The 144,179-nt window shown below is 44.2% G+C and overlaps 5 protein-coding genes and 2 pseudogenes across 5 annotated transcripts in view; 3 read left to right on the top strand and 4 right to left on the bottom strand.

The window, feature by feature from the left end:
- Nucleotides 1-5,144: 5,144 nt before the first annotated feature.
- Nucleotides 5,145-18,297, bottom strand: LOC136648414 (uncharacterized). The gene is made up of 4 exons (XM_066624523.1): nt 18,139-18,297; nt 11,940-11,970; nt 10,080-10,118; nt 5,145-8,141 (listed from the first exon to the last, which is right to left on the bottom strand). Exons 1-4 carry the CDS (start codon nt 18,295-18,297, stop codon nt 7,765-7,767), a joined length of 606 nt encoding a protein of 201 aa, XP_066480620.1. The 3' UTR covers nt 5,145-7,764.
- Nucleotides 18,298-40,667: 22,370 nt separating this feature from the next.
- On the top strand, nt 40,668-40,787 carry LOC136649879 (5S ribosomal RNA; annotated as a pseudogene).
- A 14,137-nt stretch (nt 40,788-54,924) lies between these two features.
- On the bottom strand, nt 54,925-88,438 carry TNFSF4 (TNF superfamily member 4). The gene is made up of 4 exons (XM_066626557.1): nt 88,403-88,438; nt 87,092-87,179; nt 58,955-58,997; nt 54,925-55,617 (listed from the first exon to the last, which is right to left on the bottom strand). The coding sequence occupies exon 4, from the start codon at nt 55,562-55,564 to the stop codon at nt 55,256-55,258; it is 309 nt and encodes a 102-aa protein (XP_066482654.1). The 5' UTR covers nt 55,565-55,617; nt 58,955-58,997; nt 87,092-87,179; nt 88,403-88,438; the 3' UTR covers nt 54,925-55,255.
- Nucleotides 88,439-90,599: 2,161 nt separating this feature from the next.
- LOC136648840 (mitotic-spindle organizing protein 2B-like) lies at nt 90,600-107,560 on the top strand. Its single transcript, XM_066625104.1, has 4 exons — nt 90,600-90,839; nt 95,292-95,395; nt 99,794-99,931; nt 106,106-107,560. The coding sequence occupies exons 1-4, from the start codon at nt 90,685-90,687 to the stop codon at nt 106,246-106,248; spliced, it is 540 nt and encodes a 179-aa protein (XP_066481201.1). The 5' UTR covers nt 90,600-90,684; the 3' UTR covers nt 106,249-107,560.
- Nucleotides 107,561-110,739: 3,179 nt separating this feature from the next.
- HMGCS2 (3-hydroxy-3-methylglutaryl-CoA synthase 2) lies at nt 110,740-135,067 on the top strand. Its single transcript, XM_066625103.1, has 9 exons — nt 110,740-110,843; nt 115,000-115,457; nt 126,601-126,726; nt 129,542-129,706; nt 131,140-131,308; nt 132,014-132,184; nt 132,436-132,542; nt 133,780-133,905; nt 134,961-135,067. The coding sequence occupies exons 1-9, from the start codon at nt 110,740-110,742 to the stop codon at nt 135,065-135,067; spliced, it is 1,533 nt and encodes a 510-aa protein (XP_066481200.1).
- An 8,195-nt stretch (nt 135,068-143,262) lies between these two features.
- Nucleotides 143,263-144,179, bottom strand: part of PHGDH (phosphoglycerate dehydrogenase) — a 13,896-nt gene continuing 12,979 nt past the window's right edge. The window contains exon 12 of the mRNA XM_066625212.1: nt 143,263-143,500. Within this exon, the coding sequence (XP_066481309.1) occupies nt 143,346-143,500 (155 nt within the window). The 3' untranslated portion in view covers nt 143,263-143,345. The remainder of the gene's footprint in view (nt 143,501-144,179) is intronic.
- LOC136649778 (5S ribosomal RNA) lies at nt 143,736-143,852 on the bottom strand (annotated as a pseudogene).

Raw genomic sequence — 144,179 nt, 5'->3', positions numbered from 1 at the left:
GCCACCCACAGAAAAGCCAAGTTCAAAATAAAATATGAGAATGGTATGCTACCCTAACACACACAGAGAGAGAGATCATAGACTACTTGTGTCATTGTGGTAAAACTTCCACTGTTTGACCAAAGAAGCAGAAGGTTATACAGCAGTTAAGCTGATTAGAAGAAGAGCAACTGCCTGCCTCCTCCACAATTTTCCAAACACATTTTCACTCATATAAACAACTTCTCCGAACCATGAGAAGTTCAAGGGCACAGCACTGTCTGGGTTCTGACTTCTTTTGAAGGAGTATGCACATGAGTGACTCTTTAATATTTGCTCATTTGTTTCCAAACTTATAGGTTTGGATGGAGTTTCATTGCCCCTTTCAAGCAATAGCAGGTTATGTCTCTAGCTGACGACTTTGGGATCCAAAATCTCTTGACTGGTTGTTTCTTTTCGCTTCCATTCCAGCCTCCCTCTATCTCACCAGAATCTGCCAGCACATCCAATACTGCCTTTGTTTCACTCACTAACACAGAGTGACGGAGAGGGGAATGCGTCACCTTCCACTCTTACACCTTAGCTCCTCCCCTCTGGTCTAACTAGACATGATGGTCTTGCAAGCAAGAATGAATGTGCTCCATCCAGGAACACAACCTGGACTAGAGGGAATCACTAAGAACCATCAACTTGCCTCCTGGATTATTAGATTAACATAAGCAATGGTCAGTCAGAATTCTCAGCTGCTAACCTGTTACAATAATCAATCAACACAGTACCCTTATAGTTTAAAAACAGATTAACCAGTTGCTGAAACTGAAAAGGAAGTTTCAATAAGATGCACCAGTCACTGGGGCTGGACCATCCAAGTAGTCCTTCTATTTTTCAAAGATCAGAGTCCACTGCTATCCTACACTTCATGATATATTGATAGGTCCATGACAATAGTATGATTTTTTTTAAGTTCCTCCTTTGAGCAGCCCTTTCCCAATCCAAGAAAATTATCAAATTAAGAGCATGATCCATGGCCCAGCTCAGATGTACAGTGGTACAGCCCATAGTTGAACTGGTGACCTTGAAGCACTGGCACATTCCCCACATAGAGGCCTTGGTATGGATACTGAAGTCTGAAAGGGCCAATAACCTAAGCCAGATTTTTTTTTTAAAGCTAAAGCCTATGAAATTGTTTTCATTTCATGTGCATGCTTGAACTGCATGGTAGCCTGCATATGCACACTTGGGAACTACATGAATGAGTTCAACTCCAACACAATATTTCCTATGCTGTTGCTCAAGTGCGACAGGATGTAGGCATGTAGCTCCTCTCTAGCGATTTCCTGTGGGTTCTGTTGAGTAGAGGTGCCAAAAGTGATAGCAGCCTGGCATTTGTAGCTGTACATGATGCTTTCCACACACTTCACGCAAGTTTCTTAATTTACCATGCCTGCCCTCACTGAAAAATAACACCTTTATTATTAGCTCTGCTTTTGCCAGAGTTAATCAGGCTCTGCCCTGGCACTAGCATATGTGCAACTCAAAGCTGACAACCCCTTCATAACCTATAGATGGCCTAGGAGTGCTACTCCTTGGGATATAGTATTAATGTTGATAGTATCAGAACGGTGGCCTTAGTTCATTTGTGTGACTTGAAAAACTTTTCTAAGTTTCAGAGACTGTTCATTTTATTGCTATGCTGTGGCTGTTCTTACACTGCTGAGTAATATCCAAGACCAGAAACACTTTTCTTCCATATAGTTTAGTGGGAGTTTCATTCATTCTGAAAGCCATATTTTCTCTTTTCTGTGTTGGCCTGAGGACTGTTCACCACATTTGGACTGAGATAACAAATGCCCCCAGAGATTGAAATCTATTCTGCTGAAATATTATATCGTTTCTGAGGACAAAATAATTTTAGCCTCAGAGTTACAATTTCACAGAACTGGAATGTTATCTTTTAATTATCAAACAATGCAAAAGAAGTCCCCCAGGGTTTGAAGTAGAATTTTAAAAACTGGTAAATTAAGCGCCCAATCCTAAACAGTGCATGCTGGCTCACACACTGTCGCAAACGTGCCTTTAAGCCTGTTTGCAGGCCCTCAGCGCCAGAGCTAGCCCAGCACCAGCAGGCACTGGGCTAGCACCAGTGGAACGCCAGTGCTCCATCGTTCGGCAGTCGCCCAAACCACTGGGTGACAGAGAGGTAGGTGGGGGCTTGGGGGGGGAGGTGGGGAAGAGGCTTTCAGGGGTGGGGGCAGGTCCAGAACTCTTCGATTCTGCTGCAGCTCCAGAACTGTCGCAGAATCAAGTAGCCCCATTGTGGGGCTACTTTCCTTACCTTGGGGAAGGGGAGGAATGTCCCTTTCCCCCAAGGGGCCAACGATGGCTGCCTGGTAGCACTCAGCATGCCACAGCAGCCAATTTTGGCATAGTGGTAGCCCCTTACTCCGGGCAGCTCAGGATTGGGCTGCCCAGCAGTTCAGTTAATTGGGAATGCCACTAGTCTTGCTAATCATGATTTTGTACTCCCAAGACTGTCTTTGCTCAGGCAAAGAAATAAGTTGCTCAACTGAAGAAAATATTGAGTATCCTCACCATATCAGTGCCAGGTGTTCAATGCTGCTGCTAATTATCAAACGTAAGCAAACCCTTGAATGAGCAAACCCTTGACTCTACTACTTCTTAAGAAACCAAAGCATTTAAAAATGTGGCACAACACACTTTGACTGGGAGTCCATAAGTATAGTACACACTTCCCTCTCTCACTAAACCCATTTTCACTTATACATACTGCAGATATTAAGACCATCCCTCTTTATCCACACCAAGATTTTCGATATAAGGTCCAGGAACAGTGGGAGGGGGAGTCTCTTGCAGAGACATGGTCTACCTCCCATTTTACCCAATAGGTATACTAACCCTCCACTTAAGAGCTCTGTAGACTGAGAAGGGAACAAATTTGTCTCATGTGCCCAAGAAGGGGCTCCAGGAGGTTGGATCGATTTCTCTCCCAGTAGGAAAGAGGCGAGAAGGGCCACAGTTCTCGGGTGTGCTCCTGCTGGTTTAGGGGAGATGCTCTTCAGGACTCTGGAAGGAACAGACTGGCGAAGAAGTGCCCTTAGTGTGAGATGAACTGCCTGATGGGTTGCTCACCCGCACTCTTTCAAGGCATGTATGTTACATGCTTCCTTTTACAGTATATCTGTTTTGGTACTGTGTGTCTACACATTTCTGTCTACAGGGGTCCTAAAGAACTGAAGAAAATGAAAAATCTTATGGGAAAAGTGAGAAAACAGGTGAAACATAAGAGAGTTTCTCATGGTTTGCAAGTAAAGCTTGAGATGCCAAACCTCATGATGTGATGCTAGAACTTCTGAGAGCGCAATCCAAACCTGCGCTGGAGCAGGCAAGCTAGAGGCTTACGCTGCATCCAGCGCAGGTTCGTTGGCTGCAGCGGCTCAGCCAGAGGCAAGGGGAAGCTCTTCCCCTTACCCCTGGGTAAGGGTTGCTTGCCCCAATGGGTCTCCCCGGACCTGTGCCACCTCTGGAGGTGGCGCAAGTCCGAGGAGAGCAGAGTGGCTTGAAGCCGCTCCATTCTCCCAGGGATGGGGATTGGGATCCGGCATAACCACCGGGTCCCAGCCCTGCCCCCAGCTCCCCGTGCGCCCGCCCTGAAATGCCTCCCTCCCGCCTCCTCCACGCCCCCCCAGCCCTACCTTTGCCGCCTGTGTTGGTGCAGGTGTGCCGGCACAAGCGGCAGTGAATAAGCAGCCACAGAGGCTTCTGTTGGCCTCTGTGCATCAGCACATCTAGATGCGCCGACGCAGCTTCCTCCCACGGAGGCGCAAACATGCTTTACGGCACGTTTGCAACCCTTCCGGGGCACCTATGCCAGCATAAGTGCCAGTTAGGATTGCACCCTGGAACATTTTCATGTTGACTTTTATACTTTATTGGTGCTGTATAATGTTATTACATTTTATTTATTCTATTTTGGGCTATTTTGGGGTTTGGGCTGTAGGATTCTTTACCTTTACACGAGTAAGGGGGAGGCCCAGAGATCAGACCCAGGCCTACAAAAGGCAAGTTCCCCTTAGCCACTTTAGCAATAACTCCAAGGAACACAGAGAATCTTTCCCTTGATTCTTCACAGAAGCTTGTAGCATTAAGAGTAACCATACAGGGCAGAGACAGGCTTTTCCCTGGCAAGTGCATGGAATGCTTTACAAAAGACTTTCTCCTTGCCTTTGGCCACTGTTGCTTGTAGCCACAGTGAAAAGTCAGACTTCATGATCTCAGACAACAGCTGGAATGCTTGGCACCTGCCTTTCCTTAGCTTTCTCCCCTCCTTTTCCCATTACCACACAAACCCCAGTGTGATAGACTGTTGCGACCCTGCTTCCCTGCCCCTGTAGCCATGGCTGCACCAGCACTCAGAAACCTGGCAGACAACCTTGGGAGAGGCAACCTCCCCTGCCTTATCCACTCCAAGTTCTGTAATGTATGCTAGTTAACTCAGTGATTTTCAACCTTTTTCATCTCACAGCACATTGACAAGGCACTAAAATGGTCAAGGCACACCGCCAGGTTTTTGACAATTGACAAGGCACACCATACTGCCAGTGGGGGGCTCACATCTCCCATTGGCCCTATTAAATAACCTTTCCTCAAATTCCTGTGGCACACCTGTGGACCACTCGCGGCACACCAGTGTACCATGGCACGGTGGTTGAAAATGGCTGGATTAACTCCTTCCTTCAGGACTAAGGGCCCAATCCTTCCCGACTTTGGAGTACCAGTGCAGTGGCAATGCAGCCCCGAGGTAAGGGAACAAATGTTCCCACAACTTAAAGAAGTCTCTCTGACTGCCTCCCCACAACAGGATGCAGTGCACGCCCCATTGGCACGACTGCACTGGCACTGGAAAATTGGATAGGATTGGGTCCTAAGTCCTGGCTCAGGCTGGTCTTACTGATGAAGCATTCTTTTTGATTAAAACAAGGTTGAACTGAGGAAAACAGTTCTGACTCTCTTTGTCCTTTCTATTAGCTGCCAGGTCATCAGAAATGAGGGAGGATAACTTTGCTCCTGGCAGAAAAATTAGGCAAGTAACTGGTACAAATAGCAACAGTTTATTAAAGATAAAATGCAAAAGCAAAAAGAGAGTGGTGAAAATGAACAAAAAGAGATGCAACTGGATAAAAACAGATCCTAAAAGTTAGATAAAAGACAGGTCTTGTGGTTAGACAAGCAAAAACCGATACTGGTGTTAGGGAAAAAAATCAGGTCAATCCTGACACACTAGCTCAGCAATTTTCAACTTTTTTCACCTCATGGCACACTGACAAGATACTAAAATTGTCAAGGCAAACCATCGGTTTTTTGACAGTTAAAAAGGCACACCATGCTGTTGGTGGGGGGCTTACATTCACCAACGGCCTTACTGATAAATAACAGCCAAACTCCTGCAACACACCTGTGGACCATTTACGGCACACTGGATGAAAATCACTGTACTGGCTAGACAAGGCCAGGTGGACTGGAGTGCCCAGTGGATTGACATATGCCAGCTTCAGCAGATAGGAACAATTGTTTCTCTGCTACCAGACAAAAAAGATGAACAATACAGAATGACAGATAATGTCTTCCTTAAAAGTGGCAAAGAGTCCAGAAGACTTGGCTGAGCCCCTTTCATGTTAAACTTACTTAGGGGTTACCTTAAAGCAGTGGTTCTGAAACTTTTTCAACTGGCTGCTCCTTTGAACTACTGGGCCATTGACTGTGGCTTCCCTGGCTGGTTTCTGCAGCTCCCGAGGGAACCACAGTTTGAAGACCACTGCCATAAGGGGAAAAGCAGAAAAAAGGATCAAAAAGAAGGGGTCACTACAACATAGATGAGGGAAGGACATCTATCTATTTAAAGATAGATTTAGTAAGAGTGCTGAGTCATGGAATGCAGATTGGAGGAGAGGGGCTTGACATTATGAATAGCAAATAGGGCACTCTTCCCAGAATCAGGAACACCATTACACATAAGGGATGAAGGTGGCAGTGCATGATGACAGGCAGTGCTTCATTTCAAGACAATAGCTTGTTCACAGCTCAAAAAGAGCATCACTGAGACTGTGCCTCACTGGGGCCAAACTACACATTACATTGGAACTCCATGACTAGAACACCATCCTTCCTACAGACGCAGCTGCAGAAGGCCCTGAGATGGATCATGATCACAGTGTGTGTGTGTGTGTGTGTGTGTGTGTGTGTGTGTTCCTAACCATAAATCCTCCTCTTAGAGCTGCTTATAGCAATTGACTTACAGGCATAATGGTTGTCCTCAGTTTCAAACCAGCTGATAGCTGCTTTAGGGACAATCTGTATTGGGGACAGGGTGGAAAGCGGTTGGTTCCTCCTCCCCTTATCTGAATTAGGGTGCAGTCCTAACCATTTATGTCAGTGCTTCCCAGCACTGACATAAGGGCAGTGCAGCTCTGAGGTAAGGGAACAAACATTCCCTTACGTTGAGGAGGCCTCCGTGAGTGACACCCAACTGCAGGATGCAGCACACATTCCATTGGCACCGCTATGCCAGTGCTGGAAAGCACTGGCATAAGGGGTTAGGATTGCGCCCTTAGACACATACACACTCGCCCATGGCTGCTTTTGCAAGGAAAAAATTACACTGGAAATTCACTGAGCTCCTATGTAAGGTATTGTTTGGTCAGGAGAGTATAAGAAGAACCCTGCAGGATTAGTCCAAAGGTTTGTGTAGTCCAGCATTTAGCTTCCCACATATCACCCCAATGCCTCTGTGAAGTCCAGAAGCAGGGCATCAAGACACTGGCCCTCTGCTGCTCTTGCTCCTTATCCACTGGGTTTCAGTGGAATCTGTCCTCCTCACAGCTTGAGACCATGTACTTTGTAGCCTATTCCTTGTTTATCCCAAATGCAAATCCAACTAACAGCCAAGTTATAGAAACTGCAACAGCCACAAATGCTCTTTACACAACTGATTGTATTGTAAAGGGGGAATTTTTTCTGAGACTATGTAGTTCAACTTTATTCTGATTTCCCTATGGCCATTCATTTCCTCTGTTTTCATCACGCAGATAACATGAATTATTTTCTATATTGCCTGCCTTTCATTTGCAAAACCTCTGTAATCTCACACATATCTCTATAGTGAAATGTGTAGTAGCTGTTAAAAAATCTATTCCATTTTCTGACAAGAGCAATTCTAGAAATGTTATGAAGCTAATATTTCAGAAATATTACTGAAATAACATATGTAAAATGTGATGTTAATGCTAAATACAAGATGTAGCCAAGATATTAGAGTTAGCACTGCTGATCCTAAAAATATCTGTCCACTTACAGTCTAAGCCTCTGATAGTAGTCATTGTTTTCAGTAGAGATACATGGTGGTGCCTTTGTAGTCTCCATTTAGCGCACTAGCAGCATCAGAGGGACCTAGAGTACCGATGTGCTCTAGTAGATACTCTGCTGGGGTTTCTAGTACAAGTCCTGCATCAAGTTTATTCTCTCATTGGATGGTCTTGAATATGTCATAGTTTGGCAGCCTCTGGTTCCCTCATGTAAGAAGACATGGTGTCAGCATGCTGGTAGTAGGCAGAACCAAAAGCACATGACCCATGAAAATGTAAGAGGAAGCCTGGGCAGCAGGTACATGGGGAGACAAAATTAGGCTGCTGAGAAATCCAGCATTGATATTAGCACTTCCCTGTGCAAATGCTTTGACTTTGTAGAAACTGGCAGAGGTTGATTATCTCCTTAGATTTTGAAGAGTCCCCAATATGTTCTATCTGAGTCAATATGTTCAAGACCTGCATTAATGTCCAAGTGCAAAGTTATCCCTTTTTCCAGGTAAAAAGGTCTTCCCAGAGTTACAGATGCACGTGTAGCATTGATCCCTTTGAGACGACTGATAATTTTAGGTTTTAAATTTGAATTCAATTGGACCAGTTGAACAGTGAAGAAATTCTCAGTAGTGAGGTCCTCCATGCGGGCCACATAGATGTAGACAAAGTACATGTCACTTTTCAAGATTTCCAGCGAGGAGCCACTTCCACTTCCAGAGCCACTGCAGTTCTGGTGCCATTCCCAAATGATGGGGGCCTCAGAAGTGACTAGCCTTTCCATGGATAAATCTGGGTGGTTTAAGACAAAAAGCAAAGCACACAAGAAGGAGGTATTATTATTATGACTTACTAGTTGCATAATGTATTTGAACAAACTAGTCCCAAGTCTGCACTGCATTATATGCCACACAAAAAGAAGGCATAAATACTAATTCTGTGTGTACAAAAGCTCTGACTGGCAAAGTTGGGCCCACACTGAGCACTGTAGAGTTTGTGGGATAGCAGAGTCTGAACTGATCATCATTATATTTAAAAAAAGGTTGCATTCATGTACTCTTCTTTGTCATTTCTTGTGAACTGCTACATAAACCACTGTGTGAACTACTTTTTAGAATATCCCCTCTATCCGAGGGGATAGAGGGAATGCTCATCAAATTTGTGGGTGATGCAAAGCTGGGGGCAAGGAGTGGCTAACACTCTGGAAGACAGAATCGGGTTCAATATTATTTTTGACAGACTGGATCATACCAAGACCTGAAAACCAAGTTCATTGAGGAATAGTTAAAAGAGCTTGTGATGTTTTGCCTGGAGAAGTCAATACTAGGGAGACTATTTGAAGGGCCGTCACACAGAAGAAAGGCAGGATTTGCTTTCTGTGCCTACAGAGGGCAGGACTAGAACCAGTGGATCAGTCTCAGTATCCACAATGGTTCCGTTCCCAGAATTCATGTGGATGGCAAAAATTGCATTAAAGCAAATCCATTTTTTAAAAATGTCCCTTTGCTCAGTGATTTAAAAACAGTCTTGCTGACCTTTGTAATGTACAACAGAGGACTCAAGCACACAATCAGTCTCTCTCCAGATGCTTAAAAAGGCTTCACTCTGAGGCAGCAAGCCACAGCATGGGGAAAGAACGGAGGAGGTGATAAACATTTCCACTTAGTATTCTTTCACATGCTCAGGGGGAAGAGAGGGGTTGCTTGCATCAGAGTGAAGCTGTTCTAAGCACCTGGAGAGAGAACGATTGATGGATTGTCTGCTGGCTGCCCTCTCCCACATTAACGAGGCTATTGTTAAATGTCTTTTTTCCTTTTCACTTGGCACCAGCAATAAGCATCTAAGGGCTCAATCCTAACCCCTTATGTCAGTGCTTTTCAGCACTGGCTCAGTGGTGCCAATGGAACATGTGCCGCATCCTGCAGTTGGGTGTCACTCATGGAGGCCTCTCAGAGTAAGGGAATGTTTGTTCCCTTACCTCAGAGCTGCACTGCCCTTATGTCAGTGATGGAAAGCACTGACATAAGGGGTTAGGATTGTGCCCTAAGTGACATTAATGGGCGTGGAGGAGTACAGGGACAGCAGAGAACTGCAGAGAATGGGATCGATGGATACCGGATCCGAAGATATGGGGGGGAACACCTGTAAAAGTACTGTTAATAATATTTGCTATTGCTATGAATTTTCTTTTAGCTGTTTTACATTTGTGTGTGGCCAGTTTTGTATTAACATTTTGTGAATGATTGTTTGAAAATGTAGTAGTTTCTCTGATAAAGGGCAGGATACAAATGTCTTAGTAAAATAATAAATAAATTCAGGATCCCATCTACAGTTCTTACAAACGGTAGTGATTCTAAAGCAAAGATTCCCAACAACTATTGGTGTCTCTTTTTAGACTGTGAGCTCCATTGAAACAGGGAACCACTTATGTCTTTATTTTGCTATGTAAACCACTTCATGGACATTTTTGTTGAAAAGCTATATATAAATATTTGATGATGATGATGATAAAATTTTGCTTTCCTTTACAAATTCTGTCCCCATGTATGCAACATGAGTTGAAATGCCCATTTCTTTTTAATACAGTGGCCTTCAACCTTGTTCATGCCACAACCCCAAATAAGTAAAGTATGAGACTGGGGACCCACCGCCAATCCTGCCCTCTCCCAGGACCTGATCCTCCACCTCTATCACTGCCCACCCAACCCCGCTCGGCCCATTTCCCCCTACCTCTTGAATCAGCAGCCTGAGCAGAGCCGGCCTTCGGAGCTGCAGGGCAAGAGAGTGAGAATGTGCAGGATTGTACAAAGAACTGTTTTGATAAGGTAGTACCATTACTACTACTACTTGGATCCAAGCCCTCTCTTGCATAGGCTTTGAAAATTTGCCATGACACCCCCCCCCCCGCCAAATAAGGCTTCGCAATCCTATTAGGGTCGCAGTCCACAGGTTGAAGAACACTATTTTAGTGCAAACATTTTATAGGATATTGATTAGAAAGTTAAGAATACAGTAAAGCCATCAATGACAAGGTTCAACCCATTCTTCAGAGCAATGGCATCACTAGGGTTTGTGGCATCTGTCACGGGAGGCCAGTACATCACCCCTATGATGGACCTGCTGCCATGCAGTGGGTGGGGCAATGCCCTGGTAGGTGAGTGTGGTGATGTACCATTGCCCCGTCACCACTGGTTTTTTGGCTATAAACTTTGATAAAATAGAGATATTTCAGCGCGGATTATTTCACTGCATTCTGCATGAAATTCCTCATCAATTGATGTAACATGATGGTATTATTGCAAAATACAAAGATTTTAAAATTTTGGCCAGTAGTGGTGTCACCTCCCTGTGCTGCCCATACCCTCCCAGTGATGCCATTGCTTCAGAGAAAATATGGGTTTTACATAAGACTATTGCCTGGCAGAAGACAGCCCAATACAACTGACAGTCTCTTGATATTGCTAAACCTTGCAGAGGGGCACTGGATCATGTGAGGTCCTGGCATCTTCTTTTAAATATCACTTCGGACATTACAATATATGTCCAAAAGTTACACATCCCTGCTTACACATTAGAAAGCAGTCAGAAAACTAGGGAGGTTGTGTTATTTGCTAATGCTGAAATGATCAAACATTAATTGTTCTATAAACAGGTGTAGAACAGGCGTGTCAAACTTGTTTCATACAAAGGGCTGAAGTTTGCATTTATAGTGCCTGCTGAGGGCCAGAAGGGGCATCATTAAGCAAGAAATGACATCAGTATGCAGATGATGGTCAGAAATAAGCACTTTATTCTCACATTGAAACTCATTAGCTGCAAATGACAAAGATAAAATATGCTAACCTTGTTGATATTTTCAAAATATGAAAGAGCCCTATTATCATGCTGGGAGAATCCAATTATAATGGGGGCCAGATAAATTGCTTCCAGGGGCCGCATTCAGCCTGCAGACCTTATGTTTGACACCCCTGGTGTAGAAGGTCTCAGCACTCTAGAGAGGGCACCTATCTAGTCATTTTGAACTCAAAGTCTGCAGCAACATGAGCAGGGCACTACGGTGTTAAAATCTGACCCTGAATTTACTTTCTGTTGCTGAGACTGGAAGAAATAATCAGCTTTTTCAATCCAATAAATGTTGAAAGCAAAATAAATCTTAGGGCCCAATACTATCCAGGTTTCCAGCACTGATGCAGCTGTGCTAGCAGAACATGTGCTGCATCCTACTGGTGGATGGGCAGTCATGGAGGCCTCCTCAAGGGAAAAGAATATTTGCTCCCTTACTTCAGAGCTACATTGAGGCTGCATTGGCACTGGAAAGTCGGATAGGATTGGGCCCTTAGTCATTGTTTTCCTCAGGGTGCAATCCTAACCAACTTTCCAGCACTGACATAGCTGTGCCAGTGGGACATGTGCTGCATCCTGAAGTTGGGAGGCAGTCACGGAGGCCTCCTCAAGGTAAGGCAATGTTTGTTCCCTTACATCAAGAGTTGCATTGCCCTTAACTCAGTGCTGGAAAGCTGGTTAGGATTGTGCCATCAATCTCTTAAAAGATCGGTCTTTTAAAAGCCTCAAATACGTCTGAGTACTTACATTTTCCATGAATCCAGCATATCTTGGGTAACTGTGGAGAAAAGACATTTCAGACTGTGGACAAAGACGTTTAACTGTGGTGCAGTGGCTTCAAAATGCATTTGAATGAGAGAAACCCCAAATCTCCCCTTGACTGTGAAACTCACAGGGTAGCTTTGGAAATCAAAATCTCTCAGTTAACCTACTTTATAGGTTTTGCTGTGAGGCTAAAATGTCACAGGCTACTTGGAGCAAATGTGGGAGGCTTCAAATGCGGTGTCTGAAAACGAGATCAACTGGTCCCTCACTTGCAGTTTTGCACCGCTTTTAGCTAAGCAAGGAGAAATGCATTTTTTAAAAATGAATTTTAATATGCTTCAGTAAGAGGTAAAATGGGCTGCGATGTTCAAAAGCAAATCAAAGCTATTTTCTAAATCCCACCAAAATTCACAAATACCTGGCAAACAATGACTGAGGCCCAGTTCGTCTCATGTTAAGTTCTAATGTAGAAAGGGCACCAAGATATGGGAAAGTCACCAACGTTCACTAGTATTCACCGGTGAATTTTTCACTTGATTGAGAATGTGGTAAGATTTATTATTTAGCATGCCAGGGAGAATTTTAGTGACCCAGTATCTTCAACTGAAAATTAATGTGTCTTATCTAAGAATGAATCTTCATTTTACTTAGTTGGGACATTCATAAAAATGAGTAACCAAATGACAGATTACATGGGACTTTTCACCTTGTGGTGCTCATTCCCTGAAAAAATGAAACTTTAGTCTCTTTAGTCACAGAATTAGAAGTTTCAAAGAAAGAGTCACTGGTACATAAAAGGAACACAAGATTTAGGAAAGCCCACTTCCTTTAGCCACATGTAGCCTGAGGGTATAGAACTAAAATGCTTCCCCAGGGGAAAACATGTGCTAAAGATATAATATGGCAGTCTAGCATTGTTTTCCAATCCTTCTTTCTGCAGCAGCAACTCCTAGAATCAACAACTTGTGGATTTATACATTACACGATAGGCATGGAGTGTGTAAGGAACATTATTAAAAAAACAAGTCTTTGAGAAGATGAAATATCAGTGTTGTCAATCAAGCACTGGGCTGTTATGTGTTGTGTCATCTGCACCCATCTTTCTCCACCACTGACTTGCCAGTGATGGTGGAAGACAGTGGAGGTTCTGTGGGCTGCTGTTGCCTGTGTGTGACATTCGGGCATTTGCCCTGACAGCTGAAGCCCACAAAATGGCAGAGTGGGTTTTGTGTCATCAGCCCTGGCCTTACGATGGTTGACTGTGACATCCGCCAGTGGATTGAGGGAAAGGGCATCAGTGATAATGCTGCCTTTGATATTGCCCCCTTACCAGTCTTGATCTGCACCTCCCCATCTCCTCCCCACTCTGCCATCTCCCCAGCCCATTCTGCTTACTTCTTGCCACCATCAGCCTTACTTTGCTGGGTCCAGTGGTAGTCCTCCAACACTGCCACTGACTGTAGTAGCATTACTAAAATGGGTGGTAGCGGTGCACTGTGAGCACCACTGTAAGCCATTTTACAACAGTGCAACTCTGTTCCACTGTTGTCAACCCCTCCATGTGCCTGGAGAGGACTGGGCCGGAAAACTGTTTTTAAAAAACAGGATTTGATGAAAAGGCTTCAATTAGGACTCCAAAAGAATTTGAGGCTGCAGGACGAGCTGGATCCACTGGTAATGGCATGTGCCAGATCCTGTCCTCCTTTCTCACAGCCACCCACCCCTTTTCTTTCCTTGGGCATGGACCAGCTACAGAACTGGCACAGGTCTGAGGTGACCCATTGCACTGTGGGAGGCTTACAGAGTGGTAAAGGGAAATACAATTCCTCTTTCCTCTCCAAAACCTCCTGATCCAAACACCCCCTCCACTCAATACAGCATGCCTGTTTTTGGGTACAATTGAATCAGCAGGGAAAGAGAAGGATAGGATTGGGCTCTTAGTTATTGTATGAGTCAATCATGTGGAACTCAGGCAGAATCCAAAAATGGAAACAAAGTTCTTCAGTTGCAGGGTTATCCACCTCCTAGAACAGGGGTGGGCAAACGTTTTGGCAGGAAGGCCACATCATCTCTCTGACACTGTGTCAGGGGCCAGGAAAAAACGAATTTACATTTCAAATTTGAATAAATTTGCATAAATTAATACATTAGAGATGGAACTTATATGAATGAATGAATTTTAAAGCTGTATATAACTACTGTTAATAAAAATACTGAGTGTATTTATAATACGTATGAGAACTATAATACAGGCATGTAGAACCACTTGAGAACTATGAACTGTTTGCCACACACCTCTTGCACAATAAAAACCTATAGGCCAAGCCAGACACACATGGAGACATAAGTTGTTCAGGAGCAATTGGGGGGGGGGGGTTAAAATAATGCCCAGGGGAAAGCAGAAAACACAGGAGGCTATGAAAGGCCTTGCTCTAGCACAGCCCCCAGCTCACAACTGGCAGTCATGACAGTCTTCGACAGGCCAGAGGCTCATTGGAGACTGGGGGCTCCCTGAGAGCTGGATTGGGGGACCCCTAGGGCCGCAAATGGCCCCCGGGCCGGGGTTTGCCCACTCCTGTTCTAGAACATTGTTAAAAAGGAAGCAACAAATTCCATAGTGTGGAACTTATGAATTTACTGTTAAGGACTTCCAGCAAAATTGTCAGTTTTAAGAATAAGTTGTATCTTATAAGTTTGATCCAAACTGTTGAAGATGGAAAAAATTGTTTAGAATTTGTGATGGGAAAGGAAGGAGAGAACAGAAACTAGGGAATATGTTAGGAAATAATTAAATAGTTGTGAGTATTGACTTACAGCTCTTGCTTCAGATACTTGATTGTTTAGACTACAAGTAGTCCCCAACTTGTGTACAGGTTCCATTCTGGACATCTGTCCAGAAGTTGGAACCGCTATTTCAGAACAACACTATTTGCACTGGTGCGAAAGTACAAGGATGGACAGACCTCACCTGTGTGAAAGCACAGATGTGGCTGTCCATAAGGCAGGACACCCGTAAGTTGCTTTCTTTATTCCTTTCTCTGTGGCTCTTTAATCAAAGCAGGAAATGCTGAGCATGCTGAGATTGCTCCCAGCGTACTCCACATTTCCCGTTGTTTAAGGAGCCCAGTGGAGGAAGGCACAAGAATGCTTCGTTCTCCACCTGGCTCTTTAAACAGAAAAGTGTGGAGTTTGCTGGGATAAATCCTAGCTGCTCGTATTTCCTCCTTTTGTTGAAGAGTCTGCACACTCTCTCATGAAGCTTATGCTTCAGGGCCCCTCATCCCAGAGGAGCCCAGAAGTGACTTTAGACACCATTGCTTAAAAATGTTGACTCTACTATATGAGAAGGAATTTTTTAAAAATAATAGTAATGATACGGTATAAAAGTTGCACAGCTCAAATTGATTAATTTTGGTTGTATATATTTCAACAATCACAAAGTTTTGAGAGAGAAGGCCCAATCCTATCCAACTTTACAGCACCGGTGCAGCCGTAATGTAGCCCTGAGGTAAGGGAATACATGTTCCCATACTTTGAGGGGGCCTCTGTGACTGCCCCTCCACCACAGGATACAGCACATGCCCCATTGGCACACCAGCACTGGAAAATTGGATAGGATTGGGCCCTAACTAGCAGCACAGTAATTTTAATCAAAATCTGAGATGTAGTGGCTCAATTTTTTTAAAAGTTTCTGGGGATATGTAGTGGAACAACCCATTGAAGAAGATACGAATGGTTTCCCAGATCTTGTTCCTTGTTGTGAAGGGGCCCCCATAAAGCTTCAGAAACCCCAAATTAGGTCTGCCACTGCACAGGGGCATCAGGCAGCCCAATGACTTCAGTCAGCCTCTCCACCCACCCACCCCTTGGTTATACATTGAATGCCACCACATAGAATTATCCATCTCCTATTTGGGATGGAGTTCAGTTTCCTCCGGTCCATGATAAATGAGAGTCTTCCTTTGCCTGTGGAACTAGTGGTGGCAATTCTTGACCAGCAGCTTATGAATTGTCCTTCACAGTAAGAGTCTGATTGCTCAGCTCCAGTGACACAGAATGCCTCCTGGTTCTCTTGTTCCTCAGAAACATGTGCTTCCATGTGTTCACACCTTCCACTGGGATTGCCTCTTCCTCAGACATCCTTCCCTTCTGTCTCCCTCCATGGATAACTGTTCAGGAACCTGTGTTCCTGGAACCCATACTAGGTGTCTCAGTTTAGAAAAGTATGCCTCGGGTCCTATTCTTTTTCATCTAGCTGGAAGATTAGCTTGTATTAACTTTCCCATAAATAACTTGTAAAAAAATATATATATATTATTGAACTTCACTTTACTGCATCAATGGACTGTTGCAAAACCTACCAATCTTTGATGCTGCTTGGGGTTTTGAATTTGCTGATGGAAAAACTATTTGGGTGGGGCATCCTTCCCACTGATGCTAAAGAACATCACAATATTCTTTGACAATTCCAGTAGACATTTATGTCTCATGTGAAGTTCCTCATTCTGAAACTATTACCAGCTTCACTGAATGCTGTCATTCTGGTGTTATGAGGATGAGCAGGGTTTCAAAATTGGCTCGCTGTGAAACAATTTCATAAACTTCTCAAGTATAAGGGTCTCTTATGCTGTCGTATTTTCATGCTTACGATGCGGTGCTGGATTACCGTGCCAGATTTCCCTTTGAACTTGGATGTAGTCATCAGAAATACCATGGTCCAAGTGTAATGTTACACTCATGCCAATGTAGCTGTGGGCACAATCCTAACCAGGTCTACTCGGAAGCAAGTCCTATTTTGTTCAATGGGGCTTACTCTCAGGAAAGTATGGTTAGGATTTCAGCCTGTACTTCATTTCAAAATATTGGTCACCTTCCAGCCAAAGGGGAGAACTTACCAAGTGTTATGAGATAAACATGAAGTTCCCAGTCTAATTCAGAGACTGCAGGGGAGAATCAGCAGATTGGAGAAGAGTGAGTAACACTTCCTGCTCTAGCAAATTCCTGCCACCACGCCCCTCTCTCTGCAGCAGTTTTTAATTCTCTCCCTGCAGCTTGGCTATGAAACTGGAAGTGAATCTGACTGGGTGAACAATGGGTGTGGAGGGAAGATGCAGACAAGAATTGAAAAGCAGGGGAGGAGTTAAGCACGCTTCATTTCCACTTGCCAGTCGTTCCCTGCAAGTGTTCCCCACATTCCAGTTATATTCATAAAAGTAGGGCTGGGCTCATGCATTTGTCAAAACAAAGTCTAGCTACAGCCAAAGTTAAGCAATTGATTAACTTCCCCATTTAAACAACTTAAAAAAATTCTTACCTTTGCTGCGTCCTGTCCTTCATTTCCTTGTATGTTGTTGAAATAACAACACCAATAACTACTCAGAAGTAAGTTCAATTGAGTTCAACAGGGACTTACTCCTAGTACAGGCTTGCAGCCTTACAGTGCAATCCCATGCGTGTATGCTCAGAAGTAAGGTCAATTTTGTTCAATGGATCGTATTCACAGGTAAATGTGCATAGGATTGCACTGTTTTTCACTAAACTAGCAGTTATGTGAGTTGTCGGTATCTGGTTTCAAATAACCAGATGTACAGGATGATCCTATGCATGTTAAGCCATTTCTGCCCAACATTGCATATACGCAACAGGGATCAAAAGTGTACGCCTGTGGGCTGGGCAGAAATGGGTTAACTTGGAAGTAAGTCTCACTATATTCAGTGGGCCTTTCTTCCAGGTAAGTATTCATAAATGGCATATAGATAACATAATTCTAGGATCTGTTAGGCATCTAGGCTGCAATCTTAATTTTCCTTCTCTGTTTTGACTTTTCTTTAAAAACTCCTCATAGGAGGTATTCAAATGCCTGGTTGATCAAAGCCAAAATATACTTGAGGTTGAACCAATCAGCTAAAAGGGAGGCCCACAGGATTGGCTGGTTTCCACATCAGATATCTCGTAGTAAACCACTGCCTTGAAAAAATGCAAGTGATGGGCATTGCACCAGGATAGACTTGATTGACATGACTTTCACAAGGCACCATCATCAGCACAAGCCACAGTGCTCTGTCACAGCTCCTCTATCACTATGTTTTCCATACAGATACCAGAGGCACAATTAATCACAATTAATTTAGTTGAATTGTCCAATATAATATCTATCTTTGGAGACTTGCTATCTGCTTACCTGTTTGTTATGGAAAAGAAAACAGGCTACCAACAATGAAAGCAAAACCAGCACAAAGATGACCAAAGATGCCACAATGCTCAAGATGATCCAACTGTTTCTTGGCTTCCTGGAAGCACTGTGAGCGCTGACCTCCTCAGTGAAGGCCAATGTCTCCATATTATTGAAGCTCAACAGTGCTAGGGCTCTCTAAGAATTGCTCTGATTCCAGCTTCAGAAGTTAGTGGCCTTGCATGTGGAAAAGGTATTTATATGCTTGAGATTACCTTATTTAAACAAAACGAGTAAAAGGATGGGTGGAGCTTCCATTTCATCATACCCTGGGATTGAAAGGGAGCCCAAAGCCAATGAAACTGACATAGAGAGCGGAACTCTCATTTGGCTTTCAGCCCAGCCTCTGTTATGAAACGAAACTGCCGGCATGCGGGAGAGCAGGGGTCAACAAAGGACTTCCACACCAACTGTTTATATTTATAAGACTTTGCAACACAGGATCAATTGCTACAGTCTGCATTCATGCATCTATGTCTAAAGTATTGGTATCATTTTTCAGTTTCCTAAAAGAGATTGATTTTCTTTGGGAAAGAGTTCATGACAAGCAGAAGGGTAGCTTTTCCTTGCTGTCTGTCTGCTTATACTCGGTTTTTAAAAATGCCTTAATACTTGGAGTCTGCAGCCAAAGAATTGAATGGTTTCCTCAATTCAAGATGTTTAGGGCTAATCCCACCTCTCCCAGCTTCTTGTTGCCCTCCCCTCCCCCCCCCCCCAGTTCACAGGGTTGCAGTGGCAGGAGATGCTGAAGTAAGCAGGATTTCCCTGACTCTGAACCAAGCAACCCTTGGCTTCCTGGCATCTTCCCTTGCTTGACCCTCCCATCCCACACACTTCCTCCTCCCCCCAAATTCTCATATAGCTTTACACCATTCCCATCTGTTCCTTGGCTCCTTCTGTCAATTCTGTGTCTCCACCACCCTTTGTTTCCTCAGGGCTGTGCTTCCCAGGCCACTAGCTACAAATTTTCCCCACTTCTTTCTCTTGGTTCCCAGTCTCCCTAATATTCCTTTCTCTCTCCCTGCAGAGCATGCAGTCTCCTCCCAGCAAGTTTCTTCAGAACAGCCTCCCTATCAGTCTGTACTTGTCTCAGTTCCCTGTCCTCTCTTCCCTTTTTCTTAAGCTTAATTCTCCACATGTCTTTCCTTGAACTGAGAACAAAAATAGAAGCAACATTAAAGCAGAAATGGCAGTGTGTTCCATGTCCACGTCGCCACTGCCACCATCAATTCAGCAGGAGATCCATGATGCAATTTCCCATCTTTGAAAATCCATGATGTAACTGGAAATCCATGATCCAGGAGATCCATGATGCAATTTCCTGTCTTTTTCTTCTCTTTGAAAGAGTTTCAAGGAGTGCCAAAGTTGATTAAAGCAGTGGTTCTCACACATTTAGCACCGGGAGCCACTTTTTAGAATGAGAATCTGTCAGGACCTACCAGAAGTGATGTCATAACTTGAAGTGACATCATCAAGCAGGAACATTTTTAACAATCCTATGCTGCAATCCTACCCACACTTACCCAGGAGTAAGTTCCATTGACTATTATTGTTAAAAGAATATACATAGTAGCCTGTTAAAAGTACAGGTCTGTAACATTTCCCCAAATGCAGTGACATACCATGGTAGCATCAAGTCTAATATATTAAAAATAAAATATTGAAATGAATGGGAAATTGAAATGAATAGGGAAATGAACCTGAAATTGGCTCGCAACCCACCTAGTAGGTCCTGATCCAGTTTGAGAAACACTGGATTAAAGTAATGGGGTTGGAGAGGTGGTGTTCAGCCTTTCACCCCCAGCTCTGCTTCCCAAATCTAAACCTCCTATTGGTGTATGTAGCTGTATCCATAGGGGGCGGGGGGAATAGCAGTTTGAGGGATGGTTTTGTATGGGAAATGCCATGGAGAAAAGTGGAAGCACCGTCTCTCCAAGCAACTTTGCTTCTATTTTAAAGCTTAAAAAGCTTTTTTAATTCTATTAAAAAAGTGGGAGATCTAATAATGGAGCTTTCCATCTCATGTGCTTTGGCACAGATATACAGTATTTTCAATTAACACCTGTGTGGGACTACTCCTTTCTTCACCATGACCCTGCCCTATGCAGGGCAGTATTCAAATCAGAAACAGAAGTGAGGGTGGTGTGTAACTTTTGATTTTTTACATCTCTATAGATTCAGCTGTCAAACTTGCTCCACACCAAGACAGACCACTACCTTAAAAAAAAAAATTTAAGTACTGCACCAATCTATTTGCCTTTCTAAAAATAGTTCTAGCAGCACAGCCCAATCATAGGATTGGGCTATTAGACTGTTTACTCAGAAGTTTACTGATGTTTATTCAGAAGTAAGTCCTACTGTTTTCCAGGTAAATTTGCTTCTTACTATAACATGAGCTATCCCTCAGGCAGCTCTTGGGAAAGACAATACCCTAATTAGCCTGTTCTCAAACTTTTTGGTCTCAAGAGCCCTTTGCACCCCTAAATGGAGTCTTGGGGGGCCCCCGCTGTGGCATACAGAGTCTTGGGGAGCCCCAAGTGCTGACACATGCACAGAGTGGTACAATGCTGAGTAGATGGCCGCCACTTATAGTGTGCTTGTGGAGCCCCTGAAGGGCTCCTAGGAGCATACTTTGAGAAGCACTGGCCTAGGCATTCATATGCCCTTAGACAAATTTCTCAGTTTGTCTCTTGCTGAGCCTGATGCTTTTTTTTCAGCTAAGAACCCTTGAAAAAACAAGTGAGCATTCCTACCAATGACATCACAGTTCCTGCTGTAGGAGAAGCCCTAGATCTCTGCCCTCCACCCCCAACTACACTCCAGGCTTTTTTAGAGCTTGATTTCTTAGCAGAAGAAGTACATTTAACTATGGGAGATAGTTAAACCCTGGGAGATAGACCCAAGTGTACGACACGTCCCCTTTTCCTTCTGCCACTGTCATCATTGTCCTCCTTCTTCTTCCCTGCCTTTCGTGTTTGCCCCCATGGGTTGAGAAAATGATATATGGGAGATGCAGGATGTGAGCTGGACTTTGCAAGAGGCCAGTCGAAACCAATATGTAAGCTATGATCCTACCCAGTCAGGCTAGAGTTAACTCCTAGGAAGATCTTTCTCACAGGTGAGGCTGAATTGTAAGTGAATGCTTGAAGTTTCAAAAGTCTTAGTTGGACTCTGTTTTTACTTTAATTTGAACTTAGCCTCTTAATCACAAGAACAGAATTTGACTTTTCTCCCTTGTTCCATTTTAATCCCCAATAAATATTTTCCTTTGATTTGATTTAAACCAACCATCCTAATCCTTTAACTCAAATAGCAAGTAGCCTCCTGTCTCTGTCCAGCCTTGCATATTACTCAGAAAAGGCTTGAGAGTGTGTATGATTGTGTTGGGATGTGTGGATGAGAACAAGTGAAGCAAGGAGGTCGGTCAAAGCACTCCCCATCTTTCTCACGTCTCAGGCAATTCAGTGCAATCCTTCTCAACACTAGCTTGAAGATCGTTATACCCTAAATATGCTGAAATTATACCTTGATCTTCAAAATATTATAGATACTTGCCTATAAGTCGATCTCACAGCTAAGTCGAGGGCAGGTTTTGAGCCAAAAATCATGGAATTTTCTATGATCCTCAGACAATTTGGGGGTTAAACTTAGGGGGCGCCTGACTATAATTTTGTCTGATTTTATCTGAAGCCAGATCCTGTTAAATAACCTACCAGCAGTGGCGTAGCTAAGGGGATGCAGGGGGTAGCAGCTGCACTGGGCATCACGCTTTAGGGGGGCAACAAGCTGAGCTTGACACTACTAACCAAAATTGTGAAAATCTTGGTATGTATGAATAATACCATCATGTTATATATCATTGGAAAGGTAATTTAATGCAGAATGCAGTGAAACAAACTGCACTGGAATACCTGTTTTCTATCAAACATTATGGCCAATTAACCAGAAAATGAAAACAACTGCCTTGTGGAACAAAAAGTGGATTTGCTTAACTCCAAACTGACCTATGAGACTGATTGTTCTGAGTGCCAATGAGATGTTATGATGAAATAGCATGGAACCAATAACTTTTTATTTATTTACTTAATTAAATTTGGTTTTGTCATGCAGGAAGGGGCTACAAAATGTTCTTTGACCCCGGGTAGCAGATAGATGCCTTAGCTACGCCACTGACTGGGGAGAAGCAGCAGAGCAAGTGGGTGGTGAGTTGTTGGGGGAAGGAGGTGGGTTCCTTCCAATTTTCACTTTTTAAAAAGCCTGGGTGTGATGTCACTTCCAGCTGTGACATCACTTCCGGGGCAACATTTTGAGCTTGGCACTGGGCCACACGATCATTAGCTATGCCGCTGCCTACCAGTAATTGTTATCTAAGAACTGTACAGTCTCTATTAAAAAAATTAGTAGAGATCATAAGATACATTCTTATTTATTAACTTTTCTTTACCACCTTGTTGTAAACACTGTCAGTGTAAGTGCCTGTAAACAACATATTGGTAGAACCATTAATCAAATCCTTCTTTAAGGTGCCTGGTGTGTTAGGCCAGAGACTCTACATATAACATGCAACATAAAACACAAAACTGGGAGCATGCAATTCAATTCACAGCAGAGAGACAAGCAACAAGAAATGAGCATGTGCTACACAGAGTTGCAACCCTGTTTACTCAGAAGGAGACCCATTGCTTCCCATGGGTGTTATTCTTAAGCAGTGATGCACTGAATTGCAGCCCAGGACTTTGTTTCAGATGGAAATGAGGATGAGATGCTGATGTTTTAAACACCAGTCTTCTAAACTTAGGGGTGGGTGAAATTCTTTGAAAGTGACTTGCCAGGAACTGTTCTGAGGCAGCAGCAAAAGGAGGCATTTTACCTTCTTCTCCAAAGAGAAGGGAGTTGAAGGTGCTTATGGGAGTTGTGAGGAGGCTTTGTGAGGAGCAAGTGCTGCACTTCCATAGCAGCAGCCCTCATATAGACTACAATTCCCGTAAGCGCCTTCACTTCTCCTCCTGTTTGGAGAAGAAGCTGCAATGGCTGCCTCTGAATACTGTAATTGCTAGTGAAACTTCTCCTTTTCCCTCCACCCCTGTGTCCTGCTTCTCAGCCCAGTCCCACCCACCCCCACTTCACCAGACAGCTGCTAAGCTTCCTGGAAGCTTTCCCAAAACTCCTATAAGCCCCTGCTCTATTCACTGCATTGGGCTGTCTGTAAGTCAACCCAGGTTTTCATAGTCAATATTTAGGCATAATTTTGACTTATACACAAGTATATACGGTACTAATCTCCAAGAGCAAAAAGACAAACATCTTCATTGTTGCCTCGGGGCCCAATCCTATACAGTGTGCCATAAGGCACGTCTGCAGCCCTCAGCACCAGTCCAATGCCAGTGCTAGCTCAGCAGTAGCTGGCACTGGGCTAGCACAGGTGGACTGATCAGGAAACAGGGAAACAGATCAGGGAGGTGACAAGGAGGGACAGGGTTGTAATCATGGGGGACTTCAATTATCCTCATATTGACTGGGTCAATTTGTGTTCTGGTCACGATAAAGAAACCGGATTTCTTGACGTGCTAAATGACTGTGGCTTAGATCAGCTAGTCACGGAGCCCACCAGAGGACAGGTGACTCTGGATTTAATATTGTGCGGTACGCAGGACCTGGTTAGAGATGTAAACGTTACTGAGCCATTGGGGAACAGTGATCATGCTGCGATCCGTTTTGACGTGCACGTTGGGGGAAGAATACCAGGCAAGTCTCTAACAAAAACCCTTGACTTCCGACGGGCGGACTTCCCTCAAATGAGGAGGCTGGTTAGAAGGAGGTTGAAAGGGAGGGTAAAAAGAGTCCAATCTCTCCAGAGTGCATGGAGGCTGCTTAAAACAACAGTAATAGAGGCCCAGCAGAGGTGTATACCGCAAAGAAAGAAGGGTTCCACTAAATCCAGGAGGGTGCCCGCATGGCTAACCAGTCAAGTTAGAGAGGCTGTGAAGGGCAAGGAAGCTTCCTTCCGTAAATGGAAGTCTTGCCCTAATGAAGAGAATAAAAAGGAACATAAACTGTGGCAAAAGAAATGTAAGAAGGTGATACGGGAGGCCAAGCGAGACTATGAGGAACGCATGGCCAGCAACATTAAGGGGAATAATAAAAGCTTCTTCAAATATGTTAGAAGCAGGAAACCCGCCAGAGAAGCGGTTGGCCCTCTGGATGGTGAGGGAGGGAAAGGGGAGATAAAAGGAGACTTAGAGATGGCAGAGAAATTAAATGAGTTCTTTGCATCTGTCTTCACGGCAGAAGACCTCGGGCAGATACCGCTGCCCAAACGGCCCCTCCTGACCGAGGAGTTAAGTCAGATAGAGGTTAAAAGAGAAGATGTTTCAGACCTCATTGATAAATTAAAGATCAATAAGTCACTGGGCCCTGATGGCATCCACCCAAGAGTTATTAAGAAATTGAAGAATGAAGTTGCAGATCTCTTGACTAAGGTATGCAACTTGTCCCTCAAAACGGCCACGGTGCCAGAAGATTGGAGGATAGCAAATGTCACGCCTATTTTTAAAAAGGGAAAGAGGGGGGACCCGGGAAACTATAGGCCGGTCAGCCTAACATCTATACCGGGTAAGATGGTGGAATGCTTCATCAAAGATAGGATCTCAAAACACATAGATGAACAGGCCTTGCTGAGGGAGAGTCAGCATGGCTTCTGTAAGGGTAAGTCTTGCCTCATGAACCTTATAGAATTCTTTGAAAAGGTCAATAGGCATGTGGATTTGGGAGAACTTGTGGACATTATATATCTGGACTTTCAGAAGGCGTTTGACATTGTCCCTCAGCAAAGGCTACTGAAAAAACTCCACAGTCAGGGAATTAGAGGACAGGTCCTCTCGTGGATTGAGAACTGGTTGGAGGCCAGGAAGCAGAGAGTGGGTGTCAATGGGCAATTTTCACAATGGAGAGAGATGAAAAGCGGTGTGCCCCAAGGATCTGTCCTGGGACCGGTGCTTTTCAACCTCTTCATAAATGACCTGGAGACAGGGTTGAGCAGTGAAGTGGCTAAGTTTGCAGACGACACCAAACTTTTCCGAGTGGTGAAGACCAGAAGTGATTGTGAGGAGCTCCAGAAGGATCTCTCCATACTGGCAGAATGGGCAGCAAAATGGCAGATGCGCTTCAATGTCAGTAAGTGTAAAGTCATGCACATTGGGGCAAAAAATCAAAACTTTAGATATAGGCTGATGGGTTCTGAGCTGTCTGTGACAGATCAGGAGAGAGATCTTGGGGTGGTGGTGGACAGGTCGATGAAAGTGTCGACCCAATGTGCGGCAGCAGTGAAGAAGGCCAATTCTATGCTTGGGATCATTAGGAAGGGTATTGAGAACAAAACGGCTAGTATTATAATGCCGTTGTACAAATCTATGGTAAGACCACACCTGGAGTATTGTGTCCAGTTCTGGTCGCCGCATCTCAAAAAAGACATAGTGGAAATGGAAAAGGTGCAAAAGAGAGAGCGACTAAGATGATTACGGGGCTGGGGCACCTTCCTTATGAGGAAAGGCTACGGTGTTTGGGCCTCTTCAGCCTAGAAAAGAAGTGCTTGAGGGGGGACATGATTGAGACATACAAAATTATGCAGGGGATGGACAGAGTGGATAGGGAGATGCTCTTTACACTCTCACATAATACCAGAACCAGGGGACATCCACTAAAATTGAGTGTTGGGCGGGTTAGGACAGACAAAAGAAAATATTTCTTTACTCAGCATGTGGTCGGTCTGTGGAACTTCTTGCCTCAGGATGTGGTGATGGCGTCTAGCCTAGACGCCTTTAAAAGGGGATTGGACAAGTTTCTGGAAGAAAAATCCATTTTGGGGTACAAGCCATGATGTGTATGCGCAACCTCCTGATTTTAGAAATGGGTTATGTCAGAATGCCAGATGCAAGGGAGGGCATCAGGATGAGGGCTCTTGTTATCTGGTGTGCTCCCTGGGGCATTTGGTGGGCTGCTGTGAGATACAGGAAGCTGGACTAGATGGGCCTATGGCCTGATCCAGTGGGGCTGTTCTTATGTTCTTATGACTGCCTCTGCTCTGCTGCTCCACAGTCACACGGACCGCCAGGCAGCAGGGGTGGGGATGGAAAGAGGCATCCCGGGAGAGGAAGCAGGGCGGGAAGCAGGTGGGAACAGTGGAGCTTCACTCCACTGGATCCTGAGCCTCCGTATTGGACCGTCAGGTCACCAGCCCAACCCAAAGGTCCTTGATTCTACAGCGACCCTTGGGTTGCCGTTGAATCAAGTAGCCCCATTGTGGGGCTACTTGCCTTACCCAGGGCAAAGGGACTAAAGTCGCCAGAGCAGCCCGGGTTGCTCTCAGGATGCAGCAGCAGCCATTTTCGGCACTGCTGCAGTCCCATGTGCCGGGCAGCTCAAGATCGGGCTGCTAATCTTCCTAAAGCAAATATATTGTTACTAAAATGGAAAGTCGAAGTCATTGTACTGATTAACCCACATCAGTAGGATTTCCTTTCTAAAACGTTTAAAAATAGCAACGCAACGGAAGGGCCTATCAGGATTCAGACCACAGCCTGCAGGGAATGCTTGAATATTGAACTCCTTTGCTGTGTGCTATGGTCCCAGTCTAACTAGCCTTCCAAATCTGCTATTGATCTTCAGAAAGAAGCATCTATGGCTTATTCTTTGCCTCAATAACTGGGCAACTGCCACTGCCTCCAATGCCAGGGCAGGGCTCTCTTGCTGATGTCTCCATTGCTACAGCAATGTCCAATGCACTCGCAGTCCATTGTTGCCATGGCAGAAGAAACAAGACTCTGCAGGTATGGTGCTGCCCTTCCCTGTTGGGTTTATCTTTGCCATGGGTCTGGGTTCTTGGCCTTGTGATAATGGTTGCAAAGTGCTTTCAGTAGTTTGGGTGCTAAGTGTTGTTTTTGCCTTGAATGCACATTCCCCTGCCAATGCAAAAGGTATCAGACATTCCTTTGGGATAATATTGGAGCAGGATCCAAATATTGGCATTGGCTGCATAGATTAAGACAAACTGTTTTGCTTGAAGGCTCAAGCTCCTTGCGGAGCCTTTTCTTTTCATGTTACTGGAATAAACCAATTATTTGACCAACTTGAGTGAGGAGGCAGATGCTTCCAGACCTACTCCCCAAAAAAGAACAGGTGGAGGCTTCCCACCTCCAATGAAACACTATTCATTATCTGTACCATCTCAAGCTGATTTTATAATGGTGTGCAGAGGGTGATGGAGGCAAAGAATGGCATCCCTTCTACCTTGCTTCATGGTCTCATGGGCTTCCTGGAAGGATGACATCAACTGAGGTGCTAAGCAGCCATCTGAGTGCAAGCCTAGGCCAGGGGTCGGCAACCTGCGGCTCTGGAGCCGCATGTGGCTCTTTCAGCTGTCTGCTGCAGCTCCTCCTGGTGAAAGTGGCAAAGGGGGTGACAGGAGGCACCTGTGTTGGGAGGGCAGGCTGCTTCCCTCCTCTCCCTTCACCCCCACCTGCCCCCACATTGGTTTCCCTTTTCAATTTTGCTGGCTCTGCAGGCTTAAGCTCCCTGTTTTTCCCTTCCCTAACTCTCCAGCAGGACACCCTCCTCCTCAGCCATTGTGAGCCCTTGCAGGTCCCCACTCAATGCAAGGAGAGGCTTTTCCTCCACAGCAGAGGAGACATCCTGTGTGTCTACTCAGTTGTAAGCCCCATTACAGCGGATGAAGCTTACTCCCAGGAAAGGGTGCCTGGGATGGCAGCCTTGGAGCCTGTTCCTATGCGTGTCTACTCAGTTGTAAGCCCCATTACAGCGGATGAAGCTTACTCCCAGGAAAGGGTGCCTGGGATTGCAGCCTTGGAGCCTGCTCAAGGTCAAGCGCAAGGACGGGTCAGTGGGAGCCTGTGCCCGGCAGGTCTGTTCTCCTTGAGCAAGCCCCGCTGTAGTCCCTGGGCTACTCCTAGAAAGGTGTGGAGGGCTGTAGCCTCAGCCCCCTCCTGTGCAGGTCTACTCACAAGTAAGCCCGCTGTAGTCAGTGGGGCTTCCTCCCAGGAAGGTGTGGAGGGCTGCAGCCTCAGCCCCCTCTTATGCAGGTCTACTCACAAGTAGTCAGTGAGGCTTCCTCCCAGGAAAGTGTGGAGGACTGCAACCTGAGAGCTCCAACCAACTTGTCTGCTCATAAGTCCCATTGTAGTCAATGGGGCTTACTCCCAGGATAGTGTGGAGAGGGTTGCAGCCTGAGTGAGGGAGGGCAGGCGGGCAGGCAGGGCAGAAGCTGGCCTGTGGCTGCCCCTCCCCCCCAGCTCTGGCTTCTTCTCTTCCCCACCTTTGGAGTCTGTGTCCTTTTTTCCAGTAGCATGCCTCTGGAAGGTGGGGGAGTTCTTTAGTATCCATGTAAGATAAGCAGATGTCAGAGCCACCATATGTATTGGAATCATGGAAGATCTGGTGAGGAGGTAGATGTGGTGTAAGCAGTGGCCCCTTTAAGGGTAAGGGCTGGGCATCCAGCAGAGTGTGCTGCACAGCTGCAGCCACTTGAAGGCAATAGGGCCCCTCAGGGATATAAGGAACACCTGAGGCAGGAAGGGGGTGCAGGTTGGAGAGGAGACTGAGTTGGCTTATTGACTTTGATTGGATACTCCGACTGATTTGACTGACTTACTTTGGAATCTGACCTTGGACTGTGACTTGGCTTATTGACTTTGGACTCTGCCCTGGATGCTCTGACTGACTTTGTGACTAATGGACTGCTGGAGACACTGTAGTTTGAAGTGTGGCTGCTGTGCCCAAGACCTGCTGAGGACCAAGGGGCTGCTGTAGTGGTGGGAGGAGGCTGCTGGCAGGAGAGAGGACCTCTGCAGGTTGGCTACCCTGGAGGTGGGGTTGGTCCAGCAGGACTGCAGGGCAGAACCAGGGTCATTTGTTGGGGGAAAGAAGGGGAGCTAATTTGCTTAAAGTGGGCATAATTCTCCAGGCAGAGCTTGGCCTTGGAATCTGGCAAAACACCATAGAGGACCAGGCATCTGAAAACAGAGGACAAGAATGTATGACAAAACTAACTAAAAGCTACAAGAGGGGGCTACATTATAAAAATGAGACCTATAAGAGCATAAAGGTAAAAAAAAAAAACTATATATGCAGTGTTATCTTCATTTTAGATGTCAAAAGGGTTTTGTGGCTCTGGAGGTTTTTTTTCCTCCGGAAAATGGGTCCAAATGGCTCTTTGAGTGTTTAAGGTTGCCGACCCCTGGCCTAGGCAAATGAGGGGGAAAAAACTAACAACACATCTTGGTGTAAATTGTATCCAGCAAACTTGGTTTTTTACATTCTGTCATGTTCTGGGCACTTTCTCTTCCCCTTTTCCCAGAGGAGATGCCCAGTAATTCATTGAAACAACTCATAATCCAAAACAGAAACAGGAAGAACAACCCAGAGACAAAAGAAACTAAACTGCTGATGCTACCTTATTATATGGGCACTGGGCCAAGCAATGTGATTCTCTTGACAGGCACAAGCAGCTCAATCCTGTCTAAATCCTCATGCTATGATGGGTAAGCCCTAGCAACTGCAGGAGGTCAACTCAGACCTGCACCAGCAATATTATTTTTATTTATTTATTTATTTATTTTATTCACATCAAAATGACAACACAGCTGATAATGATCATATATACACAAAAACCACAACATTTATCAGCTGGTAAATCCTTATCCACACAGACATCTGCCTGATGTCTAGGTGTAGATGAGGTACTGACAAAATTATTATTATTATTATTATAACAGTATTTTTATACCGCTTTTCAACAAAAAAAGTTCACAAAGTGGTTACAGAGAAAAATCAAATAACTAATTTTCTAATAATTAGAAATCTAATAACTAATATTGCTGACAGAAGTCCATGCTGATCCTTGTAGGCGGATAAGGCCCAGGAAGGGGGTTTGGATACAGTGTGCACCAGTACTGCTGATTCCATCTCCCTCTCTAGTCCAATCCAGCCATATTCACCCCCCCATCACCACCCTGTTCTGCTTTTCCCCTGCACCATTCAACCCCCCCATCCTTCCCCTTCCCCTGCATCCCAGATTTCATTAAGACCTTTCAGAAAGTATTTTTCAACCAAACCATGTCTACCTTGCTCCTTAGGTCTGTGATGAAGAGCGAGCAGTCAAGGCTCTACCAATCCTCAACCAGCCCATAGCATGCAGCAGCAGAACCAGCACAGCTTCTATTGCATACTATGAACCAGCAGGAGACCCCGTCACAGCAGAGAGGTGTAGGTAAAAGAATATTTTACAGGTGGAACCTCAGTATCCACTGATTTGGCATCCATTGATTTGACTCACCACTGATACCAGAGTCCATGTTTAAATGCGTTGTAACAAGGGGGGGGGAAGCACCAAAATCCCATTTCCTACCTTTGTGCTATCGGACCGCACTGATGGCATGCTTCCTGGGGTTAAAGATAGTCTTAAAGACCGACTACCGAGTTTCTTGATCCTCCTTTGTCACCCCAGAATGCATTTGTATAGATGTTATACCACATTCAGCCACTAGATGGGATGAATAATAGAATCTAATGCAGCATTTCTCAGCCAGTGGTACTTGAGGTAGTGTAGCACAGTCTGTATGGGATCCCCAGAGGCCTACTGCCTGGCAGAGACCAGCAACACAACACATCAAGCAACAGTAGGAGGCTGGACAGTGGACAGAGCTCCTGCCTGCATTTTTCTCACACTCAAAAAAGCCTTCCCATTCACCCTGAGCCTCTTACTGGTGTTTTATTGTGTGGCATCTGGCCTCCCAATCTGGAAGTAACTGGCTTTGACATTGCCCGTTACTTCCAGTGTTATTTCTAATAGGTGGACCATGCAAAGTGGTATATTTGGGGACAAACATTAAGGAACACTGATCTAATGGAATTATTCATCCCATCTAGTGGCTGAATGTGGTCTATACCTGGTTACAAGGCATTTAAAGGTGGACCCCACTATCCACTGACTTTGAGAATAGAATAGTGCAGGGGTGCCCAAAGTTTTTAGCAGGAGGGCCACATTGTCTCTCTGACACTGTGTTGGGGGCCAGGGGAAAAAAGAATTAATTTACATTTAAAATTTGAATAAATTTACATAAGTTTACATAAATGAATATATTAAAGATGAACTTATATGAATGAATGAAGGTCTTGCAATAGCTCAAGGCCTATAAAAGGCCTTGCACAAAGCCAGGTTGGCCTTTCCTTTGCTGCTGCTACTGCATCACAGATGTGAAACAGCAAGCAGTGGAGGAAGCCCTCATCCCACAGCTCATGCGAGAAGTTGAACAGTCGCCCTCACACTGAGAGCAGTTGTGTTGGGCCAGTGTGGGTTCCAACAAATCTCCACAGGGCCAGAGGCTCATTTTAGACTAGGGGCTCCCTGAGGGCCTCATTGAGAGGCCTTGAGGGCCACAAGTGGGCCCAGGGCCGGGGTTTGGGCACCCCTGGAATAGTGGATAACAAGGGTATAAAACCCACTATACTTATCTATACCCAATTGCTCATTATACCATTATCCAATAGGCATTATCCAATTATCCAATGGGCTTACTAGAATCTGACCAGCCCTTTGGATGGTCTAAGTCCAGGTGGGCTCAAAGGGTGTGTTGAGGCCAGGAAGGGGGCACTGGTAGATGATTAATAATTACTAATTATCTACATTTTTATTATTAACTAAATAATTTTATTATTAGGAGGTCTGGTCTAGAGGGTAGAGCCTCCATTTGCCTGAAGATAACATCCACAGATCGCCAGTTCGAGGCCACCGACACCGTGAATGGTGAGACCTTGAAGCAGCTGACAAGCCGAGCCGAGTTATTCCACCTGCTCTTCGGCGTGAGCGAAGAAGCGTCTTGGCTGCCCTCCGTGTGAGAGATGAAGGAGCTGCTCGTCAGCTTGTGTGGAAGGAAACTGGAGGCTAGAATGTGATACCAGATCGGGAAGATCCATCTGAAATGTTGTGGTTCTTGAAAGATAGAATCTTTCTTCAATTGTAAAAATCCCTACAGGGATTTAGAACAGCCTGCCCATGTAAACCGCCTTGAATAAAGTCTGAGGAGAAATCTGACAACCAAGAAAGGGGGTATATAAATATTAACTCTCAAAGGTTTTCTGAATAAATGTTATGTAAGATTAGAGGTGTTTGTTTCCAGTAAGTAAGACAGGATTATAGCCCAAGTCTTACTGAACAAATGGGCTTACTTCTGAGTAGAAAACTAACTCTGTTTTCAAACACCTGTACATATGAGCAACATTTTGCTGAATTGTTAGTGACTAATGAATGCTGTTTTAATGCATTATCTTTTTTAGCTGTTTTAACCATTTAAAGTTATCATTATGTTTTGTGTTATTACAACTTCTGATAACCTAATGAAAAGGGGGGGGCATATTTCTAACTTGTAACTACAGAGGAAGGACAGTAATGTCACGTGTTGTGCTGAGATTGTTCTGTAAAAAAATGGTCATGGAGACTTACTCATAGGATTCATCCTAACTCAATTCAGTAACCAAAGCAGCTTTTGAGCTGAAATGTTGGAGGGCAGGTGCACAATTGACAAGGGATATTCCTAATTTGGAAGACACAGCTGCACAGAGTCAAGGCTGAGATTCAAATATGAATAAGAACTGTGTTGGAGGCAGTCTGTAAGTGGGATGCACTTCTGATAATGTAGATATTCATAAATCACTAATGACAGTTGGCACAAGTTACAGAAAATTTTTCTTGTGGTATCCCTGTGATCCTGGGCAGATTTGTCCTGGCTGCATATTGTGGGTTGAACTGTTACGTTTACTGGAGCTGCTGAGTCCATTGACAGCACTCTTGCTAGTGGCACAGCAGTGAGTGGGTTTGCTTCTGCATCTAGGAATCTGAGCTCTCATCAGGAAGCACATGAAATTCAAATAAATATGGGGGAGGTGCTTTTCATGCAAAGGAATAGTTTCATGAAACCCTATTGTAAGTCTATAGTGCAGGGTGGTTCAGGTGAGAATTCAGTAAAGAGAATTCTAAAACACAGAATGAGTTTTGACTTCATCTTCCTTCCTTCTTCCAGTACTATTACAATGATACCAGCAGGTACGCTTTCTATTTTCATTGTACTAGCTAGTATGTGAGCTGAAGAGTGAAACCCTTTCATCCCAGCTATACATATGCTTTCTGATATGCTTGTACTATGACATCACCACCCCCTGCCAGAAAGCCCTTGCTGCTTTCGCTCTCAAAGTGAAACTCCTGCCTACCAACACTGGAGGAGTACACAAGATTGTAAAGATTGTAAATGTGCTTTGATGGGCAGTAGTACACAACACTGCCTACTTTCCTGGGAACTGCCACTGGGTAGGCACACAGTTTGTGTCCCACTTCCCCAAGCAGTAAGAAGTTCCACGAAGGCAGCATTACTTGGTTTGGGGTTTTCTTGGGAAGAGATGTTTAAAAGAGCCCTTTTAATATTTGCTCTAATTACCAATATACAGGTTTGCATTGGATGGAATTTGGAAGCACATGCTCCTGCAAGCAGCATCAGCTACTTGTGTTTTCTAAGTGAGTCTGCACCTGCCAGCTCCTTAACTGAGCCTCCCTTACAATTTCTGCCACATCAGATCATAGCTTCCTCTGTCTTCCCCAGAATTTCCAACTCATACTAACTCAGAGTGGGAGGACGGGAGGAATCATCTTACACCTTAGACTCTCCTCTCAAGTAGAGTCCTGAGAACCTCTAATGGCACCTCCCATTCAAGAAGCTCCCTGGACCATTCACGTTTGTTAAACCTCTTTTCTCCAGTCTAGTTAAACCGGCTAAGCGTCGCCTCAGGACTTGGCTCTAGTGCAGGGGTGTCTAAACTTTTCAGCAGGAGCGCCACATCATTTCTCTAACACTACTTTGGGGGCTGGGGGGAAAAAGAATTAATTTACATTTAAAATTTGAATAAATTTACATAAATGAATATATTAGAGATGAAACTTATATCAATGAAAGAAGGTCTTGCAATAGCTCAGGGCTTATAAAAGGCCTTGCACAAAGCAAGGCAGGCCTTTCCTTTGCTGCCTCTGCTGCATCACAGATGTGAAACAGCAAGCAGTGGAGGGAGCCCTGGTCCCACAGCTCACACAAGTGGTCAAACAGTTTCCCTCATGCTGAGAGCAGTTGCATGGGGCCAGTGCAGGCTTCAGCATGTCTACGGAGGGCCATAGGCTCATTGGAGACTGGGGGCTCCCCATGGGCCAGAGTAGAAGTCCCCAAGGGATGCAAGTGGCCCCCGGGCCAGGGTTTGGGCACCCCTGCTCTAGTGTCATGCTCCTTCACAACATCAAATCCTAATCTCACAACAATACCATCAAACAGTAGAAGGATTGGGTATACTTTGCTGAACTATTCCTGTGCTGTCAGTCAAATAACATGAGCTCCACTTGTACCATCATGCTTTAGAGGCAGTATGCAGCATGGTGAAGATAAGTTACTTCCATACTTATTACTGCAAAACAGCTCAGCAGTATGAGTAAACTTCATGTTCAGTATACCAGGTGCACCTTCACTGCTCCCAAATCATATGATGGCTACACATTGGATGTAAGACTATGAGCAGGTTCCCACTCCAACAAAGGTTTGGGGGCTTCATTCCTATCCTATGCATGGAACTATTGCGCTGAGGTTCAGAGTTGCCTCAGTCTGTCGACCTACAAGTATTCTGCTTATCACAGAATTATAGAGCTAAATGAACTCTGAAGGTCATCTAGCCAAACCTTTTGCCTGTAGCAGGAAGTCCTCCTAGAGCATCTACGGCAGGAACCTCTGCTTAAAGATCTCCAGTGAGGGAGAATCCACCACCTCCCTTGGTAGCTGGGTCCATGCTGAACCACTCTTACCATCAAGAATTTCTTCCTGGTGTCCAACTGGAATCTCCTCTCTTGCAGTCTGAATCCATTTGATCTAGATCCATTGATCATGTCTACTGGTCCTCCCCTTATGGCATCAGTGCTGTTTTGAGAGGGTTGTACAGCATCTACTTCCTGCTCCTCTCACAGTGCAGCTTCCTTTGGCTGCTATCTCTCTATGGTTGTAGAGGCAGAGCCCTCAACTTGGCATGCCATTATTAGAGTCTCACCACTGGCACTGTTTGAGACCTTTATATTACACACTTTTTAATGGGGATGTGCAGTCCCATCCCTACCCCACTAAGGGCACAATCCTATCCTGCGCTGGAACAGGCAGGCCAAGAGGGTTGTGCTGTATCCAGTGCAGGACAGGGGCCAGAATCAGCTCAGCCAGAGGCAAGGGGAAACTTTTCCCCTTACCCCTGGATATGGCACCCTGACCCCATGGGTCTCCTCTGACTTGCGCCACCACCTGAGGTGGTACAAGTCTGAGCAGAGCAGAGCGGCTTCAAGCCACTCTGAACTCCTGGGAATGGGAGTTGGGATCTGGCATAACTCCCGGATCCCAGCCCCGCCTCCCGCTCCCCGCCTGTCTTCCCCCCGCCCAAGAATGTCTCCCTCCTGCCTCCTCCCCACCTCCTCCCTGCCTCCTCCCTACCCACCTCAGAGCCATGTGTTGGCCCAGCTGGGCCGATACAAGGCTCTCTCCCTTTGTCGGTTCAGAGGCTTCTGCCAGCCTCCACAGGCCAGTGCAACTCTGCATGCCAGCCTTGCCGACTCTCGAGAAAGATCCAAACATGCCTTACGGCACGTTTGCAACCCTCCTGGACCAGCACATGGGACTCTGGCACTGCACAAGTTCACCCCTCATGTTCTTGTTGCCCAAGCAACTGGGAAACCTGCCTGAAAAGCCTCAGTGGAGACGTAAGTAGTGGCCAAATTTGCGCAGGACTCATTCAGTGGTGCTGGGTGCTGGAAGCTCAGAAACTATTTCAGGTTTCGGTAGGGACAGCGTAAGATAAAAGGCTGACTTAGATATGTTCAAATGTAAATGGCAACAAACACAATACATCTCAAGAGGACTTCACTGAATTATATTTTCAATGTTTCAATGAATTATGTTTCAATGGACTTCACTGAATTATATTACAGCACTGTCATTACTCTTAAACATTGTGATGTAGATAAACAATGAGCACACCGAATGCCAGGTCAATCTGCAGTGCAGAGATAGTTGTCTTGATTTGTCCTCCAAGCTGATGTGAACTTGTTGGGCTGGCCACAGCTGCAGTACCTTGGAGAGCTCTGGAAGAGCTACTTCCTCCAACAAGGGCCTGAGGAGGAAGGAGGTCTTCAATACTTCCAGGCTTGGCTCCACCTGGAGAATGAAGAGGTCTTCAATGGCAGCCACCTGACCTGAAGTTTTGTATTCCTCTTAAGCTTTATTGCAGTCCTCCTGGCCCACTGCCAGGGCTAAGGTGCATGCTCAGGAGAGAGTGAGGTTCTGGGTGTTAATGAGGCCAGTGCTATGAGGAGCTCTATCTGGGTGTGCTGGCTCTGGGGTCTTCCATTCCAGAGTATCAGGTTCCTGTGTCATTAATTTTGGGGTCCCCTGGCTGGCTTCTATAACCCAACTGCTCCCCCTTCTTCAGGGTCTGAATGTGGGACAGGTGCTATGCCTGCTGTGGTCACAGTGTCAGTCTCGGGTAGTCCCACAGGTATAACAGAGCCCACCAGATGACTGTGGAGGCACAGCTGCGACTGCAGGCACAACCCAAACAAGCCCTTAATGACTGTTCAGTGAGTTGTGGCAGGTGGAAGGCAGGCACTCATATGAAGAGGTCAGGTGAATAAGCTCCCTCTGGAGATCCTGAGGCTGCCAATGTTCTTTGCTGCCACTGGGAATACATAGCATACTGATGGGCACAATCCATGTGATGATTTTCCAGCAAGACCTTCCATTATGGTCTGCGGCATTCAAACAGGTAAATCAAGCTGCCAGAATCAGAGCATCCCTAGTGTCATGCTTTGGTTATGTGCAGTACAGGCCAAAGTAGGATAATAATGGAGATAAAGTAGCAGATAAAGCAGGTGGCCGAGGGCTGGCCAGTGGCATGGCGGGACTGAAGCAATGTGTTTGCCCTTCACAGCTCTAGGGGTGTTTCCTTTCTCCAGGGCGTTGCTTTGCCTGGGTTGTTGAAAGGTCCAGCACGTGACTGTCATAGGAGGAAGGATGCTGGAGACTAGCTGTGGGGGGATCTGGGTTAAGAAACACCTCAGCATCTTATCAGTGGCATTCCCCCGGGGGGGGGGGCAAAACTCTAAGATTTTAAGGCACCTGAACACCCATGTAAAGCAACCCCTTCCATTCCCCTTCAGATTCATTCATGGCTGCAAAAGCAAAGCAGAGGCTTTATATGGGTGTTCAGGCACCTGAAAAACTTAGCATTCCCCCCCCCCCCGGGAAAGCCACTGCATCAGTGGTGTAGCTAAGGGGATGCAGGGGGTAGCAGTTGCACCGGGCATCAAGCTTTAGGGGGGCAACAAGCTGAGCTTGACACTAGTGACCAAAATTGTGAAAATCTTGGTATGTAAGAATAATACCATCATGTTATTTATCATTGGAAAGGTAATTTAATGCAGAGTGCAATGAAACAAACTGTACTGGAATATCTGTATTCTATCAAAAGTTATGGCCAATTAACCAGAAAATAAAAACACAATTGTCTTGTGGAACAAAAAGTAGATTTGCTTAACTCCAAACTGACCTATGAGACTGATTGTTCTGAGTGCCAATGGGATGTTATTATGATACAGTATGGAACCAATTACATTTTATTTATTTACTTAATTTAATTTGATTTTATCATGCAGGGGGGGCTACAAAATCTTTGACCCCGGGTAGCAGATAGATGACTTAGCTATGCCATTGACTGAAGGGAGGCAGTGGAGCAAGTGGGTGGTGAGCTGCTGGTGGGAGGAGGTAGGAGCCTCCCAATTTTCACTTTTTAAAAAGCCTAGGCGTGATGTCACTTCCGGTTATGACATCACTTCCGGGGCAACATTTTGAGCTTGGCACCAGGCTACACAATCATTAGCTGCACTGCACTGCATTTTATTCCCAGTTGTGAGTGTTATGTGAAACAGAGTTGCATGAATGATAGATACTATGTATTGGCTAGTGCCAGGGTCAAACTTTGAAAAACATTTGCTTTCATGCTTAAACATTTAAAAAAATGCATGCTCCCTTGCTGTAGAATTGAAGCACAATGTACTCTTATAGCTTTTAATCATTCCCTTCCTGTTTCGTTCATCTAAAGCAATTTCAGTCTGAAGGCTGGAGTCCTCAGGTGAATACTGAAAGCAATCCTGGAATTTTAACAGGGTCTAATTGGCTTAATTATGTTACATCACAATGGGGGGAAAAAACATCAGTTTCATTTTCAGTCAGCATTGGCAACCCTAGCAAAACGTATTGGCCATGTGGCAAGTGTTGTACATTTGGAAGAGAAACGATTGCATTCTCGCTGGTGAGCACCAGTAGGTGCCCACCATTTCCCACACAATACAGGACAGAACATGCTGACGCTATGATACAGAGTTCAGAGTCTAAGTGTGAAGAGGAAGAACTCTTGTTTGTTCACCAGCTATAAAAGTTCAAAGCTGCAGGCAGGGTTGGAGGGGAGGGCTTAGGAGGCCCACAAGGTGGATGAGCAGTTGAAAGACTTGAATCATGGAGCTTTGCAGTCCGTAGTTGCAAATCTAGAGGCTTTGTCTATCCAGGAAGCTACCCACAAATGAAGAAGAGGACAAGCTAGAAGTGAATGAAACAGAAAGGGACTAGCTAAACCAGTGGTTCTCACACATTTAGCACCTGGACCCACTTTTTAGAATGAGAATCTGTCAAGACCCACTGGAAGTGATGTCATGACTGGAAGTGACATCATCAAGCAGGAAAAATTTTTAACAATCCTAGACTGCGATCCTACCCACACTTACCCAGGAGTAAGTCTCATTTACTATCAATATTAAAAGAATATACATAGTAGCTTGTTAAAAATACAGGTCTATAACGTTTCTCCAAATGCAGTCACATGCCATGGTGGCATCAAGTCTAACAGATTAAAAATAAAATATTGAAATGAATGGGGACCCACCTGAAATTGGCTCACGACCCATTTAGTGGGTCGTGACCCACAGTTTGAGAAACACTGAGCTAAACTATACTTCCTTGGGTGGAGAACAAGCTCTTATAGGTTTCTTTACCCTATGTAAAACCCATGGAGAATATTCAGGAGGAAATACAAAAGAAGTCCTTGCCAAGCAGCGGGACGCAATGCAGGGCATTCTACTGCAGAGCAAAAAGCAGCACAACTCATTCAGGGGAACCTGTGCACTCTTGGAATTAAGTGTTTGATAACTGCAGTGGGGACATGAGGGTATTCTGAATGACGAGAACTAAGAGGCTTTCCAGAAGGATGTATTTGCTAGAATCTGTTGTGTGCTGGGGTGACCTAGAGGAGCTCTTTCTGGAATGAAGCTGAAGGCATGATCAAAACCATGCCTTAACCATGTAATTAAAACCCTTTCAACTTAGGGCACAATCTGAACCCATTTTCTAGCACCAACATAAGGGCAATGCAACTCCGAGGTAAGGGAACAAATATTCCCTTACTTTGAGAAGGCTTCCATGAGTGCCACTCAATTGCAGGATGCAGCACATGTCCCATTGGCAGAGCTATGCCAGTGCTGGAAAGTGGGTTAGGATTTGGGCCTTAGCTTATTTTCTGGGAATAGGAGATGTTGTTTGTGAGTAGGAAGAAATTAACTGGGAGCCTGAAGGAATTATCTTCACGTACACAAGTGTGTACCTGGGAGTCAGGCCATTCTTTTGGATAAAGAGGGCAATGCTGCGGTTTGTCTTGATAAGATTGACCGTCTGAGTGGAATAGTTTTTATCTAGGGAAACAAACTTGTATGATGAAGTAACTTGGCCATGATGATAACTTGGTAATAAGTAACTAGCTAATAATGAATCACCTTGTTATGTTTTAATGTTTAATCTTTCATTTAACTTTTCCCATTTATCTTCTTTCTATTAAGAACATTTCCATTTATAAGCTTCCCTGAGCCTCAGAATGCCTTAAATGGCATAGAAATGTCACTTCTGGTTTCCCTTTGGAAACCAGAAGTGGCTTTTTTTTTTTTTTACTCTGTGGGCCATTCTGAAGCCCGCAGAAGCAGTGGGTGGACACGTGCTGCCTCTGTGGGCTTCAGAAAGTCTTCCCCTTTGGAGGGCATTAGGGGCCAAAAATTGCAGTTTCGCTTGTCTGCAATTTTCTGTATCGGGGGGGTGGGGGTTGGAGAATGCATCCCTATGGATACCGAGGCCCCATCTGTGTCCTTATCCATTTAGAACATATCAGTTGGAGGGGTAAGCTTTCCTTGAGAAGTGGATAGCAATTCATTCGTCATCTTGTTACTGTGTGGGATTTTGCCACCATGGCTTTGCCTTAAACGATCTCCTATTAGAGCTTGCAATGTGACAAAATAAAGTAAATTTTCCTTTAATAGCAGCAACTGTTACCCTGCACATGCCCAATCTCATCTGATCTTGGAAGCTAAGCAGGGTCAGGCTTGGTTAGTACTTGGATGGGAGACCGCCTGGGAATACTGGGTGCTGTAGGCTTATACCATAGTCTTTCCAGACTGAAGGTTGCCAACCAGCTGTGAATAGTCCCTTCAATGAGAAATTATCATGCAAAGGTGGATCTGAGATGCATGCTTGTCAGATTGTATGTTATAAAGAGCAGTTTGCCACTTTAAAAAATGGAGACAGGGAACTATGAGTGGACTGAAAATTAAGCCCCTTAGTTTGCTCTTGCGCTCTCTCTCTCTCTCTCTCTCTCTCTCTCTCTCTCTCTCTCTCTGATGAAGGGTAATGGATCTGTTACCTTCCAGAACTGCCTACAGGAACTTCTTTACTTAAGAACAAGAACTTTCAAGTTACAAACTTATCTGACCATATGTCCATCCATTCCTAGCATTCCTAAACATTGGGAATTTTATTCCAGCCAGCTCCACCAAGTTCTGTTAGTCCACTTTTCAAAGTAAGACCACACAGTATGAAGTACAGTACTGTAGGTGTACTACAATTTTTTTTTCATATTTTACAATATATTTGCTATCAATAATAGTGATATTGGATTTAAAAACAAAACAACTTACAGACTGCTGGAACCTTATATAGGAGAGCTTCTGTATTTGTCTTAAAGTCAACATTACAAAACAACCTAAGGGCACAATTCTAACCCACTTTCCAGCACCAACATACAGGCAATGCGGTTCCGAGGTAAGGGAACAAACATTCCCTTACTTTGAGGAGGCCTCCATGAGTGCCACCCAACGGCAGGATGCAGCACACGTCCCATTGGCATTGCTATGCCAGTGTTGGAAAGTTGGTTAGAATTTGGGCCTAAGTCTGTACTACTCTCTCATACAAAGGGAATTGAACCCTGTAGAGCTAACAATATTCATATATTCCCATTTTTAAGGAGCAGTGATGGCAGCTGAGAAAAGAGGTTTCTAGACTTTCTTCCAACTAGTTCCAGTTCCAGTTCCTTATCTGACATGGAGACAAAGAGCTGCAGGAACATCCAGAATAAAGAACAGAGTTTTCATCCCATTTCTCTTCAAAGTAAACTTTGGCTTATTCCACATCCTATACCCCAACACAGAAAGACTATCTTATTTGAGATATGCAAGTATTCAGGCCGCACCAAGGGACTGTTTGTACACGAAATGCTTTGACACTTGATGCCTCCATGAGCTCCTACTTAAGTATTAAGGTAGGGAATGAAGTAGATTTTTAAATATTACATTAATTTACTATTATGATAGTATTATAAAATGAACTTTAGGCCCAAAATGGCCATGTTAAACTGACCAGGCAGAGGTTGGCTATTGGGAAACTTGGTCGGAGTTGCACAGCAGTAAGAATTCCAGAAAGCCTGAGACTGATCTCTTGTTTCTGTCAGCTATTTCATTTTCTAGCCTGGGAAATATAGTGCAAGAATACAGTAGTCTTCAAAGGCAGGGTGATTGAAACAGAAACAATAGGAAATCCCCAAGGGAAAGTGAGACTGAATGCCTTGCATAGTACAACCACACACAAGAAATACAGTGCACCTAAAGAAAACAAAATGAATCAAGGTATTTGGGCTTACATTTAGATATTAATTAATGAATAACTGAATTATGCCTCACAAATAATGATTCCTACAGATGATAAACTAGATTATCAAGGAAAAGGTGGGGCTAGACTTCTCCTCTGGGACATGGTAGGGGAGTGTACACAGAGCTGGTACTCTCTAGTATACCCTTTAAGAGATTGAGCTACAAACCAGAATTTCCTCAAACTGAATGGGCAAGCAGGGCTGCCAGAAGGGCTGGCCCATCTGTGAGACATGTTGTCTCGGATGGTACCCTATGCCAGGGTTGTCCAAACATTTTGGCAATAGGGCCACATCATCTCTCTGACATTGTGTCAGGGGCCAGGAAAAAAAGAATTAATTTATAATTTACAAATTAAATAAATTTACATAAATGAATATATTAGAGATGGAATTTATATGAATGAATGAAGGTCTTGCAGTAGCTCTAGGCCTATAAAAGGCCTTGCACAAAGCAAGGCCAGCCTTTCCTTTGCTGCCACTGCTGCATCACAGACGTGAAACAGCAAACAGTGGAGGGAACCCTCGTCCCACAGCTCAAGTGAGAGGTTGAACAGTCATCCTCTTGCTGCAAGCAGTTGTGTTGGGCCAGCATGGGCTCCAGCAAGTCTCTGGAGGGCCAGAGACTCATTGGAGACTGGGGGCTAACCAAGAGCCTGATTGGGAGCCCCTGAGGGCCGCAAGTGGCCCCCAGGTTGTGGTTTGGGCACCCCTGCCCTATGCCCATCAGCCATATCCACAGTGCCCTCATTTTGCCCATGCTGACCTTCATCTGTGTTTTGAAATTAGTTTGATTTATTTTGCAATAGCCTGAGGCAGTGGTTCTCACACATTTAGCACCAGGACCCAATTTTTAGAATGAGAATCTGTCAGAACCCACCGGAAGTGATGTCATGACCAGAAGTGACATCATCAAGCAGGAAAATCTTTAACAATCCTAGGCTGCAATTCTACACACACTTACCCAGGAGTAAGTCCCATTTACTGTCATTGTTAAAAAGAATATACATAAGAACATAAGAACAGCCCCACTGGATAAGGCCATAGGCCCATCTAGTCCAGCTTCCTGTATCTCACAGCGGCCCACCAAATGCCCCAGGGAGCACACCAGATAACAAGAGACCTCATCCTGGTGCCCTCCCTTGCATCTGGCATTCTGACATAACCCATTTCTAAAATCAGGAGGTTGCGCATACACATCATGGCTTGGACCCCATAATGGATTTTTCCTCCAGAAACTTGTCCAATCCCCTTTTAAAGGCATCTAGGCTAGACGCCATCACCACATCCTGTGGCAAGGAGTTCCACAGACTGACCACACGCTAAAATAAAGAAATGTTTTCTTTTGTCTGTCCTAACCCGCCCAACACTCAATTTTAGTGGATGTCCCCTGGTTCTGGTATTATGTGAGAGTGTAAAGAGCATCTCCCTATCCACTCTGTCCATCTCCTGCATAATTTTGTATGTCTCAATCATGTCCCCCCTCAGGCGTCTCTTTTCTAGGCTGAAGAGGCCCAAACGCCGTAGCCTTTCCTCATAAGGAAGGTGCCCCAGCCCCGTAATCATCTTAGTCGCTCTCTCTTTTGCACCTTTTCCATTTCCACTATGTCTTTTTTGAGATGCGGTGACCAGAACTGGACACAATACTCCAGGTGTGGCCTTACCATAGATTTGTACAACGGCATTATAATACTAGCCGTTTTGTTCTCAATACCCTTCCTAATGATCCCAAGCATAGAATTGGCCTTCTTTACTGCCGCTGCACATTGGGTCGACATAGTAGCTACATAGTAGCTAGTTAAAAGTACAGGTCTGTAACATTTCCCCAAATGCAGTGACATACCATGGTAGCATCATGTCTAATATATTAAAAATAAAATATTGAAATGAATGGGGACCCACCTGAAATTGGCTGGCGTTCCACCTAGTGGGTGCCAACCCACAGTTTGAGAAACACTGGCCTGAGGGGTCCTTGTGCTCTTGGAGCTTGCTCCCCAATTCTCTCCTCATGTGGCAGTTCTTCTCCAAGACTTCTCCCCTTGTACTTTGCTCCTTACCTTTGCATTTTGGGGGACTACTATTTTGGGGAACTGTTATAAGGGAATAAGGAATGATATATGGCAAGTTTCTTAAACTGTGGGTCACAACACTATTTCTGGTGGTTCATAGAGCCTCTGCAGGGAGGAAGCTGCAGGGCAATTCCAGTGTACAACCCACAACCCACTTCATTGGCCATGTTGCACCACGTTGCACCCCGGACTGGCAGATCTTTTAATTTAAAAAAATGGAAATTAATAAAAAAAGAAAACATTATTAGTTTTCTTTAATTGCTGAGTCTGTGGAAGTGGTCTCTTCATTTTTTTGATGCTGGATGTGAGAGATGTTAATGAGATGTTGTTATGAAACAGCATGGAACCAATGCTGTTATGGAACAGCATGTTATGCTGTTATGGAACAGCATGGAACCAATGCTGTTATGAAACAGCATGAAACCAATAACTTTTTATTTATTTACTTAATTAAATTTGATTTGTCATGCAGGAAGGGGCTACAAAATGTTCTTTGACCCCGGGTAGCAGATAGATGCCTTAGCTACACCACTGACTGGGGAGAGGCAGCAGAGCAAGTGGGTGGTGAGCTGCTGGGGAGGAGGAGGTGGTTTCCTTCCAATTTTCACTTTTTAAAAAGCCCGGGCATGATGTCACTTCCGGTTGTGACATCACTTCCAGGGCAACATTTTGAGCTTGGCACCAGACTACATGATCATTAGCTACACCACTGGTGGAAGGGACTTGCGCCGGCCCAAGGGCGCCTTAGGATTGCTCCCTTAGCTAAATGGCTAGAACTCAATCCCAGTAAGTTTCCTTTGGGTGGTACATGTCATTTGATCTGGTTACAACCATGCTGAGCAGTTGTGGCAAGGGCATTTTGATGGTTATTTGAGACCCTGAGTCAACATTTAGGCTTTTTCCTGTCCATTCAGAAGATTTCTGCCTGCTGGGCGTTTTGTTTGATGGTGTGTTTTGTTTTTTTTTTGATGTGGACAGAGCTTTCTCAGGGGAGTGTTCTGTATTCCATGCACTTTTGCTAAGTTCAGCAGCATGCTAAAGCGGACATTGACCAGCTCTGGTTTGTACACCACTGCCCATTACCTGGATGAGTTTCTTCTCATGGACCTAAGGGGAGTTGATCATTGTACAAAGCTCATGCAGGGGCCAGCAAGCTACCTTACATTTTTGGGCACTGAACTAGATAACCTTGGGCATTTGCTTCAGCATGGAAAAGGCGGGATAGAAATAAATAAATAACCCTGAACTCCTGAAATCCTTCTTTGATTGGTCTTAGACCAACATAAGTGAATGTGCATAACCCCCCTGCGGCAACCCCCCCTAACCCCTGCCTCATCAAAGATAGGATCTCAAAACACATAGACAAACAAGCCTTGCTGAGGGAGAATCAGCTTGGCTTCTGTAAGGGTAAGTCTTGCCTCACTAACCTTTTAGAATTCTTTGAAAAGGACAACAGGCATGTGGATATGGGAGAACCCGTAGACATTATATATCTGGACTTTCAGAAGGCGTTTGACACGGTCCCTCATCAAAGGCTGCTGAAAAAACTCCACAGTCAGGGAATTACAGGACAGGTCCTCTCATGGACCGAGAACTGGTTGAAGACCAGGAAACAGAAACTGGGTGTCAATGGGCAATTTTCACAATGGAGAGAGGTGAAAAGCGGTGTGCCCCAAGGATCTGTCCTGGGACCGGTGCTTTTCAACCTCTTCATAAATGACCTGGAGACAGGGTTGAGCAGTGAGGTGGCTACGTTTGCAGACGACACCAAACTTTTCCAAGTGGTGAAGACCAGAAGTGATTGTGAGGAGTTCCATAAGGATCTCTCCAAACTGGCAGAATGGGCAGCAAAATGGCAGATGTGTTTCAGTGTAAGTAAGTGTAAAGTCATGCACATTGGGGCAAAAAATCAACACATATAAGCTGATGGGTTCTGAGCTGTCTGTGACAGATCAGGAGAGAGATCTTGGGGTGTTGATGGACAGGTCGATGAAAGTGTGGCTCCAAATGTGCAGCGGCAGTGAAGAAGGCCAATTCTATGCTTGGGATCATTAGGAAAGGTATTGAGAACAAAACAGCTAATATTATAATGCCGTTGTACAAATCAATGGTAAGGCCATACCTGGAGTATTGTGTCCAGTTCTGGTCGCCACATCTCAAAAAAGACATAGTGGAAATGGAAAAGGTGCAAAAGAGAGTGACTAAGATGATTCCTGGGCTGGGGCACCTTCCTTATGAGGAAAGGCTAAGGCGTTTGGGCCTCTTCAGCCTAAAAAGAAGTGCTTGAGGGGGGACATGATTGAGACATACAAAATTATGCATGGGAAGGATAGAGTGGATAGAGAGATGCTCTTTACACTCTCACATAACAGCAGAACCAGGGGCATCCTGGTTGATTGTTGAGTGTTGGGAGAGTTAGGACAGACAAAAGAAAATATTTCTTTACTCAGTGTGTGATTGGTCTTTGGAACTCCTTGCCACAGGATGTGGTGATGGCATCTGGCCTGGACGCCTTTAAAAGGGGATTGGACAAATTTCTGGAGGAAAAATCCATTACAGGTTACAAGCCATGATGTGTATGTGCAACCTCCTGATTTTAGAAATGGGCTATGTCAGAAGGCCAGATGCAAGGGAGGGCACCAGGATACAGGTCCCTTGTTATCTGGTATGCTCCCTGGGGCATTTGGTGGGCCGCTTTGAGATACAGGAAGCTGGACTAGATGGGCCTATGGCCTGATCCAGTGGGGCTGTTCTTATGTTCTTAAAACTAGGCCTGCTCTTTCAAGCGCAATGCCTAATTCATCCCTTTTATCTTTAGCAAGAAAATTACTAGGCTGAAAGTCTCCAAGAAAAGGCAACTGACATGACTGTTGGGCAAGGGAGCCTCCTAAAACCCCTGGTTATCAGCATCCCTTCACACCAGAATTAGTGGCCTTATTGTTGATGGTCTTTTGGGAGTTGTTTTGCTCCTATTATGAGGTTTGATTGTTTTCTTCAGCCATGTTCAGGATTGTCAGAAGACTTGAGTCAGAGTGGGAATGCTCAGAAGTGGAAAGAGATAGCAATTAGCTGTCTCCCACAAGGTAGGAACACACTGAACTTGGCAGAGGAGTGTCCGGAATTAGGATCCGCTACACTTGCATGTTGATATGTACAGTATTAATCTGAATAAATGTGGCCGACTTACCTAAGAAGCTTGATCTTGTGTTCTATTGGGAGTATGTAGGCAAATCCATGTTGGCTCAACCACCACATCTTGCAGGGCTGTCAATTTAAGGTTCACCAGAAGGAAATAAGTGTATTCTGAGAGGCTTGGATGCCCGACTTGCAGATATTCTGATTTACAGATAGCTATGTCAGTGCTTTCACAAAGGACCAGTCCATCCAGCCTTGTGCTTTCATCCCTGTGCAAAAGCTCTGAGCTGACAACAGTCAGCCGGACGGCTGTGTCTTTGCTTTCATGTAGGTGCAGTCCGTCCAGCCTGGTGCTTTGGTACAGACACACTAGTATTGTTCTGACTTCCGTTGGTTCTGATTTCCAGGCAGACCTCTGGAATGGAACCAGGCAGCTATATTTGAGAAATGGCACAGAGTCAAACTCTGAAGGGTTGAGAGGCTATGATTGGTCCAAGATAATCTAGTGAGTGAGGACATACTTCCTTGTACAACACTCCAGCTCTCCCTCTAGCAAAATACATAACCTATTGACAGTATAGCTGATAAGTCGCCAGCTGAGAGAGGAAGGACTTTGTTGACAAACTACCACTCTACTGTTAGCCAAAGGAGATGCCAATCTTAGCCACACCTCTGGCCCCAGTTATGCTTTAGGTTATCTCACCTGAAAGCTAGCAAACACCTGAGTGTGGGTGTGATAACATGGAGCTCCCACTGGCAAAAGAGCGGTGGCATTCCATTACTTCTTAGCATAGACCGGGGGTGTCATTCATAAGTCCTGTGGGTTGCATGCGGCCCACGGATGTTATTTATCTGGCCCATGTAGTGTCCGTGTGGTGCTTGTTTCCCAGCCAGCAACAGCACAAACAGCAGTAGCAATTTCCGTTTGCAAACAATGATAACCCTGCTGGCTGATAGCCAGCTAACAGGGAGAGCCAGAGAAGTCCCTTGCAGCAACCAGGCAAAAGGGGAAGGTGCACACACACACTCAGGTACACAGAACGAGCAAGACCAAGGTAGCTTTATTTAAAAAAAAAAAAAAAAAGATTTGTGCACAGCTTCACCACCTCCCTACCTCCTCCCTGCTTCCTCACAGCCAGTGGGAAGCAACCGGCTTCAGCTCAGCCCTTGCTCAGGCCAGGCAACAGCCACCCCTTATCCTGTACTACCTGCTTGATTTCTCAGCAAATCTTTTCAAAAAGCTTTGCTTGGTCCTGGGCAGGTCAGGCTTCCAGGCCATCCAAAAAATGCCAGGCTACATAATGGAAATTAGGAAGATTGCTGAGTACACAGCAGAGGCACCTATCAGTGTTGTGTCGTTTGTAGTGCTGGCAAGGAATTTCTCTCACCCTGCAGGTCACTGTCAGCATAAACCTGTGCCTGTCTACTCAGAAGTAAGTCCCACTAATTCAATGTGTGTATTAAATTGCAGCCTGAGCAAACTTGTTCTGTGCCCTTGCATCAAAGCCTCCGGCCTGAGTGAGAAATAGCAAGGGGAATTGCAGGCACTGGGCACAAGCCAGTCTCTCGAGAGCACAAAGTTGAGCATTCTTGGTGTTGATAAAGCTGCTTGCTGGGAATTGAGCTTTCATGGAAGGGTGAAGAATATTTTATTTGCACAACTGTGTGCTTTGGAAATTATATACTGGGAAGTAACTTCCCCCCAGTTCAGGGGATTGGCTCACAAGTGAGTGTGGCTAAGACTAGAGGCATACGGCAGCTTGTGAGCTTGTGCATTCAGTATAAGTTCAGCTGGGACAGACTTGTGAATGAGGTCCAATTTAGTAGCTTTGCAATGCATCTTGAATGATTTTAAATCTTTCCTATTGAAGAATGTCACCTTTACACAGAATGTACACTTTGAGGGTATTGAAATGCTCCCTGGATGCTGCTTTCAGTGGGACATTACTCTCAACTACACATGCACAGGACTGTAGCATTGATGTATTCTGAGAGGGTGTTTCTCCCATGCATTCACTCACCTTTTCAGAGTACCTATTCAGCAAACACATCTCGTAGCATACAGTGAAATGAGGGGTGAGGGACTCACTATAGAAACAGTATGCACATCCTGCATCCTAGACATGTGTGTGAGTGTCTATATATTATATACTATAATAATAGAAGGACAGTTTTTAAAAATAAGAACAAATATTATGGCCACACCATCATTTCACAATCCAGATTAAGGGTTGAATTTACAATTTACAAAACTTCAAGGACCATCTTCAGAAACATGCACTACTGAAAGCATAACATAGTACCCATTTCTAATATATTTTCCTAACCACACCATACATCCGAGAGTAGCATTTGCCTTTCTTGAGAAATTGTCAAGTTGTTGACTTCTAGTTACTCTGTGGTGGATCAAGATTTGTATATTTTTTCTTCTGCCACTTACAGAAGAGAAAATAGGTGAGAACAAAGTGCTTAATTCTGATCATCACCTACTTAATGACATCACTTCCAGCCCCAGCAGATGCCACAAATCTTATTCAGCCTGCTGTATGAAATGGGTATTTTGATACCTCTGGCATAGACCAAATAAGTGCTTGCTTTTAATAAACACATTTATTTCCTGTGTTTGTGTCATTTACTGCTTTATAGTTAAGCAGCACCAAACATTAACCACTGCTGTATAGTTCACGGAAGTGACACTCTCTGCCAAATGAGTTTTTATTTTACACTGCACAGAGAGAAAAGGGCACGGTCAGATGTGAGGTAGGGTAAAAACACTCTCCCCATAAACCATGTCCAGTCTCACAGAGTAGACTGCTGCATCTGAAAGTACAGGTGACTTTAAGCAAATCAACAGTCAATAAAACCTTTATTAGGCATAAAAAGCAAATCAAATATTTAAAGAGAGACACAGCCTGAAATCTATACATGGGTAAGACTTTGTTTATAAGTAGGGGTATTTTTTTGGTGATTTTCCAAAATTTCTTGATTAAAATAACAAAATGTGGTGTTATGTGCTTTTATTCCAAGTGCACATTTTAATTATACTTATAAATTATAATCACTTTTAAAATGTACTAGGTTGGTGATGTAGGTGATAGAGTGTCAGCAGATGCAGCCACAGTATTATTTCTAATTGGAAAACTAATCTACAGGTGGGGCCTCAATATCTGCAGCAATCCATTCCTGCACCCCCAGTGGATACAGAAAACCACAGATAAGCAAATCCATGATTTCAGCACTATAAACATTTCGAGGGTGAAGGAGCTGTGCTCTCGTTGCCTCTGGAGGGCTTTCAGAAACCCACAGATGCCGCATGCATCCACCCACAGACTCTGCGGGCTTCAGAATGACCATTACAGTTAAAAAAAAATGCTGCTTCCCCAAGTTTAGATCGGCTGCAGACCTGAGTTCTGACACTAACAGACCTGTACATTTTTTGGACAACAGCATTTGTGTCAGGGAAGAGAGAGATGGGTGATACGAGAGATGAGTGGCAGACAGGAGAGAGTGAATGCAAGAAACTGCTGAGATGATGGTTTGGAGGAGGGAAGGATTTGAAGGGTAGGATCATGGACGTGGTGTGTAACCTGAGGATGGTGGGGAAAGAGTGAGTTTGTGATTATGTTTATTTGAGTTTGCGAGAGTACCATCTGAAGTTAGAGAAAAGCAGAGTAGGGTTGAAGTTAGGATTGTGTAGAAGGCGGGGGAGGAAAACAGACAACATGAGAGGAGGAGATATTCTCAGTCTGTTAGGAGCTGTTGTGTTTTGAGGTCTTCATAAGTCAAAACAATAGTTGCAGATCTCTTGTGCAGAATACTGTGGCTAAAGTGTGTTGTGTTCATCAGTGACTGAAGAAAACAGAGTGAATATCATACTCATTTCTAAAATTAAAAAGTGTTTTAGTAAGCTCAGAAAAGGATGGATAAAAGTTTTGGAGAAAATCAGAAAACCGGTTTGATTTATTTAATAAAAACAGAAATTCAGATATGAACAACATTAAATAGCCTAAACACCAGTTTTTCAATGTGGACCACATTATTGAGTTCCTGTTAGATAGCATTTCACAAAGCACACATTTGACTAGTACACTGAAAGTCAATGGAAGTTTTTTTCCCTTCCAGAAATAGCAGAGGAACATCACGTATGGAACCACAGTGGGGGCAAAGCATTAAAGTCTTCCTTTACCCTTCTATGGTTTTGCTGCACCCCATTCACTATTTAAAGGGGGAATAGGCAACCAAGGCATGCATTTTACATAACTTGTAGTTTGGCCCTTTGAAGTGGAGTCTTTCTTTGGGGAGAGTGGTAGATGCAGACACACAGACAACTGATGCTTACAGAAACAGTCTTTGTAGATCTGAATATACAATGCCGCATTCCGTTGCCTTCATCTTCTGTATCACCTGGTGCTTGCCAAATATTTTCACAGGGAGTGCTGCATGTTGGTCTGATGTACAAAACAGGTCCAGCTTGGAAACAAATTTCCAGACACTTTCAGGATCCCTGAAGGCAGGGATTGTCAAAACACTGTGCTGGAGGGAAGGAGAGACTGTTGTTCTGCAGCAGGCCGGAGGAGGGCGAGAAAGGTCTTAACATACAATCTCTCACCCCTGTGGTCTTTTTCTTATAAATAATATCATAACAACAACAACAACAACTAAAAAATGCTCGTGGACTGCACAAGTGACCACATTCCCTATACATCCCCCCCCTCCCGTACAGGAATTACATATTTTTAATCTACCATTAAATCTACCCATACATACTTTGGACGTTTTCCAGTGGACGATGCAAATTTCATCCATATAAAAATTAAACAGGTAAGGCACTGAAGTCTTCAAATATGGTTACTATAATCAGTCAGAAAAGGATATTCCCAACTCAGAATAGTTCCTCTTTGGCATACTTGCCTTGGAGCAACATAAGGGAGGGCCTAAAGAAGATGGCAGTTAAGGCTCTGATACAGCCAAGGAAAGAGATGGGTGTTTGGCTGGAATCAAATTGTAGAAGAAGGGGAGGCTCAGTTGAAGGTTATTGCTTCACTTGTTAGTTGAAAGAAGTTGACGGTTATTGCTGATGCTTGTTTTGGAAACAGGGAAGAAATCTTCTTCCAGGAGAGAAGGACTAATTGACTTATTTGTCTGAAGCACCTACTGCAGATACTTGCCTATGTCACAGATCTCACAGAAAAGTCAAGGGCAGGTTTTGAGCCAAAAATAATGGACTTTTCTATGACCCTCAGATAAGTTGGGGGTTAAACTTAGGGGGTGCCTGACTATAATTTTGTCTGATTTTACCTGAGGCCAGAACCTGAAGTCTGGATCCTGAAATTATTTCACCTACCTATAATTGTCACCTAAAAACTATACAGTCTCTACTCTTTTAAAAATTTAGTAAAAGATCCTAAGATACATTTTTATTATTCTGGTTTTCACCACCTTTTGTAAACAATATCAGAGTAAGTGCACTGGAAACAACATACCAGTAGAACCATGAATCAAATCCTTCTTTAAGGTGCCTGGTGTGTTAGGCCAGAGACTCTACATAGAACATGCAACATAAAACACAAAACTGGGAGCGTGCAATTCAATTCACAGCAGAGAGACAAGCAACAAGAAATGAGCATGTGCTACACAGAGTTGCAACCCTATTTACTCAGAAGGAGACCCATTGCTTCCCATGGGTGTTATACTTAAGCAATGATGCACTGAATTGCAGCCCTGGACTTTGTTTCAGATGGAAATGGGGATGACATGCTGATGTTTTAAACACCAGACTTCTAAACTTAGGGGTGGGTGAAATTCTTTGAAAGTGACTTGCCAGGAACTGTTCTGAGGCAGCAGCAAAAGGAGGCATTTCACCTTCTTCTCCAAAGAGAAGGGAGTTGAAGGTGCTTATGAGAGTTGTGAGGAGGCTTTGTGAGGAGCAAGTGCTGCACTTCCATAGCAGCAGCCCTCACATAGACTACAATTCCCGTAAGCGCCTTCACTTCTCCTCCTGTTTGGAGAAGAAGCTGCAATGGCTGCCTCTGAATACTGTAATTGCTAGTGAAACTTCTCCTTTTCCCTCCACCCCTGTGTCCTGCTTCTCAGCCCAGTCCCACCCACCCCCACTTCACCAGACAGCTGCTAAGCTTCCCAGAAACTCTGATACGTTTCTGCTTTATTCACTGTATTGACCCATGTATAAGTCGATCCAGGTTTAAGGAATGAATTTTTTGACTTGTAGGCGATTATGGTAGTTTGTTTTATTGGAGCAATTGTTGCCTGCAGGATTCTCTGCCTTGTCTTCTCTTTTCTGCTTCCAGCTCTCTTTCTCCTGGTGTTTTTTCTTCTTTCTTCAGATTTATAACCCACTCTTTCATCCAAAAGTCCCAAAGCAAAGCTTTTTCACTACCATCATGAAATATAGTAGCGTGTCATTGATCCTCAATGGTAGAGTGCTCCACAGCCTCTGCAGCCAGGAAGTTATATAGCCTGCGTTTGAGAAATACTTTGCAACTGGCAAAACCACAGGCTTTGACTTGAAATGAGAACCATGAGAATGCTGATGGGATTTCACAAGATTACAGCTGATATCATAAATGTGAATTATCATCAAAATGGCAATGTCCTCATTTTCCCTCAGTTGAGTTACCAACAGCCTGGGCTCTTTCACAGTACAGGTGTGTGTCACTTAACAACGGGGATACATTCTCTGATCCCTGTTGTTATGCAATTAGGTCATTAAGCGAACATTCAGCCCAATCTGCTCCCTTTGTTGTGTAAACAGACGCTCCCTTCCAGACACTAGCAGGCTGCACAGGCTACTGGACATAGATTGCCTCTTCCTTGCATTAAGAGCCTCTTTGTTGTGTAAACAGACACACTGTTGCAGGCTATGGGAGACCTGACTGCCTCATTAAGAGCCTCTTTGTTGTGCTTTGACCACTGTTGTATATGTAGTCCGTCATTAAACAGACGGTTTTCAGCGACGCATGCCTGTACAGTCCTGTATTTCTATTACAGCAACTCTGACAGATTCTGAGAATCCTTTTTCTTACCCACCATGACAAGTTCAATTCCATTCCCCACTTCCAATCTGCTGATTATACACAGCACATCAGTGGCTCAGGGTGAGAATGTGAAATCAAGGAATGGTAAACCTAGTTTAGAAAAAAATTCAAAAACAGCATTCCAGTGGGGGAGTCCAGTATATCAGCTGAAAGAAAGTTAGAAAGGAAGATTTATAGATAGAAAAAAAGGAAGAAAGATAGAAAGGAAGACTTAATAGAGAGTGTTTTGCTTATATTCCTTTGCTGATTTCCATTAATTAGCCCTGGGAAATTTCTTCTCAAATACATGAAGTGGAATCCAATTTTGGGTAAGCTAAATTTGGAAGTCCTGTTCAGAATTGAGCCCCTCAGTGTTCCTGCGTGTGTGTAGGCTTTCTGGTAATGTGCCTGGCTTAATTCTGCCCCAACCAGTGACATCCCACACTCCACCCTTCCTGTGATCAGCATTTGCCTGCAGCGACAAATGCTGGAACCTGGAGAGTGATTCTCCCCATGACTGTAACTCTCAAACTTTTCACCAGCAGAGCAGGGCTAAGCCAGCATGCTACCAGGAAGCCCCCATCCATGCAGGAATGCATAGGGGCTAACTTCTGAACAGGGCGAGAGACAGTGTGTCATTGTATGTAACAAGCCCCCTAGTCATGAGTTCTGTTCACATTATGGTTTTTAATTTTTAGGAGAGCAAAATGAACGAGGATTTAACATGATGAGGCCCAGCAGCAGGTCACTTTTTTTGAGCCTGTCGTGATCCGCCTCCATGTAGACCTTATCATTAGAACGAAGCTCAGACACTACGACCTCTTGCAGTTTTGTTTCCTTTTCTCTGCAGGTTACCTCCAGGAGGCTCCTAGTGGGTTGATGGTGAACCTTGAGAGTCAGTGAGTCATTTGCTTTTTCCAGTGTGATGTCGCCCTTCAGGAAGAACAAGTAGAGGCCATCACAGTGGATTGGGATGGTGCTGTTCAAAATTTCCATTGTGCCCTCCTTCTTTTTGAAGCCAATGTGCTTCTTACTGGTGGCAGAATAGTCTGGAATGCAAGAAAGCCCACATACACAAAAATGTCATGGCTGTGCTTGTGCTGTCGCACAAAGATTTTTTCACAGGCAAAAAGAACTGAGGTATGAGAGAGGGGAGAGAGAGGGAAACTCTATGAAAGAAGTGAAGAAATAAGGGGGCAGAACCAAAGGTTTTCATAACACAGAACTCTTCATACACCATTTGCTGCTTGCGCATTTCATCACTGTTACCTATATTTAATGGTGGATTAGCAGAGGACACAGAGATGAAGAATCACAACCTGCCATCACAAATGGCCTGCTGCCTGTAGCATCTACAGTTGCCAATTGACCAGAAACATATAGGCTGGACTAAGTGGCTTTGGGGGCCTCTGGACCAATTGCCAGCATGTCCAGAGTAAAGTCAGCATCATCATTCTCACACATCCATCCTTGAAAAGTATAACCCACACATGTGCAGAAAGGAATCTGGTTGTTCCAGTGGCATTGCTAGGGAGGTGCAGGTGGTATAGGCCGCACTGGATGACGTGCAAGGGGGGTGATGCACACAGGTGGGGGGTGATGCGCTAAAATCGCGGTGGTTAAGAGTAGCCCAATCATGTTATATACTGTTGGATGTGGACTTTCCAGCAGAATACAATGCAAAAATCCGGAGTGTAATATCTTCTTTCTATCAAAGGTTATTAGCAAAAAACTGGAAAACAAAAAATGCATGGGCATTGGCTCCTGGGCTGGTGAGGCAAAGGGAAATGTGAGGCCACCAGATTGGTCCTGATTTGATGCAACTGGAGCTCAACAAACGCTCCAGAAGGCAGCCCTCCCATAAAAAGAATAAAACAGAGGCGTGACAAGGTAAGGTGAACTGGGTAGGGGTGAAAATCTTACTGATTATTTTGGGGGAGTTATTGCAGGTAGGCTTCAGAGAAAATTCACTTGGTGGAACAGGGCTGGCTTCCCCTTATTTAATTATTTGTTTTACTTTAATTATTTATTTTAATTTGTGATGAGTCCTGGACAGATTGTCATTCTAAAAGTGGGTCCCAGTGCTAAAAGTTTGAGAACTGCTCCAATAAGGTGTAAGTAAGTTGACATCCTGGGGGGAGGTGACACCACTAGTGACCAAAATCACTAAAATCACCGTTTGTAAAAATAATACCATCATGTTATGTATCAATTGATGTGTAATTTCATGCAGAATGCAATGAAACAAACTGCATTGAAATATCTTTATTCTATCAAAAGGTACAGTCAAAAAACCAGTGGGGGCGGAGCGATGGTAGATCACCACGCCCACCACTTGGAGTGTTGCCCCGCCCACTGCATGGGGGTGACATGCTGGCCTCCCACACCAGGTGAAGCGAACCCTAGTGACACCACTGGGCTGTTCAGCTCTGCTCCCATTCGCTATTTCACCTGCTGCTGCAGTCAAGCTGGCAGTGGGGGCTGACCACTTGCAGTCCTTGAAGCTTTGCCTGCTGCAGCTCAGTGGAGGAAATACAGACACTCACACTTGGCTGTTTCTCATGCAGTAACCTGTGAAAGGGGAAGCTGTAGCTCAGCTCATCAACCAGAGTTTTTTGCCCTAATTTAGAAACATAGGCTCAGCCCATTGCATCTGCCAGCATTCGCCACAAGAGCTTTGCTCTTGCCAGAGGCCGCCAAGGCCTGCATTCAACCAGGGCCTGCCTAAAAACCAAAATTTTTGGAAACAGAGAGTATGCCTACAAGAAGAGGAATGCTTTCTGTCAGGAATTTCCTATTTTTCTACAAATCTATGGTGCGGCTACATCTGGGACACTGTGGGCAGCTCTGGTCGCCCAATTTCAAAAGAGATGCTCAGAACTGGAAAAAGTGCAGAGAGCGGCAACCAAAATTATTAAAGTCTTAGAAACCGTTCCCTATGGAGATAGGCTAAAAGGAAGGGAGAGCCAATGTGGTGATTAAGAGTGTTGGACTTGAACAATGAAGACTCCAAGTTTGGTCTCCATGTTAGCCATGAAGCTTACTGGATGACTTTGGGCCAGTCACCATCTTTCAGCCTATCCTTCCTCCTTCCTCACGGGGTTGTTGGGGGCATGAAAGCAGGGAAAGCAGTCGTGTACACCACTCTTTGAAGAAAAAGTGTTATAGAAATATGGAAAAATCAACCAATTTTTAGCAGGGATGGGGGTGATAATTTGGTGCAGGAGTGGTCAATTCCACTCAAAAGAGAATCCCTGCTCCAAGTGCTGTGAGTATAATCATGGTGGGCACAGCCCCTGCCGCAATTCTGACCATGCCTCTCCCCGCCACAGCTACTACATAGACCCCTTTCCCCAAGGCAAGATTTTTTTTTGTCTTTGCAGGAAAGGGACAGAGTAGAAGTCAGGCAAGGGCTGGCATTTGCACACTTTGAACTTCCATCAAACACTCAAGACTTCTCCGAGTTTTTCCAAATGTCCCGTTTCGATGCTCAAAGGTAGTGGTCTTCAACTTTTTTCATACCATGACCCAAATAAAATGGTTTTATTTTATTTATTTTTGAGGGGTTTTTTCCATTGTTTTTATAAATTGTATTTTTTTCCCTATAAATTGTAAGTCACCTTGGGTATCTGCTGCAGCAGAGGAAAGATAAGATAGAAAATTTTTAAATAAATAAATAATGAGACTGGGGACCAACCATTGATCTGCCCCCTTCCTGGGACACTATCCTCCCATCACTGTCCCCACACCCGTAATGCCCTCCTAGAATGGTTCATTGTAACCAAACATTCATATTAGAGCAGAAAAGTTACCATGAAACCTGGCACTAGTGAAAGCTATTTTAGCACAATTGCTAAGAACCTGAGCAGGACTGAGTCACAATCTCCTGGTATCTGAAAGGGCACACTAGATACCTCCTCCTTTACCTGGTAGTGCTTTCAGTTTGACTGGAAGTCACTCTCACAGGGAATCCAGGGGCCCACAGAGGCCAATGGAGTGGGTTTCAGGCCCAGTGACCTGGAAGAGGCCTCCAGGGGCTCCCAAGAAGGTACTGCGGCACTACAGGAAGCACTTCATTGCAACCCACCACAGAGGATAAAGTGAACCCATGTGACAAGGAGAAAAAGGATTCACCTCTTTCAAATGTAGCATGGACTGTATCTTTTCTGCCTGAATTCCTTCTGAACAAACTGTGTGGGAAGGATGTTAGGCAGGGGTCACCAGCGGTGAAAAGAAATGGTGCATTAGCAAGACAGGGAACATTTTGGTCTGTTATGCCTAATTGAGTATACTTTTATATATTTCTCTTCAAATCTAATGCAACTATGGAAAAAAGCAGGACACACATTCAAAAAAATGAATAGGAAATAATCAAGGCTAACTCACTGCCGGGCTTGACGTAGATCCATTGTGTCTGTGGATCTGGGCTCTGAAATGGAATGGAAGAAAGCAAAACATTACAAAAATGTAGCTTAAGATGGATGTTTAGACCGAGATGGTCTATCAAGGATGGAGAACGATAGAACACCCATGCTGGGGGCTGGTTGCATGGAACTGTTGACCATTTATTCTCTCTGTTCAAGCCACCTAGTACCAGTGCACTGGATGAATCTTCTGCCCGGTTCAGCAATGGTGGTGCACATGGGAAGTGAGGTGCTGTTGCAGCATAAAATTTCCATATGCTAAAGGTAAAACTGGGAATAGTGAGCCCTTCGTAAACCCCCATGGTATTCAAGAACGACAGGTTTTTTGCCTCAAGTCAGCCCCCTCTGCTCTAAGCCCTACTCCTGGAGTAAACTGTTTCTCATACCTAGGATAGATTCTCCTAGTGCAAGTCTGTAACTGCGGTTCTAAGACAGGTCTAAAATATCCCTTTTGTTGGAAACCATCCAGCCTCCAGTATCATTTCCTCCCTTTGTCTTGGAGACACATCAGGGCTTCCATATCCATCATAAGCAGTGTATTGTTCATATGCTGTTGGTCTCTTATCATTTAAGAAACTGAGGCCACCTCCACAAATTCTCAGAAGTGAGCTATGTGGTATTGTGGCCGTGCCAGACCTGTCATTAGTAACCTCCTGGGTTCCCACAAGTTCTCGGGCAGCCAAATCTTATCTCCGGCAGCTCCACAGAATGCAGTGGTGCCAGAATGGCTACCACTGTATCCAGTGGCACCACCAGGGCTGCCAGAAGTCTCCTCAGGTGAAGGGAACTTTCCCTGCAATGGGGCTTTTCAAGTCTGCACTGGCTATTTTGCCAGTGCAGACTGGAGAGCCTTCACGTCACGCGTTGCAGCTTGATACGAAGAATAGGATATGGTGGAGCAGACCCAGGCCAGTTCCTCCACTGCCCCACCCCGTCCCTCCTTGAAAAACACATTCTGTGGTCAAGCCTTTCAGCTCAAGCCTTGACCATTCTGTGGTCAAGCCTGTTCAGGCACTATTGTACCTATGTTCAGTGTACCTGGATACAAGGTGTATCAGTGCACTCTATAGCCATGCCCCTGGCTTTCCCCAGGTACTGTGTTTGTCTGCAGTGACAAATATTGTACCTGGAAAGAGTTTCTCCCCATGACCTGAAATGCTGGCCACCTGTCATGTTTTGAATACCGGCTGCTGTAGGCTTATACCATAGTCTTTCGAGACTGAAGGTTGCCAACCATTGATTGATTGATTTCCCAGTGATGGGCCAGGTTTGAGGAATGGTTGTGGGCAAAGTCACTGGAACTCAATTCAGACAAAACTGAAGTAACAAGATATGGTTGTCCTCACAAGGAAGAGTGAAGAGAAGATTGGGACTTCCATCATTTGAGGTGGGGTTCTGCCCCCTGCAGTCACTCACCTGTGGAGTGCTCCTGGACAGGGTGTGCTTGTGCAAAGATACACAGAAACACTGGGGCAAAGTCCTGTGCCAGGCCCCCATTCACACTCACATATATGTATTAGCACGCATGGGCACAAATACTGTCCCATGGAGCTGCTTGAATGACACAATATCAGTACTTCCTGAATGTTAAGAGAGGATCATCCAGAGATCACCTCTCCCCTTTCCTGATCTGAGCCAACAGGAAAGGGGAGCAGAGCAATCTTTGAATTCTCCTGCCTCAGTGCCCTGGCACCACTGAGATAGGCATTTTCCAGATATCCCTCCAGACAGATATCCCTCCCAAACCCAGGTAAGGGGGGGCAATGTCTGGATACTCCTTCCTTGCCCATGGTGCAGATGGAAAATCATCCAGCAGACTTATCTCCTGCCCGCCATGAGTGGGCTTCCTCAGAGGCCCTGTGTCAGGAACCAACCAAAAACTTAACGTGGATGGAGAGGACAGGAGAGGATAATGACAATGTGAATTGCTTGATTGAGGGCGCAGTCCTAACCCCTTATGTCAGTGTTTTCGAACACTGACATAAGGGTAGTGCAGCTCTGAGGTAAGGGAACAAACATTCCCTTACTTTGAGGAGGCCTCCATGAGTGACGCCCAACTGCAGGACGCAGCACATGTCCCATTGGCACAGCTATGCCAGTGCCGGAAAGCACTGACATAAGGGGTTAGGATTGCGCCCTGAGTGACTTGTGCTGCCACTGCTTACAACATGGGGGGGGGGTGGTTTCAGAGGATGGCCAGTTGGGCCCCTGAAGGCCCTCAGCGAATACCTGACCTGGTAAACTCACAACGTCGACCTAGCTCTAATGGTCCAGGGCCTGACAGCTGAAGCTGCAAATCCAATTCAATGAAAAACTTGAGGCTAAATTGCAGGTCAGGTTTGAGGATGTTCATGCAAACTTGTTTCCCTCTATCAGTGTGTCAATATAGGCTGTCAGGGTGCTGAGAAGAGAAGCTTGTGGGCTTCAGCCCATCACCTGGATTCCCACCCATATAGAGACCTCCAGAGCTGCACCTACATAATTTAACCTCCTTCAGGGCTTTCCTTTTCTTCCTCCCATGGGCCTTAGAGCAGAGGCAGGGAGGGGGTTTGCAGCATCCTTCTCCCCCTCAGTCTCAGGGCCTTGTCCAGCTTCATGGGGTTCTGGAGCCTCCCTCTGGGCTAGTTTGGAGCCCTCTGCCAGCCCTTTCCCTTCCCTGGTCCACTCCTTATATCCCCCTGGCCTTGGCTGGTTCCTCTTCCCTTCCTGGTTCCACCCACTTGGCCTGGGGACCTCCTAGGAAGTGGGAAATCTTCTGCAAATACCACAGATACTCAAGTATAAGTCAATCTCACAGATTAAGTCAAGTGCAGTTGTGAGCCAAAATCACAGGATTTTTTATGACCCTCAGATAAGTTGGGGGTTTAAACTTAGGGGGGTGTCTGACTATAGTTCTGTCTGATTTTACCTGAGACCAGGTCCTGGAAAATAACCTACAAGCAGTGATCGGAAAATCCAGCATGGCTTGACTCAAGTCAAGTCATCACCCCCTACAACTCGACACGAAAAAGATTCCAAATGGGGGAACTTTCCAGGTCTCCGATAGTAATGGAAGATCAGAAGATCATCAGGTGGATGATGTGGTGTTGACAGCGATTCCATGTTTTGACAGCTGGTTGACAGCTCTGGGAAGGGCAGGGCTGGCTCCACAGCTGTAATCAATCAAGGCCAATGGAGACTCTGATGGACACCTGAGCTTCATTTGACCTTGATGGGACTTTGAATGGACATGGACTGAAGAGATGGCTCACCTGAGCCTAATTTGGACTAACAAGGTAGCTCACAGCTGAAATGGATTTTGGATAATGGGACATTCCAGGATAAAAGGCAGCTTCAGAGGGAGCCCAGAGCTACCTGGCCTAGACCTACAGGACCTATGGGAGAAGGGGACTGCCAGGACTCTGCTGCAGTGGACTGCTACAGGAAGGATTGGACTGCAGAGGACTGGACTGTGCTTTGGAGAATGGATTGGACTTGGACTGGAGGCTTTGGACCTTTACCCACTGAGTTAAGTGGAGTTTGGGGAGGGAACAAGAGGACTTGCAGGGAATACGTGTTTGTAGCAATAAATTTGGTTAATTGCTATAAGATAAAGAGTTCTGTATTCATTCCTTTGCATACCACAGCTATTGTTTCTAGAGATAAGGACATGTTAATTAGCCAAAAAAATGGGCATTAGAAGGATAGGGAAAATCGGACAGGACATTGAGTTACTCTTTAGTGATTCTAATAGACTCGCATTGAGTCCCCTTCCCCTTAAAAAGCCTGCTGTGGGAAAAACGAGGCTGCTGCCAGTGTGTGTGTGTGTGTGTGTGTGTCAGAGTTCTCTTTACTCACTCCCCTGATGATCTGCAAACAGGGTGGGAGAGGTGGGAGGGACTGAGAGAGAGTGGGGACAGAACCAGCAAGAGGCAGGAGGGTCACATGCAGCAGGTGTGAGGCTTACCAGGATGACCCGATCCTTGCAGCTCTACTCAGAAGTAGTCCCACTTCAGCTGGTCATTCAATGAGGCTTTCTCTCCTCCCCCCAAGTAACAACAGAGCCAAGAAGCCACGAGGCTGGAAAGCAGAATTGAGCAAAAAAAGTTTTCTCCTGCCCCCTGGGCTTCTGCAGCCAATCATAAGGCAAGAATCCCCTTGGGCTCTGCCTCCTGGTTAACTTTGGCTGCCGCTTGCAGCCTCATTGCCCTAGAGACCCTGTAATTATCTCTGCATTGTTCTCTTGCTCTCCTTTGGGCTTCTACTGGCTGCCGTGATGTGCCTGAACAGCCCTGACCCCTTAGTGACCCACAGATAAAGCAAGAAGATGTTTTACACTTGACAGAAATTTCTCACCTCATAGGCAAGAATCTATGGTACTTGCCCATGGTTTGCTGCTCCTTGGGTACTATGTTACATGCAGGCATATGCTGCTTGGTGAACCAATAGCCTATGCCCTATCCCACTGGGGCCTTTCTGGCCTCTCCCAACTTATACCTGGCCCTGTGACTGCTGAAGCAGACCACTCCCTCAATTGGGTAAATCTGGCCCCAGCCACAGGATGTCTGGGGTTCAACTTCAGTAATTGTGGCAAGTAGCATAGCTAGAGGGAATGTAAGGTACGAAGTCTTGCAGGGAACCTTCCTGTGGCATGCAAGCAGCCCCTTCCCTTTGGAGCCATTCTGGGCAGGGGGGAAGCAAAATGGAGGGGGAGGGGCCGCTTGCATGCCACAGGGAAGCTCCCTGCAAGACTTTGTGCTTTGCACCCCCCTCTAGCTACGCTACTGACTGTAGCAACTCCATGCAGCCCCTGCAAAGTCACCCTCAATCGCAGAAGCTCACATCAACTCCTGTAAAATCTTGTGAAACTTTCTGGAGCCAATCAGAGGCAGTTAGAACAGAATGAGCAACATTTTGAACATTGGGCTGCTGGCCCTGGCACTCCTGTCGAGGAGGGAGGGAGGGAGAGACAGCTTGTACAGGAGACTCTTAACACTTGTAGTTTGGAAGGTAGTGAGAAATATGCCTCCTTATGTGACATGTTTTCTCAGGAACTACACCCCAGAGTTCCTGCAGAAGTTTTGTATCTGCAGGCAGGAGGAATCAAACAAGGTGCAGCAACCAACTGGCAGCTGCAGGGAGGGACAAACACAAATTAGAGACACTGAGGTCAGTTACAGAGACATTGAGAGCCAGGCCTGCTAATAGGATTTAAAGGCCCTGTGCACTGTCAGAAGTCCCACCGTGTTCAATGGAACTTACTCCCAAGAAAGTATGTATGTATGGCAATGCAACCTGGGGGTATTTGCGGTGCACTTGTGTATTACAGAATCATTGGAATAGTTCTATAGTTGAGAAGAGTGATTTTTTTTTTTCAGCATCATGTCATTGAACATTCTATTCCCCCAAAAAATCAAGATAATTTTTCTTGTCAGAAGGAACTCTGATAAGGAGAATCTCACCAAATTTCAGAGGATTGTCATGAGAAACAGCGGAATTATAGCTGTTTTTAAAGCTTGCATCAGTGGCTAGCCATTCCAAACCAATGTTTGCAATCAGTTTTGTCCCCAGTCAAGACGCTAAACTGTCCTTTTGATGGATTATGCAATCAGTTTTGTCCCCAGTCAAGTCCCCAAGTCATTTTTTGCAGATTTGTTTTGGCATAGCTTCCAAGATCTTGCAAGAGTATGCCTTTAGCTGGGTCGTTGACGATCAACTATCTATTCCTGAAGAGATGAGATTTCAAGGTTACTATTTTAAATCGGTCATCTAACTAAAGGCAGGTATAGCAGTGCATGTTGATTGGGTGGGACCTTCTTGAAAGAAACATGACCCTTGCTAGAGTGAACAGGCTGCTGCAGTGTGTATTCGCAGACAGTGGAAGGGGAAGTGGCTGCATCTTTGTTGCGTGTGACATCCTATTGCATATGTTTCCATGGGATGTGATGCACATTTGTCTGCACATGACATGCTGCTGCATCGTGTTCCTGTGCATTGCTGCACGTACTGGTATGTGAGATGCTGCTCTGTGTGTGCATCACATTCTTCTTTACAACACTATGTGTTTGTATGTGGCCAGTATCTGCACATGGCCTGTTTCCTGTGTTTGTATGCGTCATGCTGCTATGTGTGTATGAATATGGTGTTGTGCCATTACATGTGGCTTAGGGTGCAATCCTAATCAACTTTCCAGCACTGGCATAGCTGTGCCAGTGGGATGTGTGCTGCAGCCTGCAGTTGAGGGGCAGTCATGGAGGCCTCCTCAAGGTAAGGAAATGTTTGTTCCCTTATCTTGGAGTTGCATTATCCTTATGTCAGTGCTGAGAAGTTGGTTAGGATTGTGGCCTTAGTGTTGCAAGTAGCATTGTCAGGACCCAGCCATATCCAGACTCTGGGGAAGAGCCGTGTTGGAAAAGAGGAATCCTTCTAAGCAAAGCAATCAGCAGAAGAATGCTTTTTCCTATAGTAAATTCTGTCACCCACTTAGTTTGTTGCTATCAATAAATACACTGCAGCAGAGGTAGTTGAGGTTTCAAAAGAATTTACTCATAGTTCACAATCATGTGCATCTTCTGAGGCATCAGAGATTTCTACAAGTTAGTGAACAGAAAACCTTTAATACTTTCTTTTTGTGTGGAAGTAAGGGGACATTGTTTTCAACAATGGGTTCCCTCAATTCAGGGGCAGGGCTCAGGAGCCTGGACACTCCTTTGATGGTCAAGAAGAGAGAGGAAGACATGTGGGAGAAGGGAGTTACTTATAAGACACACCACCTACCGGTAGCACAGAGGACAAGAAAAAGGGTCCCAGGTACCTGGACAATACACTGCCCTCCAGAGTCCTGCAGGTGGCATTGCACCAAAATTTGTATCTTATACTCTGTTGTATTTTAATGGTTGTACACTGCTTTCAGCACCGGAAAAGCAGTATAGAAATCTTTTTAAATAAATAAATATTTCAACAGAACTGGCCACTGAAGGCAAGATGGGCATAAACCAAGGTATCACAAGTGTCTGCTGTTTTCCCTGAAGAAAACTAACACAGCTTCCCCCTAGTTCTTTGAACTGATTGAAAAACGATCATCCTTCTGACCTCAAGTGCCTGCTGAGAGGGAGTACAGGATACAGGTATCTTGTTGTGTGTTCCCTGAGGCATCTGGTGGGCCAGTGTCAGATACAAGAAACTAGAGTAGATGGGCCTTTGGTCTAATCCACCAGCACTGTTTTTAAGTGCTTGTGGTCTTGCACCTGGTTCTTCCATTCATAAATTACCTCTAGCACTGTAATCAGTCTGAAAGCTCACCACTATCTCACACTCATTTTAATTCAATAAACACCACTGACTTTGAGGTTTCTCAATATAAAATATCTCCATCTCTAGGGCTTTGTAAAGTTTACAAAGAGCATTACAATTAACAATTTTAAAAAGGAACAAGAAAATGAAGAAATCAGGATGTCCCCATAACATCCCACAAACAGTCTCCGACTGGGCCAATAACCTCTGAGAGCCACCAACATAGCACATGACATTTGTTATGGTTGTCATATTGAGAAACTGTTACCCTGCACATGCCTGATCTTGTCTGATCTCGGAAGCTAAGCAGGGTCAGGCCTGGTTAGTACTTGGATGGGAGACTGCTTGGGAATACCAGGTGCTGTACGCTTATACCATAGTCTTTCGAGACTGAAGGTTGCCAACAATTGAGAAAGAAACAGAGCAAGCTCCCAATAGGCTGTGGCTGGAGCTGCAGCTAAACTGTCCTTTTGATGGATTACAGGATGCCCAAGGGATTTAATTACCCTTTCCACATACATAGTTACCGTGTTAATCCATGCCAAATTGGGGGGGGGGGTAGACAAATCATCTTTACCTCCCTTTTCACTTTACCCCAGATTGGTAAATAGTTACAAAAAAACTTCAGAAGGAGAATTGATCAGATTTGACACTATTCTACCATACTGATCTATTTCATGCCAGAGAAAACAAGGCATCATATTAAGGGCACAAGCCTAACCAGGTCTACTCAGAAGCAAGTCCTATTTTGTTCAATGGGGCTTAGTCTCAGGCTGCAATCCTAACCACACTTTCCTAAGGCCCCAAGCCTATCCAATTTTCCAGTGCCCACGAAGCTGTGCCAATGGGGCATGCACTGCATCCTGTGGTGGGGAGGTAATCTCAGAGACCTCCTCAAGAAATGGGAACATTTGTTCCCTTACCTTAAGGCTGCATTGTGGTTGCACCGGTGCTGGAAAATTGGATAAGACTGGGCCCTTAGTTACTCCTTAAAGGATCTTCCACTCTTTCAAATACCTTTCCTGCTTTGAATCCTGTATCAGTAACAAAGCTGTTAAAATATGGGTACACCGAAGTGTTGTAGAAATAGAAACAGAAAATTAACCATTAAGCAAGAGCCATTTTTTTGAATTCAAATTAAAACATATTCCTCTAGCCTGTGTCAGAAGAAAAGAACCAAAGTAAATATTTCCAGCTTATTTTCATTGGCACAGCTTTAGTTTCAGACACACAGAGCAGGGGTGCCCAAACCCCGGCCCTGGGGCCACTTGCGGCCCTCGAGGCCTCTCAATGTGGCCCTCAGGGAGCCCCCAGTCTCCAATGAGCCTCTGCCCCTCCAGAGATTTGCTGAAGCCCACACTGGCCCGACACAATCGCTCTCAGTGTGAGGGCGACTGTTTGACCTCTCACGAGCTGTGGGATGAGGGCTCCCTCCACTGCTTGTTTCACGTCTGTGATGCAGCAGCAAAGGAAAGGCCAGCCTTGCTTTGTGCAAGGCCTTTTATAGGCCTGGAACTATTACAAGACCTTCATTTATTCATGTAAGTTCATCTTTAATATATTCATTTATGTAAACTTATGTACATTTATTCAAATTTTAAATGTAAATTAATTCTTTTCCCCCCAGCCCCCGACACAGTGTCAGAGAGACGATGTGGCCCTCCTGCCAAAAACTTTGGACACCCTGACATAGAACATTGGACTAGTTGGGCTTAGTTCACGTATCAGAAAGGTATTGGTTATATTGCTTTATTTCCCCCTTAAAGCATCGCACAGCTGATTCACTTGCTTCATAGCAAGGGGAGCACTTCAGTAGAACCAATATGAGAGAGCCCCTCAGTTTCCTTGGTTCACCTTTAAATATTAAAACAATTTTTTAAATCCAAGGATGACAGTCCAGTCTCGTGTTAGTCTGCAGCAGCAGGTCCCCAACTGACTAATTAGAATTCTGAAATGTTGGTTTTGAGTCATAATGGAGTGAATCTACTCTTGGAACCACTTATGGGAATTAAAACATTTCTGGAACACATCAAAATGATACATATTGGTGAATGCTAAACATCAAACATCCATCTCTGATGTGTCCTAAGATAGAAAGTTATTGACACCTGATACTACTAATAGCTCATCAAGCACAATGGGCAACAACTAAGCAGCATATACCACAAAAGAAGAGGCTTTTTGCTCAGTGCATCCTCTGAAGTATACCTCTGGTATTCAAGGTGAAAGTGTGTGGGCTTCCCTTCTACCATAGCTGACTCATAAGATCAAATATGATATAATTGTAAACATATATTTATGACAGTTTCTGTTCTTCAGTGACAAAGTTCTTGATGCAACTCCAACCACAACATCCCTCCTAGAATAAATATCAGCAAAGGTAGGCTTGGTCTGCAATCCTATATGTATTGTTCTGGGAGTAATCCCCATCAAACACAATGGGGCTTACTTCTGAGTAGACATGCAAAGGATTGCACTGTTATATAATTAGTCCCTCTTGAAACCCTCACAACTATCCAAGTGGCTTGTTCTGCGAACTAGACAAGTCATCCTCTTGTAAATCATTCAGAAGGAGAACAGTGGTTGTCTTCTCTAAAGCACATTCAGTGAGTATGACAGACTTCCTATCCTCCACCTTGGAAGGATGATTCTTCCATATTGATCACTGATTTCATATTGATCAATCCATATTGAGCCTCCCCATGGACACATGCCTCTGCCATGTCCCTTAAATCACAGAGATGCTCTTTACAAGTTCTGATATTCTCATTCTGGGTTAATCTTAGCCTTCTCATCAGTACATTCCAGAAATGTAAGAAAGTTTCCAAGGACATCTATAAATCACTGCTCTGTAAATATTTGATATTTGTATCTTACTTCCACAAAACACTATATCTAGACCTCAATGCAAGGCAAACTTTTAAAATGCCCATTGCTCCCTTCCTCTTAAATGACTGTATTTTATTCCTGAACTCAAAGAAGACTGTTCAGTTCTATCAATTTGAAAATGGCCTTGGCAAGTCAACAGACCCAGCCCCCTTTCCCTTTTGTGACAAATCAAACACAACAAGCACAAATGACTCCTGAATCAGCAGTTTGTTCTGTTCCGGTCTCCATTCCTAGCTGTTTCCTTTCAACCACACCAGCAATTAAGGGGGGGGGGGAGAAAGTTGAGTTTAAATTCTCCTGTCTTGAACGTCTTTATAGTCCAGCCAAAATGTCCAAAAATCTGATAGGGCTCCATGATATTCAAAAACCTTCAATTCAAGAGTGGGAAAGGGAAGGATGTGCAAGAAATAAAAACACAGAAAACGCATGTTTCTTAATTGTGCCTTCATGTCTCTAATGCAAGGGAAGGGAAGGCGAAGGATTTACTCAAAAGCACTAATTCCAGGACTTTTTTCTGAGACTGTTTGTGGTTTTCCTACCATTAAAATATTTTAATTCCCTTTTTCTACTGACCTTTCAGTCAGTTCTGACATAAGAGCAAACAGGTTTCTATACGCTCATCTTATTTTGGGTTTGTGAGATTTCTTTCACTTGGGATGCTTTTAGAAGAGGACTTGGGGTTCATTTGAAAACTGCATGCCAAAACTGAACCACAACACCAGCACTCCAATTCTTGCACAATCTGGATTTTAATGTTGTTCTCCAACAGCTGGAACATATTGTGTGGGAGCAGAGGCAGGGCAGCTTCCTCTCCCTAGCATGGTAGAACAAAACAGTTATTAGTTCATTTGAAATCTGTTTTCCAAACAGCTGATCTACCATCCTAGTTATTCCATGTTCTCTCTCCCACATACCGTATTTTTCGCTCCATAAGACGCACTTTTTCCCCCCCAAAACGTGCATCTTATGGAGCGAATACTGCAAAGCTGCAGGCGTTCTCAGGGCAGCAGAGCCTCCTTGGCAGGTGCTTCTGCCCCTGACCAGGGTCCTGCCTGTGCTCAATGGTAATGCAAATGCAAATTGAAATGCAAATGCAGTCGCTCAGTGGTAATGCAAATGTTCATCCTTAGTGACAATGCACTTGCAGAAAAATACTACAGTACCTCATTCTACCAGTGCAAGGATGATAAAGCAGAAAAGGCTAGCATATAAAATTCCTTTTAAACTAGAGGTAGTAAAATATGCTAAGGAGCATGGAAACAGAGCAGCGGAGAGACATATTTTATTACACTATTTGGTTCAGAATATTTTTTTTCCCTGTTTTCCTCCTCTAAAAACTAGGTGCGTCTTATGGTCAGGTGCGTCTTATAGAGTGAAAAATACGGTAACAGGATTCACAGCCTGCTTGTGAGATAGCTTCAAATAACTGATCTTCCCCTAGTGTTATACATTTGTAAGAATCTCACACAAACACACAAAATTTGAAGGCAAGTGAGAATTGTGTTTGAGTGTCTGTTTAGATCTGCCCAACAAGGGTACTCCTCTGTCAGAACTGCTAGCTAGGCTATTCCGTATGCCCTTTTTAATAGCCTCTAAAATAAGCCTGCTTTTTAATCTCTGTCTGAAAATTGGCAGATCTGATCCCTTAGATGAGTCCAGAACTGCCTGCAAATTTCATAACCAATTAATTGAAAAATAGCGATGTTGGAAGCAAGAAAATTTATAGCATGTGTTTTAAATAGTCTCTAAAATGGGTACCCTGTCTGAAAAGTGACATGTTTGATCCCTTGTTGGGGACTATGAATACCTGCAAATTTCTGATTGGATGGAAACAAGAGAGAAGGAAAAATTAGTTCTTCCACTGAATCAATGGGAACAAATTAAATAAATTAATGAATTTTGTGATGATGCAAATATGATTTCAATGACAAGCAAATGACAAGCAAACTTTTAGGAACAAAAATGATTGGAGGCGAGAAAAAAACCCCAACATTTGTTAGCAGCAAAGATACATTTGAAACCTGGGCATTTTTCATCACCACAGCCCCAGAGACTTTGCAAGCCATCTTTGCCACTGGGAAGAGACAGGAGCTGCTGTCTGCCCAGCCGTCTGGATGAGAAGATGATCTTCTGCCAGGGACAAAAACATCTAGTACTACCTGCCATTGGTTGCTAGGTAGTACATTTCTAGGAGTGGGGGTTATCCCCCGCCATAGTCACCATGGAACATCTGAAGCATCAGAACAGACCTACCTTAGTTTGACCACAGCCAAGGAGAAAAATAGTTCACCAGTTCCAAACTGATAGCTCTATTCCTTTACCAGGAAAATCCCTCATAGGCGTGAGCTAATCACTGGTACCCAGTGCAATAGTGCTCCTTTTACTGGCAACCCCATCAATTAGAACTTTATGGTTAAACCAGCCAAACTTCCAAATAAGCTAAATTGTCCTGTAGCTTGACCCACTCCACATCTGTGCATGAGATCATCAGCTAACTTTTCCCTGAAAGGTATAAAGGATATCATCACTGCACATGGGTCTGTATTTGGTTTGTATTTACATTTATATTTACTTACTTGTCTGTTTACATAATGTGGTGTACAAAATAGAAACAAAAAGTACAATCATATTAAAAAAACTTTCTAAAAACAATGGAAAACAAAACAGCAGCCGTTAAAAAAATAGCACAAGAAAAAAGCAGATCTCAGAATAGGGAACTTCTCAAAAATGAGAGTAGTAAAAAGGAAGCTGAAAAGGAAAGTTGAGAGGGTCAAATCTCTCCATAGTGGGTGGAGGTTATTTAAAGCCACAATAATAGAAAAAGCACTGCCAGGTCAAGGGTGACAGCGCACAAGTGGAAACTATCAAGGAACCTATCAAAGGCAAGAAGGCTTCCTTTCAAAAATTGAAGTCTTGCCTGAAGGAGAAAAAGAAAAAGGAACTCAAACTCTAGCAAGAGAAATGTACACTGACCATAATGGAGGGAAAAAGAGTGTGACATGCAGAACTAAAAGCATCAAGGCCAGTGGTGTCACTAGGGTTCGCGTCACCCGGTGCAAGATACCAGCGCATCACCCCCCCATGCAGTGGGTGGGGCAACACCCCAGATGGTGGGCGTGGTGATGTACCATCATTCTGTTCCCACTGGTTTTTTGGCTGTACCTTTTGATAGAACAAAGATAGGACACATTCTGCATGAAATTACACATTGATTGATATATAACATGATGGTATTATTCCTCCAAATTGTGATTTCAGTGATTTTGGTCACTAGTGGTGTCACACACCCCCAGGTATCAACTTACTAACACCTTATTGCAGCAGTTCTCAAACTTTTAGCACTGGGACCCACTTTTTAGAATGACAATCTGTCCAAGACCCACCAGAAGTGATGTCATGGTGGAGGTGAAATCATCAGGCAAATTAAAATAAATAAGTATAAATAATTAAAGTAAAACAAATAATTAAATAAGCTGAAGCCAGCCTTGGTCGACCAAGTGAATTTCCTCTGTAGTCTGCCTGCAATAACACACACACCCCCAAAACCAGTAAGGTTTTCAGCCCTACCCAGTGCCCAGTTCAATTTAAGAACTTCTGTTTAAACCAGATCACTGTCAGGATCCACCTGGCTTTGCAAGTCTCAAAAAGGTTCACCTTATCAGCTGAAGCCTCTGTTTTGATCCCTTTTAGTGTGTGTGTGTGTGGGGGGGGAGATTGGCTTCTGGAGCACTTGCTTAGCTCCAGGTGTGCAGGATCAGGACCATTCTGGTAGCCTTGTACTCTCCTTCACCTGATCTTCCAAACCAGCCAAGGCACATCTGCTTACTCACGAGTAAACGCAACCATGAGGTTTAGTTTCACTTTCCATAGGGCTCAATATATTTATCTGCTTGGAGGGAGGGACTTCCTTCTCAGGTGTTTTTGGGGGCTGCATTCATTGCATCAGGACCATTCTGGTGTTGTTGGATTCCTCTCAGCCTGCCTTTTCCAACAGACTAAGGCACATTCACTTACTCACGAGTAAATGCACGATAGGCTCACTTTCACTTTCTATAGGGATCCATGCATTTTTTTTGTTCTTCAGTTTTTGGGCCATAACTTTTGATAGAAAGGAGATATTTCACTCTAGTTTTTTGCATTGCATTCCGCTTGAAATTCTGCATCCAACGGTATATAACATGATGGGGTTACTCCTAACCACCGTGATTTTAGTGTGTCACCCCCCTGTGCACGTCACCCCCCTGTGCACGTCACCCCCCTGTGCGCGTCACCCGCTGCGGCCTGCACCCCCCTAGCAATGCCACTGATCAAGACAAATAATTTTAAAAAACTTTTTTTAAAAAAAACTTTTTTAAAATCCATCAAAAACAAGAAACCTTCCAGGGAGGCCACCGGACCTCTAGAAAACAAGGGAGTAAAAGGGAAGCTAAAAAGAGAATACCATTGGCCTGCATCTTATCTGAGGGTTACACTCCAAGGTCGGCACAGAAAACCAAAATAACGTACAGTCCAAACTCCCTTAAATCCAAAGAATATGGCCTGTCTCGTTAAGCGCTAAAATCACAATATGAGAGTCATGCGGGAACTGAAACACCTGACGGAATAGGAGCTTCACTCTTTCATTTCAGGTTCACTCCAGGGCATAAACAGAGTAAGCATTCTGGTAGCACAAGGTCCCTTATGGCGGCACAAAAGCCAGGCCACTATTGTATGCTTTTGGGCCTCTGCCACCAATGGGTAGCGGCATGACACACACAGCACTAGTTCCAGAAGCCTCCATTGGAACTGGTAAGTTGGCAGCAGAGGCAGTGGGCAAGGATGGGGAGGGCAGGGGGATTTTCAGGGTGGATCAGGGGAGGGCCAGGGTGGATCTCAGCAGCACCAGCATGCTCCAAAATGCCTGAACTGACCTGCTTGGAGAAGAGGTGACAAAGGATGGGGTTTATTTACACGTTATACATTAACAAATCACTGAGTCCAAATGGCATCCACCCAAGAGTTCTTAAAGACTCAAATGTGAAATTGCTATTATCGTCTAACAAAAATACGTAACTTATGCTTTAAATCAGCTTCCGTGGAAGAGGACTGCAGGGTAACCAACATAACACTGACATTTAAAAAGGGACTTGGGGGGATTCAGGAAATGACAGACCATCAGCTTGATATCTGATTCACAGAAATGGGTGGAAAGCATCTTTAAAGATAAAATGATTAAATATATCTAAGAACAAGCCTTGTTGAAAGCAAATTGGCATTGTTTCTGCAAAATTAAGTCCTACCTAACTAAGGGACAAATCCTATCCAATTTTCCAGCGCTGGTGCAGTCATGCCAAGGAGGTATGCACTGCATTCTGGAGTCGGAAAACAGTCACTGAGACCTTCCCCAGGTAAAGGAACATTTGTTATCTTTCCTCAGGGTTGCATTGCTTTTGCACCAGCACTGGAAAGTTGGATAGGATTGGGCCCTAAGGCTGCAATCCTACTCACACTTCCCTCCTGAACACAATGGGACTTATTTCTGAGTAGACATGCATAGGATTGTGCTTACCGTAACTTTCTGGAGTTTTTGATAGCAGGCATGGGGAGTGTCAGTTATCAGTGTTTCTCAAACTGTGGGTCAGGATCCACTAGGTGGGTCAAGAGCCAATTTCAGGTAGGTACCCATTCATTTCAATATTTTATTTTTAATTTGAAGAGACACTTGGCCAACAAACTGAGGCAAAGAGGCAAAGAAGGAAGGCCCATAGCCAGGGAGACAGACCAGGGACAGACTTCACTTGCTCCCAGTGTGGAAGGGATTGTCACTCCCGAATCGGCCTTTTCAGCCACACTAGACGCTGTTCCAGAACCACCTTTCAGAGCAAGATACCATAGTCTTTCAAGACTGAAGGTTGCTAACTACTATTAGACTTGATGCTACCATGGTATTTGACTACATTTGGGGAAATGTTACAGACCTGTACTTTTAACAGGTTACTACGTATGTATATTCTTTTAGCAATGACAGTAAATGGTACTTACTCCTGGGTAAGTGTGGGTAGGATTGCAGCCTAGGATTGTTAAAAATTTTCCTGCTTGATGATGTCACTTCAGGTCAAGACATCACTTCTGGTGGGTCCTGACAGATTCTCATTCTAAAAAGTGGGTCCAGGTGCTAAATGTGTGAGAACCACTGAGTTATGTGATCCAGCCTTCACTTGCCCTCACTACCTGTCATTCACAGACTTGGAAAAAGAAATCAGAAAACACCAGAAATCAGATGTTTGGGGGGGGGGGGGTGTTGCATTTGGCAGGCTGAAGGAGGTCTTGGACCAGCCCTAGGAGGTAACACCAAGGTGGCCAATCTTGCAGATGACATTGAACTATTCAGGATGGTAAAACTAAAGCAGTTTATGAAGTAGTCCGATGTCTTCAAACCAGATGAATGGGCTACTAAGGGCTCAATCCCAAGCTTCCCCAGTGCCCAGAGGGGCAGCAACACCAAAATGGCCACAACTGTATCCTGTGGGGCCACAATTGTATCCAGGGAAGCTGCCCAAGGTCTCCTAAGAGGAAGGAAAACTCGGTTCCCTTACTGTGTTGAGCCCAGACATCCCTGATGGATCTACTCGGATCTGCACCTGTTATTGAGCGGTTGCAGAATGAAGACGCATGTCAGTCTCCGCAGCTCAGAAGGGGGTTTATGACTTGGCAGCAGCCTCTGCTGCCATCTCCTCCCTCTCCTGGGCCCGATGTTTCCTCCAACCTGCCCACCCTCCCTCCAGCCAGTTCCACCTTCCCATGCCTTCTCCCCACCCTAAAAAACCTCACCAGCAAGTGGGGGTGATACTCACTGCCCAGAGCTCCCCTGACATATCTTCTCGGCTCTGAGGCCCAGCGCCAACTGGCGCTGGCCTCTGCATGGACACTGTGGCCTTACCGCTGGCACCAGAGTGACTTATGGCACTTTTCACAACACCAGGAGCCAGCCGTAAGACAAGAGCACAGATGGTAGTCTGATATGATCAGGCTGTAAATAGCAAATGTGGTTCAGAGTAAGTATCAAGTGAAGGGGTGAAAAATCCCACATAATTTTTACATTGATGGGGTTTGTGATGTCACTGACAAATCAGGGAAGTGTGGTGGTTAGCTCAATGTAGTGGACAGCTCAATGAAAATGATAGCCCATTGTGTGGGAGCTGTGAAGAAAGTAAATTTCATGCTAAGGGTCATTAGGAAAAAGACTGAGATTATCATACTGCCCCTATACAAATCTATGGTGCAAGCATATTTAGAATATTGTGTGCAATTCTGGTCAGTCCACCTCAAAAAGAGGGCAAACCAAAATAGTCAGAGGGCTAGAACACTTTCAAGACACTTAGAGCATAGAGCAGGATTTGGTGCCACAAGATAGCCAACAACTTGGGTGGCTTTGACAAGCAATTGGACAAATTAATGGAGGAGAGGTCTATCAATGGCTATTAGTCATGATGACTCTGTGCCACCTCCAGGTTAAGCAGCAGAATGCCTCTGAATAACAGTTGCCAGGGGGGAGTAATGGTAAGACACAGTATGCATTTCTTGCCTTCATGTGGGCTTCCCAGAGGCAACTGGTGGGCCACTGTCATAAGAACATAAGAAAAGCCCTGCTGGATCAGGCCATAGGCCAATCTAGTCCAGCTTCCTGTATCTCACAGCGGCCCACCAAATGCCCCAGGGAGCACAACAGATAACAAGAGACCTCATCCTGGTGCCCTCCCTTGCATCTGGCATTCTGACATAACCCATTTCTAAAATCAGGAGGTTGTCGGAAAGAGGATGCTGGACTAGATGGGTCTCCAGCCTGACCCAGCAGGGCTTTTCTTGTGTTCAGGCTGCCACAGCCAAGAACACTTTCCTCCCTGTACCAGAACTGAGCTGACAGACCTTTCACACACACAAAAATTTACTCCTGATTTCTTCTCAACGTCCTTAATTTCACCAGTTTAATCAGCTTTTTTCCCTTATTGTTAAACATCTTGGGAATCAGAGACACTTGGCAATCTGCTACAAGTCACCAGGAGATCTACCAGCATATCTGCCTTCTGCCTGCCCTTATTCAGAACTCTAGTTTCTGCATGCACTCTTTTAGCTCTAGCCACCATTTTGAAACAAGCAAGGCAAGTTTGCAGCCGTAAAACAAGCTGTTCTAAAGACCCCCAAAATGGCTGATCAAAAGTGTCTGAGTCAAAAGTAGACCAGGACAAAAGGCTGCTTGTATGTTACTGTGCCACAAACAATCATCATTGCAAATGAATCACAGTGGCTTCTGGTGGAACTGAATGGCATAGATACAAGTAATGGAACTGGAGGTGATTCATCTACACTACATACCATCCTAAACTTCCTTGGTATCATCCAGATTATCACAAAACTATGGATTTTATATTGCATAGAATGAGTGACAGCACAATCCTATACATATTTACTCAGAAGTAAGTCCCATTTTGTTCAGTGGAACTTATTTCCATGTAAGTGTGTTTAGAATTGTCTCCTTGTACAATCTGGATGTGATTGTAACCAATACTCAGTATGGTAGGGCAAACTGGCCTCTTGAAGGGTATCAATATGCTGAGGTTCTGTTTTGTCTCCTGTTTGTAACTCTCTGAAGTTTTCCATGATTAGCACATATTATTAAATAATAAAGAATAGTAAAATAAATCCTAAATTATTCAGTCTCCTTTTCCATCCAAACATGATGCTGAAATTCTGAAAAAGGTAGCTCTTTTAAGGGGTTTAACTGTCACTAGAGGGCTAACAATATCAACTGCTCAAAAGAGGTAAGGGTGTGGATCCCCCCACCCAACTCCTTTCCCCTTTTTTGTTTGTGTATTTCCAGTGATGGGATTCACATGTATAGTATTGCAGTGCAGAGTCCTGTTGTGCACATGAGTCCCACACCAGCAGAAAAGCCTGCTTCAGAGGATCTCCCTTGCAAGATCTTGACAGTAAAAATGGGAATAAAAAATTTACCAACTTCTCCTGGTAAATAACGATGACATTTGCCACGACATTTTGGAAATTAAGGCGAGTCTTTGGCTGCAATCCTAACCTCACTTTCCTGGGAGTAAGTCCTATTGAACACAATAGAATTTACTTCTGAGTAGACCTAGTTAGGATTGTGCCCTTTGGCTGACATCACTTGGTCACTTATGATTTACTGGCGAGTATGTAACATTTTCTAGTAAAGGACAGAAATTAGGATAAATTATTATTATTAGCCAAAGGCTCAAGGTGATTTACCCTGAGATTAACAGTTCTGTGAAAAGATTGCATCACAACATTTGTTTTGGACATTTGCCAAAACATAATAGAAATTGGGGGGAAATTCATCATTATCCAAAGGCATTAGGTATTATTTACATTTACCAGTAGATGTTCCAACAATGAATATAAAATGTTCATTACATGTCCCTTATGTGTAACACTTAACACATTCAAGCAACTAACAACAGCTATGTGAAAATGTCTGCAAGGGTTGTCCTTTAAAGAAGTAAAACAATTAAGTACACCTGCCCTGAGTTTGTTGGGAACCATCGTGATAATAGGCAGGAAAACTGTGCAGTAACTTTTCCTGAAGCTTGTATGTCAGAGCATAATCTCAAAAGCCTGTCATATGCATCAACATTTCCCCAAGGACAGATTTGCACATACCTTTTACCCCATAGACATCCACAATTTTTGTTGTATGGCTGGTTTTCTCCAAGATACCTACAGATGCACATAGATGAAGTAGTAATTTCTGGCAGGCTTACTGATTCCACACCAGGAGGCTGCTGTACAGTCGCATAATATTGGTAAGTCTATGATATCAGCAGAGCATCAAGTATACAAAAATCCATGGATTTCTGCATGGAAAAGCCTATGTGAATCCACCATGAGACACAGCATTGTGAGGCTTCTGGTGCAGACTTACCCTATGGTAGCACAAGCCAATGAAGATCAGGCAAACGAACAACACTATCCATTGTGCAATCATGGACCCAAACTGCAAAGAGAAGCGTCTGGTTTGTTTTCTGTCCTTATTCTCTGCAAGAGCTTCTGTCTGTCCCCTGGCCTTCATCTCCAATTCCTCCTCCATGTAATTGCCTTCTAATAAAAATATACAAAAGAAAAGAAAAATACCCTAAATCTAAGGGTAACCACTGAACTCAAAGAGCTGTGAAGCCCCAGGAACAGTTATTAAGTGCCATTAGGAGAGCACTTTAAACTTTATATGTACACAGAGGTGGGGGACTTCTTTGTGACTAATCTGAAATTTCCCTCTCTCTCTCTCTCTCTCTCTCTCTGGGTAGCTTGTGACAGCTGATATTTGAGTTATTCCAATACACTTATGACTAATGGCAGTTCAAGTGCAAGCACACTGATCCCCAATACATTGACTCACAATAATGGATAATGGATTATAGGAACTTCTTCTGTTTGGACCACTTTCTTGCAAAATTCCCCTTGAATTAAAGGCATATTTCAGAGATTTAGCTTTTTCTGCCACAACCTGAAACAAATGAAGTGAACATGAATGTCTGGCCACACAAAAACTTCCAATCACAGAGACTAGATACTAGTACCAATAGGACAAGAAAATGTACAGGAAAATGATGGGTTCTACACTCATCCAAAATCCTTTAATTCTCTCTTTCACACGGTATAGCCATTCATTTTCACAAGCATGCACAACTGCCACAGGCATGGATCCTCCACCATTCTTCCACTACACACACACACACAGAGGGAGTGTATGTGTATTGGGTACTTTTTTCCTCACTTCTTCACCCAGGCACAAATAGACATTTGAATGTCAAATTAGTCCAATGCAAGCATTAGCTCTACTGTGCACAAGCAGCTAATGAGAGGAGCAAATGCACCAGCCAGCCATCGCCTCTGCACTGGTATGTTCACTGGCCCTGCCTCCTGGGCCTGCAGGCATCCTGCAGGCATTCAGCACCTGTCTACCAAGGGCAGATCAATCATTTGCAGGGATAATCACCTCCTTCCTGCATGATGGACTCGCAACAAAATTACCAGACTTACAGTGCAATAATATATATGTATAGAATGAGGAAAGCCCCCTGGAGTTCAATGAGACCAAAGGCCCAATCCTATGCTTTCCTAGCACCCGAGGCACAGCAGTGCCAAAATGAGGCTAAGGTAGCAGCCACAGATCTCCTTGGGGTAAGGAAACAAACGTTCCCTTACCTTGTGTCGACTTACAGCTCTAATGGGTCTACTTGGATCTGAGCCTGCCTTTGATTGGGCAAAGAACTGAGGAGCCCTGTGTCAGGTTTCCTGGCTTGGGAATATTGGCAGAGTATGTTGCCATCTCCACCCCCCCCCCCAGGATTATTTTACATGTAGTTATTTCTTTATTTAAAAAAAAAAAAAAGACCATCCAAAGTGGCTTACAACACTAGGAGAAAAAGCAGTACAAATATATTAATCTGGTCTGCTTCTATGCTTTATTCTTCCTCCCTTCCCCCCCCCTACTTTTTCTTCTTTATGGGGCAAATCAGAGGAGAAAAACAGGCTATACATTTTAGCCATTAGAAGTTCCAAGAAAACTTTTTTTTACCAGATTCCAACATGATCTTACATGATTTTGTATATCAACCATTACAGCAAAATTCCATGTCCCTTAGACTGAATCATCCAGTTCCTTCCTGAGTGACATGTTTACATTTTTCTTTAAAAAAAAAAAAAACACAGTACATCCTGGAAAAATCTAATGGAAAATTTTGCCTGTTCCCCCTATCAACTAAACTACTCAAGGCACTTTGCAAAATGGTAAATAATCAGAATGCTTGGAAACTTTAAAACTTGTTTGGAGGCTGACAGGGCTAAATGGCTTTTCCCACACCACTTTGGGTTGAATGGGTGGTGGTGGCAGCAACAGTCTTGCTAGAAAGTGGATGTCCACCAACATCCAGCTTGGGTGGGAGATTAAAAAGGGTGAGAGCAGAGAGTGGGGCAGTGGGAAGAGAAACAAGGTGAGGCAACACAGAGGGAAATGGGAGAAATGAAGAAATGGGGGTGGGGAGCACTGGAAGGCAGAACTGAATGGAGTTGAAAAGGAAATAGGAAGTGAGGACAGATGTTCCTGCAAGCCAAATAACCTGCAAGGACTGGTAAATGTACTAATCCTGCCCAAGAAGACAACCTCCCTGCAGCTCATGCCTGTTTCAAAGGAGAAGGGATTTTTCCTTCAGCAGGTGCCATGCAACTGGGCTAGGACAACCAGGAGACACAGCAAAAGCACTGCACTTGCCTGCCCATCTGGCTACTTTGGGGAAATGGAGGAGAAAGAGGAGGAAATGGCCAGGGGAAAAAAGAGCACAACTCTCCCACTTGCAGAGTCACAGACCTCAACACTTTTACCAAGGACACTTATTCCTGTATGGTACATTGCCTATCCTTGCTCATTTGGCACTGCTCCGTAGACAAGCAGCAATGCACAGAAGTCCAGGGTGTGGCCTGTGAGTGAGTTAGTGAGCATTGTGAGCTGTCCCCTCAATGCCTTTTCTCTCCAAAAATCCACTGCATTATTATTAACAGTATTTATATACCACTTTTCAACTAAAAGTTTACAAAGCGGTTTACAGAGAAAAATCAAATAACTAAAGGCTCCCTGTCCCAAAAGGGCTCACAATCTAAAAAGATGCAAAAGAACACCAGCAGACAGCCACTAGAAAAGACACTGCTGGGGTGAGGTGGGCCAGTTACTCTCCCCCTGCTCAATAAAAGAGGAGCACCCACTTGAAAAAAGTGCCTCTTACCCAATTAGGTAATTGCATCTGTATAGGATTGTTCACAGGTGTGTAAGGTTGGTTAGTTGGTAACCGACTGGTTTGTTAAATTGGCGAGTGCGAGAAGGGACAATATTTTAGACTGTGGAATATATGCAATTCTGAATTAACTCATGGGGAAGTAGTTGTTAGCCCAGCTAAGGGGCTGATGGTATTTATTTCTCACATTTTTATACCACCCTTCCTCCAAGGAGCTCAGGGCTATGTACATGGTTCCTCCCCTCCTTTTGTTCTCACAACAACCCTGTGAGGTAGGTAAGGCTGAGAGAAAGTGACTGGCTCAAGGTCACCCAGGAAGCTTTATGGCTGAGCAGGGATTTGAACTGGGTCTTCCAGGTCTAAGTCCTGAACCATCACCATGGTTGACAACTAGGAAACAGAGAGTGGGTGTCAATGGGCATTTTTCACAATGGAGAGAGGTGAAAAGCGGTGTGCCCCAAGGATCTGTCCTGGGACCGGTGCTCTTCAACCTCTTCAAAAATGACCTAGAGACAGGGTTGAACAGTGAGGTGGCAAAGTTTGCAGATGACACCAAACTTTTCTGAGTGAAGACCAGAAGTGATTGTGAGGATCTCCATAAGAATCTCTCCAAACTGGCAGAATGGGCAGCAAGATGGCAGGTGCGTTTCAATGTAAGTGTAAAGTAATGCACTTTGGGCAAAAAATCAAAACTTCACATATAAGCTAATGCAGTGTTTCTCAAACTGTGGATCAGAACCCACTATGTGGGTTTCAGGTGAGTCCCCATTCATTTCAATATTTTATTTTTAATATATTAGACTTTATGCTGCCATGGTGTGTGATTGCATTTGGGAAAATGTTACAACTGTACTTTGAACAAGCTACTATGTATATTCTTTTAATAATGATAGTAAATGGGACTTACTCCTGGGTAAGTGTGGGTAGGATGGCAGCCTCGGATTGTTAAAAATGCTCCTGCTTGATGATGTCACTTCCAGTCATGACATCACTTCTGGTGGGTCCTGACATATTCTCATTCTAAAAAAGTGGGTCCTGTTCTAAATGTGTGAGAACCACTGGGCTAATGGGTTCTGAGCTGTCTGTGACAGATCAGGAGAGAGAGATCTTGGGGTGGTCGTGGACAGGTCAATGAAAGTGTTGACCCAAGGTGCAGCGGCAGTGAAGAAGGCCAATTCTATGCTTAGGATCATTAGAAAAGGTATTGAGACCAAAACGGCTAATATTATAATGCCATTATACAAATTGATGGTAAGGCCACCCCTGGAGTACTGCATCCAGTTCTGGTCGCCACATCTGAAAAAGGACATAGTGAAAATGGAAAAGGTGCAAAAGAGAGTGACTAAGATGATTCCTGGGCTGGGGCACCTTCCTTATGAGGAAAGGCGTTTGGGCCTCTTCAGCCTAGAAAAGAGGCGCCTGAGGGGGGACATGATTGATATATACACAATTATAAATGGGAAGTATAGAGTAGATAGAGAGATGCTCTTTACACTCTCACATAACAGCAGAACCAGGGGCATCCTGCTTGATTGTTGAGTATTGGGAGAGTTAGGACAGACAAAAGAAAATATTTCTTTACTCAGTGTGTGGCTGGTCTGTGGAACTCATTGCCACAGGATGTGGGGGTGGCATCTGGCCTAGATGCCTTTAAAAGGGGATTGGACAAATTTCTGGAGGAAAAATCCATTACGGGTTACAAGCCATGGAGAAAAAATCCATTATGGGTTACAAGCCATGATGTGTATGTGCAACCTCTTGATTTTAGAAATGGGCTATGTCAGAATGCCAGATGCAAGGGAGGGCACCAGGATGCAGGTCTCTTGTTATCTGGTATGCTCCCTGGGGCATTTGGTGGGCTGCTGTGAGATATAGGAAGCTGGATTAGATGGGCCTATGGCCTGATCCAATGGAGCTGTTCTTATGTCCTTACCAACACCCACACACTGAAGTTCTTTCCGTATGTGTGTATATTTCTATGTCGTCTATTATAACCTGCCCTGCCAACATTCAGGGCAGATAACAGAATACTATAATATATTTTCATTCATTAACATAAATGAGCCAACTAGAAAAGAAACCTTCTGTTCATTGCTAGCCCACAATGAAATATTTTTCCCTAACTTTGGGATACTCTGCAACTCTCCCAGAAGTTCCAAAGATGCCCCCTTGTGGCTCAAGCATGATTTTCTGCTGCAACAAACTAACATGGCAACTTTCCTGGAAAGTAGGTGAGATTTATTCTATGAGTTCTGCCTTTCTGGGTGTAGGTGTTTACAAGTTTCATTTCCACCGGAAAGTGTTTAGGGCAGCTATTTAGAAACACACGTCCCAAACATTTAAAACTTGTAATTATATGTGAACTTGTATGAATGCACAAGAGGTAGTAATTTTGTTCCCCCAGAAATACACATTTCTTAGTGAAAGATTGCCCTGTCAGCTGATTTATAGTACCAAAATCTGAGATATACTGGTTTTAAATAATAATAAATTGGTTCAGATTTTTTATACTCCACACTGTACACCTACAAAGACAGGGGTTTACTCAGTCAAATCCCAAGCTTTCATTCATGTTGACTGATGTTTCAGCATGTGAATGTGATCCTGAAGTGCACCTCCATGTTAGGTGCCTGAAGCGCAACCCTTTATAGCCCAGGAAAGCTGTTATAGGAAGAGGGAAGGAGAAATTCTGTAAAGGAAGAATTGTAGACTGGCAAGAAGAGAGTGAGGACAAGACAGAGATCATGAACGAACCATCCGCAGATGACAACATTAATTAACAGATGACAGTATTAAAGGGAGATGTCACTTCCTGCTTGATGACATCACTTCTGGCTCTGGCATCACAATGGGGGCACTTCCTGTTTGATGATATCACTTCTGGCCATGACATCACTTCCAAGTTGATGACATCACTTGCGGTGGATCCTAGACAGACTGTCATTCTCAAAAGTGGGTCCCTTGCTAAAGTGTTTGAGAACAAAGTGATTTTTCCTCTGGACCAATTAGTTGGTCAAGAACAGGAGTTTCTCTCTTTTACTGGAGAGAAACTAATAAGGGTAAATATGGCTGAAGGCTAAATATGATCTATCCAGTATAAATATGATCTACTCAAATATTCCCAATAACAGGAATATTTGCAACTATAACACTTGTTAACAACTGAATTTTGGCCAACAGCATTATCACCTTCTCAGTCAACTCTAATTCTAGAAATACCTATTGAATCAATTGAGAAAAAGAAGCCTACAACATTGAATCAAGTATCTAATGTCACTTAAATACAATATTCATAGAGAGACTTGGAATATAATGTCCTATTTTACATAGCCAGTGAAAAACCGTTCTAGCCACTATGATTACAACATCAGTGGATCTTAAAACTGTGACTGATTCAGCAATTTTTGAGTCTATTGGATCGCAACTATACATAGTAAAAAGAGGCACGTCAAAGAATCTAACTGTTGCCATTGCAGTGAACCTGAAGCAGCATTTAGGCATGTAGTGGTATACTGGCACAACCCTTTTGTGTGGAGGTTATTTGCCATATATTAACTGTGTATTACAGTAATTGTTATTTGTGAACAGGCATGTTCTTCTGAATTATTACATTTTAAACTCCCTTAATTTTATTTTATTTATTTTAAATAAGTTACAGCGCAATCCTATCTTGCCCTGGAACAGGCAGACCAGGAGGCCTGCACTGTACAGCACAAGATCGGGCCAGAAGTGGCTCAGCCGGAGGCAAGGGGAAACTCTTCCCCTTACCCCCCAGGTAAGCCACCATCACCCCAATGGGTCTCCTCGGACTTGCGCCATCTCAGGAGGTGACACAAGTCCAAGGAGAACAGAGTATCTTCAAGCCGCTCTGCGCTGCTCAGGGAACAGGGTTGGAATCCAGCTTAACAGCTGGATCCCAGCCCTATTTCTCCTCCCCGCCCGCCTGCCCCCCGGGACCACCCTCCACTCGCCCTCCCTTGGTCAACGCAACCCTCCCTCCCCAAGTTGGTGCAGAGGCTGGACAAAGCCTCCGCAAGCCGGCACATGTTCCTGCACTGGCCCAGCCAACTCCCAAGGAGGTGCAAACGTGCTTTACGGCACGTTTACCCAACATTAGGATTGCACCCTTAAAAGTGTTAAAATTTTAAATAAATAGAGAGTTGAAAATATGATAATCAGTATACAACAGGCAGCCCAATTCCAAGCTGCCCATCACCCAGAGGAGCAGCAGCGCCAAAATGGGCAGCTGCTCGAGTCTCCTTGGGGGAAGGGATCATTCATAAGGGTGTAGACCCCGTAATGGGCTACACAAGTCTGCACTGGCTATTTTACTGATGCAGAGTTGAGAGTCGCCATGTCAGGCCATAAGGCCCATCATGGGGTTCAGGGTATGGTGAAGCAGAGTTTCACTGAACCCACTCCCTTCCCGCCCCAGTTCCTTCCCACCCTCCCTCTGCCCCTCAACACCTCCCACCACCCCAACAGACCTCTCTGCCACCTGAAGCTCTCCCTTTGCTCTGGGCGGCATGTGGCAGGCCCCCAGCTGGCACTGAGCTCAACATGGACTGGCAATGATCTGGTGCCAGCGCTGTCACAGGGATGCCTTATGGTGTACCTTACAGGGACTAACTCTGCACAAGCAAAATAGCCAGCACAGACTTGAGGAGGGCCGGCACGGAGAGTTCAGGATCGGGCTCTTACTGTCCAATACATGTTATAACAGATTAGAAGGATAGTGTCACAGGCATACAAAAAATTAGAGGGCACTTCACTACAGTTATTATTGGCACCTCTTGTCTCATGCAAATGGATTTTCCACTCCCAGTACAAACTATTTATAGGACTTCTAAAGAGACGTCAAGTGACGGAACACCACTGTAATGCTGTGGGGGGGGGGCGGCAGACAAAAGGTATCCAGGGTAACAGGGAAGTCAATTATCCAACTCTGAAGTGCCAGTGCAGCTGTAATGCAGCCCTGAGTCAAGGGAACAAACATTCCCTTACCTTGTGGAGGCCTCCATAATTACCCTCCCCCCACAGGATGCGGTGCTCATCCCATTGGCACAGCTACACCAGGGCTGGAAAGTTGGAGAGGATTTGGCCCCTGAACTGTTCTCCAGGCTTACACACGCAAACCCTACCTTCACAGCTTCATCCGCTCTGCAAGGTGCTGAGCACTCCCCAGCCTGCCTCCTTCTTGCCTGTACTTCTCCACCTATAAGGCTCCGGCTGTAGACAGAAAGAGGGCAGATCAGTGGGTGTCAAGGAATTTACCCAAACCTTCCAAGGGTTCCTTGGGGCAGTCCAATTTCCCTCTGGTCAACCAGGAAGCATGCACTCCAGCAATTTACTTAAAAATTCATAGCTTTTCAATGTTAGTAAGAGGAATCCCACAAACTGGGGCTCTAAAAGGAGAATTTCAAAGTGGTGAGATAAATATGTTTTACAGACAGCAAAACGCAACAAACTAGCTACTTACTACATGATTAGATTCTCAAAGACATGCTGTGTGGTGTCAATGTTCAAGCAGCATTCCAGGCAAACTATACCTAATGGACTGATCTCTTCCATTTATATAGCAAATACCCCTTTTGTCCAGTTCAATCAAATAATCCTAGTATCTGTCGAGTCATGATCTCCCCCTCAGGGACCATGTCACATAACCTCTTAATTATTAGATATCTGGCATAACTCCAAATTGACAGCACCTGGAGGCTTTCCTGGCCACCTCCATGCTCATCAGATAACAGGGTCACCTGGAGGGTTACTCCCTTTTAGTTCACAACAGTAATTCTCCACTCTTGGCATCCGCTTTATTTATTTACTGTATTTTTATCACACTTTCCTCCCAATATGGGGACACAGAGCAGCTTACAAAAGCATAAAAAACAGAAAATACAAGAAGTCATAAAATCACAAGTCAAACAATTACAAAATACCTTTAGAAACTCATAAAACATTTAAAAACAACCTAAAAACAATTACAATGAAACAAGAGCAAAACAACAGCAGGCACCTTATAAGAAAAGGCAGAACCTATAAAATCCAGATGTTCTTGTTAAAAGGCTGACAACTCAGAAGGCTTGTCTGAAAAGAAAGGTCTTCTGGCCCCACTGGAAAGCCTCTAAGGAGAGAGGTTCGTAGATTAAGAGGGAGGGAGTTCCATAAGGTTGGTGCCACTACTGAGAAGGCCCTGTTTCTTGCTGCTGTCCCTCCCACTTCCTTACAGGATGGCACATGCAAGAGGGCCTTCTTCAATGATTGGAGGGGACAAGCGATTGTACAGTAGTAGGTAGTCTCTCCAATAAATAAAGCTTTATCTGTTTTATTCCTCTAGCTGGGCAGTTCTCTGACTTCTTACATTTACTTCCATTCCTTCAAACAAATTCAGACTTCTCCACAATGTGGGTCTCCCAGAACAGACATTTACACTTCAAGGCAACAGATCTTACATCAAAGCATGGTATCCCCAGCATCCTTCTTCCCACATTCCCATCCACTCATGGGGGAGGGGGGAAGGGAATCCCACCTCCGTGACAACCACCATTTTGAGCCCATAGAGACTCATGGGTTCAAATCAGTTTCAATTTTTACAGGAAGTTCAGACATAGAGACAGTTTCATATTTAGAAACCAGAGTAGCACACAACTTGAATTTCCAGTTTTGGTAATGCTTTTTCTTCTTCTACCCCAAGGGTAGACATAAGAGTGGACCACAGAAATGGAGAAATTAGATTTTCATATAACTGATTGGGCAGCAGCTTGTCCACCCAGAATCAAAAAGTAACAGCAAGGACAGGAAGACTTTCTAACTCAGGTCTTATTATATGACACAACTGTGGTTGTGTTTTTTTTTAAGTTTCTAAACATTAAAAAGCAGAATCCACATGCATGTCAAAGAGGCACAGGCCTTTCACATGCAGCTGAGTACTAGGTTTGGGGCTGAGAGGAGGTGGAAGGTCAATTGAGAGTACATTCGAGGAGGTTTGTATGGGGGAGGTTTGCTTGGGAATTCCCCACCCCCTCAAACAGCACTGCTCTTGTGAAATTTCACAGCCTGCTCCCCAGGGCCTAACAGAGGGAGGTAAAGGGGGTAATTGGCTCCCAGGCCCAGGGTCAGAAAGGAAGGGGCTCAGGAGCCAAAGGAGGGGGCCTAGAAATTTCCTGTGCTCTTACATTTTCCAATCCCACTCAGACTCACTGCCCACATGGGATGCTGGGGGCATTACATGGGCACATGGCGGCGACTGCTGCCACAAGCCATATACACCAGACCCAGGAATGCATACATTCTTTAACAGTGTCACATCTGGGAGGAAACTGACCTTCTACGGTAGCTCTTTGGCTTGTGGATCTGCCTACCATGAAGGAGTGTAGAGACACAACTGTGGGACTGCAGCTGCTGCAGAAGTCAGTTTTTGTATACACAGGATACTTTCCATTCTAGCGTGAGTCTGAATACAATGATGCTAATCTCTTGCGATGATTTTCTATATCTGAAAGATTTTAGAGAGATTTGGTTTTGTGCATTTCCGTATTACTGTATCTAGCTGCCAACGCCAGGCAGGCAGGTAGACCTGAGCTCTGCATTGGGAGGACTGGTAGACCTGGGCTCCAAAGACTACTCCAGCGGTTGCCACTTCCCCCTGCTGTCTGCTTTGCCCCCATTTTGCCCACCCCCATTGCTACATCCCCATTCTGTTTCATCCTCTTTGGGAAGGGACCCAAAAGAAATTTTGTACCCTGATAAAATTCCTCTCAGATACCCTGCTACTCTCCCCCCCCCACACACACTTGGGGCCCAATCCTATCCAATTTTCCAGTGTCAGTGCAGCCATGGTCATGGGGTGTGCACTGTATCCTGTGGTGGGGAGGCAGTCACAGAGGCCTCCTCAAGGTAAGGGAACATTTGTAAGTAACAAATGTTCCCTTACCCTGGGGTTGCATTGAAGCTGCACTTTCGAGAAAAATTGGAGACAGGTTAACAAGGCTGGACTGGTTGGCAACCTTCAGTCTCTCAAGGGGTCTCCTGTCTAAGTACTAACCAGGCCTGACCCTGCTTAGCTTCCAAGATCAGACATGTGCAGGGTAACAGTTGCTGTCACTGCAGGGGTATCGTTTGCTATTGCCATCACTGATGATCTCTCTCATATGAGCAACACATATGGCAGGGATGTCATAAAACAAGGGTGTTGGCAGGTGTTGACAAAGGGTTGGCAGACAGAGCCCCCTCCCCACCCTGCAAGATGGGAGTGATACATACTTATAGAGCACTGACAGGGTGATTTTTTGAATACTGACTGACAGCCCAATCCTACCCACACTTTCCTGGGAGTAAGCCCCATTGACTAGAATGGGACTTACTTCTGAGTAGACATGCATAGGCTGGTGCTGTGATTCATCCACACTATTCATGTGACATGAACACCAACCTTGTAAGGTCTTGCTTTTGAGGGGGGGGAGGGGGTGCTGCCCAACCACAACTATGCCAGTTTTCGCCCTTGTCCCCTCCTGGGGAACAAAACACATCAAAGCTAACCCGGAAGCTGCGCCCTGACCCAGACGACCTTCCCTCTCCCCCGTTTTTAAGTCTATGGGCCCTCCAGAAACACATCTCCCAGAGTGCTTCACGGGAGGGAGTGGCCAAAGCGGACAGATCGCAGAGTGCCTTGCAGGCAGCGGAGCTCCTGGAGAGGGAGGAAGGGGCGCGAGGAGCCCCGCGCGGACATCTCGTGATGTCAGGCCCGGGGCTGGATGCGGCGGGGCAAGGGAAGGCGAGCTCAGCCGCCGGAGGGGCGCGTGCCCGGCGGAAGCTCCTGACCACGGAAGAGGCAGAGCTGTATGAGCTCGCGCAGGCGGCGGGGACTGGCCTTGACCCGGAAGTGTTCAAGTGAGAGAAGGCGGGAGGGGAGGGCTGTCTGTGGGCGTGGCCTCGCCCTCTGTTGCTGTGGTGATGCACCGCCTTGATTGATGGGCTAGAGGTGCGCGCGCTCCTTCAGTTATTCGGGGCGGGGCCGTGGGTGTGTCCCTCCAACTGTCGTGCCAGTGGGCGGGGCACCCTTCCTGATCGGGAGCAGCCGGAGCACGTGCAGGAGCCCAGGTGTGCCCGCCTGGAAAAGGTGGCTGCAGGGGGCAGTCAGAATGGGAGCCCAGGTCTCCCTGGGTGGAGACCTGGTGGGTCTGGGCCCTAAGTCCAGGCAGGAGCCCAGGTCTACCCGCCCAGCAGGCCTCAGCCACGGAGGCTGCTGGATCCAGGCTCCAAGTCTTGGTGGAAGCCCAGGCCTGCTCACCCAGCAAGCCTTGGCCACAGGGGCCAGAGTTCACCTGGGAGCCCAGCTCTACCCACCTGATTGACTGGGCTCTAGAGCTAAGGTAGTGCTCATGGTCCTGCCCCCCAGACACAAGCACTGGCTCTGCCACTGTTCAGAGGAGACGGAGCAGTCGCTCTCGGGAAGCTGGTGGCACATAAAACGCCACTGGCGCTGGAAGTCCAAACTGTGTCTCTTCTGCTCTAAGCTGTGGTCTGTGTGGAGCAGCATTTCCCTTCCCAGTCATTCACTGAAGGGGGAGCAACTCCCCCTGCAGCGCTTTTGTCCTGACACTGATGTTGACATCAGGGGTGGTTGCTTGCCTGTGAGATCGGAAACAAGACGGGACCACCCCAAAACAAGCTAGGCTTTTCCATGTTCTCGCAGGACTCCCTGGGGGTGCAGAAGTGCATTCATCTGTACACTAAGAGAGAGGGTGTACACTAAGAGCCCCCCAAAGCAGCTCCTGGCAGACAAGAAACATGGAATGGGGGGACATGATTGAGACATACAGTTGAGATATTGAGATGTGTATATGCAACTTCCTGGTTTTAGAAATGGGTTGTGTTGGATGCAAGGGAGGGCACCAGGATGTAGGTGTCTTGTGTGCTCCCTGGGGCATTTGGTGGGCTGCTGTGAGATACAGGAAGCTGGACTAGATGGGCCTATAGACTGATCCAGTGTTCTTATGTTCTTAAAGTAGCAGAAAAGTGGGGGAAAGGCTTGCTTGACCACTTAACAGTTTAGAGCAGGGGTGCCCAAACTCTGGCCCTGGGGCCACTTGCGGCCCTCGAGGCTTCTCAATGTGGCCCTCAGGGAGCCCACAGTCTCCAATGAGACCCTGGCCCTCCGGAGATTTGTTGGAGCCCACACTGGCCTGACACAACTGCTCTCAGCGTGAGTGCGACTGTTTGACCTCTCACATTAGCTGTGGGATAAGGGCTCCCTCCACTGCTTGTTGTTTCATGTCTGTGATGCAGTAGTGGCAGCAAAGGAAAGGCCAGCCTTGCTTTGTGCAAGGCCTTTTATAGGCCTTGAGCTATTGCAAGACCTTCATTCATTCATATAAGTTCATCTTTAATATATTCATTTATGTAAACTTATGTAAATTTATTCAAATTTTAAATGTGAATTAATTCTTTTTTCCCCCGGCCCCTGACACAGTGTCAGAGAGATGATGTGGCCCACCTAACAAAAACTTTGGACACCCCTGGTTTAGAGCAGTGCTTGCCAAACTTTTTAGTGCCAGGGCCCACTTTTCTAAATGACAGTCTTATCAGGACCCACCTAGCTTTATAAGACTTAATAATAACTAGGTATTTATATACCACCTTTCTGATCATTGGATTATTCCTCTGACTTTATTCAAGGCGGTTTACATAGGCAGGCATTTCTAAATCCCTCAAGGGGATTTTTACAATAGTAGAGGTTCTCTCTTTCAAGAACCAACAACATTTCAGAATTGATCTTCCTGGTCTGGTCTGACCTCCAGTTCTCCCACGCAGGCTGACAAGCAGCTCCATCTCTCACATGGAGGGCAGCCAAGACACTTCTTGCTCAGACCAAGAGCAGGTGGAATCACTCAGCTTGGCTTTGTCAGCTGCTTCAGGGTCTCACCATTCTCAGCCATTCAGGGAGCTGCCGGTGTCCTCAAACTGGCGACCTTCTGATGTTATCTTCGGGCTAACGGAGGCTCTACCCTCTAGACCAGACCTCCTGATAACACAGGCCTACAAAATTGAGGGTCAGAAAAGTTTTACTTTAGTAGACCTCTCTTTTTATCCTTTCTATAATGGTGGGTGTGGGGCCTACCTTTGGGAGCATTTGTTGAGCTATTCTCATGGCCTTATGTTTCCCTTCACTTGGCCTTTGATAAGAACCAAGGCATGGTTGCCTCCTTGCAGGTAAATGCACGCTTGTGCACAGTTTTCACTTTCCATAGGGCTCAATGCATTTTCCTTGTCAGCTATCAGCTTGCCAGTTTTGCACGCAGTCCACTGGTAGGTCCAACCCACAGTTTTGGAATGGCTAGTTTACAGTACCCTGGAAGTGAGTATTGCAGTTGAGGAGATACAACGTTGTTGAGGGTCCCACTTTTACATATTATTAGAAGACTCTGCTATTGGTGGTTGAGTGCTCAATCTGTTTGGCAGTGAAACCTGAAAGTTTCACTTGAAAGTGAGGTTATGGTTTCTGTATTCTTAAGGGACTCCCCAGAAACAGAGAAATATATAAGGCTGAAAATTAAAAGGGGAAAAAAAATTGACCATTGAGCATTCTTCACGTAAGGCATGTGTTGTTGGTTGGTTAATTAAAAATAATAATAATAATGGGAGTTGTCGGGTGAGGAGTGTGGATTGAACCTCCTCAGACCCCAACAATAATAAGTACCAGAAAGAGAGGATTAGGTTTGGAGGGATTCCTCTCATGTGATTCAGAAGCTCTCCTTGCAGCACTACACAGGAATGTCTCAAGCAAAGCGTTCTTTTTTTCACTTTCTGGAAAAAGATTGTGTGTGCATGTGGTCTTGGCAGCATGACAGAATGCAGATACAAGCATGCTGTCTGCCTCTCCTTGGTGCTATTAAAATGATGAGACAGGAGAGACATGTGGAGTCTCACAGACTTTGTACTAAGGCATAGATGTGGTGGAAGAGAAGCTGCCTGAGCGCATGGTCTGACCAGCCAGGAGATGCTCTGCAAAGTGATGCCTCAGGCAGAAGCGGCACTGTTGAAAGGACGGCCTGTGTGATAATTAGGCTCTCCCAGCAGTTCCCTCTCTTACCCATCTTGGTCTGTGCCTTTGCCTGTAGTGTTCCTTGCTTTCTGAGGCCTCCTTCCATCTCTTCCTCCTCGAGCCTCAGCAGAAGTGGTGCTAGTGAAAGGGCAGCTCTGGGATAGTCCAAGTATCACATGGGCTGGATAAAGTGCTTCCATGATTCAAATCTGGCCCACAGTGTTTATGTTTGATATTCGTGGATAAAGCAAAACATGCCTAAAGAACAAGGTAAATACTGGAAAATAAAATGTAGGCATTGAACAGAAAAAATATAGCTGTAAAGGGGGGAAGCACAAATAAAAACAAGGAAAAGTCATGTATAGAAAGATACCAATAAAATAACAGATTGAACAGATTAAATAAAAGCAGATTATCACTCAGGGTTGCAGTTTGATACAAATTGTATACACAATTATGCTAAAAAAAATTGTGCTTAAAAAACCAAAGCACTTTAGAATACATAACACGTAAGTACTTCTGATAAAGATGTATATCTGTCAGTATTGCTTGGGCAACCACTTCAAGGGTGAGAACATTGGAAAATATTACATAATGTGGTGTTACAGTGGAAAGGACCCAGTCTCTAAAACATAATTCAGAACACTTCGCAACATTTTGTTGCAGTACCCTCCTGTTAAACTATATTCTAGCAGCCTTAATTGTTGAACAAAAGGATGCCTATGGTATGTTGGATGCTTTAAGTAGATGACAATCCTGGGCTACATCTCAGGAGTGTTGTAACTTAGACTTCAACTCCTTTGTACTCTTGCCAGTTTGTAAACTTCATTGAACATAGTGGAACTCACTTCTGAGTGGCCACCTGTAGGATTGCAGTGTCAACCTCAGACCACATCTTAACTGCAGTATTAAGTATGCTACGTTACAGGATTGTTGTAAACCACTATTTGCAGCCCTTTTCCTCCTGCAATAAGGACATTAATAGTGGACTATATTGGAATTGTCATAAACCACACTCATCAGCTTTACTGCATTATATTTGCAGTATAACTTTTAAAAGACAGAATATTCAAGTTTTTTGCATGAAATAAAAGCTGAGTTACTAACTTTAGTTCATTTGCTGGGACATGCTGCTTCCTAGTCACAGCTACAACAAAATTCTGGATTTCTTCATGATTCCCTGTGGGCAGGTGTTCTCCATAGGCAAAAGAAAAGCATTGGAAGTAACCAGGAATTTCTGTCTGCAGATAATGGAATTGTCACCTAAGTATTCTTTTTAAGTCTATATTCTCTTCTAGGATCCTGCTGGACCTTCTGCGCATGAATGTGGCACCATTGGCTATCTTCCAGATGTTGCGCTCCATGTGTGCCGGTACTGAGACTGTTCCTGAGCCGGCACGAGGTCAGTGGTGCCCCCACTCCTCAGAGAATGAGGAATTTAATTAAAACCTACTTTAAAAACCCAATTGCTGTGATAAGAGTATGATGGAGAAAAACTTTTCTCCAGCAAGTACTTCTGAGTATTTTGAGGGTGCCTCTTCCACCTTCTGATGACTTTCTATGGTCAGTCTTAGATTAGGGGATAATCAACAGGCTGGAGCTGCAATACCATTTTCCACCAGATATTAATGGTGAGCTCTAAGGTCTGCCCTGAGACTTGAAGAAATCATACAAATGGAGACATTCTGTCAGCATTTAAAGTTTGATGTTCTGTGTCTCTGAAAATATAAACTAATTTTTGACACCATGTTCTCTGGCTATGAGGTTAAAATTAAAGTAGACTCTTTCCAATGTAGACTCTTTTCAAAGTCGTGTTCTTCCCTTGCAGATTATCAAGATCGGTGCTTTGAAAAGTTATGTCTAGTTTCTTACACAAATGTATTGTGCTACATTCTAGCTTGTTTCTCATGAATCTACATATTAGTCAACACTCATAGGGGGAGTGGGTTCACAGAAACAAACTCTGCCCCATGTCATATGCATGGATTTTTTTTTACATACAGTCAGTTCTCTTTATATGCAAACTCGCTATCTACGAATTCGCTCATCTGCAAGTGGATAAACTGCTACCTACCTCTTGTTATCCGACTTCTCATCTGCTATGCAGAGACCTTCTGGAGGCTGCAAGGCCCTTCAGAATGGCACCTATGACCAACAAGGGTCCGCGTTGTTGCGTGTGCCATTCTGAAGGCCCCTGCAGGCTCTGGGAAGTCTCTGCAGCATTCAGAGATTTTTTTTAGCACTTTTTGCTGCACTCTGCTGGCTTCCTCAGGGTCTCTGCTGGATTCTTCTGATGGGAGATAAGGTACCTCTTCTCCCCAGGGTACGCCTTGCATCTAACCCCATTGATCCTAACCTTGATTCCAGGAACCTAACTTAGCAGATAACGAGAACTGGCTGTATCTGCAACATATCTACACTTGTACAAACTGTATAGACATAGGCTTGTATGCCCAGACAGGAACCCTACAAAAACTTGAGTTCAGTACAGGTATGTTGCAAATGAAAGCATATGTGATTTGGGGAGTGCTTGCTAATGTGCAATCCCAATGCCCTACTAAGCTGTGTGCATGTGTGTAAGCTCATGATAAACTCCCAACTTTCTTTTTCCATCAGTAGTTAACATTCTAATAGGCATTGAGCCAGCCAGTATTCAAAGTTATAGAGGTAATTCAGCTTTATTATTTTGCATTGATTTTAGCCTAATCCTAACCAAGACTCCTTAGAAGTAAGTTCTGTTGATTTTAGTGGAACTTGCTTCTATATTAGTGTGCTTAGTATTTTAGTTCAAGTCTGCTACAATGCTCCAGTGAGTGCCCAGGGCAGCATTTGAAAGATCAGTAAATATTTAAAATTTGAGGGCAGACCAAATGCTCTTTTGTTTACTGTTCTGCATTCTCTCTGTGTCCCTCTTCAGGCGCTGTGTCTGTCTTCTGAAATTTTGCTACCAATCAATATCGGTATGAGTAGGAAAAAAATACATTTGATGGGTAGTTTCATTTTATAGTAGCACTTGTTCTTGACCAAGATCCCTTTACAACAATTTTGATTTAATTCTAGACATAGCATAGCTCTCACAATGACATCGTTTCCACCCTACAGCCTCCTTCAAGTGAAGTCTTGATAAAGTGGTCGTGCCACCTTTAGTAGTAGAGCTGTAGCCTGCAAGCCACAGGCCGGATCCAAAATTGCCAAAATTTCCCATTTGGGAACAGCAGCGGAGGAGGCTTTCAGATCCACACTGCAGCCCTTACATTTTGGTGCCAGTCTTCCTAGAAACTTGCACTGGGCAGCCACTTCCACCCAAAAATTGAGGCACAGAGTCTGCTGGAGTGATGGGCAGTGGACATGGCTGCCCATGGCAAGTTGCTGCGAAGATCAGCAAAAGGTAGGGAATGCAGCACATAACTGAAAGCCATTGCTGCACTGCGCCTGAATGGGTAATTCTGGCCTTCAACAGGCTGCAATTTGGAGACCGCTGAAGTATAGGACAGTGTAGATGAGATGTGTCTGGTAGAATATAGTAAGTCTGTTGGAGGAGCTGTTTGGCCATAAGAAACACATGGCAGAAGACATAAAGGCAGGAATGGCAGAAGGACATGAAGTGGGTGAGCAGGAGACAAGCTTGCAAGAAAGAAAGCTGTAGCACAGTAGGCTGTCCCTCTGTCCCTCTTTCAGTGCCTCTTCTCAGCTGAATCTTGGTGAACTTTTCAGCATTTAGCCCCTTTGTCTATTGATCCTGCTGCCGCTTATTGGTATAAGTTGCAACACTTGCCTGGATAGTATCCTTTTGAGCAAGTACACACCACTTAGAGTTTGGGCGTGAAAGAACCTGTTTGTTTCTAGGATCTTAAATACTGAATTTCAAAGCTGCTCAGAGACCACCCACAGTTATCATTCATCCGTCCTTACTTCACTGTAGCACTTTTTCCCCACCAAGAAGAAGGACTGTAAGGTTCTCCTAGGTCTTGCTCTTAGATTTCAACTTTGAAGGAACAGGAGATGGCTTTGGCATAGTCCTACTGCACTCATTTTTCCCAGTCAAGAAAGAACACGGCAGATTCTCAGTGGAGTCATGGTGGAGCCTCTGGTTGTGGGGAAGAGTATGGTTATGGTGAAGACAGTGGTGTCAGTTGCGTCTTGCTGCAAGAAACTTGTAAATTAAGGTTTGAGCTACTTATTTCACAAAAATGCATATAACAAAACACTGCCAATCATTTTGCTTGAGAGGGGAAGAGAAATGTAAGAGAGGGCAATTTAAAGCAGAGAAATGGCAGTGGAAGAGGTATTTAGCCTTTCCCTATCTTCCTCTTGTAAGCAGACCTATCAACTCATCCCAAGATTGCTCTTGAGTATATCATGAAGAACTTTGTCAAAAGTTCTTTGTATCTTGCAAATTATATATTATGTCTAAGGAATCATTTCTGTCTACATGCCTGTTTCCACGCTCAGAGATTTGTGAAACACTGGTGAAGAAGGCCTTCTCTTTGCTGAAGTCATGCTGATTCTTCTTTATCAAGATGTTCTTCCATATTAATGTAGTCTACCAATTAAATGACTTCTAATCCATTTGGCTAAGACTGCAGTACTATATACACTTATCTGGACTTACTTCTGAATAGGCAGGCATAGGATTGTGCTGTAAATGGTCTATAATTAACAATAACAAAAAAAATATTATCTACTTCCCAGTTGTTTGTTAAGGAGGCGGATTCGTATTTGGGTTGTGTACTTTTGTCAGCAGATCAACAATTTCAAACTTGAATTCTTTAAGAACTCTTGAGTGTATGCCATCTGAACTCTTGCAGTTCCACTGTTTGTCACTGATCGTAAATATGAAGTATAGTCTGCTCTTTTGCATGAATATTAAAGGCTCTTATTCTTTTCTTTTTCCTTGGTAGTGATATGACAATTTTCTCTGTCAACGGCTAGATGAATTTTTTTTGTTGTTGAAAGGCAGTATGTAAATATTCTTAATAATAGTTAGGTGCTGTTGCATTGTTAACTGTGACTCAGGTGATATTTGGCCTCTGCATTATTAAAAAGTGGCTCCTGATTAGCACTGATAGATACTGATATAAATACATTGTCTTGGGGTATAGTATAGGCTGTGAATGATTGGATACAGAGGTAGGTTCAGGCTTCTGTCTGTTGATCAGTGCCATAAGGGAAAGCATAAGAAAGTTCTTAACTGGGGAAGTAGCCTAAGTTATCTTTGTTATCATATTCTAATTACTTAAAATTCTGTGTGTTAATCTTACAAGCAGAGCATTATTTAGAAAAAAGGCAGAATGATTATCCCTACATTGTTGAACATCTTGTAGGATCTTATTGTGTGTATTTAATAGCTATGTGCTCTAGGGCTGTTATGAGTAGGAACTGCTTTTGACATTAGAAAAGGTCAGGCAAAAGCACTGAAATGTCTTAGTACTTTCCACACTATTGCACAAAATAATGGACTGCAAAAAAAGTATATATTTATAAAAATCAAAACAATGTGATGCATTACATGTGGAATTGCAAGAAGGTATTTGAAGAACTCAGATTTCAGAATAGAATCAGTAAACAGTAGTATATGCAGTCTATTTTTTCCCCTAAACCCTTCAACCTGATTATGCTGTCTTATTCTAAGAAAATATCTGAGTCTAGGATTTTCCCAGTGTGAATTGTACAGAGAGTGAGAAAGAGAGGATGCCATCATACAATGTATTGTATAAGCATTTGATCTTTCACAAGTTTGTTTCTGTGTCTATCACCATGTGGTGTTTCTAATTTGTTTCTATGTCTCTCTTTGAATTAGAGCCCCCATTTGTCTCTGCCAAGACCAGTAAAATCCCTGCTCCACTCTCATTTTCCTCTGCCTTTCGACCTCCAAGAATAAGAGTCACTAAGGCTGTGGTCAACAGTCCTGCTGCAGCTTGCTCGCCTCTCTCTCAAGGTCCCCCTGGCTCTTTCCAGTTTTCTTGCTGCCTGTTCTCTCCTTTTGCAGGTTGTGTGTGTTAGTTATCTACTGAGTTTTAGTGCAGTCTTCTGTGATGATGATAAAAAGGATCTCCTTTAAAAAGTGGGTCTCTTGCCTCCTGATCCTAAACATGGTTACTTGGCAGTAAGTACTATTGAGTTCAACAGAATTTGCTTCCAAGTAAGATTGCAGCTTAAATGTACAGTAATGGAAACCGAGCTAATTGCAAACAGTGTACATTCCGTTTTTGATGAATGACCTTTTTTCAAAACCGTAAGGAAGCATCTAATGCTACTACCTCAGCATAGTACAGCTAGGGGCTGCTTAGCATGCATGTACACATTAGTGTAAATCTGAATGCACATCTTGGCAGAACTGCTAGCATGGGAGTGATGGCTGAACAATCCCTGAGATTTCTGGAGGGTTGCATGCCAGCCTGCAGCAACAAGAAGTCAAAGTGCTTTGGCATCTTCAGCATTAACGTTTCCTCCAGATAGCAATCTCTCTTTGTAATGTCGGGGACAAATAGGAAATTTAGCACTGCCACCCATGCTGATCTTGCTACTTCATTTGAGATCAATTGCAGTCTGCTCAGCGTATCTGATAGTAGCAAAACCCTCCAATTAGAACTATCTTGATGAATGTTAAAACTCCCTGAAGATCCCAGTTTGTCTAAAACATTGGTCTATAAGGTGCCACAGTTCCCTTTGCGCTTTCTGCTTCCAACTGCGTTCATATGGTGATGTGCTTGGTACTGAGTTTGAATGACTTTGTATTAAGAGAGTTTCCTTTTGTACCATCAAAATGTTCTTGCTGTGTAATTTGTATCAAAACACTGGCCACATTCATACAATCTACCAAACCATAGCTTGATGGATTGTGGGTAAGCACTGTATTTGCATGCTTTTTTTATATAAAGCTAAGGCAAATCTAAGTGTACCTTGCTTTATATAGTACGGTACTTCCAGTTTCACTCAAACATTTTTTGCTGAGATGTCCTGATTAAGTCTCCAGTATACTGAGATGTCCAAATGCATTCTGAATGATTCCTGCAAACCACAGTTTAATCCTGGTTTCAGTTCTGATTTAAGGAGATTGCTGCAACATCTCAACTGGGACACTGTGGTTTGTTCAAAGTGTGTACTGCCGGAAGCAGAGAGAATTGAATTAAACCCAGTGCTCAAGAAGAGAGGAAGAGACTGGGTGAGCATAACGGTCAGTTGTGAATCTCCACACCATGATTTGGTAGATCATCTGAATATAACCACTGCTTTCAGGAAGATCCTCAGCTTTCAGAATTCTAGCCTTTGAGCTAGAATTGTTTAATAGTTTTCTTTGTGATATCTGAATAACATGTTCTTGTTGTGTTTGAGCAAATCTTTCAGGAGAAGTTTTGTGAAAGTATGTCAATTTAAAGCTGTATGCATGAAGTCTACACATGTTTTATTCTTTTAATTATGCAGATATATTACCTTGCTCTTTTCAGGCTATCATTGTTGGTGCATAGGAGAGGAGCTCCTTCCTCTGCTCTTATCTCCTTCCACTCCATCATTTTTGCCCCAGCAGTTTTTCTGCTGCTTGCAGAGCCTGCCATGTTTCCTTCCATTATTGTTCATGCACAAGGAGATATGGGAACTGGTAATGTGGTGGCCAAAGGAAATACAGCAGTGTGTGTAGGACAGATATTCCAGATCAGAACAATTTAGTTAAGCAGCATTGAATCAAACTGTTAGCATCATAATGCTTATGTTTGAAGAAAAACCTGCATTTGCCTCTTAACTCGGTGCAAATGAAAATCTTTCTGAAGTCCCCAAACTCTTTTACCCACGTCTATTAGATTCTTTATAAGAACAGACTGCCTAGTTTTGTTGCTTTCAGGGATGTACTTGCCAGTGCTAGGCTATCAATGGAGTAAATATATTTTTAAGTGGATTATTTGCCTAGTTTTAACTAATTTCATTGAATAATTTATCAGCATACTATTGGCCCCTGTGGATGCTTTTTTGAGGTTATTATATTTACAAGTTGTTGAGTAGAGTATATCATTGTTAAATATTATAGAGAAGGAATTATGAAGGATGGGATCCAAGCTGAGTATGTGGCCCCAAATTGTCAACCAACTGAAGGAGTTAAGCATATGCCTTCAGTGGTTCTGCTCTCCTATTTGGACCGTTTCTCAGGTGGAATGTAGGTGTAAGCTTTGCTTCTGAATAAGGTGCTTCATGCTTGGTCTGAATCTGTGCCACAGTTCAGATGCAGTGCCGTCAATTGCCTTCAGTGGCAATCTGATCTGCAAGTAGGTCACTGTTGTTACTGCATCACCCCAGTACTTTCAAAGTAGTAGCATACATCTGGTCATTTTGACTTGAGTATGGTTCTTTCTCTGTTGTGTCTTGTTCAGGCATGTACAGCACCTCTTGTCCAGTGCCTTGTTCCTTCAAATAAGATTCTACTCCCTTCCTTGTATATTCTTTACCATTATCTGTGCACAGTGCTTGGGGCTTCTTCAGGAACTGGTTGCTGATTGCTGTCATATACTCTCGCAGCTTGCCAAGCATCTTACTACTTTATTTCAGAAGATAGGTGATGAAGTATCTGGAGTAATCATGAATGAAAGTCAGCAGATACCTGTTCCCCTGGCATTAAAGCCTTCATTTGTTCACATAAGTCACTGTGGATGATCTCCAAAGGTCAAGCAGTCTTACTCAGACTGTTCTGTGGAAGTGGTATGTGCATAGCTTTCACCTTTATGCAACATGTGCACTTCATGGTTGTGAGACATGATGACATCCTTGGACCTTCAGTCAAGTTCCATTTTACATGCTGTTTTACAGTTGCAGTTGCTGGGTGCTTGTGTCCTAGGCATCACAGGTGGATGTATTTCTTGTATTAAACTGTGCATGAGTTTAGCTCATTCACGCTCATGCACAGTAACGTAGCTAAGGGGGTGCAGCGGGTAGCAGTCGCACCGGGCAACAAGCTTTAGGGGGGCAACAAGCTGAGCTTGACACCAGTGGCCAAAATTGTGAAAAAAATTGGTATGTAGGAATAATACCATCATGTTTTATATCACTAGAAAGGTAATTTAAAGCAGAATGCAATGAAACAAACACCATTTGAATATCTGTATTCTACCAAAAGTTATGGCAAACTAACCAGAAAACAAAAGCACAACTGCCTTATGAAACAAAAAGTGGATTTTCTTAACTCAAAACTGACCCATGAGACTGATTGTTCTGAGAGCCAATGAAATGTTGTTATGATACAGCATAGAACCAATAAGGAGTTAATATGTGTCAGCTCTCATTTCTGTGTATCATAAAACAGCTACTCCTGCTAATTGGTAAATAGGTACTTTTTCAAGTGGTGCTCCTCTTATATTTAGCAGGGGGACCCCTACTAAATGTCTCTAGCCCCAGCACCCCAGCACAATGTCTCTAACCAATAAGGGGCACACTTTTTATTTATTTACTTAATTAAATTTTATTTTGTCATGGAGGGGGGCTACAAAATCTTCTTTGATCCCAGGTAGCATATAGATGTTTTAGCTATGTCACTGACTGGGGAGAGGTGGCAGATCAAGTGTGTGGTGAACTGCTGGGGGGAGGAGGCAGGTTTCCCCCCAATTTGCACTTTTTACATGCTGTTTTACAGTTGCAGTTGCTGGGTGCTTGTGTCCTAGGCATCACAGGTGGATGTATTTCTTGTGTTAAACTTGAGTGCTGAGTCTAGCTCATTCGCTGTCATGCACAGAGTGTGACGTCACTTCTGGTTGTGACATCACTTCCATCACATCATTTTGAGCTCTGCACCGGGCTACATGTTCACTAGCTACGCCACTGCTCATGCATAAGTTTGTAGAGGTGGTAATCTGCAATTCCTCTGGCTAGAATATCTGTCCCCTTCTTACAGAGCAATCTACCCCCCCCCAAACCAGCACAAGTCCTTGCACCAGCTCCCGAGTGTCACAGATGTGATGTAAATCACGTTCACGGCTACTCAGGAGCAGACTAAGCCAGTGCAAGGACTTGTGATGACCTAGCAGCACTGAATGTGCACCCAGAGAAGGTAAGTTTGTGCCAGCCCAGGGGATTGGAGAGGGTGGTGGAACAGCAGAAAGAGGTGGGGAGCAGGAATATTTCGGTGGGGGAGGGTGGAATGGGAGATGAATCAGGCCTGGGAGGAGGGTGGGACCAGCCATGGCAGCGCAAGCTGGATCCTAACCCCTGACCCAACAGCTTTAACACAGGCTGCTCAGATTTATGCCTGTTAAATCATGGGCAGAGATCCAAGTAGCCCCATTGGGCTGAGTGGCATGTGAATAAAGGTGAATGAAATCCCATTACTCCAAGTTGCACCCAAGCCTGCACCTACCTTCTGAATTCAGCGCAGACCATTCAGCCTGCCTATTGCAGTACAGGTAATGATTGTGCATTTAATCTCACATTGGTTCCCTTGGACTTGAAGTGTGAGGCTATTGCTAGTGAGGTTTTTCATTTAGTGTTTATAATTGTGCTGTGGTCCCTGTCCTGAAGGCTCACGATCTAAGAGAGACACAAGAAAGACAACAAAGAAAGGAGAGGGAAATCGATGCAGAGAAAGATTGAGGAGCAATATATGGTTATTTACCATGCTTGCTGTTTTCTCTGATTAAATACAAAACCTCAGTAATCTTGGTGTTAAGCTTATATCTGGAGGATTTCCTTTAACATCAAACCCTTCAATATTTTCTCTGCAGAATATAATGGATCTTTTTATGAGAGCAAACTCTTGTTAGCCCTATTCACTTCTGACAGTAATATAGCTTGTATTGTGTGAGATGATCTAATTAAGAATATAAGAGCCTTGCTGGATGAGGGCCTATCTAGTCCAGCTTCCTCTGTCTCACAGTGGCCCACCAGATGTCTCAGCAGCATACAAGACAACAATCCTGTATCCTGTTGCCACTTCCCTGCAGCTGACATTCAGAGGTAGTCTGCTTCTAAAATCAGGTTGTGTAGATCCCATCATCACTTGTAACTTGTGATGGACTTTTCCTTCATAAATCTGTCCAATTCCCTTTTAAAGGAATCTAGACTAGGTGCCATCACAGCATCCTGTGGCAAGGGGTTCCACGTAATAATTATACACTGGGTAAAGAAATATTTTCTTAACTCTCTCGCTACTCAGTTTTAGTAGATGTCCCCTAGTTCTGGTGTTTTGTGAGAGGGAAAAGAGCATCCCTCTATCACTATCCATCCCATGCATAATTTTATATGTCTCAATTATGACTCCCCTTGACACCTTTTCTTCAAAACTGAAGAGCTCCAAATACTGTGGCCTTTCCTCATAAAGGAGGTACCCCAGCTCACTAATCATTTTGATTGCCCTCTTCTGAACCTTTTCCAGTTCCACTATGTCCCTTTTGAGAAGTGATGACCAGAGCTGTACACAATACTTGCACCTGCATTTGTGGCCTTATCATCAATTTGTACAATGGCATTATAATATTGGCCATTTTATTCTCAATTTCTTTTTTATCCCAAACATGACCTTCTTCACAGCTGCTGCACGCTGGCTGGACACTTTTATTTACACCAACACCCCAATATCTCTCTCATGATCTGTCACAATCAGCTGATAATTGCATTGCATGTAATGTTAAACAGCATCTCTATAGCTAGTGCTGCTCTGAATGTGCCAGAAGTGTAAGCTTTATCTGATTTTTGTCCTTGTGTATAAACCTAAGATAATTGAATACAGGTTGATTCCCTCTAGAATGAAAGGCAGGTATCGTGAGTAGGAAGTGAGTAGGAAGTATGAGAAGGAAAGGAAAAAGTAGCACAAAGCTCTGCTAGGCTTATGTCTCTTCTTGCCACTTGTAGAGAGTAGTGATGATGATCTGAGGGGAAGATTAGTGGATTTGCTGCTTGTGTCTTAAGATAACAGCCCTGAGTAAAGGTTGGTTGATTAAACAAGCCTTTCGTGTGGAGCAGCTCTTGCTGATGTTGAACTGACCAACTATTTCTGTATGGCTTGGTATGCTATTGTTTCTAAACAATTCAGCGATCTGACTATAGTTTGTTCAGCTTGCACCTCTTTTTAACATTTGAAGAATTCTAGCAATTAATAATTTGGTTGTAATCAAAATTTTGAACTTTGTCTCTACAGGAAGAACCAGAGCCAGTTCTGCAGCGACTGGGAACCAGCCTCTGTCGGATCACAACAGTCGGGAAGGATCTGTCCAACGAGTACCTCGGCAGCCAAGTGCCAGCAGGCTACAGAAGACTGGGTGTCCTGGGAAAAGTACATAGATGTTTGGAACAGAGCAGCAGATGGATTTGTATTTCCTAGTGCAGCAAAATTGCAACATAGCAAATACAAGGGAGTCAGGACTGATCAGTAATGTTCCAAAAGGTCACACAACTGAACTTTGTTGCAAGTGCCACAAATGGAATGAAGGTTGGTTGATACAGAAATCCCTCAAGCATACTAATAAAGAAGATTCTAATAAGGTTAGAACCAGATGGTTAATCTGGTTTTCTTATTTTAAATGTCTAGTAATATCTGTACCAATAACTAGACTGCCCAAGGCTGTTCTTGCATCAAAGCTCTAATCTTACTACTACATGTTTTGTGCTGTTATTTGAAACATCTGTTGAAACACGTTTCTCCAATTTCCCTTTAGAGAGTTTGGCATATAAAAAGAAAAAGTGCATGCAGGAAAATAGTTACCTTGTTTCAGTTTTCCTTCCAAGTAAGTGTGCATAGAATTACAGCTTTAGGGCCCAATCCTATCCAACTTTCCAGTGCTGATGCAGCCCTGTGAAAAGGGAACAAATGATCCCTTACCTGGAGGGGGCCTCTGTGACTGCTCCCCTACTGCAGTATTCAGCACATGTCTTGATGGCACGGCTACACCAGCATTGGATCGGATTTGGCCCTTTGTCCCTTGAAAGTCCTCTCATTCACATTTATATCCCACCTTTTCTCTAAGGCGTTCAGAGCAGTTTATCTGACGATTTCGGAAGCTCCCTTCTGAGCAAGAGCAGATAGTAAACCTGTGACTTCAGAAGACAGCCAATTAATCCAACTGGGTGGATTGCTTGAACTATGGCCTGCAGTGTTTTTCCTAACAATTGTCAGTCTTAACTGCAACCCGGGAGTAGTAATTCTCTTAGTAACATCTTAGTTACTGCACATCTTAGTAACTTCTAGACTTGCTTCGACTCCCTTGGGCTGACCTGTTTCCTCAGCAGTTTCAGCTGAGTTTATCTGCAGCCTTGACCTCTTCCCTGTATTTTCTATGTGACCTTTTACCTGAATAGGTACGCACCTACCAACATGTGAATTTCTGAGAAAAGAGGACAGAGGCAGTTCTTCACGCTGAGGAAGTGTGATGTTTCTATGTGTGTGATGTTTCTATGGAGTTTCCATGTTTCTATGATGTGTCTGTGATGTTTCTGTGTGTTCTATTTCAAGTTCTATTTCAAGTTCTGTTTCTATGTGTTCTATTTCAAGTGTGAAGTTTCTATGTCTTAGAAACCCCCCAGCCTGATAGTATGAAACTTGTATTCATGCAGATTATTTCTTAAATCATAAAATAAAAAAATGAAACATTACAAACGATTGTGTGCAATTTCTACACGACTTAATATTTGCACTGAACCTGTCGCTTCTTTGGTTGTAGATACAAGCTATTAGTATTTCTGTAAATATTCTACTACAGTCTAAAGTTGCACAAAAACAGGTCAAGAATGTTGAAACTAAACTCAAGTGCCCTCAGACGTCTGTACAGTCAGCCCTTAGTATCCTTGGGAGTTTGGTTCTGGGGTAGGGGGACCCTGCAAGTACCAAGATCTGTGGATATTGGGGTCTACTTTTAAAGGTGTTTTAAAAAGTCAAAATAAGTCAGAAAATAGCCTTTCCTACCATAGCACTGTAAGACTGTTCCATTTGCAGGGCTGCAGGACATTCAGTGGTGCTCCTGAAGCCACTTCTGATTTGCGCAAACCCCTCTCTCAGCCCTGGCTCACCTTAGCGCATCCTGGAAGTGGTTTCCAAAGCACCACTGAATACCCTGCAGCCCTGCAAATGGTGCAGTTCTGCAGGGCTGTAGTAGGAAAGGCTATTTTCTGACTGACTTTGACTTTTTAAAAGCAGACCCCAGCATCTGTGGCATCCAGAGAGTGAAATCCATGAAAGCCAGACCTGCAAATAAGGCGGGTCCACTGTATTTGTGGCAGTGTGCATCCAGTTTTCCTTGCATTGGTAGGGCAACTGAGCTACTTGGGGAAAGCACAGGTGCCAGTCTTTTTGAAATGGCAGTCTCATTCAAATGTAATTGCACCTCTGTCTTGGGGTCACAAAGCTGACTATGGAATCACACAGCCAGCTTTAATAAGTTTGGGGAATATAGAGGGGTAATTTATTTCAGTGCTTTAACATACAAGCTAAATGAAACCCCTTTGAAGCTGCCTTGTACCAAGTTAAGTGGTTGGGCCATGTAGCTCAGTGTTGTTAGTATTCAGTGGCACCAGCTGTCCTGGGTTTCAAATGGCACTCTTTCCCAGTCCTAGCTTGAGTTGCCAGGGATCCCAACATCGCCTTCTAGAGACATCCTAGCAGGAGACAACAGAACATAAACTGTGATCTTCTATCTAATGCCAACAATAATCCCACAATTAACTGTGTCAAATCAGATACTGCAATAGTAGCTAATATAATTAACAGAATCATACTTTCTCATTCCTCTCCAGGTGCAGATCATTTGGCAGAACCATCAAAGGGGTTTCTTTTTCATCCTAAAATCTAACTGAAAGCCAGGTCCAAATGTTGTTAGAAAATCTGCATCCTCAGAAATGCTTCAAGCCAGTTCACCACCACCTGTCCCATCACTTTGCTTACGAATGAGGGATTTGCCACTGACCAAGTTGCTAAGATTGGATGCGTTCAGAGAGAGCTTCTTTAGCAGCAGGTGCACAACTGCATCTTCAACACAGGTTAAATATCGCCTTTGCTGAAAGAAGCATTAATTGTAATCCCTACCACTGCCATTTTCAACTACTGTGCCATGGCACACTGGTGTGCCACAAGTGGTCCACAGGTGTGCCGCGGGAATTTGGGGGGAGGTCATTTATTAATAGGGCCAATGGGAGATGTGAGCCCCCACTGGCAGCATGGTGTGCCTTGTCAGTTGTCAAAAACCTGGTGGTGTACCTTGACCATTTTAGTGCCTTGTCAGTATGCTGTGAGATGTAAAAGGTTGAAAATCACTGCCCTACCAGTGTGTTCATCTTTTATAAGTTAAATGTGTATTTAGTTAAGAAAGGCAAAGTTGAGTAAACAACGCATACGTTGTGCTTTCTTCAGTACCCTTTTGGCATCCTTAGACAACAACAGAAACCGAGCCAAGCAATATTGATAAGACAAGATCTGGACACCAAAGTGAAATCAAAGTTGCTTCAAGTGCAAGTGACTTTCTTCACAGGTACTTGAAAAATATGGCACAATGGGCCTGCAATGTTTCCACCTACCATGGGAAGTAGGTTGGAGAAGGCCCTACATCACACAGAGACCTGTACTAGATGCCCAAGCTGTGTTTAATTGCAGTTGGTACAAATTTCCCACTACCTGTTCTCTAGCAAATCATTGTTCCAGTTGCTCTTGTCAAATTATTTTGGTACCAAATTCATCCCTGTATGTTGCTGTTCCACTCAACCTACCCTATGTAAGCAAACAGCTTTGGTGTGGCAGGGGGAAATTGGAAACCAGGACAGGAAAAACATTTGGATGCAATCCTCTAGAAAAGGTTGCAGGAGGATACAGTCCTTGGAGGAGAAGATGTCAAATTCATTTAATCCAGCATTTGCTGCCCTTTCTCATGCTTTGCTACAGCCTGGTAGCATAGGATGAACAGATTTAGAGGGCACAGCTCTAAATTAACTTAGCAGTTGCCTCCATTGTTACTCTGAGTGCCAAATCAGATCCAAGATTTAGCCATAACTCACACTCCAGTACTGTTCATTTTCAAATACAAGATGAAACAGGGATAACTCCTATTTTGTACTTTTAAGTATGATCAAATCTACAACAGTAGTTTCAAACTTTTTTTCATCTCATGGCCCCCTGAGAAGATGCTAAAATTGACAAGGCACACACGCTGCCAACCAGGGACTCACATTCCCCAATGGCCCTAATATGACCCTCTCCCAAACTCTTGCAGCGCACCTACAGACCATTCGGTGGAATTTTCCACAGCGGTGGAAAAATCACTGCCCTAGAAGTTTGGAAGGGTCATTCAAAATGAATTTTTGAATGTATGTTGCTTGCATTCACACATGCAAACCTGGTAGACCGTTCCAGGAGATCCCTCACTGAGCATTTAATTTGTCAAGGTAAATATTTTATCCTCAAATACTTGGTTAGATTGGAGCTGGGTGGCGGAAAGAGAGTGAAGAAGAAACAGCCTTTCAGAGGAATGGAAATTCCTGAGGGTGGCAGCAATAGAGGTGCAGCAGGAGAGCTCAGTGCTTTAGGGGTCATTAGGGATGAAAGTAAGACATCCTGATGACTGAAGGCTGATGCTTCAAAAGTGTTGTTGAAGCCTTGTCAGATTTGCCAATATGCAGTGACCTTTGGTTTGGCAATAGTGGAGTGCATTGCATTGGCTCCCTTGATAAGGGCAGGGAGGGACTTAACTGTATTCTGCAGTGGGGGCCTCAGGGAATCTTCTTAAAAGTCAGTGGGGCTAGGAAGTGGAGTTACTTCTGAACCTAACTTGGGTATCCCACCAGCCTGTGAGAATGTTCCGGCTTTTCAGTCACACTAGGTGCTGCTTACAGGTGAAACGGGCATTGCAGAGCCCACTTTGGTCAGTCCATGTTCCGGCAATGGTGCAGCAAAGTAGGTAAGTATGAGGGAATGAAAATGGGATGCAACAATTACAATTTCAGTCTGTGTAACCAGGACTTTTCAGACCAGCGTTTGTATATGACCATCTGCCTAGAAACCTGGTCAGCTGCTTTACACTTTCTCTAGAACTTCCTCCTTTCTACTTAGAAATGAAACTTCTTCTGAAACCCACTTCTTTTTTCTTTGACAATACATCAACTTCTTTATGCATCGCACCTTCCAAACCCATTGTAATCTCTGTTGATTTTTTTCTTAGTCCACTGCAGTTTGTGAGAGAACATTTCACATACCTGAAGTATGCAAAGGCAAGGGAATCAATAGCTCAAGAAGTAGCTGAGAGATCTAGGCCATGTCAATGAAAACGTGGGCAAAGTTGGTCTCAACCACATTTGTCCCAAATTACCTAGGACAATATGAATACTAAGCAGAGCACCAGTTTCATCATCATTGGGAAGCAATGTGCTCCAGGGTTGAGCAGGAGCAACAAAGGCAGCAGTATTTAGCTCTGATGTCTTCAGATGCATGAGATGTACCTATTTCCCGGGAGTTTTTCCCAACTAAGAGGACCCTGCCCTCATTTCGCTAAATGTAAATTTTTACTTCCTCAGAGGAATGCACATAGACCAGTGTTTCCCAATCTGTGGGTGGGTTGTGGGCCAATTTTTGGTGGGTCGCAAAAAGTTTCTGATATTTTTTTTTTTTAAACTTTGCAAGCACCCTTCCCCAGTCTGCAGAAGAAAATTGCATCAGTGAGCAATCCAGATGGAGAGACCACTTTTGTGGCTGGAATACTAACCTGTGGTATGAGGTAATCTTCATACCTCCAAATTAAAATGTCACATTTTCCTATTTTCTCTAATAAGTAGCATGTTGTAGATCATGTTTGAACCCAATTTCAGCCATTTTGGGGGGTCCCTAACTGCACATCTTGCTCTCCAGTTCAGCCTTCTAGGTACCAAGGACTGACTGGAAAAAGGTTTGGGAGAAGAGTTCTTGAACTCAAGTTCTGGGGAGAGTCTAGTAAATGTCTACACATATACAACATGTAAGGTCTCTAGCAGTCTTGGGACCACATTATTATTGTTATTATCATTTCTATATCTCTTTTTTGTCTAGTAAAACCATGTGGGTCACAACAGATTGTCATTTAAAAAACTGTGTTCCAGTGCTAAAATGTTTGGGAAGCACTGACATAGACATATAACTGTATGTCAGATCCACACGCACTTTGAAGGCAAGATTCACAAATAAGAGACTAAGGGCCCCATCCAGATCTCCACGCACCAGCTCACTGCCAGTGCACACTCTCACAAACGTGCCGTAAGATACGTTTGCGAGCCTTACCGTGGGCCCAGCACTGGAACTAGGCCAACATGAGCTGGCACAGGCCCAGCTCCGGCACTGGGACTGCAGACCGCCACCTGGTGCTCCGTGCAAAGCGCCAGACGACAGAGATGGGCAGGGGAAGGCAAGGAGATGGCATTTCAGGGCAGGCGGAGGGCGGGGGGAGGCATGGCAGGGGAAAGAGCGGGTCAGGAGGGGGGCGGAAGCGGTGGAGTTCAGCTCTACTGGATCCGGAGCCCCGTGTCAGGCCACGTGCCCCAACACAGGACTCTCCAATTCTGTACTGGCTAAAGAGCTGCTGCAGGATCAAGTAGCCCCATTGTAGGGCTACTTCCCTTACTTGGGGCAAGGGGATGAATGTCCCCTTCTCCCAAGAAGCCAGTGGCAGCTGCTCAGGATGCTGTGGTAGCCATTTTGGTGCTGCTGCAACCCAGCACACCAGGCAGCTCAAGATTGGGCTGCTCATCTCTGCCACTACTGCTCATCCTTCCAGCAGAATCGATGTGGATTTTGCTTTCCTCCTCTTGTATTCCCACACAGGTATTTTTTGTGGGGGGAAAACACTACAGTACATCCAAGCTGGCCTCAGAACAAGACTCTAATTCAATGGTTCCCATCTTTTAGGAGCCCACAGACCACTGAGGCAGAAATTGAAGACATGGATCTCATGCAACCCCCACCTGCCACCCCCTGTACAAAAAAAATACAATTAAATTTGGTAGCCCTTGGGGAGGTGCTTGGTGAGACACTGGAAGTGATCAAAGGCTATCATCTCTTTTCTTCTGAGACCTCACAGACCACTTCTCAGGATGTCGCAGATCACTATACAAATCTAGTTTTGAGAAGAAAAAAATACATTTGCCCTTTGGACTTGATCCCCAGCAGTGTCCAGCAATTATGACCTTGCATTGCCTTAAGCAGAGGCCTCTGTATTAAACATTAACCTTCTGATAACTTCCACTGGGGTGACTGTTAGTCTGTTGCAGCATAATCAACAAGTCTCGTAGTGCTTTGAAAGCTGAAAAATTTGTTTCAGCGTACGCTTTGGTGGACAAGAGTCCACTGCATCACACACATGCATGCATCTCGTCCATGAAAGCTTATGCTAAAAGAACTTTGGGCCCAACCATATCCAACTTTCCAGCAGCGGGTTAGCCTCAGTGCAGCCCCAAGGTAAGGGAACCAATGTTCCCAAACCTTGAGGAGGCTTCTGTGACTGCCTTCCGAAAACAGGAAGCAGTGCATACCCCATTGGCATAGCAGTGCCGGCACTGAAAAATTGGGTCAGATTGGGCCCTCTGTTAGGCTGTTAATGTGCAACAAGACTTTTTGCTGTTTTTGATAGCACTTTATGACTCAGCATGATGTTTACGCAAGAAGACCTTGGGGATCCCCTAATCTGGGGATTAGGACATGGAACAGAAAAGAGGTCAATGAAGAGCAGAAGCCATCTTAACTGCTTATCAGAAGGCACCTGATTCTCTTGAGGCTTCCAAAGAGGGAGTGAATGCGACAAGGGCAGCATGGGATGGGTATGCCCACAGGTCACCCAGGGTGATAAAAAAATATTATTTAAGGGCATGGGGGGGGGAATTCTTTCAGTTTCACCTGTCACTACATAGTGTTGAGCAAGTCATTCTGTCTCCACTCTCACTTCCCTATCTGTTAAATGGAAATAATCATGAGCAACCTTATGAGACTGTCGGGAGAACAAAAATAGAAAGTTGCTTTGCAAATTAACAATCTGATTCCAATAATGTAGGGTAGCACTAATAGTTGCAAATTGGTCCTCATTTAAAGTTTGAATTAAAATGGGCAAGAACCCTGAAGTTTTGCATTCCACCCCAGCAGAGAACACTAGGGAAGATGTTCCTCAGGAGTGTCACTTTTAAAATCAGTTGCTGTGGTTACCTGCCACGAAGACCTATTTTTCTGGAACAATCAGGGTTCCTTGCAGGCTGCCACTCTCCTGGAGGATACTGCTTTGTAAAAGCGTGTGCAGTGACATACAAATGGGAGATGGGAGGCCTGGGTGCCAAAGCTGCGGGGGAGGGGGGGTGGCAGAGGCCGCCTCGCAATTTTGAAAACCTTGGTATTTTCAAATAATACCATCATGCTATATATCAGCCGATGCAGCCAATGTAATTTCACACAGAATGCAATGGAACTAACCACATTGACATATCTCTATTCTATCAAAAGTTATATCCAAAATAAACAGAAAAGGGAAACACAACTGCCTTATGTAACAAAAAGTGGATTACACTGGGAGTCCTGTAATAAAAGGTGCACACTGTGATAAAAAATGAATTACCACTGGCAATAAATAGCTTGTTGCAAGCATATTCAGAAAACCAAATATATTCTTCATAAATCTACATAAGTTTTGCCTTTCTTCTATATTACAACAAAACTGTTTTTGTATGTATAATAGACCACCAGCCTACTGCATATTATCTTGATGGACATTTGTTCCCTGCTTTGTTTTGGGTTATGAAATCTAATGTTCACTACATGTGTGAAACCTACTATATATAAGTTCAATAAAAGAAAATGTTCACTGTCTGCGCTTCTTTTCTGGCCATCATTATTATTCATTTCATATCATGACTATTACTGAAAATAATTTTGTCATGGGGAGGGTGCCAAAAATTTATGGGCCCTGGGTGCCAAATGATCTTCGTACACCACTGAGTGTATGTCTGATTATTCTTGAACCTCAGAAGCCTAAGATCCTCTCTCTTTTATTATATGTATCTATTTTTATTTTAACAGTGAAGAAAGTCTCCTCTCTGCTTGCCTTCCAGTTTCTCCACAGATTCTGTGCGCCCTCAGCCCCAGACGGTCTCTTCATGGCCCAAGGATGTAGGTATCCTTGCCCTGGAGGTGTACTTCCCTTCCCTATACGTAGACCAGGTTGAGCTGGAGAAGTATGATGGAGTCGAGGCAGGGAAGTACACCCTGGGCCTAGGCCAGAAGCAGATGGGCTTCTGTGCAGCCCACGAGGACATTAACTCCCTGTGCCTGACTGTGGTGCAGCGACTGGTGGAGCGAAGCCAGCTTTCCTGGGATTCTATTGGTCGGCTGGAGGTGGGCACAGAGACCATCATTGACAAGTCCAAGGCTGTCAAGACAGTTCTGATGCAGCTCTTTGAGGAGTCTGGGAATACGGACGTTGAGGGCATCGACACAACTAATGCCTGCTATGGAGGCACAGCCTCCCTCTTCAATGCCGCTGACTGGGTGGAATCCAGTTCCTGGGATGGTAAGTAATCAGGGCTGGCTCTTTCAGTGAGCTTTAATCCTGCTGGTTCTTCTCAGAAGTGCTGAGCCACCCTAACTACTCGCGTGAGTAATCTTACACAGCTGGCCAGTTCTTAGGTGACAGCCCCATCCGCCACCCGCCCCCTGCCAAGAACAGGTTTAGAGTCCTAATACAATAGTGTGGATTTCCCACAGAGGATAACGTACATGACCCTGCATACAGCAAGTGCATATTTGTTTCTGTGTGAGGGGAGCGGACATTTTGTGCAGTAAAGAGAAGGGGGCATTGGGCAGGGGAAGGACAAAGGCAACAGCACCTTTGTTATGTAATGGCAGGTCAGTGGGCAAAAGCAATGTTCTGGGAAACACAGTGGGTTTAGGCCTCACCCTTTTGACCATCCTGAGGTGCAATAATGTGCATGCCTGTCGGGAGCAGTCACTTTGTTTGGGATAAGCTTAAAGCATCAGGGCAACAACCCAGCCCTTCTGCTTCAGGGAACAAAGTCCAGTCATTCAGCCACAGCAGGAGGCAGAAGAGGAGTCATGATGGGGCTTTGCTAATGTGACAGATGGAGGAGGGAGGAGAGGGCAAAATACTGTCCCAGAGGTTCGCAACGGTCCTTTCTCCCATGTTTTATCACTCTTTTTCCTCAGTTTTATCATACTGAGGTTACTGGAAAACTGATCATCTTCACATAGTCACCCCCTGACTGGGCATTCTTAGCAGAAAGCAGACTTGGGGAAGCCCTTCCCCTAAGTGACCAAGAAGCCCTAAAGTTGATGGGTCATAAGAACATAAGAACAGCCCCACTGGATCAGGCCATAGGCCCATCTAGTCCAGCTTCCTGTATCTCACAGCGGCCCACCAAATGCCCCAGGGAGCACCCCAGATAACAAGAGACCTCATCCTGGTGCCCTCCCTTGCATCTGGCATTCTGACATAACCCATTTCTAAAATCAGGAGGTTGCGCATACACATCATGGCTTGTACCCAATAATGGATTTTTCCTCCAGAAACTTGTCCAATCCCCTTTTAAAGGCGTCTAGGCTAGACGCCAGCACCACATCCTGTGGCAAGGAGTTCCACAGATCGACCACATGCTGAGTAAAGAAATATTTTCTTTTGTCTGTCCTAACCTGCCCAACACTCAATTTTAGTGGATGTCCCCTGGTTCTGGTATTATGTGAGAGTGTAAAGAGCATCTCCCTATCCACTCTGTCCATCCCCTGCATAATTTTGTATGTCTCAATCATGTCCCCCCTCAGGCATCTCTTTTCTAGGGTCCCCCTTGAAGCCAAACAGTAGCAGGATGGAGTGATCTGGTAGAAGTGACAAACTGCTTTTTGTGCCCAATTGCACTTGGACCAGGCAGGTAAATCAGTAAAAATATAAATTTATTAAAAGTCTGAGTGCCAAAGCCATAAAAAGGAGAATAGTGAACAAAAAGGATCAAATCTAGGCACAGGTGTCAGAAAATAAAACAAGTATATTCAAACGGAAGTGTCCTTGTCCAAGGTTTGGCAAGTAGATTAAAATGCAAGAGGCAAAATAGATTCCCTGTTATGGCTAACTGAATATTGCTCCTGTTCTGGTCACTCATCATTTTTCAGAATCTGGTTCTTATAGTCACAGTGTATCAAGGTGAGTTGATAAGCCCTTTTTGCTAAATAGCAGTTGTTCTCCAGTGACAAAATAGTGTCACCTTGAAAAAAACTCCATCAATGATGTCACATGTCCATCCGATTGAATGTTTGGGAGATACTCCCATTGGCTGATGGAGACAGCAAAAGAAAGAGGAGCTACTGAATCTCTATTGCAGTGGTACTCAAAACTTTTCCAGCCAGTGGCTCTCTTGACCCCCGTGGCTGTTGGCCATGACTCCCCATCATGTTCCTGAGGGCTGGAAGTGACATCATTAAACAGGAAGTGGCCAGAAATATTAGCTATATTAAATATAATTTTATAATATTATATTTATTATAATATAATATTACATATTAAATATATATTAACTATATTAATATTATTTATATTAATCATATTAATTAAATGCAAATCTTAAAAATATATTATTAATACACAGCAATATACATGCTTTATAAATGATCAGCTGCTGATCACTGTTGGAGACAGGATGCTAGAATAGGTAGATTTTGTCTGGTCCAGGAGGACTCATTTTTTTAAACTTTATAAGCATACCAATAGAATTGTTTTATCAAATGAAATTTGCGAACAACCAGTCTGACCAACATTACACACACACACACCCCTGTGGACCCCAATCCAACTAGTCATTTCTCCCATTCTCCTTGGATAGGATTGAACCCTTTATTAATTTGATGAAATTAAATTTTTCCAGCAGCTGGTGGGGAAAACAAAAATAGACCATGAAAATATATCAGAGCTGTTAAGGGTTTGGTTAGGAAGCTGATTTGTCTCCTATACTAGGAGATGCACAGCTCAAACCTATGCATGTCTACTCAGAAGTAAGTCCCATTAGAATCAATGGGGCTTACTCCCAGGAAAGTGTGGATGGGATTGGGCTGGCAATCACTTCATCAATGGCTGATAAGTATTCCCTTCAAATAGCAAGATTCATCACTTTAAAAATACAGCCTCTTCAGTCAAACAACAAGATTAATAAATCACTTTAAAAACAGTGCCCTTTTTCTGCTCCTGGCCAAGTAAAGTGTGTGCTTCTCTCTCCCCCCCCCCCCCTTTGCCAACTGCATGGAAACAACTTTAAGACCCCTGGTGACTGGTAAAATAGGAAGCATTTTATTTGGGGAGGCGGAGGAAAGCGTGAAGGTTTGGAGATAGAAAGCAGGAAGTGGAAGAGGGAGGGGTTGAAAAGAGAGGTTTCACTTTGATGAGAAGCGATCCCAGGCTGGGAACTAGGAACCAACCAGACAAGGATCAGCGAGAGTGTTAAGGACTGCAAGCCGAGCATGCTTGGAAGAGGGTGGGGTGGCAGCAGCCACTCTCGAAACTGAGCAACTCCCATTTCTTCTGCTTTAAAAAAAAGTGGAGACGGGCAGAAGACGGGCTCATATTCTGTCCAGGGGTGTGACTGTATCACTGTGAGAGGACATCCCGCGACTCCCCTTTAAGTTCCTGGCGCCACCCTAAAGAGCTGCACTTCACAGCTTGAATAACACTGCTCTATCGGCTTGGGGGGATATGGACGAATGTGGACAGGCCCATTGCAGGACCTAGTCCCAGGGCCTCCAGCAGCCTGATACTAGTACCATGGGAAAGTAACATGCAAAGAAAAGGGTTAGGTCCTCCTCCAGCTGTGCTGCCTCTCTGGTGCAAATTTCACCCTTCCAAAGCAAAGTTGGTTATAACAACTTTGAAACAACAATGTGGGCTTACTGCATATGCTGATGTGTAACATGTTGTGGTAACCGGCGGAGGGGGGGAGGTCCTTAAGCTTTCCTTTCCCCTCATCTGCCCATACATGAGGGCCAAAATCAGTAGACTTTGCTAGAACCACAAGGACAAAGCCAGGCAGAAACAGCCAGTCCTTCCAGTTACATGGAAAATTCCCCCCAAACCAATCCCATAGTATGTTGCCAAGAGTTGAGGAGGACTGAGGCAAGGCTCTGATCAAGATTAACTAGCCACTGGCAGTAAACAGTTACATTATAAAAAGAGTTTAGTAAAAGGGGAGGGGGATTGGATAATACAAGGAGGAAAGAATAAAACATGCAAGCTTGGAAAATGACTTAGGGCGCAATCTTAACCCCTTATGTCAGTGCTTTCCAGCACTGGCATAGCGGTGCCAATGGGACATGTGCTGCATCCTGCAGTTGGGTGTCACTCACGGAGGCCTCCTCAAAGTAAGGGAATGTTTGTCCCCTTACCTCAGAGCTGCATTGCCCTTATGTCAGTGCTGGAGAGGGGTTAGGATTGTGCCCTTAGGTGTTGGCAGTGCCCAGATGCAGATCTTAGCAAAAACACAAACAAAATAACACATCTAAATTCCTTAACTGTACTTAGCCTACCATAGTCTTTCGAGACTGAAGGTTGCCAATACTTAGCCTATTATTGGCTTAAGCAAAAAAGTAAAAAAAAAAAAAGTCAAGTTGGCACTCAATAAAGTTCCAAATTTCAGAATTCCAAATAAGGGATGCCCAACCTGTAGTTCATTTGATTAGATAATTTACAATCCGTTGGTGCATGCCAATTTCAGCAGGCGAATGGGTTAGGGCAGCTCTTCCTGGACCCAAAGGAAGATGATAACAAACCCACAAAATGACTTACCCAAGTGATCTTCCTGCAACGGTGCTTATTTCAAAGTGTCCCAGGGAAGCTCTTTCCAATTGAATCTTATGCTGAAATTCTCCTTAAGGGAAATAGATGGGGAAAGGAGTAAAAGGAATTCAATCATCACACATGTCGTTTCTCAAAATGACTGAATACTAACTTCCATACCAAGAAATTTTGTTTCTTTAAAATCAAACTATATTCAAAGCAATCAATAGATCTTAAAATTTGCAATATTAAGCTAAAACTAATAGTATAAAAGGTAGTAAAATTAATTAAACATTTGTGCCAGTAATTTCAATTTTTGTTAAAGCACAAGCCTTAAAAAGTAAATTGGACTAGAATTCTCTTTACTGAGGCCCAAACCAAACATGCAAAACCCACATGGAAATGGGCATTTGCCATGGAATAAGCACATATTTGTTTGGTTTTTTGTTTTTATTTATTTATTTTTAATTAGCACACACAGACATACAAACATATAACATACATTTAGGAGTGCTAAATACCATATACCATTACTCATTAATCATACTATATCTCCTAATCTACTACTCATCTACTTCTGCCTCTTATTAGGTTATCCATTTATTTATATAATAAATACTAAATTTTCTCTAATGCCCTATAGTATATTTTCTAAATTTTCACTTTCTATCAAACATAAACTTACTTCAATTACTCATTAATATTAAAACAAAATAATCTAATTACCAAAATATAACAACATATAAAACAATTCTTCCATCTACTTCTAACTCTTCTACTCATTTATATATTTCTTACATCAAATATAATAGATTTTTCCTAGTTCCCTATATTTTCCTAAATATTCACTTTTTATCATCTCAACTAGTTCAATTACTCATTAACATCAAATAATAATAATCTAATTTCCAAATTAGAATAAAACCAACAATCTCTTATATGTTCTTTACCATTCTCCAATCTAATTCTCCAATCTGATTACATTTTTTTCTTTAACATAATAACCACCTATAAAACAATTCATCCACACACTAACATTTCTAGTTATTTTTTCTAATTCATTCTAATTCATATATATCAATTTTGTATATATTTATTTTTTAAGTAATTTTAAACCAGTTACTAACTAAATAAAATCCTCCAATTTTCTTTAACCCTCAGGTTTCTTTTTCTTTCTTTCTTTCCATTTTTTCTCCTGTAATATCTTTAATAATTTATCTCCATAGCAGAATCCAATAAGCCCACACTTTCTTGTATAAGGTATGTTCATTCTTCCAATTAACTGGCATATGTTTTCTTCTTGTTCCAACAAATTTTGTATTTTGTGCACTGTTACTCTGTCCATCTTCTCTATTTCAATCTCCATCAGCGTCCCCTTTAGATCCTCCACTGATTTTCCACTCTTCTAATTTCTGTATCCACTCTTCTGATGATGATTTCATCCCTCTTTTCCGCTTTCTCCTTCTGTTTATCTTCTGCTTGTTTCTTCACATCTTCCAGTTGCTCCTTGCACACATCTATCTGTTGAGAGAGTCTTTAAACTGGCTTGAATCTGCAAGGACCAACTCAACTGCTGTCTTCTCATTATGAGCAATTTTTCCAAATTTTTGAGGATCATTTGAGTCCAAATATCTGGAACAGGCTCCATCTTGCAATTTCTCTCTAATCCACAAGATGTCTGCAGCGTATTATTCTCCTTACTTCCACCACATGTTTTTTCAGTCAGGCATTCTTCGAATTTTTCTTACAGATAAGTGTTTTTAATGGAGAAAAACAAAACGAAAGAAACAGTTTCAAGAAGACAAAACTCTTTCAAGTCTAATAAAAATTATGTCCACAAGTAACTCTGGATTTTAGTCCACACACCAAATTATATTTATAGTTAGAATTCACGACCGATTTATTCATCTACAAAGATAAAGAGCACTTTCAACCTCCTTAAAAAGTTTCTCATTAACGCCTTCCGTGTATCCAGGGCTTTTAGCCAAATCAGTCAATCAAAGCCAGGGACAATATTAACACATACTTATCTTAAATTTCCAACTTAAACTTTATGCTTCGTGCTTTTTCTTCCATATGGTATCTTAGCACGGAGCCAGCAGCTTGATTGCAGACACTGCACCTCCCCCAATACTGTCCCTGATGATTAGGGAAGAAGAAGAAAGCCCCTCCCCCCCTCGGGCTTTCAAAATCTCAGGTACCTGCACCATGGAAAGATCTTATCTTTCCTGATAAACAGATCCTCTTTAGACCTGCAGTTTTTGGGGGGAAAACAGACTGTCTCTCAGGAGCCCCTACAGACATGTCTGTTCATCCACTGTTGGCTCCTCCACATCGAATAAGCACATATTTGGATGCAAAACTGATGTGGGTTGCGTTATCAATGAGACATCTGTGAGTTGTGGATTTTTGTTTTGTTTTCCATGGAATATCCAAGTGTCTCTTTCCAACTTTCCTGCCTCTTAATCCCTGAGTTCAGAATCTTCCATGTGGGTTTTTGAATATATGGTTGCAAAACCCACATGGTTCTTGATATCTCTAAGTTTGGTAGGTGAGATGGTGTCCTTCCTATGCTGTCCTTGTGGGGAACCCTTCTTTGCCACATCTCCTTTCCTTGTTCTTGGCTTTAAAGGGTAGCTGTCTCCTACCCCTCTATTGTTATTATTGTTATTATTGTTATTATTGTTATTAACAAAAATAGTTCTATACCGCTTTTCAACTAAAAGTCCACAAAGCGGTTTACAGAGAAAAATCAAATAACTAAATGGCTCCCTGTCCCAAAAGGGCTCACAATCTAAAAAGATGCAGAAGAATACCAGCAGACAGCCACTAGAACAGACACTGCTGGGGTGAGATGGGCCAGTTACTCTCCCCCTGCTAAAAAAAGGAGTACCCACTTGAAAAAGCGCCTCTTACCCAATTAGCAGGGGTTAGTTAGATACCATTAGTGGTATCTGGTAGAAAAAGGTGCAAGAGCAGATATTGTTTGAACTGTACTTGTGAGAGCCATTAGATTTTATTGGCTCATGATGGAGGAAAGCTATATTCCCAAGTCTCAAGCTACTGCTCTCAGCAGCAGGGTGCTTCCTTGCTATCCAATGAACCCTTTATGAAGTAAAGACAGATTGAGAACCTTCATCAACATTTGGTGGGAAGGCAGTCCAAGTGGCTGTCACCAAAAATCGCAGAAATGTGGAGCAGTTCCACCATATTTCTGAGAAGCTGAAGGACATGGCGTACCACAGGAACTTGAAGGCATGCAGGAGCAGACCCAAGGAAGGAGGAACTACAAGCCTGTCAAGGAAGGCAATAGTCATTCAGCATGCTCCAGGACAACCACATCCTGGACCAGTTCCTCTGCATTGACTATGGGGTGGTTGTATCCCACCTCAATGGATCAGGGGGTGGTGCAGCAGAGGAGGTGCACTGCCTCATTGAGGGACGTGGGAAGTAGTTAGCAAAGAAGAAGTGATCTTGAACCTCATTCCCAGTGACCTCCCTGGAGCCAGGATCAACACTTCTTTTTGATTATCCTTCTTAATAGGCATCTGAAGATACACCTGTGGTAATTGCACTCTATCACTTGAGGAGAACTGTGTAGGGAAGCTTCTCTTCCTACTAGCAAAACAAGGATTCAACAAAGTTTGGAGTCAAGAAAGTTAACTATTGAGAATGATTTGGATTGAAGATAATGGATGGGGATAAGTATAGAGAATGAAAAATAATAATAGTCTAGTGTAATGCAGCAGTTTCCAAACTGGTGAGTCACAACCCACCAGAGGAACCTGAAGTGGGCCATTCCCCCTTAAGAGGAGTTGCCCAGGAATGGGTGCCCCGTCGGTTCTGCAGCAATCATGATGTCGCCAGGAGCAACGGGTTTTAAAGGTTACCTGGGGAATCACACTGGTGTCCAGGAGGGTCCAATTAACCCCCTGCCCCACCCCCCACAATACTTACAGCCTTCCCAAAGTCCAAGTGGGTGTAACGTATAGAGACGGAATAATAAATGATAATAATGAACCTGATGCAGGATCCTTTTCGAATCAAAGGAAAGGATGCAAATTTGAATTATAAAACTTACTGCCCAATCCTATCCCCCACGTTTGGTGCCAGTGCAGCTGCACTGATGGAGCGTGTGCTGCATCCAATGGTAAGTAAAAATGTTTTTTAATTACCTCCTGGTAAGCTGCCTAATTGCCTAAGAGTCTCCTCAGACTACCCATTTTGCTGGCATAATTCCAAGGAGAGAAAAGGGGCAGGATGGCATGGAAAAGAGGGGATAGGAACTGGCACACACTGATGCCACCAAGATCCATCCTCTCCCTTCCCCTCCACACCCACAATAGTCCTCTACTGCCAACTCACTGGTGTCGGCAGAGGCTTCTGGAGTTCTTACTGGGTGCACATTTGCGGAAGGGCACAATGGCAGCCTGGCTTTCAGGCTGCTGTAAAGGACCTTGTGCTGCTGAACACTAGTTTTGGCAACACATGTGCCCAGTTGGAGCCTCAGGAAAGAATTTTGGAAATCACTGAAAAAATTTTCATTTGTTATTGCTCTAATCATGTCATGCCCTTCCTTCAATCCCTGTACTGGCTTCCTGACTCAGCACAATTTCTTGGTTCTTGCCTTCAATGCCCTCCATGAACTCACCCCTTCCTACCTCTGTGCTTTCCCCATGTCTGATTGCGCAGTGGGAGCTCCACATCAAAGGGGTGGTGGTGTAAGAATGATACGTCGCTGAGAATGAGAAGGCTAGGAAATGTCAGAGCAGGCAAAAGGTGCAAATGCAGATGATTTATTGAGAGGTTGTTATGGGGGCTAAGGTGGAGGCATCAGGGCTTGATCTGGGTTCTAGTCATCTCTGCAGTTTCACACTGATTCCCGCCTGGCACTCCCAAGCCAGAGCTTGGGACTGCCTTTCTGTTGGCTCCAAGGGATTAGCATCCTGGTAATGGTTGGTAGAGGAACAGGGGGTTGGTGCAGCCCCTGCTTCTGGAGGGGCCCTATGCTGCCTTACTCTCTTTTTCTGCGGTTCCCAAAGCCTACCATTTTTGCTGTCCTTCCCTTTCAGCCTTCTCTGCCTTCCCTCTATCTTTTCCTGATGTCTGGCCCTTTTTCTTGATGTTTCCCTCACCCAGCTGCCACCTTCCTTCCACCTCTGTTCTCCTTTTACCCCTCCACCGCTCCTCTCTTCCTGGTGATCCTCAGGCTTCTCTCCCATCTCCCATTCTCCACTCCTCCCTCCTTCACTGCCCCTGTCCTTTCTCCCCTGTTTTTCTCCTTTGTCTCCATCCTTTTCCTTCTCCCTCCGTTCCTGCTTGTTTCCCTTCTGCTCTTAAGGTTCCTGCCTGACTGCTACCATCCCCGTCCCAATCACTGGAATTCAGACTGGCTTGTTATGAAATTTCAGCATCTTGCAATGATGTCCTTGCTGGGCGTGGTATCCAAAAGCCCCACCCCACTGCAGCTTCCTATGGCTCAGACCTGGTATCCCACTACATTCCAGCCTGTAACCCTGCACAATTCTCCTCTGTTGCCTTCTGTTTTAGGGTGTTAGCCTCTCAAGGCTGGTATCTGTTTTCCATTACAAAGTGCCACATACTTTGTTGGCTCTATAAATAATAATTATAATAATTTATAATGTATAAAATGTATAAAAATAAATTGTGCAACCTCAGTTGGACAGGTTGAAATGAGATATTTATTCTTCTCATCCCTGCCTCTGCGGGGAACCATAGTCAAGGAGCATTGTCAAACAGCATTGTCTCAATCAGATCTTCATCACAGTTGTTTAGAATCTTTGCCTCTTGAGTTCTTGATATCAATTTATTGCCAATGCAATACCATGGCTGAAACCACTGAGGTGTATATTCCTCAAAATAAGCTTCATACCTTTTGGTTACCTGAGCAAACTGCAGCTGATCTAAATATTGGAGATGTGACTAGCTTATCAATATGAAGCACAAACTGCAACTATTTTAATCCCTGTAAGGTGAGTATTATTATTCCCATTCTTGCAGCAAGAGAGTTGAGTCTGAAAGGGAGTGACTAGGCCCTAGGGCCAAAACTACGCATGTGCTCAAATGCATGTGCTAGAGGCATGCTTCTGCCAACTAGAAAAATCTCTTTTAATCCAGAAAAACCTGGGATGGGACAACCCTGATCAGAATAAGAACACAGAAAAGGTGGGGTTCTTTCTCCATGTGCTGTTCTCATGCAAAAAGTGTCTTCTGGAAGCAGCAATTTGTTCCATTTCAGGTTGGGAGCAAGTTTCGGCTATAGGGGGGAAATTTCGGGGATAAAAATGGCGTGAGGAGAAATAATGAACCCCCCTCTCTGGTGCCCTAGTTCTGATAGGGATCCCCCCTTCCCTCCTCCAGACTATTTTTAAGAAACATGAGGAGCTTTCAGGTACACACTAGTTCTCACCATTCTTACACTTTTGCACTCCTACCACCAGAGGGCACTGTGGCTCATCTTTTTTGTCAACTAAAGCAAGCATGTTCAATGTACTATATAGAGTATCTGCAATCAGAGAAGACATTTAAGGAAGATCATCCAACAAAAGGTTCTCCTAGCAATTAAATGGATATCACAGGCAAATCACTGCTTCGGGGAGCAATTCTGAGTGATAAATCATCAGAGATGGAAAGCATTAATCCTCCTGCATTGAATTAGCCCCCTGTAGTTGTGGGGGGAGATTACGCACAGTATATATCCAGAGTCTACTCGTTATATATACCGGGCACATTCATAACCAACATTTACTGTACTGTGACATATCCACAAGTTAATTCTCAAGTTTGATAGGTCTTTATGAATAAAATCAAGAAGAGATCTGTCTGTCTCTCTTCATAATGTGGTAATGCTCTCTTTCCATGCTAGGACGCTATGCCTTGGTGGTCTGTGGTGATATTGCTGTCTATGCCACTGGGAATGCCCGACCGACAGGTGGAGCAGGAGCTGTAGCTATGCTGGTTGGGCCAGATGCCCCCCTGACTTTAGAGAGAGGTCAGTATACAAATTTTGTGATTTAGAATTGTTCAGGGATTTCAGATTTCTCTTTGTTGCTGTTTATTGAATCCAGGCATTAAATTCTTCTGCATTGACTGAAACAGATGGAATTGCAGCAAGAGAAACCACATTTTGGGGGTGGGGAAGGAATAATTTAAGGGACAATTCATATGTGAATGCCCAGAATCTAATCAAATCTACAGATTTGGTTGACTGCAAACATACAAGATAGCAGATGTACAAGCAGGACCGTAAGGCTCGCCCAAGACCTCCCAGTGCCCAAGGTAGCATGTCAAATGCTGCCCCGCTTACCTGGTGGTGTGCCTGCTTCTGCTCCTCTGACACTCTAGCCCACCACTCTCTGCACACTTCTGCTCTGTCCTCCTCTTCCTTTTCCATTCCAGAAAGTGAGAGGAGGAGAATAGTTGGAGACCAGCAAGTGGACAGAAGTGGGCATCCTTGCCAAACTGCTGCCTGAGGTGACTGCTTCAGTTGGCCTCAGGGCTGGCCCTGCAAGACAGCCAAAGTATGGGATTCTGTCTGGTTTCCTAAATGCTGCTGTGTATATACACCTAGATTAAACATGCATGAATTAGTACATTGAGATTTGCTGGGCTGGAGGTTCACTGGAGTCTTGCTGCTGGGAAAATAAGTCTATGCTGATAGAATGTATCTATGTCTCTCACAGATTCTAGAAGGCCTGAACAAGTGAGGGAGGAGGGGCTCATTCACTGCTCATTCTTCCATTTCACATACAAAGTGGTAGTCTTTGCATCTGGAACAATGGGGCCTTTATGTCTGAGACATTAGTATGCTTAAGAAGTTATCAGAGTACTGTAACTGTTTTTGGTTCATGTCCAAACCCTGTTTCCAATTTTTTCCCCAATTTTTTTTTTTTAAAAGATCAGTTTTATTTTATTTGGGGCAGCAGGGACATATTCTGGAGAATTCTAGCGTTGGCACAGCGGGTGGGTTTTCTGAAGACAGCCACAGCCAGCCACTTTCCAGCACTGACATAAGGAAAATGCAGCTCTGGGGTAAGGGAACAAGCATTCCCTTACTTTGAGGAGGTCTCCGTGAGTGACACCCAACTGGTAGTAAACAGCTACATTATAAAAAGAGTTTATTAAAAGGGGAGAGGGATTGGATAATACAAGGAGGAAAGAATAAAACATGCAAGCTTGGAAAATGACTTAGGGCGCAGACTTAACCCCTTATGTCAGTGCTTTCCAGCACTGGCATAGCGGTGCCAATGGGACGTGTGCTGCATCCGGCAGTTGGGTGTCACTGTTTTCTGAAGACAGCCACAGCCAGTGCTGCAATGCCCTGACATAAGGGGTTAGGATTGTGCCCTGTGAAGCTTAAATGTTTGAGTTAGGCAAAGTGATGATGCATAACAGCCATAATTGCTGATCACACATAATTGCCCTAGCTTTGCTAAGTTAATTAACATTTGTAGTGAAAAACAAACTATTCAGTTCAAGCCTAACAGATAGAATCAACATCCCTGATAATGCTAATTCAGCAGTTTCATGCTGAAGTTGCTGAAGGACAGTGTTTTTTTCAGAAACTGCAGATGCTACAGGAGACTGAAATGCTCTCCCACTCGTTTTGGAGTGTTGCCTTTTCTGATGTCAGATTTGTGTGTCTAGATTCTCTCCCTTCATAAATGACAAACGGCATCTTCTTGAGTCTCTGATTTCAAGCACTTGTTCAAATACTGTTCACTCTGGACCTTTGCCTATTGATTTGTTCAAGTCTGCGGAGGGAGACTCAGTGTTCAAGAAGCTCTGGTTCTTGAAGATGTGACTTGGAACCAGAGATCAGAAACAGCTGCTTCCTGAGGATTGCTCAGCAATTTCTTTAGAAATGTGACATTCCAGCATACTTGCCAATGTTTACTAGTCAATCTGTTTGTCTTTCTCTTTAGGCACTCAGTGACTTGCAATCCCCTTCCATGTCAGCTACCTCTGGCTGCAGCATCCTTATCTGTGGGGGGGGGGGGGGTGAAAAGAAAGACCTTCTCTGGATGCTTGAAATCTGGTGCCTCTGCTTCTTTTTCTTTTATTCCGCTCTGCCCTGCATTGCTTGAGCTTTAAAATGCCACTGGTCACACCCTACCAAAGTGTTCTTTAATATTTAAGAATAGCTTTGAGAAACTCAGGGCACAGACTGCCAAACAGTAGACCTTGTCCTTGGTCCAGAAAAATTGATGTGCTTCAGCTCAGATTGGGCTGCCTTTCTGTTTTAACAGAAAGGTTTCTATGAAGCTGCCAGCCCAATCCTACCTAACCCCCCCTGCACTAGTGCAGGTGCTTTGGGTTCCAGAGGCCTCCTCAAGGTAGGGAAACAAGGGGCAAGCCCCTCTCCCCAGTGCATCTACTTGGACTTGTACCAGCAAATTTACTGGCACAAGTCCAAGTAGAGCTGGGTCAGGGGATTGAGGCTAGGAAGGAGGAAAGGATATCAATGGTATCTCCACCTTCCTGGCCTCAATCTGCCCCCTCCCTATCCTAGTTTCCTCCCCATTCTCAACTGTTTATGACCTGACTGTTCCATAGTTTAGCACAGTTAATCCAGTTATAGGGGAAAGGGAGAGGGGCCTATTAATGAAGCTTATAAGTCCCACTCCCTGACTCCCCCAAATTTTGCCTAATTATGCTCTGATGCCCTTTGGGACAGTGTTTTAGGACTGTTTTTAGAAAGCTAGGGGAGGTCCACTCCTGCTTCCAATAGAATCTGAGCACTGAATCATTCCCCTTCTCACTAATGTTAATGCTTACTGGAAAGTCTGTGGCTTCTTCCTCCCAAGGTCTTCGTGGGACCCACATGGAACACGTCTATGATTTCTATAAGCCGGACTTGGCTTCAGAGTATCCTATGGTGGATGGACAGCTCTCCATTCAGTGCTACTTCCGAGCCCTGGATCGGTGCTATGCCACATATCGCAAGAAGATTGAAAGCCAGTGGCAGAAAGGTCTGTACTGGAACAGACCACTTCTTCCACGTAGATGGGGATGGATCTACATTTGCAGTCATGTAGAGTTTTGTTCATGGGTGTAGCAGGATAGTGACTAATAAGAAAAAGACTGAAAATAGTGAGGAGCATTCTTCACCTTCCCCCTGTGCTTAAGTTAGGGGGGGGGGGTTGGCTGAATTGCTATGGCCTTCTTGCCTTTGGTGAAGCCCCACTAACTACTTAGCTATTATCCTGAGAAGCCTCCAGAAGGGGAGGCTAAAATTATGGGGAGTGAAGGGATAAGGCTTGTGGGCCTCCCACCTCCCTCCTCATATTTTTTTTCACACAGCAGGGCACAACAATATTGAAATTTGCTTTCTGCCTCTGAGCCCCATGGTAGAATGGGGGAAGGGCAAAGGCCTTCACCCATCTTAGTGCAGCTGCCCTGAGCCAATTCTGACTCGCACCACCTCAGCTGCTTTTGACCATTAATGAATATATGTATCAAGCTTTACAAATACAGGCCCCTATACTGAAAGTTCACAATCTAAAATGAAGCGCTAGAGAGACAACAGAAGGAAGGGAGGGAAGTGGATGCAGGGAAAAACCGGGAAGAATATGTGATTTTTCATGTATACTAACTTAGGCTTAGTTATAATGAGTTACATGTACAACAGTACATGAGAACTAGGGAGTCAGTCCAAAGGCTTTATGGTTGGCTTTGAGGAAGGTTTTTTAAAAAAAAGAATGGCAGAGGAATCACAGAGGCATTCTGTGCTCCTGGCAGAAAGGTGAGAAGGGAGAACTGTGAGGGACCAGGAGATCTGTGTGCAGCTGGATGTATTTAGTAGAAAGATAATTGGGAGGGGGGAGACCATGGAGGGTTTTGAAGGAGAAGATGAGAGGCTTAGGAGAATCCAGGAGTGGACAAGAAGCTGGTGCAGGAATTGAAGGAGGGTGTCTGTTGTGGTCAGAATGACAAGGGAGGGATGATTTTTTGCTGCAGAGTGCTGGATAGAAATGAAGTGACAGCAGTGAGACAATGGGAGACCAGAAAAGAGAAAGTTACAGTAACTGAAGCAAGATATGACCAAGGCACAGTCAAAATGTTTTGCTGATGAGACCGCGGGGAGGGGTCATAGTTTTGTAGTACTGTAAAGGGAGAAGTAACAGGATTTTGCAACAGACAGAATAAGGAGAGCAAAGGAGAGGAGAGAGGCATCCAAGAGAAGACTGAGGCTAAGGGTCTGACTGACCAACAGGGGAATGGTGGTGTTGTCAACAGATATGGAGAGTGAACAAGGAAAGGAGTTCTTGCAAGGAACTGTTGTTCCTTGGACATATTGAGCTCCAAATGTGCCATACCCTTCACTTTCCCTCCCTGGAGGTTGTTGCTGACTGGTTTCCTCCTCCTCTCTCTAACTCTTCAAACCGTTTCGCCTGGGTGGCAGCTGGCATCAACAAGCACTGTACTCTTGAAGACTTCCAGTTCATGATCTTCCACACACCATTCTGTAAGCTAGTGCAGAAGTCCCTGGCGCGGGTGATGCTGAACGACTTCCTCGCATGCCCCAACCCTGATACTGAGAATGGACTCTACAAAGGGCTGCAAGAATTTGGGTTAGTGGATGCTGCAGGGGTTCTTTCTTTAGGAGTGGGGGGTGTAGGGTAAGATTCACAAGCTTTTGAAGATATGGTGAGCTGGAGCCACTGTTGCAACCCACCATGCAGAGATGAGGGGAGAAGCAAAGCACAGAGCCCATGTACCTGACCTCCCACATGCCTTGGGGTACCTCACGGTTTGTCTGACTGACACAGCACCCTGACACTGATAGTCTTGCAAAGGATAACTTTCTGCCTCCAAGAAAGAAGAAACAAAGTGCCCACTCACATTCTTCCACCCGCTGGGGGCAAACCAATTTCCCAAGGTTCCCCCAGCAGAAAGTCATTCACTAAAAAAAGTCCAGTAAACCAAGTGATCTGACTAATCACAGAACCCATATACACACACACATATTTGACCTTGTCAGTTACCAGTGGACTCTCTATCAGAGATCAAGGTGAGGTAGCTATCTGCTCTACTCTGAGTGAAACAGAAGAGTGAGTTTTCAAAAATAGAAATAGTTTATTAAAGGGGGCAATAGACAAGGGTCACATAGTCATAGCAAGCACTTGAAGCAACCAGGTGACAGGATGTCTTCAGCCTAACTGAGAAGTCCTATTCACTACTGAATGAGACATTTACTGCTGGAGACAATGCTGACTAGATAGGCAAGTGATGCCTGTAGGTTTGGACCTGGCCTAAATGCCCTTCCCTCCTTTTAGCAATGTGAAATTGGAAGACACCTACTCCAGCAAGGAAGTGGACAAAGCTTTTCAGAAGGCCAGCAAGGAGCTGTTCAGTCAGAAAACCCAACCCTCACTCTTCCTTTCTGCCCGCAATGGCAACATGTACACACCATCAGTGTATGGCTGCCTCACATCCCTCCTGGCACAGTAAGTTGCACTTTCTCTTTCCTCTAGTGAAACATGTTCTCTCCTCCCTCTCCAGCAGGAGACTGTTCCCATTCTGGTGCCGGCTTACACAGAGAGAACATAGATGTTGCAAAAGATGAATGTTGTTATGTATACATTCAGTATGGTAGATGGTGCTCCATCACAGGGCTGGCACCACAAGTGGGGGATGGGTGCAAAGAAATAGGACTATTCCCTTCAGAAATATGAATTTCTCCTCTGAATGACTGCAGGTACTCTGCGCAGCAGCTGGCTGGCTCCAGGATTGGAGTCTTCTCCTATGGCTCAGGACTGGCAGCCAGCATGTTTTCTCTGAAGGTGTCCCAGAATTCTGCCCCAGGTGAGTCTTGGTGTGGAACTCTCTTTTCTCCTCAACTTTTTGGGCCTCTGGGAATTTCCTGAGACTCTTTGGACTGCTCAGTTGGCCATATTGAATGCCTCTTGCACTGCTCCCTGAGCTAAACATGTAACTGCACCCCTCCTTCTGCAGTGCCTCCTAACTCATGGCCTTGTGTAAAAACAGACTGCACTGTTGTGTGGGTGTGTGTCAGAATACCCTTGTATTCACTTCAGAGAATGAAAGTGAAATGCAGGAAAGTAGTAGCAGGCAGGAATTAAGGTCCTTGCTTGTGGATGTCTCCTGCAGAAAGCCATAGGAGCTTTGTGCTTTGTGCGTCTGGAGCAAACGTATTCATCCACATGCATTCCTCTAAATCCCTGCTAACCGGGCAAAGAGGCACCTTTTAGAGCAGTGGCTGTTGCTGCTATCTTCCTTATGTTTGTTTTTTATAGATTGTGATGGGACAAAAAACCAACTTCCCATTCCTTTTGCTAGGTAAACCATTTTGGGAACATTTTCTATAGAAAAGTGACATACAGTATATTCAAAATGATAAGTCATAATACGAAATATAGCAATGAAAACGTCACATCAGATTTTGCTCTGAGAATTCGGGGTGGTTAGAGAGCGCTGCTAACCTATCCTCTCGATGCACTTGAAGTGCTCCTCTTTCTCTACAGAGTATCTAAAGCAATTCTGCATACAGCACAAGTCTTTACAGTTACAATGTTGGCACAAGGTGCTCCATGCCATAACACTCTTGTCCTCTGAAGAACAAAATACCGAATGGCCCCATCTCTCATTTCCTGCTGCAAATATGTGGCAGCAGTGCACCAGCCTGAAGGGCAGAAAAGGTCCTACCTGAGGAAGCACCCTCGGAGGCTACTCTTGAGATTTTGAGTGTTCTTGAATCTGCAGCCTTTTGACATATGGGAATGGGCTTTTTGTAATTAGTACGTTGGTTTCCAGGTTGGCAGTGCCATTCCATCTCTTTTTGGAGAAGTTGTTTGCAAACCCCAGAATGGAGGTTTGGGTGGTCATGAAATGACTGCAGTTTGTGTCCACATCTGAAAAAGCAGGGAGATGCTATGGTTTAGGCCAGCTTACTTACTGTGTGCCAAGCAAAGGTTGGCTTGTGGGGGAAATTTTGTCCTATTAGAGAATGGAGTTGTTGGACTCCTGGAAGTCACAAGAATGATCAGTCTCCACTGGAATGTGTCTGTTCCCTCTGCTCTAGGCTCCCCTCTAGAAAAGTTGGTATCTAGTTGTTCAGATCTGGCAGCTCGGTTGGACGCCCGAAAATGTGTCTCCCCAGAGAAATTTACAGAGATCATGAAGCTTAGAGAGGAAACTCATAATCTTGGTAAGTACAAGAAGGCATAGAGGGCAGGTTTTGCTTTCCACCAGGTACCACGGTGGGGTATGTACTCTGTTCCACAGATAACTAAGTATATCTATTGAACAATATACTGTGTGGCTGTTGCAGAAAAGATCTATAAGCAGCAGTAGGCAAGCACTTAGTTTCTTGCTTGTGGGTGTCTCCAGCAAAAGCCACGGAGTATTACATTGCTGGTGCAACATTTTTTCCAAGCGTATTTATCCACATGCAGTTCTCTGTGGCAGTAAAATTCAGATTTTGCCTCTGAGTTCAGGTACTGGTGAATGGAGTTAAAGAAAAACTCTAAGACCTTCCTTGAGTTGAAGTACTCCCCTCTCTCTATGGGTTATCTACAGGCACTGCTGCACCACACATAGGCTTTGCAGTTACCCCAGGAAATCCAGGCTGCTTGGGATTGCTGACTGGTGGCAGTATCTCATTTACAGAGCCAAAAAACAATGGTGGTGCAGGGTGCTCCAACAGCACAGGTCCTATCTTGTCCATGAGGGACAAAGTACAATGAGTTCTTCTCCTAAGATGACTTTTGCTTTGACTTACTCATTTGGTCCTATTACTAGTAAGCTTTATGAGTAGACCCATTTAACTTACAGTGCAAGCCAATGCCTGCCTGCTCTGAAGTAAGATCCACTGAGTTCAATGGAACTTACTCTCAGTTAAGTATGTATAGGATTACAGCCTTAGTAACTTTAGAGATCATATGGAGTGCATTTTCTTTGCTTCCCTGACACACCATATATTTCTTTTTCCAGATATGTGAGAACACCACATTAGTGTGCAGTCAGAGAAATCTCTCCTTGGTATTTATGGTGTAATTAAAATTTCTAAAGTGGCCTTCTTCAACTCCTCCCTCAGCTTGTGCTTTTACCTCCTGAGGACCTATATCATTTCCCACTGGCAAATGTAGACAATTATTGTCCATGGCAGCAGGCATTATGAATGACTTCCTCTCAATACCATTAAAGTGCAGACTTCTCCAGCTATTCCTCACACCCCCCCCCTCTTGCTCTGTCTTTCTGCAGTGAACCACACTCCCCATGGATCCAAGGATGACCTCTTCCCAGGAACCTGGTACATAGAACAAGTAGATGAGAAGAACCGCAGGCACTATGCACGGAAACCACTCTAGAGTAAAACAGAGCTACTGCCATAGGGATTTCTTGGTAGGTCAGAAAGCAATCACCAAAGGGATGTGTTGCCCAGGTGGGTTGGGGTGGGATGGTAAGAACATAAGAACAGCCCCACTGGATCAGGCCATAGGCCCATCTAGTCCAGCTTCCTGTATCTCACAGCGGCCCACCAAATGCCCCAGGGAGCACACCAGATAACAAGAGACCTGCATTCTGGTGCCCTCCCTTGCATCTGACATAGCCCATTTCTAAAATCAGGAGGTTGTACATATACATCATGGCTTGTAACCCATAATGGATTTTTCCTTCAGAAACTTGTCCAATCCCCCTTTAAAGGCATCCAGGCCAGATGCTGTCATCACATCCTGCGGCAAGGAGTTCCACAGACCAACCACACGCTGAGTAAAGCAATATTTTCTTTTGTCTGTCCTAACCCTCCCAACACTCAGTTTTAGTGGATGTCCCCTGGTTCTGGTAATATATGAGAGTGTAAAGAGCATCTCCCTATCCACTCTCTCCATCCCCTGCATAATTTTGTATGTCTCAATCATGTTCCCCCTCAGGCGTCTCTTTTCTAGGCTGAAGAAGCCCAAACACCACCGTAGCCTTTCCTCATAAGGAAGGTGCCCCAGCCCCGTAATCATCTTAGTCGCTCTCTTTTGCACCTTTTCCATTTCCACTATGTCTTTTTTGAGATGTGGCAACCAGAACTGGACACAATACTCCAGGTGTGGCCTTACCATCGATTTGTACAACGGCATTATAATACTAGCCGTTTTGTTCTCAATACCTTTCCTAATGATCCCAAGCATAGAATTGGCCTTCTTTACTGCCGCCACACATTGGGTCGACGCTTTCATCAACCTGTCCACCCCCCCGCCAAGATCTCTCTCCTGATCTGTCACAGACAGCTCAAAACCCATTAGCCAATATGTGAAGTTTGATTTTTTGCCCCAATGTGCATGACTTTAAACTTACTTACATTGAAATGCATCTGCCATTTTGCTGCCCATTCTTCCAGTTTGGAGAGATCCTTCTGGAACTCCTCACAATCATGTCTGGTCTTCACCACTCGGAAAAGTTTGGTGTCGTCTGCAAGCAGGAGAAAGCAGGAGAAGACTTTTGGCAAGAGGAGCACATCTCTTGTGGTTGCAGTGTCTTTTTCTTAAGAGTGTCTTCTCCAGCAGCGGCTTCACCAGTGCAGGCACCGCCCAGAGTGGATGTCACTGCACTGCATGACACCCCGCCCACTCACCAAAAGTGACATATGGCACCCAGAAGTGATTCAGCAGTGATGTGGTGGCCTCATTGTCATTGCACACTGCTGAAGTGCTTCCGGGAGGCACCTTTTGCAGCTGAAGCCTAGAGAGAGGCCTCTCCTCAGCAGAAGCTTGGGTGCCACACCCATCACCCCCCCCCCGGGTGTATCACCCAGGGTGGATTGCTCCTGCCCCCGCTTGCTATGCTACTGTACTCCAGTCCATAGCAGGAATTGACTCTGTCTAGTACTACCTTCAGTAATGAGAAACGACAAGAAGGCTGGGAGGGCTGTTGACAGCCTTTTCTGTGAACTTTCTTGTTTGTGTTTAGCACCTTAACATCTACTGTTTTATTTTCTCTTGGTCCTTTTTCCTAATAGCACAGCTGCCACTTCTAGGCATCAGTTACATTGCCTGCAATTGCTTCTCTTGAAGCATTCTGTGGGCGTCGTATCAAAAAGAGAATGAGCTCCCCAGGAACCCTCTGATGGCAGAGCAGAGGAGCACTCAGCTTGCCTTCTTCTTTGGGGAATTTTGGGTGGGGAATTGGGATAGATAACCTGCAGTCCTCCTATCTCTCTTCATCACTTTATATCTGTTATCTCTCATATACAGTGTTTTGAGGGTTTTGTTGTTATTCCTAGAGCAGAGCTGAAATGTTCACCAACTGCAAATAGTCTCCTTTGAAACATATTTTCTGGAAGAGGCTTTGTGGACTGGGGCTAATGATTGTCCGTTCCACTTACAACTAACAGAAACCACCTTCCTTGCTCCTGCTGGTTACCACTGTGTGTGTGTGTGTGTGTGTGTGTGTTGACTTACAAAACCAGAGTGATGGTAGAAAGAATTGTCCTCATGCTGATTTAGCCGGAAAATTAATTGTATAACCAAAACTCATTGGCTATGTGGCATCCTCATGAAGTCAAATCAGAGTGAAGGCAGGAAGCATTGCAATCACTCTGATTTAGCTTCGAACATCATCAAATTTCATTGGCTACATGGTACGAAGCCAACTCCTCATGATATAAGGAAGGATTGCCCTCAGTCTGATTTGGTTTCATGATGATACTATGTAGCCAGTGAGATTTGGTTACAGGATTATGTGTCAAGCCAACTCAGAGTGAGTGCAGTGCTTCCTGTTCTCATGCAGACAATTTGTGTGTAAAGAAAAGAGACACAAAATAAAAGAACACATGGCCCTAGCAGGAGCAGATAATTGCTGCTGACATCAGCAAAATGACATATAATGAAAGGGTGAAAAAGGTGAGCGAAGGAGGGGGTTCATGAAATTTCAATGTACTCCCAAAGCCCGCTTCTTGAACCAAAAATGTTTGTCAATTTCTAGCTCAGCCTAAATTATGTTCCAGATGTAAAAACTGATTATTTTAGATTCCAAGTTACCATTTCTGAACTGGGACCCAGAACTCAGACTCAGAAATGACCACTGGGATAGATTCCCCAAAGCAGTCAGCCAGAGGAGGTGACAGCTAATTAATAGACCATGGTGTGATCTTAATGGAACTGACGGGGGTGGCAGACTTACTGCTTGGGGCATCAGAGAGTTAACCAGTGCTCATTTCTCTTTCCATAGACTATCCCAGCCTTATGGATAGAGCCTGAGGTAATGCCTTCTCCATCAGGAAGCACAGCAAAACAGCTCCTAAATCTGCACTTCTGCAAATGGCTGCTGGGTCCAACCATAATAATGTCTCTCACCCATTTGCTGATTTTGAACTCTGTGTTTTGTGCGTCTGCCTGATTTGCAGCTGGCTGTCTTCTTACTGCTGTACTCCCAGGCTTTCTCTGCTGAAGGCACCTGCTTCCTCCCATATCACTGTTTTTGGATTCTATTTTTTGTCAGTTTATGGATTTGTTTGGTACAGCAAGTATTTTAACATTGACGGCTGAGGGCTGTTCTTATTTAGTTAAGGGTGAGGAGGGTTAACACGAACAGTTGATTGTTGTGATAATTCCAGCCACAAGATATTTGGCACTGCAGTACCTTTCAGAATGCCATAGAACTTCATATGACAGTTACCTTCTTAGCGATGTTCTCAGAAGACTTTCCCCCCCTATTCAGTTCTAACTGGCTTTTGATTTTTATACAGCTTGTATATTTGTGTCAGCTTATTAAAAATAACAATAAAATGTGGCAGAATGTTTTGATTTATGCCTGTGGCAGACACATAAAGCAAGAAATGATAACTGTGCAAGCATCTACAGTGCAGTTTGTGTAGATGCTGGTGACTTACAAGAGGAAATCCAGGTTGCAGAGTTGTCTGCTTTTCCAGAAGAAGCCACATTCTTATCCTTACAACACAATCTTAGGCATGTCTATGTAGCAATAAGTCCCACTGATTTCAATAACTTACTCTTAAGTAAATTTGTACATGGGAACAACCAAACTGGATCTGACGCTGGATCTGCTGCTGTTGCAAAAACCAAAAATTACTTATTCTATTCCTTACTCCAGTTTCTTACTCCATTCCTTTCCATGCAATTCTTTTATGCAAAACAGGAAGTGGCAATCATGCTAGGAACTCCCAACATGCACTGCACTTTGTTTCCTTTAAAGCAGTGGTTCCCAACCTGTGGTCCGGGAACCAGAGGTGGTCCATGAGACCCTGAGAAGTGGTCCTCCGCTCTCAGGTCTCAAGATTATTACCTTTGATCATTTCCAGTGTATCTCCAAGTGAGCGCTCCCTCAAGGGCCACTAAAATGTCAGCTGTGGCTGAAGGTAGTCTGTTCTCCACCCTCTCTGGTTGTCCAGTGCTTGCTGAACTGCCAGCTATGGGAGGGTCCATTCTCCACCCATTCTGATAGTCTGTGGAGGAATACTCTCTCAGAGAGATGCTCCCCATTGACCACCAGAGAGGGTGGAGAATTGACCCCCCCTCTGCAACTGGCATTTCCATTGTCTTGCCAAGCACTCCCCCATGGGTTACCAAATTGATTTTTTTGTGTGGTGGGGATGGAGGGGGTTGCATGTGGTCCACAACAATTCCAATGTTCGCTTCAGTGGTCCGCCGGCATCTAAAGGTTGAGAACCACTGCTTTAAAGGGACAGCATGTTAAAAAGCCAGGTAAGTGGCTGCTTTCCCCACTCCCTTAAACTTAAAGGGACAGAACAAGGAAGGATTGAGGTGAGTGTAGAAAATCAGGTTCCAGTAGCATTATCTGCTTGCATATCCACTCACATCTTCCTTGCAAAGAAGTGAGTGGGTAGGGAAGCAAAGGCAGATCAATGCTTGGCCCACAGCAGCCTAGAGGGAGGTGGCAGCAGACTCGGAATAAATCTGCTGCTCTTCCCACCACCAGCCACATCATTCATTTAATGGCTGGGCTGGCCCTGTATGTTTAGGAGTGCAGCTTAGTGATGTAATCCAGAGAGAAGGGTGAACTGGAGTTTTGTGTTTTGTCACTACCAGAATTGCTCCCACCCCCCCCCACCCACCCCTCTCTCTCACCTTTACTAGCTCTTTGTTATAGACCATAACTCTGCATACTTTTTTTGTTTGGTCCGTCTATTTGTTCCATGTGTCATGGTGAATTTCATGACTGGATAGGGATTTATAACCTGGTCTCCCTGACCAATACCTAATAAATAAAGGTGTTTGTTTCTGATGAGAAAGATAGGATTACAACCTAAGGGCCCAATCCTATCCAACTTTTCAGCATTGCTTCAGCCTCAGTGAAGCTCTGAGGTAAGGGAACAAATGTTCCCATGCCTTGAGGAGGCTCTGTGACTGCCTCCCCACCACAGGAAGCAGTGCATACCCCATTGGCACAGCAGCACTGGCACTGGAAAATTAGATATGATTGGGCCCTAAATCTTACTAAACAGAATTGGCTTACTTCTCAGTAAAATAACACCATTTTCAAACACCTCTACGAATAAATTTGTTCACTACTATCAGCCAAAATGAAGTGCTTTCTTACTTCAGAGTGCAAATATGATCATTTGGCTGTCATTTTGATTTCAACAATATGGATTACTCTTCATGAACTTCAATTGCTTAATTAAGTAAGCTGATGTATAAATTTTATCTGTCTAGGAACATAATCGCAACATTTAAAGTGCAGGAAGATACTCATAGCTTTAGGTCGTAGTGCTACACACTCTTACTTGATAGTTAAACCCATTGAGCATAGTGGGACTGACTTGCAAGTAAACATATATAGGATTGCACTACAGTATTTCATTTTCCTTTTTTTAAGCATAACCATCATCTGTGCCTTTAAAAACAGAATTTCAGCAAGTGTTTTCTTAGGATGGAGAAGAAACACATTCGGCCATGTTTTTGCCTATCATGCATCTACTAAGAGCACAGAAACTATGTAAAATACTAGCTTTAACCATCACTGCTCTGTTTGCTAGGTGCCCAGATAGGAGAAAGCATAGCTCTTTCACCAAAGTCTGTGCAGGGTGTGTGTGACACTGTATCTGATTCACCAGCTTTTCCAAGTCCTTTCTCCAGGAGAAAAATCTCCAAGAAGAGTGGAGAAAAAGAGTGGAAAGTGGAAGTGTGGAGAAAAATCTCTTTACTGCACCGTATGCCAGGTGTCAGTTTTCTCCTCTTGGACTCAAAGGAAAAGAGTAGGAAACTGTTAACACTAGTGGTGATGTTGCAGAAGCCTACTTTGCAAGTCAGCTGCAGCCTTTACCATCTCTCTCTCTCTCTCTCTCTCTCTAGGGATAGCATGACATCCAGTGAGAGAGGAGCTCTGCTTTCATGCTGCCAAGCTCCCATAGCAACACAGGGACTTTACACATGCACGCTCATCTGCTCATTTTTGAAGAATTTAACCCCTTTTGTGTGGTCTTTTTAAAAAAGAAACCTAACAGCAAACTTAATTTTTTTTGTCCAAATACAGAAACTTTCTTTTCAGTTGTGGTTTGCTCCATTTCCCTCTGACCCAGGGCTAGACCCTTTGCTACTAGATTAGAAGAACTACTAAACACTGGAGATAGGTCTTTGACACAAAAGGAGAGCTCTGTGACCTGTTGTATCTTAAACACTTGATAAGTACGAGAAGCAACTACACTGACAGGAGGACAAAACTTTTCAAGTTCAGGGGAGCATATCAGTATCAGTATTGTAGGCTATAGAGTTCTGAAAATATCCCACTCTTTAGATTCTGCAAACTCAGCAAGAAGTACAAATGGCTGAGGTTTTTAACCAAGCACAGCATTCCAAGAGCAGTTCTACATGGCTTGCTTTTGCCACAATAAAGGCGCAGTTGTTTTTTATTTGGCAAGGTGCAGTCCACACATCTTCCCCCTCAAGGTACTTTGTAGTGGCTGAGACATCACTTCTTCTCAGGGAAAGAAAATCTAACAGAATGTGACTCTTGCCATTCAGAATATAAGAATGTTATGATGATTGTATAAGGAACATGGTACCAGGAACAGGTATGTGCTTGCCACACGATCCATGTTGAGGAGTGGGAAATGTTGCCATTGCTGACGATGGTCTACTCCTCCGCCTTCTTTGTATGTAAAGTTCCTTCCTTATTTTTTTTGTTCCTAAGGCTCCATGCAGATGTACATAATGACAGCAGTCAAACCCCAACAGAATTTCCACCCCCCACCTTTCCAATCACATCTCTGCAAAATGGATACTAGTTTTAAAAAGCAGCTGTGCATTGCACAGATCGGTTTGATGCTTGTGATACTGTGCTTCTTTCAAATTAAGCAACTTTTCAACTAAAAGGATCAGGGGTTTGGGGTTAAAAAAAAAAATCACACACCCATAAAGGTGAAGAGAGGGAGAGAAAGAAGGCAGGCAGCTTTCTTGAAGCAGGAGGGGAGCGGCAAAGAAGTTGGCATTTGAGCTGGCAGCTGTTCATGTCTTTTAAGCAGGAAAGTCTGGTAGAGAGTGGATCTTATCCCACAGCAGAAAGACTAACACCTGCTTTTGTTTGTAGGTACAGCTGTATTTAGCCAAACTCTTCCTAATCCCCTGGATCCAGAATGTACAATGTCCCATTAAAAAAAGGCAATGAATCAAAAGCATTTGGATAGTGTTTTCAGTGCACCAAGTGCTTCACGTATATTATCTGGATCTAATCTTTACAACAACCCTGTAATGTGAGAACTATTATTATCCCCCTATTGCAGTAGGGAGGCTAAGAGGAACTAGCTTGCTAAAGGCCACCTAGCAAATTCATAGCAAAGTCAAATTCACAATGAGGGAAGTCCAGATTTGCAGCTCTTTAGCCACCACTCTATCCTTATAATAAAAACATTGCAAAGATATTCTGATAGCATTCTAAGATATTTAGCTGGAAGCACTATAGATGTTTGGGCTGAGACAGTGCCACAGCTCTAAAATGGCACGCCTGTGTCTGAGCTGTTGCACTTCAGATTGCAAGAGGGGGCTCACTTAATTTAATGCTCTTCTCTACAGAGACACATTCCTTAGCACCCTGCTCTGACATTCTCTACAGTGACACATTCCTTAGCACCCAGCTCTCTGACATTCTGTGTCGATTGTGGTAATATGAGGAACTAGGCTGCTGACATAAGATATAGTATCTCATTGTCAAAAAGTGATAGGACTTTGATGGGGAAACTTGGGTTTAAATCCCATCGATGCAAATTTCACTCAGTAATCTTGGGTAAATTAGCTCGGAAGAGAGTGACCTACTACGAGGAAGCATGGCACATTACAGTAGCTAAATAATTGAACATTGCATTCTACACAGATTGGACCTGTGTCCAATGCACTTATCTAAAGTAAGCTAAGTGAGACAATAGCAGCTCCCAGCTCTCCAATATTGGTATGTGAGAAGATTTCACAAAGTGCAGGCTTGTGAATATGTCCCTTTTCCCATTCCACACTGAATCAGTTCTTTCCACTGTGAATCCCCCTTGGGTAAAATAAACCACTGCTCTTGTAGCTCAAGGAAGCACTGTACAGAACCCCTGCAGATCTGTTTATTGTAACATTTATATTATGAAAACTTTGCTTGCATGGCAACGGGATTAGGCCTGGCCAGGTTCTCCACCAGAGCTTAGAGGGTAACCTGAACAGCCTCTGTTACATGTTGCTTCAGTTCTTGCAGGCTTTGTAGAGGAGAAGATAAACTCAGGACACTCCACTCCTCCCCAGTCAGGGTGCTGGAATGGTGGTACGACAACAGCTCTACTTTGGCCTTCCCCAACAGCCCTGCAAAACAGAACAACACTCAGTCTACATATCCTAGGAAACTGGCACAGTAAGTTCTGGCCTCAGACTTCATGAGTGTGCTAGATCAGCAGCTCCACCCTGCCCACAATTACCTCAAATGAAAGTGAGAAAGAAGATCCAACACCAGGTATGGAGAGCAGCCAGTGATATGCTGTAAAGCTGTGTGCCTTATAAGGGTGGTTGGCAACCTTCAGTCTCGAAAGACTACGGTATAAGCCTACAGCACCCAGTATTCCCAGGCGGTCTCCCATCCAAGTACTAACTAGGCCTGACCCTGCTTAGCTTCCAAGATCAGACAAGATTGGGCATGTGCAGGGTAACAGTTGCTGTCACAATTACAGATGGAGGTTCCAGACAGTGGTCTACCCAGATTCAACAACTGTGTATTATTATTATTAACAGTATTTAATAATGAGTAGCCCAAACCTATGTCCCTGAACAGAGAAAATCCCCCCCCAACTACCTACCACAGCTGTTCCCCAGGTGCAAAACATCTACCCCTTCAACTTTGGGGGGGAAACCACATTGTTAATCAGATTCTGACTTGGTCTTCAGCCACCTTCTCATGTAGTAATCCTCAGAAACTTTCCACCTCCTACTTTTCCCATCCTGGGACCCTTTTCTTTTCTCCAATCCCCCCCCCCCAAAAAAATAAACC

This window comes from Tiliqua scincoides, chromosome 4 (genome assembly GCF_035046505.1).
Source record: "Tiliqua scincoides isolate rTilSci1 chromosome 4, rTilSci1.hap2, whole genome shotgun sequence".
Lineage (NCBI taxonomy): Eukaryota > Metazoa > Chordata > Lepidosauria > Squamata > Scincidae > Tiliqua > Tiliqua scincoides.
This window is presented reverse-complemented; position numbering and strand designations above follow the sequence as displayed.

What these genes read in the sequence shown, in the direction of transcription:
- LOC136648840 (XM_066625104.1), top strand. Translation starts at nt 90,685, where the DNA reads ATGTCAGGCCCGGGGCTGGATGCGGCGGGGCAAGGGAAGGCGAGCTCA. An exon ending in TGTTCCTGAGCCGGCACGAG is followed by an intron (nt 95,396 to 99,793) that starts GTCAGTGGTGCC and finishes TCTTTGAATTAG; the next exon opens with AGCCCCCATTTGTCTCTGCC. An exon ending in TTGCTCGCCTCTCTCTCAAG is followed by an intron (nt 99,932 to 106,105) that starts GTCCCCCTGGCT and finishes TTGTCTCTACAG; the next exon opens with GAAGAACCAGAGCCAGTTCT.
- LOC136648414 (XM_066624523.1), bottom strand. Translation starts at nt 18,297, where the DNA reads ATGGAGACATTGGCCTTCACTGAGGAGGTCAGCGCTCACAGTGCTTCC. An exon ending in TTCTTTTCCATAACAAACAG is followed by an intron (nt 11,971 to 18,138) that starts GTAAGCAGATAG and finishes TTTTCTCCACAG; the next exon opens with TTACCCAAGATATGCTGGAT. An exon ending in ATGCTGGATTCATGGAAAAT is followed by an intron (nt 10,119 to 11,939) that starts GTAAGTACTCAG and finishes CTTGCCCTGCAG; the next exon opens with CTCCGAAGGCCGGCTCTGCT.
- HMGCS2 (XM_066625103.1), top strand. Translation starts at nt 110,740, where the DNA reads ATGTTCCGGCTTTTCAGTCACACTAGGTGCTGCTTACAGGTGAAACGG. An exon ending in GCAATGGTGCAGCAAAGTAG is followed by an intron (nt 110,844 to 114,999) that starts GTAAGTATGAGG and finishes CTTGCCTTCCAG; the next exon opens with TTTCTCCACAGATTCTGTGC. An exon ending in AAAGGGCTGCAAGAATTTGG is followed by an intron (nt 131,309 to 132,013) that starts GTTAGTGGATGC and finishes CCCTCCTTTTAG; the next exon opens with CAATGTGAAATTGGAAGACA.
- TNFSF4 (XM_066626557.1), bottom strand. Translation starts at nt 55,564, where the DNA reads ATGGAAATTTTGAACAGCACCATCCCAATCCACTGTGATGGCCTCTAC.